The sequence below is a fragment of the Labrus mixtus genome, chromosome 8 (assembly GCF_963584025.1).
Source record: "Labrus mixtus chromosome 8, fLabMix1.1, whole genome shotgun sequence".
Classification (NCBI taxonomy): domain Eukaryota; kingdom Metazoa; phylum Chordata; class Actinopteri; order Labriformes; family Labridae; genus Labrus; species Labrus mixtus.
In genome coordinates, this window is record NC_083619.1 from 3,232,365 (window position 1) to 3,344,773 (window position 112,409).

The window sequence follows — 112,409 nt, forward strand, 5'->3', positions numbered from 1 at the left end:
ACTCAACCATGTTGACGTTCCAGATTGAGGCATCACCTGCTGAGTTTATCAGAATCAGAAATACTTTACTCCCCAACACAGAAAACAAGTTGCAGATACAAGCATAAAGTCAGCATCTCTGGAGCTAAAGGTTGATTTACTGGTTTGTTAATTCACTTTTTGGATTTATCAAGACCACTATAAATAATATTTAAGGTAATAAATTACTTTCTTATCTAACTTCCTTAATGTGTATGCATGTACTGGAACACAGCCAAATGTTCAGTGGCATGGCACTGGGTTCAGTTTGGGGTTTCAATGATGACACTGAAGCAGAGGTTTGGTTTCCTAGGCGAATATCATGATTCACTTTTATTAAAAGCATCATAGCTACAATTCATCATACATGATGTCTCCAAAAAGAAAACAAAAAACAAAAAGACAAACACCCCAAAAAAAAGAATGAAAAAAAAACAACAAAACTTTACATGGTATGTCTGTAAACTTCAAGGCTAGATAAGAATTTGAGGTAATGCTCTTCAGCTTGCTGGCTAAAAGTAACAAAAAGTCCATTTTTCAAGAAAAGTAGCTAAGTAATAAAGGTACCTGATTATTTTAACTCTTTAACACCAGTGCATCAACAGGAACAGAGTGAGACAAAATTGATTGCAGTACTTATTTGTCATCATTTACAGTTTTTTATTTTATTCATACGACACTTGTGGTTATATTCATATTGTGTATGTGTGTGTACGTTTGTGTGTGTGTGTTGGGTAAGTGATGTTAGAACATTCAAAAGCTGCCTTGGTTATTGCTGTCTCAGCATCAGAGAGAAGAACAAGGGCCTTTCATGGGAGGTTGTGTTTCAGAAAGCCAAAAGGATCACTTCCCCTCTGTCCCCGTTCTCTCTCTCTGCATCTGCTGGGTTGGCTGTAATAGCAAATGTTAAAAAGACCTGGCCACAATGTGTTTGTACTTTCAAATATTTTAACCAGTAGCGGCACTTGTTTCATCTCAGTCACTTGAACTGGCCTCAGAAATGGAAACAAATCAAGCCCCACTTGCACTTTTCAAGTATTTAAAAAAAAAAAAAAAAAAAAAAAAGGGTCAAAAGTTGAACTTCACATGGAAACTTGTGAACATCTTACTCTGTTGAAAATGTGTCTCAGTCATGCTTTGGCCAGGCCTCGTGTCAGTGTGTAACTACAGAAACAGATTTTTAAAGAGAAGGTCACTGGAGAGCAGCATTTGGTCTGAAACTACCAGGAACAAAATAAAACAACAGGATTTTTAATGTGGCAGCAAACGAGGAAATAAACAATCAGTTGTGCCCCCTTTTAAAGAATCAACCTGAATGATCATATCCCTGTTTGGACCACCACTCCAAATCCATTTCACAGAAGCCTCCAAATGGGGGACAACTGGATTCGGCAGCCCGCAGTGGACCAATCAGAGGGTCTGATTGGTGGCAGACCCAGCCTGCCTGCCACTCCTGAGCCTGCGTCAGCCACATCAGAAAGAGTGTGGCAGTGGAAAGACTCAAGACTGGTATTCAAACAGTGTGAGACTGGGTTTAACAGTATTGGTTCAGTGTGCAGGCACGCACACATGCACAAGCACACACAAGGAAAAACAGCCGCAAGTACTCTGAGAAACAGTTAAATAACAGGCTTTAGAGGTTAGAGTGTGTAGTGATGGACCTTTCAATTTGAGTGTGCATGTGTGCATCTAATGATCAAGTATGTAAAGGGATGGAGCTTTTGTAGTCAGTGTACAAGACTGAGTTTCAAGCCGGTCTAGTTTTGTTTTTCCTCTACCTGATTTGATATGCGAGAACTAAAAAAATCCGCTCTGAAACAGAACAGCTCAATCAAACTTTAATACCCATGATTCCTTTTTGCAGCAGCTTTGTCAGACAGACAGCCGGATCAGCTGTTAAATCGAGAACTTGGTGTTAGGAAAAGCGCAACTAGTGGGCAGTTTTCCTCTTTTGCTGAGATGCTGCCAACAACCAACAACAACAAAACAGTCCAAAAGAAAAAAGGAAGGAAAATACAAAATAAAGATTTGAGAGCTGAAAGCAGCAATAATAATATAATAATAATAACAATGGTACTATAGGAACATTGTGAAGTCCTATTTGAGGGGCTGTGGAGAGAAAGGTGTGGGGTGCACAGTTCAGAGTGCACACATGCTAACCAGCCGGCGAGAAGGGAACAGTCTTTGCAGAGGAGCCGAGCTCTGAGTGAGGGGCTTTGAGGAGTTTTCCCTGACTACACTATCAATCTGAGAGACTTAACTTAAACACACCTTGGCCTCTCTGACGCATTGTAAATATACCTGGCCAAAAAAAATAAACACATAGTGAGAGAGAAATCATCAACAACAAAGGAAAAAAAAGAACAGAATTCATAATAGTTTGGATATTTCTTGTGGGGTTGTGTAAACGTAGTGAGGGGGAGGTGGGGGGGTTGTTAGGGGGGGAGGAAATGTCCAAGGCCGATCAGTTTTGTGTTTCATTTCAGTCACTCTTGTCCTTCTGTGGAGACGTCGCTGCTGCCTCCTCCTCCTCCTCCTCCTCCTCCTCCTCTCCTATTCCTCCATCCTCCAAGACTGAATCCTCATCTTTCATCTCCTCATCTGCTCTACCCTCTACCCTGTCCTCAGCCAAGTCACTATCTCCTCCATCGTCCTCCTCCTCCTCCTCTTCCTCCTCCTCCTCTTCTGCAGCTTTCAACAACCTCTTCTTCTCTTCCTGGTCCCTCGGGGGGTTTGTGGTCAAGACGTTGCCGCCCAGAGCTCCTGCCATGGCGCTCTGCAGCTCAGCCAGGGTGGAGGCGGTGGGGAAGCCGGGGAGGCTGAGCCCCCCGAGGCCTGGAGGTAGGAACATGGAGGGGTAGAGGAGGCCAGGGGCCATGGTGGACAGGAGGAAGGGGTTGAATGCTAGAGAGTTGGCAGACATGCCAGCTGCAGCTAAAAGGGCTGCAGCATCACCGTTGATTGATGCCTCAGCTGACGAATCAGCTGCTGGCATCTGCTGACCAGTAGTCACATCACTCCCTTTCGCCTTCTTCTTTATCTTCTTCTTCACACCTTCCTCATTTCCTCCTCTCTCCTCCTCCTCATCATCATCATCTTCCACCTCGTCACAGTTTTCTCCAGCTTCTTTCCCTTCTCTCTTCCTTGTACTCTGTCCCTCCATTGTTCCGTTTGTGTTTCCTGAAGCTGAGGCAGAGGTCGAGTTCGATGCCGCGGCCGCAGCTGCAGCCAGGTTGCCGCCGAACAGCCCTCCTAGGCTGAACATGTTTGGAAGGGCGGCCATGTTGGTCAGGCCTCCCATGCCAGGCAGCATGAGGGGCAGCATGGAGGCAGCGGCAGCACTAGCAGCAGCCTGCTTGGGGTCGGTGGGCGGGAAGGCCATCAGACCAGCAGCCAACTGGAGAGACTGGAGGCTCTGGAGGGACGACAGGTCCATCCCCCCAAACAGACTATTTAACAGAAGAGGGTTGATGCCTCCGGCTGGAAAAACAAAAAGGGTAGGGTTAAAACAAATAACAACCAACAAACTCTTTTCTTCATTGACTCTAAGTTATTAAGAAATTCCTGTCAGTCAGTCAGTGTCAATATTCCCCCGACATGCTGGATGGATATGGATATGGATGAACAGTGTGATTAATATTTGCTTTAGCAGTTTTTTTTACCTGCAGATGATGCAACTGATGCCAGTGATGCCTGGGCAGCCTGAGCTGCTGCCGCCGCCTGTGCAGCAGCTGCTGCCTTGGCGATCTCAGATTTTGGTCGCCGGCCCCGACGACGAACGCCCTCCTCCCTAACTACAGGGCCAGTTAGAAGACGGTCAAACATGGCTTCTGGGAGGAAACCCTGTGAGGGCAGAAAAAAAAAACTTCATTTGACAAAGGAACTCCAAGCAGGAAAACTTGGCCTAAAGGAAACAAAAAATATTTTTTGCTGATCAAATTCCTTTTGTTTCAAAATTGGACTGCTGAAATGATCAAGCATGTTTCTTAAAAGTGCATAGGTTTTGACTTGGTTACAAACCGACTGTTTGACGATATCTGTCCAATCAGGGGCAATAGAAAACTCTGGGTTCTCCAGTAACCATCTTGGAAGCTCTTTCATTGGTGGAGCCATTGCCCCACCCATCTGAGGAAAGAAGAGATTACATTTATTTTGGGAAATAGATCAATGCAGAAAGAGAAACACATGATCATGGTGAAAAGATGATAGTAAAGATGCTTTGCTGTAGATCTGCTTACTTTACGTCCGTTGCGTCTGTTGACAACAGGCACCCTCTCTTCTCCAGTCAGGGTGTTGATGTCGATCTTGTTTGGGTTACGACAGCGATGGCGCTTCTGCTTGGGCTTAGAAAACTGAGACAGCAACAAGTCCTCGCTCTTCTATAGTTTAAGACAAAACAGAAGCAAAGCTGTCAGTAGCTAGCCACTTTTAACAAACTTAGTAAATCAGAAGACATCGAGAGTAAACAAAAAAAAAAAATTTTTTTACACAAAAAAGGACTGGAGGTGAAGGGAAATAAAATTCATATAAATCAAAGAAAAGGAGGATGACGTACTGGTGGGAATCCAGCCATGTCCATGGTATAGGTCGGGTGCTGCCTGAGCCACTCTCCAAGCTCTTTGTTGGAAACCGCTGCCTCCTCCTCCTCCAGACTACCCGAGGCAAGTGATCTGGCACTGGGGCTTTGTTCAGGGGCAGTCGGGGGTCGTTGGGCACGTGTGACACCCTGAGCACCCTCAACACCTGACATCTTAGACTCTTCAGTATCATCCTGAATGCCCAAGAGGGAGGAGGAGAGAAACATTTAAAAACACATCCTCACACTTTTGGAGTTTGAATGGATGGTTAAGTTCACCAGGACGACGTACCCTTCCTGCTCTCTTGTTGCCCATGAACAGCAGATCCAGACCCTCCACATTTTTTCTGCGGCCCCGCCTCCTTCTCATAGTAGGCAGGTCAGCTTCCAGGGAACCATTGGCTCTGTGTCCAGAGGGCGGGGCTTGCTGCAGCAACTCCATCTGCGCTTTGAGGGAGGGGCTTGTCACCAGAGCGCTGGGGAAGCCGGCTAATGAGGGCGACGCCTTGTGGTGATGATGCATTCCCTAAAACAACAAATCAGAAGCATTTAGTTAACACACTTGATTTTGTACAATGTAAAAATGACTTTAGCAACTAAATCTTCTAATAAAGAATCACACTAATAGACTGCATGTTTTATTGTAAGCACCTTGGTGAGGTCGATCGCGTGACTCTGTGTCTCAGCAGCAGCATGGCTCTCCCTCAGCTGAGCAACCATCTCCATCAGGTTACGTCTCTTTGCTGCCCTCTCTGCCTCAATCTCGATCTTCCTCCTCCTCCTCCTCCTCTGTCGGGGCACCGTCAGGCTTAGCGCATCCTCCTGCAAAAACAGTCAACAGTTACACCTGTGTATTCCCAAAGCGAAGTATCAGAGCTAGGAGAACATTTTAATATTGGCGGGGTAAAAAGGCTTTATTGCAGCTTGTAGAGCCGGTGTGTGTTGGTGCATAAGACACTCACATGAACCTGGGATAACGGCGTTTTGTCTTCACTCCCGCTGTAAGGTGTATGGACGCCGCCCATCGTCAGCTCGGCCAGGCTCCGCCTCTGCAGGGGGCTCTCGGTCGTCATGGCTACGGTCGCTGTAGTTACCGAGGAGCCGTGCCCTGGCAACAGGCTGCTGGGGAAGTCAAAGATGTGGCGTCTGTTGACGGGCCACTTGCCCTTCAGGACAGCCTCACAGATGTTATCCATCCTGTTGATCATCACTCGGTCCTGCACAGAACAAAGAGAGAGGTCATTATGAACCGTCTTTAACGTCGCTATTCCTTTATTTGAAACTTGAGACATGTTGGTCTTCCTGTTTTGATGAGCACATTTGATCAGAATTTATCATTTCATATCACTACTCACTACTTCAGCCATATTAAGGTGCAGTGTCATGATTATTTCATCAGCTCTTACACCATCAATTTAGTAATAATCCCTGTTCATACATGTTTCACCGTTGGCATTCACACATGCAGCTTCTGGGAACTTTCAGGAGTGCAGTTCATGTGTAAAAGGGGCTATATTCACTTTGAGTTTTAGACCGTTTCCATTTCATTTCTAACCCATTTGCTTCTTCATTTTTCAGATCACTGTGACACCTCTGTCAATGTTACACTTCTCATAAAGAGCCTTCAAATGGGTCAAAGGACAATTTGAGGATCCTCCTCAACCACTATGGAAACATCAAATGTATATTTATTTTCAGAAAAAAGTAAAATACATATTGAAAAAGGTCAGATTAAAGCTTTTTTTTTTACATAGATAATCCTAAAATGTATAATGGAGCTCAATCCAATATCAAAGTACATAAATACTATGTTTGTTCATGTTACAAATAAAGCTGCTGTGGAAACATTGAATACTTTGACAACAAAGTCATAAATATAAAATAATCTTGATTTTGGAAAGAGGTAAAAAATGCTCATCACTGTTTCTCTGAGCTCAAGCTGATGTTTTCAGAGAACTTTGTTTAAATGGTAAGTAAACTCGGTCTATAGCCCTAAACGTTTTATTAAACCAGTCTTATAAACCAATATGCACATGTGGAACCTGTGGAGGTTAACATTAATTGTTGGTATTTACCTCATCAACAACAACAGTTATGCATTTGATAAAATTACCAGTTCCCTAAAAAATCCTCACAACTCATTCAAAAACGTTTGCAGGATGTTTCTATCTTAACTGATAAGAAAGTGTGAGAGAAATAAAAACACAGTGTAGGTGAATTAGTAAATGATAACTAAATGGTGTTGGCTGCTGTTTATGACTCACCTTAGGCCAGAAGGAAAAGCCATAGGCACGTTCCTGTAAAACTTGCAATGCAGAGGTTTCTGGAAGATCATCGGGACAAAATCCATCTCTTGTTTCGTTTTGAGCCGACGTGCTCAGAGACGCGTTGCTCTCTTCATCGAAGTTCTTCTGCTCTGACGCAGCACTCGCTGTGCAAACAGAGAGAAAGACACTCTTAATTAAATGGGTTTCTAAATCATATCAAGGGAATTAATCTCATTTTATTCTGTTGCCCCTGGAACTTAAACTCATTAAAACACTTCCAAAGGTAAGAAGGGAATCACCAGAAATAGGTTTGTGATTAAGCATGGTGTCAGTAATGATGAGGGCCAAAAAGTAAAACATGGATTACTGTAGACTGGAGTATAATGACACTAAAGCATCTTTGTTGTGTAGAAGCTACAAGAAGAACTCAATTTATTCTTTTTACAGTCCCAAAAATGATCAAATCAATCAATGATCACTGCCTTACCTTCAGCCTGAGAGGATTTCTCTGATTTGTCATCTTCATCCATCCTCTCTTCCTCTTCCTCCTCTGGGCTTTTCTCAGTGTCAGCTGACTTAGGTGATTTAGGAGACTCAGCATTCTCCCTCTCCTCTCCCTCCACCTCCTCTGCCGTTTTGTTGGCTGGTTGTGCTTCAGGAGAGGCGTCAGGATGTTCTGAGATCTCAGGAGTAATCACCTTCTGCTCACTCTGAGCGTCAACAGGAGTCTTCTTCTCTTCTGTCACATCCTTGTTTTGGTCTTCTGGCATGGAAGTATTCTCTCCTTCTCCACTTTGCTCCTCATCCTGCTCCTCCTTTTCCACTTTCGGCAGGGCCTCCTCTTCTTTCTTTAGATCATTTCCCAGCGCAGCAGGTTCTTCATCTTTCCCCTCTCCGGTCTCTTCATTTTCTTTCTGGAGATCAGGAGTTTCAGTCTTGGTACATGGAACGTCTCCTTCCGTTTCCATTTTCACCTCTGTCTCCGCTTCTTCAATCTTCACCTCCTTCCCTTCTTCTCCGTCCTCTTTAGCTGCATCCAAAGCGACTTTGGCAGCGGCTGAAGCACTTGCCAGCTCTCCAGGAGTGAGAAGGGGTGCAGGGGTGATCTCAGCTGATCCGATCTCCACTTTAGTGATCTCTCCATAGGCTCCCATGCCCGCACCAGTTCCCCGCTGGCTGGCAGCACGCTGATGGGCCTCCAGGAAAGCCAAGGTAGGGTCGTTCAAGATGTGATAATCTGTCCGGCTGACGCCATGTTTGGAGGCCCCCAGGAGCAGGTCCCGGTCATGGCGCCCACTCTCCCACCATTCTGGGAGGTCTGCGGAGGGCTGGCAGAGTTTGAGGCGCTCCGAGAGCTGAGGGTGGGGGAGAACTTGTTCTCTGATGCGGCGGAGCAGCTCGATGCGGTACAGGGTGCGTGAGGCCCGCTCCTCTGTGATGGGGTCGATGATCAGGGTTGGATCTGCTAGTTCTGAAGATATAAAAAGAAAGGCAGTCGTGAATAAAAAGAAGCAAGAATAGAACATTGAATATATGCTTTTCTATGATCTTTAAAAATGTATGTTTTTTGTTTATGTTTTCGATCTGCAGAGTCCCTCTGCACCTTTAAGAAAAAGCTAAAGACCCAGCTCTTTCATGAATACCTACTAACTTAATGATGATGGTCTCCATATTATTGATGATGATGATGGTAATGACGATGCTTTTTGTTTGATAACGACGACTTATAAGATGGTTTCTATACTGATTAGAGCTCTCAAGAACTGCCCTCAATGTTGTGCTTTGCCTCTGGTCACTTCCTGTCAGCACCTGTGTGTCCAGTCAGACTCAAAGCTGATCGTTTGCTCTTACTGACATTGTTCTCTTTTTTCTAGATCCTTGCTTGTGTTGTTCTTACTCTCTGATGTACGTCGCTTTGGATAAAAGTGTCTGCTAAGTGAATTGTAGAATGTTTTCACCAACCTGTCTCAGGCTTGACCTGCATCCTGCAGACACGTTTACACATGGCGATGAAGGAGTAGTAGTATTTCTCCAAGCTCTCGTCTGTTTTCTTGTCCAGTCGAGCAAAAGCCCTGAACTGAGTCCAGTCAAACTTCTGACGCTGGGTGTCAAAGACGACTCCGAAGGTGGAAACCACACGGTAGAAATCAGCCTCCTCGCGACGAGTCCATCTGACAAAAAAAAAAAAAGATTGTGACACTAAGTTCAACTTCCACGAGTAAATTCCAACGAGGGAATTTCTTAAGTCATGATGATCTCTGAGATATTTGAATACTGTTCAATCACACACGTTTACGTATCCTTACACAATGTAAAATTGCTGAGATTCTGTAATTAGGTGACATTAAAATGCAACATTACCTTTGTCGTCTCTCCTTGAAGTACATCGCTCCATCAGACATCAGGGAGCTAGCGGTCAACACAGGGGACGCCTCTGCCATGAACTGTCCACCTTTAGCAAAGTAAGCCCCCCCTTTAGCCATATATGGGCTTCCTTCTGCCATGAACATCCCTGCTCCATCATGGATGTAAGCTGCTCCTCCTCCTGTCTCAGTAACCATGGCAATGGAGGGCATGAACTCCCTCCGGCGTCTCCTGCGACCATCAGGGCGGCTCAGGGCCTCCTGCCGGAGCTGCTCCCTGCGGTTAGAGCGCTGGTAGGCTGTGATGAGGCGACGCAGACGTGCCGTTAACGCCGAGGCTGCTGGCCAATAGAGTCGCTCGTTGGAGCCTGGAGCTCCGCCTGAAGAAGCCACACTTTGACCGTTCTCACCTAGCTTTGCTACAGGAGGACAGAGAAGAGAAACAAGGGATGAAGAAGAGAAAAGATGGCTGTAGGATTCTGATCATCATTCTTTTAGAAGTAGTTAGAACTGAAAAGGTTGAAGGGAATGTCGAGCCTTTCATCAGGACTAATACTGGACTGAGGCTTTGGGGCCTGCGTCCACAGACAGCGTTTGGTCCGTAGTTTTATGCCAAGGTTGTTTTGGCACCTCGAGTGAATGAATAAATTCATGGCTGACCAAACACAGCAACACTATCAGTCTATATGCAGATGATGTACTCCTTTTCCTAAGTAACCCAAACAAATCCAAGAACTTATCAAAACCATAGACTCATACTCCAACGTCTCCGACTATACAATTAACTAGAATAAATCCACCACTCTAACTACATCAAAAATCCCTCACTTACCACCCACTACTGGCAATATCACATACTTAGGCATTAAATTCTCCACCAAGCTGTCAGAGTTGTTCCATCTAAATTTCACCACGCTTTTGAAAACAATACAAGATGACTTAAACCGATGGATGATGATACCACTTTCAATTATAGGACGCATTGCTACCATAAAGATGATGATACTACCAAAACTCAATTACTTGAGTTCCCCATCCAACCTACAGCAAAATGGTTTAAGACATTGGATTCAATAATAACAGCATTCTATTGGAAAAACAAAAAACCCAGAATAAAACTAACTACATTATAACAATCAAAACTTCAAGGAGGCCTAGAAGCGCAACATTTTCATCACTATTACCTAGCAAATCAGTTACAATACCTTATCAAATGGATCCACACAAACCATCACCCTATCTTTAAACACCTGCCGTTTTGTACATGCTAAGGTTTTAAAATGGCATGCTACAGTTGAGACTGTTTAAGTTGATGAATGTAATGTGGTGTTAATGTTGCTGCTGATTGTTCTAATCTAAGTGTGTTGAAGTGTGACAGCGTGCGCATGCCTCATTTCACAGAGGTTACACTGGTAACCTAGGTTACCTTTCATACTCCTAGAAATTCTACATTTTCACAAAAACCTGTGGCAGCTAAATGACTGAATTTATTCTGCTCCAGTAAAGATCTTAATGCTCTCTGTGTCTCTAGGTGAAGTCAAAGTTTTACCTTCAGCTTCACCTTCCACAGTTTCATCTTTGTCATCCAGCGGAGAGTTGGTGAAGTCGTCCATTTCATCTTTAAAAGGCATCCGAAGAGGCTTGTACTCTGGATCCTCATCCTCGCTGCAGATTTGAGGGGAACAGGCAAAGAATTCAACATTTTAGTGTCATGGTTTTGTTTACTAAACACACAGATCATGTTTAGATGAATGACTTTCATAATAAAAAATAAAAGGCAAAAAGCGACTGAAGTAAAAGTTAGTTAGTAGTTAATTTTAGTCTGCAGCAACATGAACAAAACATTTTTTAAACTAGGCAAAAATTGGCCTACAGATGCTTACAATCATGTCTTTAGAAAGAAAAAACAAACATAAGGTGTTTGTTTTTAAGACTACCACAGCGTTGACCACTACTCGATTGGGTTGAGATCAGAAAATGAAAAAACAAAGCAACTGAAAAGGTATGAAAATGTGTTTAAGCACAGACCGATACAAACAGAGAGAGAAGAGGAGGCGTAGAGGAGCTACTCTCTTACCCCTCAACACCATCTGCCATCATGTCAGAGCCCCTCTGCTCAGCGGCGATAGCCTTGGCGTCTGGCATGCCCACCCGCTCCAAGAAACATAGGGCGGGGTCAGCTCTCATCGAGTTGTACTTCTCATATCCTAAAGAGGAAAACAAAGATCCATTTCTAGAGGTGTAGAGGCTACACAGTGAATTTCAATCAGAAACAAGTCCAGATACATTCAGGGAACATCATGGTTATGAGTTAACCAATGACACACACACACACTCATAGCCAAAGGTGAACTTTTACAAAAGAAGTTCAACTTCTTTCTGGCTCACTACTTGACAGACATTAGGCTACACCATTCACTTTAACACACACACATCTCATATTAAAAGAGGGAGTAGATAAAAACAGCAGCAGAAGGGCAGACCCCGGGAGCCAGCTGCTGACAATACAGACAGCCTGTGTGTGTGTGTCTGTGTGTGAATGCGTACACTTGCCTCTGCTCTATGTGTGTGTGCTAATCCAAGAGTGCCTGCAGGTGCTCATTTGTTTCAGAGAGAGAGAGAGAGAGAGAGAGAGAGAGAGCGAGAGAGAGAGAGAGAGGAGCAGAGTAGGAGAGAGAGAAGAAGGTGTTTGTGTCATAGCATCTTTGAAAGTAAACTAGCAGTTGTGAGAAACTGTGTGCGTGCGTGTGTGTGTGTGCGTGTGTGTGTGTGTGTGTGTGCGCGCATGCATTGCAGGCATGCGTGTGTTTGTCCGTTAGGATCATTCAAGCAGAACAGATTAGAATGTGCAGATCCTACTGAGACACATCAGGACCGAAGGGGGGAGGGGTGGAAGAATTGAGAGGAAAATGGAGAGGAGCAGGTGGGATGAGGGGAAAAAAGGAAAAGCTGAGAAGAGAGTGGAGATGGGAAGGAAGAAAAAAAGAGGAGAACTGTAGGGGTCATCATAACAGAAATGCACCACCACTTCAACCTTTCATTCTCACTCAAAGCCGTGGCTTTATGTGTGCGTTAGTCCCCCAGAGGGCCTCGCTTGTAATTGAGGATTATGATTAACTGTGGGTGAGTCCTTTTGTATTCATGTATATATATATATATATATATGTGTGTGTGTGTCCTAATTGAACCATAGAGTGTAGCAGTGATGGAAAAATTATGACAATTACGGCATATTAATATAAACGAGGATCTGAATATCCAGAACACTCAGCCTCATCGGCCTGTCACCGGGAGACACATTTAGCAGCCCGAGGTAGGTCAATGATGACCCAAACTAAAATAATGAAACGGGGAGTAAATATTTTAAATATCACATTTTAGATGATCTTTGATGTGCAACACTGACACCTGTATCCCACCGTAACACAGATGCTAACACACAGGCAGAGGTAAAGACAGCCATCAATCACACTGTGTAGCACAGGAGTCTGCCAGCTGTGTATCACTATCCCCATAGCAACACCAATCACCTATTGGCAGTGCAAGTGGGTGGGATCTGTTTGGATGATCCAGATCAATGTTATTGCCCTTGAAGCTTACTAGGAAGGAAGACACTGGATTTTGTGAGTGTCTGAAGGTGTAGACTAATATCTGTCCTTTTTATTTGCATTCATTATGTTTTGTGTTAGATTTTTGGAAAACGTGGATCCACTTATACATGGAGTGGTAAGGGCTGACAGTGTGTGTTTCTTACCGTGTTTGAAGACACCGATGAGCAGGGATTTGTCAGCCTCGCTGTCCCACCAGTCAGCTGGGACCTCAGCATGAAACGGCTGTGGTATCCAGATGTCCAGCTCACTGTGCAGAGAGTAAAATCATTGATGATTAAACTGAACTGTCAGATGCCAACCACAGATAAAACAAATATTTACAACAGTGAGTATCAATATTTAAAGAAGCCTTCATTACTGCAAACATTAAAACAAAGTTTTATTGGGAGGATGAGACTTGAAAAGGGAATTTTGTTTTACACTAATGACTTCCAGATTTAAATTAGTATTCATTTCAACCCAAATCTTCTGAAAAGTAAAACTTGTTTTCCTCTCAAAGCAGGTGGAAAATGGTAAAACAGGAAATGAAAAGAGCCAGGATTAAATCAGCAGAATAGGAGTAGCAATGAACGATCATAAAAATCCAAGCCTATGCATGACTACATGAAAACCCTTGTGCTACAAAACTGTAACCAAGACGTGAGGGTGCTGACAGAAAAGATCCAACATCCAAGTCGGGGAGAGAAATCACTCTGATTGGCTCTCAGTGAAGAGAAGTCTGCTCTCATGTAACGTCAGTACCGTCTCCTTATCTTTGGACATTTTCTCAAGTCAAGACTATTATAAACGTATTCCTCAGAAAAATGAAAACTGCTGTTTTCATATCCTTGCGTTATCACGTGTGCAGTAGGCTGCTATCAGTTTGGTGTGAACAGCGCAACTTTTTGGCCAACAGCGGCAGATAAAATACAACACAGCAGACGTGTTTTGTCCCAGCTTGTTCTCTTATGTCAGTTTGCTGAGTACCAGCCCTCATGGGCATCATCAGAATATGAATCATGACAATGTACTAGAAATTTTTTAATGAAATAAAAAAAAGTCTCCCTTTAAAAAAAGGACAAAAGACAGATTGATGCACACAAATACCCCAGAATATAAGATATAGTGTGTCCTTTGAGGAGACCCCAAACCTAGAAAACAGCTTAGGATACGAGTCCTTTCTTCAATGATACAATCAAAATCAAAGACTTCCTGAAACATGTTGCTCATATAAAGTCTCTTGTTTAGTCAGTGTGCATGGTACACATGGATGTGTGAGCACACCATAAGTAAAGTAACACCTCAGCCTTATTTTCAACCAAGGAAAACCTTGATATCCACCCTCAACTGGCAATTGTAATGAGTTAGGGCTGGACGATATATTGAGTTTTTAAGATATATCGATATATTTTCAAACAAGATATAGGGTAAGACAATATGGTTAATATGGATATAGTTTAAGTTTCATTAAAATAACGTTACAGAGGTGCCAGGTCACCTTTTTCTCATCTCACTGATGATGACTGACTGTCCCTCTTAACCCTGCTCCTCCTCTCTCTCTCTTTTATTGTATTTAAGGAACATTTTTATTTTATAATGTTACTTTTTAAATTCACTAACAGGTAGTTTATTTTCCATGTGTTTTCACTGTTAATAAAAGACGTATTGATATATATATCGAGTATCGCCATTCAGCTAATCAATATCAAGATATGAGTTTTGGTCCATATCACCCAGCCCTATAATGAGTCACAAGATGCCAGTCATTTCTGTTAAGGTCTACTTTGAATATTAAGGCATGCAACTTAAATTAACCTGACCAAAGAACAATTAATTAATCTGGGTGTTTCTAAGCAAAGACCAGAACCTTACTGGATTTGACCAATTTTGAAATAACCATCAAAGTCCAGTGATGTGTTCAAGGACATAATCTTATATACACACATAACATTAAAAATAACTATGTGTAAGGTTTTTCTCCTATGTTGGGGCATCCAACATAATCTCCAATAAGTGAAGCAAGTAGTAGAAAACGCTGTTACCAGCTAGTTACAGAGAGAAAGACTATAGAACAATACACAATGGAAGCAGGAGACACAGGGTGACAGGAGGAGAGAAGAAACCAGGGAAACCGTCCCTTATCTCTGCAAACAGCAGCATGCCCAGCCTTGGCAACACACACATGCACGTGCACGCCAAGACTGGCATGCTAAATCCCCCTGGCATATGTTGGCGCGATTGCAACCCGTATGCTCACGTCTGGCATGCGTTGATACACACGCGCACATACACACAGGGGTCTGTCACAGTAGCCATTGAGAGGGGGAGGGAGTGACAGAGATCAGCATGGAGTGCACGTGCTGCACATTATAAATGCATTCACATCTGGGTGAAAGGAGGATGAGAGGGGGAGGGGACTTGAGGAGAGACTGGAGTGCACTGCAGAGACAAGGAGAGGTGGACAGATGGCAAAAAAAAAGTGTGGCAGAGGAAAAGACGGAGGAAGGGGGAAGTAGTTGTCAGAATGACATGAAGACCAGTCAAGTAAACAAACTGCTAACCTTGTTATTAACGATAAAATTTAAAAAGACATTATGCAAAACACTCAACAGCAGCAGCTTGAAAAAAAAGTTTTAAAAATAAAAACAAACTGCTCTATTTATTTACATATTTTCCCCTGAGGCAAGAACTGTGTTCACTACGTTTCAGAATTGAAAGAGCCATGCCAAAGAGGCCACTAGAACGGACAAAAATACACACCAGTAATAATTCATCACCTCCCTCAGCTCACTTTATGATGCATTCAGCACATGAGAGTCTTTCTATCGACTGTAAACACTTATTATAATAATCATACATTTTCAACAAATCTCAACATGCTGATTTAAGATCAACATGAAATCTTCCTCGTCTGTTTTGTAAACAGAAAACATCCTCTCCTTCTACTCTGAGGATTTGGTTATTTAAGTGAAAGACCTCTAAAACTAACCTGGAGTCAGCTCCTTCCAGTATCCGCTCCGCTTGGTCCCCTATTACTTCCTGTCGCAGATAATACAGCATCCTTACCCTCAGCAGCACCCTGAAAGAACAAAGAAAAGGTTAGTCAAATTGTCCTTTAGTGCAGTAGATTTTTCATTTAGATCATATAGTTCATTGGAAAACGTAATGGATGCTGACATAATATCCGAGCACCCAAAATCACATGTGCAAATTGTTGTTTTGACCAGCAGACATGTTACATCGTCGAGGATTTATATGATGTTGATGATAAACTTACTGTTACAACTCTGAAGAACACTATTATTGAGAACACATTTGAAATGTGTCACATTTCTGTTGTAAAGTATGCATCCAAATGTTTTGATTTTAACAGATCACAACAGCACTTTAAAAGTACAAAGTTTGGTACCCTAAACCAACTCCATTCTTCTGAAGAACTTCAAAGAAACATCACATGGTGTTTAATTGCAAATAAATTTGGGACCGGTTTTCTGCTCTATATAAAAAAAAAAAAATCTAAAACCATATATTCCTTAAATGGGGTGGAGTTAAAACCAATCTTAGTGGTCTACTCTGGATATAATTTACAGATGTTCCATGTGAATAAATATTCTTTCACCATCCCCATGAGAAAAGTAGTCCCTTAAGTCATGGCTCAAGGAAGAGGGTAGGACTGGTTCTCCTGACATTGGCACTGTTTATAACGATGTTTGGAGCCGAAGACATTGTAGGAAAGGTGGGGAAGGGAAGGGAAGGGGAGATGGACGGGAGGAGCAAAGGGGAAAACAATTCAAAGGATGGAGCTGTGATGAAAGAGAGGGAGCATAAAGTTTGGAGAGACAATTGAGAGAGAAGGGAGAGGGTATAAAGACAGTCATTTGCAACTCATTCCACAGTGTGTGTTTCGGCCTCAATGGCAACACAAGTTGCTGTGTGTGTGTGTGTGTGTGTGTGTGTGTGTGTGTTGGTTGTTGGCAGGCAGTGTGTGCTCATCCATCAATGTGCCAGGCCTGATTAGCCACACAACACTGTGCTCTAGCCTAGCAGATGGCACCACATAATCACCCCCAAAAGTGTGTGTGCGCGTGTGCACTTGTGTTTGTGTGTCTCTCACTCACTTCCAACAGGTCTGCCTGCCTAGCACCTGGGTTGGCACACAGCCACACACACAAACTTCCTACTAAAGAAGTTAAAATCTTGGAATTGAATGAGCGGGGCAAAGGTGCATATCTCTCTGACAACAGGAGGGAGAGAGAGAGAGAACTGACCATAGAGTAAACAAGATTGTGTGTGTGTAGCGAGATAGGGAGACTGCTGTAAGGAACCAACACACGTTCCACTTCTATGTATGTTCTGGTTTTAACATGAACACATGTTTAAAAAGAGATATTTTCATTAATGGCCCTTTAAAAAGCAATTACTTTTCAGCTCCATACCATGTTGTTTCTTTGGCGTTTGTGTGTGTGTGTGTGTGTGTGTGTGTGTGTGTGTGTGTGTGTGTGTGTGTGTGTGTGTGTGTGTGTGTGTGTGTGTGTGTGTAGAGAAAGCCTACTTGTTACAGTGATGTTTCAGGTGTCTCTTGTAGCTATCCTCTTGCAGTAAGTGGTCAGGGTTGCAGCTGGCAAGCCAATCAGCTCGTGGAGTCTGTGGAGGCGGGGCCGGCAACTTGCCCTTCTTGCCCTTCCTGCCACGAGGGACTGGGGTAGAGAGACCTGGAGAGAGAGAGGGACTGAGTGAGGATACAGTACGGTGCAACGGTAATCGGCTTCTACAAAATGACAACCTGGACAAATTTATCAAGCATTTTCGGCTTTTTAAAAAATACTTTTCCAATAAAAAATGGATTTAACATTCCAGGCTCTCTATAGACCACCCCTGACATTTTTTTCTGAGTTGCCCTTTTCGACATGACCCTGAAAGAGAGATTTTCCTTGTCTGATGGGAACTGGGGATCAGAGGAAGCATGATATGACATAAAATCATCATCAGATCATGACAGCTTGTGTCTTCATATCAATGTTTCATGTAACTTTACATTCTTAAAGTATAAACTAGATACAGGGAAAAAATACTGTACGATCAGAAAAGCGTATGAAGCAGCTTCATTATGTGCACAAGGTTCCCATCCTATCTCATATAACCATCATATCACTGCCCACTCCCTCGTGGTGAATAATACCTGCTGTGTTCAAACATTGGCTCACCCTGTCTTCTTGTAGAAATTGCTAGAAGGAGCAGCCTGGACAGAGAGAGGCCAAATACTCTGTTGTTTGCGTTCAAGACATGCAGCTCAAGTTTTTCAGGAAATCTTATTGACAAATATCAAAAATGTTTAATTGTGTGAATGTGGCTGAAGTAAGTCAGCACCGGCTAGGATTAGGACCAAGCATCAAACCCCAAGAGCCTGAAATGTATCAGAAAATGTCAAAAACCCTCAGGTAGAATAAATGTATGGTCAGATTAAAATCCTGCTCATTAAAATCAAAGTCAGTGTTTCATTTTGGTAATGTTTTTGTGTTGCTTCCATTTTTAATTACAGAGTTTTCATTTCTCTTAAGGGAAGTTTGTTCTTATATCAGTCGGCTGGTACTGAAAGCAAAAAGTAGCAGAAATGATGAATCACTATAAAACCTACCAGGATGTGATTCATGAGAAAGCACAAGTCAGGGACCCCGATCTGCTCAAGTGAAAGGGCTCCCAAACTACGACTCGATGATGTGTGTAGAGCAGTTATAGTTAACTCTTTAGGAACTAACTCACTTATACTTTAAAGCTACTACTGTATCAGATCTAGATCTTAAAGTGGATACAATTATTTTTGGCAAAATATTCATTTAAACTTTTGCAACTTTATTCAATACAGAACCCAAAAAATGACCTAAAACAGAGCTTGAAAAGCAACTCTTTTTATTCAGTGATTTTAAAGGCAGTAGTTGTTGCAGCAGACAGACAGAATCAGGTTTTATTGTATGTAAGACACAAACTCATACTATGTTTGTTGTGTAATATGTTATATATCGGGTGTTTTTTACCTGAGTGGTTGGTCAGTGTCTTGGTGGTCCCGTCTTCACTCGGAGTGATCAGGTCCCAGATAAAGCTCTTGATATTCTCGTCACCACGGTAATGCAGCAGGCAGTAGGCCAGGAGGGCACGGCAGATGGTTTCCACATCACTCTCCTTTAGGGGGCGCTTGAAGCGTCCATGAGCGAGGATGTCACCCCACCTACCCCAACTGAAGACAGACATAAAAGCAAAACAAAAAGGTAGACTGTGTTATTCTATAGAGATTTACAGAGTGACTCCTTGTAGGTGGAGAAGTAACCAACACATTTTACAGTAAAACAATAAAAATCTATAAAGAAAACTGCTAGTGTTAGCACTTAGTAATAATAATAATAAAGTTTATTTATATAGCGCTTTTCGCAGACAAAGGTCACAAAGTGCTTTACATCAACAAAAAACAACAGCACACATACAATAAAAGAAGAAAAAAAGAAAAAATTAGTACGTCATGGACGACATTATAAAATCCTGCTATAACCAGGAACAATAATTGGCACAATTGGCAGATTATCCATAGGACTGTCTAAACATTAACGTTTTTAATTGTATTTTAAAAGACTCAACAGAGTCAGAAAAGACATAGCGAGACGGGTAGAGAATTCCAGAGGATTGGTGCTATGGACTGAAACGCACGAGTCTTAAAATGTGTCTGCGGGACAGACAGCAGGTGTAAACTGAGTTGAAGAGACGTTGCAGTCTTCACAATGAACCTGGTGATACATTTAGATATTTTTTTAAAGGAAGTTTTCCTTATGATGCTGAATCACAGTTTGTAATTTCTTGTTATTATTTCCAGGGCCTGAATGAACGTAGTCTATTCATGAATATGATTTACAGGTTTACCATTACTGTCAACTTGACTACAGCATTACATACATTAATGCATACCTTTGTATGTGTTGGTGTGTATTTCCCCCCCCTTTTGTGTGTGTGTGTGTGTGTGTGTTAGATCACAGCCTAACTCATCCCATCACAGTGCCACAGATTAAACTAACCTAAAGGCTGGTGCTGTGGACAGCAGCATTCAGACAGTCTTCTTTTTAACGATCATTTTTTCAACTGATCTCAACTGAACCGTGTAAACTGGTCTTCCTCCGAGTGATTTCAGACACGGTAAAATGGTGGATGAGAGAGAGTGAGAGCGAGCTGAATGATGGGAAAAGACAACAGTGCGCTGAGCGGAGAGGACAGGCTCAGTCAGACAGTGTGTTTTTGTGTCCTACAGCCTCGGGCCACAAGACTAGACTGTTACAATAACAATGCTGACATCTCACTAGCACCACTGCCCTTTCTTACAAACGTGCACACAAACACACACAGACAGGCCAAGTCACCCAGAAAAATGGACACGTTCATCTGATGATCACGTTGTGGTGAGGGTGTCAATTTGCCTCCATGTGTGTAACATAGAAGTACGTGTGTGTGAGGTCTAAGTTAGAGTTGGGTATCTATTTGTATAATAAAAGAAAATGTGCTTTTTAATTTGAGTTTTGTTCTTAAAAAAATATTTGTCAGGTTTTTTGACCTATAAAAACACAAATTTGCGACTGACCCGTAGACGAGCAGGTTCTTCTCCACTCTGAAGCACTCAGATCGGGGGTACCCCTGGGCTTTATCCTGGGGCCGCCGCGGTTTGGACGAAGGTTTACTCGGTTCGTCCTCGTCGCTTTCCAGCTCAGAGAACTCCATCATCTCATCCTCTTTGATGCTGCTGTAGTGCCGTGTCTGCTTCCTCACTCTCGGTGTGTCAATCACCAGTGTGTTCTGGGGGATGCATTCAAAGAAGTGGTCAGACGATTTATTTTTATTGGCAAAGCTATTTCTCCCCTCTGGATCGTTTTCTTTTTCATTCACAACCAACCTGGTGTCAATTACCGATGACCTGAAATTCATCAGCAACAATAAGCAAAGTACTTCCTGCTTTACTTTGCTCATTAAGTCGTTTCTTGTTCTGAAATATTTACACTTTGTGACTTCTTGGTCTGGTGTGCACCTTCTGTTCAGAACGGGTTGTGTGGATGTTTTTGCCCCGTGTTTCATTCCTTATGCAGAGAAAATTGCTGCCTGGTTCAAACACTAACTGGCATTAATTATGTTGTCTAATGAATTACATTTTTGCTCAATTAATTTGATTTTCCCCCCTTGCAATCCCATTAATATGCGCAAACAGGGCAGTAGTTAGTTCTACAATTATCACAGAGCGCTGCAGTCATTTCCATTTTGACATCACACAATAAGAACTCCCGGGGGAACGGCCTGTATTCATTGTAGTGCTGGATTATGTGTTCCAGTTGAGGGAGCTCCATAAGAGTAGCAGCAGCAGTGGATAAAAAGAAGACAGGAGGGACAAATATCCAAAATTTAAAAAGGTGAACAACAATGTGAATTGAGAGAGCAATAATATGTATACGGCTGCACTATGTTTGTAAGAATGTGAATGAATTTGTTTCTGTGTGTGTGTGTGTGTGTGTAAGAGAGAGAGAGAGCGCACTAGCCTAAGTGATATCTCTGTACCCTCCAGGCATCTGCGCTCTGTTAAGTGGAGCTAAGCAGCTTACTCTCTCACGCTCAAACACACACACAAGAGCAGGGAAACATGGGTAATTAAAGGAAGAGAGGAGATTCCCAACTGTCAATTTTAATCTCTCTCTCTTTTTTTTTTTAACTTCCCTCCTGATCTTCCAGTGTCTCTGTCAGTCTGTCTCGTTTTCCTCTTCCTAGCTTGTCTTGGTAGCGCTGACTAATAACCACAGCTCGTCCCCTGGTGTCCCCCCGGCCCACCTCACAGAGAGGTGTGTGTGTTTAAGACACTTAATGTGCATGTATTTGTAAACTCTATTTCCACAGCCACATTCTTTTAAGTATTGAAGTTGCTGGTGTGTGTGTGTGTGCGCCCATAGTACCCGTCCATTGATGGCATCCATGTCCAGCTCAGCCTTCTTGGCCCACTTCTGCCAGAAGTCTGGATCCTCCAAAGAAATGTCTGTTCGATTGCCCGTCGCAACAAAACTGGCCTGCAGACAAGGAATGGTGATGTTAAATGTTGGGCAGTCACACTTTTGTCAGAGAATAAATTCTTGCACAGTGAGTAGACTTCATGAGTGCATGAAGCTAGTGTGTACCTTAGCAAAGGTGGATCCCTTGCCCTCAGACTCTATGGTGATGGTGTGGGTTCTTCTCTGGAGGATCTGGTCAATATCTTCCTCACAGAATTTGGAGCCTTCATCTTCCTCGTCCATCAGTGCTCCATATGCCCCCTTTCTCAGAAGGTCCTCAACTTCTTTCTTTGACAGCGGCTGGACCTGGGCAAAAAAAAAAAATATATATATATATATAAAAAATAAAAAAAATCAGTTGCCCTGGTGATGTCATTTTTCTTACTCTAATCTTTGGGCCAATCGTAGGATAAGAGATTGCTTTATTAAAACTGATATTTGTGATGGTATTATTTGACTGCCTCAGACCATGGTATTTCCTGTACCCTCGCTTACTTTATTTCCTGTTTTGATATATACTGCGCCTGGCTGCCCAGGTGTCAAAACTGGGGATGCGTCATCCACTGCAATATCTTCACCTGTAGCAGCCATGTCTATACAGATGTAAGAGACGTAAGAGGCAGAGTGTCCTTAGCTTTTAAAAAGTGAAGTAGCGATTTATTTTACAGATCTGAACCCTTACATGTACCAATTTTCAACTGTGGGGATGTATAGTAACATGTGTGCATCACATGTTATAACCTAAGGCGTGGTAGACTGAGCAGACTCTCTTAACAGGAAACAGCAATGTGAAGTTATTGATGCAGAAATTGTAGTGTGTGTTTTGCATCTCACCCCACTGTTGGCGTTCTCTCGTCCACTCATGCTCTGAAGGACAGCTTTGTCGAGCCCCAGCTTCAGACTGGCCTTGTCAAACATTTCCCTTTCGTAGCTGTTTCTTGTGATCAGTCGGTAGATCTTGACCGCTTTGGACTGGCCAATACGATGACACCGAGCTTGAGCCTGAAAAAGGGAGAAATTTGCACTTTGAGAAACATTGTTCTACAGGTTTTTTCATACTCTTCTGTTTGGTCCACAGAAGTATATTCACTTGTAGATGTGAGGTTACAGCAAAAGCTTAATAATTTGGTCCAGTGATTTAGAGGGACGTTGAACTCCACACTTGCCATCCTGAAACTGGTACAGGCTCTTCAGTCGACTCTTGCAACAGTTCAATGCTGTAGCTAATCAAGTGTCTTCCACAAGCACATCTGTGGGCCAATATTTAAAAATGTCCAGCAGACTACTTTCTTACAGTTTCAAGTTATTTCACCAAGATCTTTAGAGCTTATTAACTCACAACCTCTTCTGAAGTTCTGTGTTCATGCACTCATGTATTGTTTTCACTATCTGTACTTTTTGTTTCTATTTGTCTGTATCTGCCTAGCTCATGCTAATGTCCTGTAAATGTGTTTGTCTTGATGTGTCATGACTGTGGTTTATGTTTCATGTTCTGCAGAACAGGAACCTGCTGGAAACCAGTTTTTAAACTGAGTCAGGCCTGTTAAACTGTAACTTAATGTTACTTTTAAACGTTCCTGTATAATAAATGAAATGAATGAATGAATGAATGAATGAATTCGTATATTGGAAAAACATTGATTTAAAACCTTAAACAGCGTTTCAGTGTATGAAGGGGTTTTGTCAATAACTGCAGGAAACAAAAGACATAACACATGACTCAGTGAATCTATAGACAACACTGTGGTTAGTACCTGCAGGTCGTTCTGAGGGTTCCAGTCAGAGTCAAAGATGATGCACGTATCTGCTGCGGTCAGGTTGATGCCGAGTCCTCCGGCTCTTGTACACAGAAGGAAGACGAACCGGTCAGAGTCAGGTCTGGAGAACCGGTCGATAGCTGCCTGCCGCAGGTTTCCACGAACTCTGCCGTCTATACGTTCATAGGGATATCTGGATACAGGACAGAGTGAGAAAATAAATAAGTTAATTTCTGTGACATCACTTTGCCACAATTTCACAGAGATCTCCGTCTGTCTGTACATCAATTCAATGAAAAACATGACAGTTAAACTTACATTACATTTAATTTACAAAAGACAAACAGCTTTTAGTGATGAATATATATTAAAAATTTCATGAAAAATAAGTTACATTTACTAGCTTTAGTTGTCATTAAAGGTCTGGGATCTGATCAGGAAGTCCTTAAGCATGTGTTTATATTGTTGTTTGTCATTATTCTCACCGTTTCTGGATGAGGTAGTCCTCCAGAATATCTAGACAGCGGACCATCTGACTGAAAACCAGAACCCTGTGTCCGCCAGCCTTCAGTTTGGGCAACAACTTGTCAATGAGAACCAGCTTGCCAGCAGCCTGGATCATCGCCTGGAGAGCCATATCGGGTAAGTCTGTCCTGCCTCCGTGAAAATCTCGGAACTCCTCTGCAATCTTCTCTTCGGCTCCTGGAGGAGGGAAGAACAAATAAAAAAAGGATTAATTGGTAAACAATTGGGTTTGGTTTGTAGACTCTGTATGCATTCATTCAGAGGTTGTGTTAATACCAGTTATGAGGTAGGGGTGGTTGCAGCATTTCCTCAGCTCCATCATGGTGTTGAGGAGGTTGGGGACATTGGACCCTCCGCCGCCGCCACCTCCCCCAGTCCCTCCTTTGGACAGGAAGGTGAAGTTCTTCTCCAAGATGGCCCGATAGTATTTCTTCTGAATGTTGGTCAGCTCCACCTACCAGGTACAAGAACCAAAACAGTTCATTTTGCTTGTCATGACTTTTTACATTACTTAATGATAATGCCAGTTTAGTGTGCCTTTGTTTATAAAAGCGTTATGACATGTTCGACGAGACCTCCGCCCTACCTCAATGATGGTCTCCTCTTTAGGGGCCAAGTTCTTCTCCACGTCCTCCTTCAGTCTTCTCAACATCATGGGCTTCAGAATGGCCTGCAGCTTCTGAACCTGTGACAGTCCCAACATAATGTTGTTAATCAGCGGGCAATGAATGGACCCTATGGGGAAGCTTAAAATCGGATGACACTCCCACTCCTCCTCCTCACCTGTTCTTCAGTCTTAAGGTCTCCAAACTCAGTCATGAATGTTAGTTCGGACGGGAATCGTTCAGGCTCCAGGAAGTTGAGTAAACTAAAAAGCTCCTCGACAGTGTTCTGGAGGGGAGTTCCTGTCAACAGGACTTTGTGCTCCTGGAGGGGGAAGAGATTGAAAAGAGAATTTTAGTGTTCTGAAAATGGAAGAATTGCTTCATCAGATATTTAGGACACGATCTCCTAAATGTAAGGCAGGAGGGATTGTTTTAACTCGTAAAAAGTTTAAACCAAACCTTAGAAGAACTTACGAAACCCAGCTAGAAGAAAATATGTTTTACCAACACATACCCTTACTGCCCACAAGAGATAGCAAACACCTGCCAAAACAGTACTGCACACCATCTAAGACCTTGAGGTCCAAAAGTAAAGGTTGCAGTGCTGGTTACTCAGATTACGTTTTTGTACATTTATATTGATTGCAATTTGCCGTTGCAGAAGCAGGGAACAGCGGGAGCTCTACATACACACACAGTCAGACATGCAGAAACACACACTGCACTGCGCTCCCATGCTGGCTCCGCCTACACTGCCTCGCCCAAGCCGATACCCTAACGCCTCTGTTACTACCTCGGATTATGGTACAGAGGCGGGATCACTTTGTTCCCCCATTATGCCTCCACAACATTCAGATGATGCTTCCCTTATCCAGCACTCACCATGTCCATCATTTTGAGTCCTTCCAGTAGTTTGCAGTTTCTGTTTTTGAGGCGGTGGGCCTCGTCGATCACCACACAGCGCCACGGCACGCTGCGCAGCTCGGGACAGTCGGTCAGAATCATCTCGAACGTTGTTATCAACGCATGGAACCGGTATGCTCCCTTTATTATCTTGCCCTAAAGGAGAGAGAGAGAGAGAGAGAAAGAGAGGAAACATATAAATTAAAAGGTCTAAAAGAATGGTAAAACGTTTTGTTGTCACTCGTCTTTACCTGTGGAGGGAGGGAAACCCTGAAAGCTTTGTCTAAACAGCTTAGTCAAATAAAGGGTTACCATACAGATAGACTTAAAGGCCCCATCATCATCCACAGTGCTGTGGTATATTAGCTTTAATAAATGGTGGATTTCATTGTATTTTCTACTAACACAGAAACTTGATATTAAAAAATAAATCCATTCTGTAAACATGAACTACACTTCTGTTTGTCCCTTTTTTTATTTTTATTTAAGCAGGTTGGTACCATTGAGATTAAAAACCTCTTTTTCAAGGGAGACCTGTTGACAAAGTTACAGACGGAAATACAAAGAGAGACAAAGTATAATTTACAAAACCTTAAAATAGAACCATCTATGAGTCATATCTGGGAATCAGCTAAAACATGGACATCCTATAGAATCTGCATGTAGTGAAGCAGGCCATGTAGTAGAAATGGACACAGCAACATTATTGACCTTGAGCATCACCTCAGGCTAGATTAGGAACAAGGGGCTTGTAAGAACTCTGCTTTTGCAGCTTATTTTCTTCTGCGCTTACTGGGGGGGGGGGGGGGGGGGGGGTTACACCGAGAGATGTTAGCAGCATAGCACAATGAGAGCTTACGATATATGGCTTACAGCTTGAGGACTGTAAAGAGCTTACACAGCAGACGACCCCTGTCCATCCTCAGCTGGTTTAAAGAATTCCCCTGGCTGAGGAGGTGTTCAGATTTGCTGACTATCTCACACAACAGCATTTCATTTCTTCTATCAACTGAACAACTTCATCCCTCTCATACAGACCTGCTAAGACGCTCTGCTGGGGACACATCACACCCTTTTTCTGTTCCTGAATCTAATTTAATCTTCACTTAAGACGATTGTACAATTAATGTTGGGCTGCCATCTAGGCTGCAGAAAGACTTATTACATTTTGATGCATGTGTTCAGCCGATCAAACATTTTTGTATGAAATGCAAGTTCATTTAGAAAGCATGGATAGGTTACTGTCCAGTTGGCAAATTATTAGAAGTTTGGCATTGCTACTGGTTTGATCAAGATCAAAAACAAATAGACACAAACAGCTTTGTTGGATTACAGCATCTTTTAAAACTCATCATCAGCACTGATGTGTTGTTTGTGTCCGAGGATGGAAAAAGGTTCAACTTAAAGTCTTAGTATGTGATTTTTCACACTTAAATATAAATCAAGTATATCCTCTGAAAATAACTCTGTGAGTCATGACTGTCTACAATGGGTGTAACACCCGAGTCCCACTGTCTGTGATGTTTTCAGAGTTTTCAGAGTCCTATCTTCACTTTGTTTACATCGTCAGGACGGCCGGCTGACTCCTCCCCTCGTGTATAAAAGTTGTTTAATTGAGGGACTAGAGAAAAGAAGAATAACATACTGTACTCACTGCTTAACTGTGTTTCTAGATCACGCTCATTTCAGGTAAATTTACATGCAGTGTGAAGATACGAGCATAATAAAGATCGCTAGCATTAGCATGCTAACACAACAATGCAGCACGAGCTGTTTTGGTTTCATGCTGGTGACAGGCACAGATGAAGCCAGCCCCGTTTCATCGTATTTACCTGTGCATCTCTGTAGTACATCTCGTAGGCCTGGATGGTCTTGCGGCTGGCCTGGCTGCCGTGGTAGACCACCGCGTTGAGCTCCGTCCAGGTCCTGAACTCCCTCTCCCAGTTTGGGATGGTGGAGAGCGGGGCGATGACGAGGAATGGCCCCTCGAGGCCCTTCATGTAAATCTCATAGAGGAATGTAATAGACTGGATGGTCTTTCCCAGACCCATCTCATCAGCCAAAATACAGTTACGTCTGTGGAGGACGGATGATGTAACCAGAGTTAACACACAGATTCCAGTCTCACACGACCTGTAAAGAGCCCACTGCCCACAGACCAAGTAAATAGAACTACTCTAACATAAACTGCTGTGGCCCTGATGTTGAATTTCATGACTTCTGTATAAATAAGTAGATCCACCTGATGACTTAAAAGATATTTACTGTTACACAGGGGAGGCCGTTAGTGATGTTAAGAGGAAACGAGGGAAATGTTGGGAAACACTCGGTTGAAATTCCTTAAAAGCAACTGATAAGTGTCAATATCACCCCTGAATGAAGATGGCTGTGTAACGCTCCTACTGTAATAAGAGTTTACGTTTCATGCAGGGATAATACGTTTTGAAAAAATTAATCCACACTGTGCTACAGTGCCGATCACAACTACCGTATTGGTCCGAATACAAGACGGCCTTTTTCCCCATCGAAATACGTCCGAAAAAGTTGGGTCGTCTTATATTCGGGGTCTAGTATTCAGAGCACAGCTCTAATTGTTCGCCTGTCCCTTTAAATGTCAATACACATGACGCGCTCTGGGAGGAGCAGGGGAGCGATGACAGTGAGAGCGAACACAGTGGGGCGGAGGACGTGTGTGAGGAATAGGAGACATCGGAGGAGAAGTTTGGCGAGCTTTAGTTTAGTTAAAGATGTGGCCTGTATTTTCTCTGTTATTTAAAAATGTTGATAATATTGCTCGATTTTAATTTTGAATCATACTGTACATATTTTGACCTTTTGAAAAGTGCCGTAGCATATAACGATAAAGAGGCCTACGTTTATTATTGTTATCATTATTACAACAACAGGTGTTTAATTCAATGTGTTTTTAATATTGGGGAGCGATGAGAGCGAGAGCGAACACAGCGGGGCAGAGTGTGTGTGTGAGGAATAGAGAGGAGACATCGGAGGAGAAGTTTGGCGAGTTTTAGTTTAGCGGTAGTTTAGTTAAAAGTGTTGCCTGTATTTCCTCTGTTATTTCAAAATGTTAAAAACATGTTGATAATATTGCTTGATTGTTAATCGATTTTAATTTTGAATCATACTGTACATAGTTCGGCCTTGTGAAACACTTTGTTTTGAAAAGTGCTGTAGGCCTATACCGATAAATACGGTATGTTAATTATTATTATAATTATTAATACAACAGGTGTTTCATTCAATGTGTTTTTAATATTGTTATTTTCAAATAAAATGAAGTTCTTTAAAAAAAGTTCTTTATAAAAACAAGATCTGGTCTGCAAATCTTTTTTTCTAAATGTGAGTGTTGAAAAACGGGGGTCGTCTTATAATCAGGGTCGTCTTATATTCGGACCAATACGGTATTAAGAGAAGTTCTTCCATGTGTATAGGCTGGCAGCAGCATTTGGGCATCATAGAAAAAGAAGTACTTGGTGACTTACGAGTTGTACCAGTTGAAGGTTAGCCAGTTGAGGCCTTCTAGCTGGTATTCCCTGAGTGCGTTTCCGTTTCTGTAATCCCTGGAACCCTCCAACTTTTTCCAGTCGGCCACAGGAGGCCGATCCTACGCAAACACAAGATGATGTTTAAACATTTTTACACTGATCAATCCTGATGTCATTTGTAAGGGATGATGTTTGCACTGGGTTTAATGTCTCCATAAAGCACCGGGACACTTACATCATCTCATCGAGTTGGAATGTTTTTGTCATTTAGGTTCAAGCTCGTTGTCACAAAGGCTTTAGTGTCTAGACAGCAAGGACTTTTTAAAACAAGTATTCAAATGGAGTTCAATATTTAGAATCACTGAAAAATAAGGTGTCCCTATAAAGCAATATAAAGTGTGAAGCAGAGTTTACTGTATCCTTAATGCATGAGATGCAAGAAGTTTACCATCATTCTTCTGCACACAAATTTGCCAATTCATCACAGGTAAAGAGTGCTGTGGAAATGCAGAAAACAATGGCCCGACATCCAGTATATTCAAGTTCTTTATAAAGAAGTGCCAGGGACTAAAGTTTAGGTTAATGACGTGGTTCTTAAGGAGAAACAGTAGGAAGCAGTTAAATGAATGAAGACCAGGGGGGGAAGGACCTCAGCCAGTCAGCTGCTTCTGTTCAGCATTAAACATACTGTTAGTGGTTTGGCCTGGCCACAAGAGCAGGGTGTGTGAGTGTGTGTGTGTGTGTGTGTGAGACCACAAGAACATGGCTCTGTAGAGAGCAGTTAAGGGATCTTTAAATCTGAAGGGGGAAGATGCAGGCGGCAGGCCAACACACACAAATCAAACATGCAACCGCCTCCTGGAAGGAGGAGGCTGATGGACAGGTTTCATCCCCCAAACCGTCATAGAGTCTCACACACACACACACACACACACAAAGAGCTACTTACCATTTTTTTAGTGTTCGGTGTGCGTGCTGCAATGCCTTCATATTCCTCTATTTTGGATTGGTCAATGTCAGCCTTTAGCTCCCAGGTTGAGTCCTCGTAAGGCAGACTGCACCATTTCACCAAATATAAGGTCACCATCTGGACACAAAAAAAAAACAAACGCAACAGGAGAGATTTTGGTGAGTCTGTGCGTGTGTGTGTGTGTGTGTGTGTGTGTGTGTGGAGAAAGCATGAGGCTGAAAACATAAAAGATGACAGGAAGAGATCAAAGCACCTCTCCGTTTTCATCTGTGCTCTCTGAAACGTCCAGGACACGGTCCACCTCCACATAGTCCGGGTTAAAAGGCTCGTCGTCCATCTGGGGAGGGAGCAAGTGGTGTTTAGTTGTTAGGAGTATAAAGACAACTCTAAAATATGGAGGCCTTGACTTGAGGCACGATGATTTCTATTCAGTGGAAGGAATGTTTGCCTTTATGAAGTCTAATATTTCTGCTAAGTTATATGTAGCAGCTTTTGAACTTTCTGGAGTTCTTATGTGTTTTCATGAAGTGTCTGTGTTTAGGATCTTTTCAGAGTGATTTTGTAAATATGAATAAAATGTCACAAACATACTCGTACATCATCATCTAACTGCAGGAGGAAAAAAAACACAATCTGATTCATCTACACAAGTGAAATGTTTGTGTTCCTCCCTCAACTTTGAAGCGGTGAAGGCTTACCTCAGTTATGAAGTTGTTAAGTTGTTGCTTGGCCCTAAACCTCTTGATCTTCTGATGTATTCTCTTGTCCTTCTCCAGCTCCTCCAGGTCTGCCCAGCGACAGTGAAGGTACGAACTGAAACACAAAAAGAATCTCATCACTCAAAAAGATAAAAAAAGGAAAACTGGAATGCTCGTCTAAAATATCGTAATAGACTTATAAATACAGGTTGGGGTTGTCAAAACTAGATTTCCACATTTGAATCAATCATGATAAAACACTTGTTTTGTATTTGGATCCTGGGGGGGGACTTAGCTTTTCTCCAGGCGCACTCACACTAGACAAACTGTCCTGTGCCCAAGCACGTTTGACCCCCAAAGTCCAGTTTGTGTGAGTCGTGCGAGTTCTCCTTACCGTGCTCCTTCCCGTTTGGAAGAAGTGCGCTTCAGGACACTACGGTTGCTCATGCACGAGAACGAGCACAGGAACACAATGTGTACATGCCATATAATCTATGTGAAAATCATTTTTAACAATGGTGGTGATGCAGAGGTCGAGTGTTTACTCAAAATGTGGGCAGACATGAATATTCAGAGTCCTATACCTGACCAAAACGACCCCTTATCAAGTGCTCACTTCCCGATGTAAACAATGAGGTGGGGAGCCTTTAAAAATGGCCATGTAGCTGTTTGCATGCCAAGTCATGCCAGGTTCCTCTTTTTAAGAGGAACCTGTTGACTTAAAACTTAAGGTTTATCTTTCATGATTTAGTCATTTGAGATTGTAGCATCACATTTGTTTGCATCGTCAGTCCATGATTTTAATGTGTTTGTCCAAACTGTATGTGTGCCAGGTGTGTTAAGTGCCTTTACTAATGACACATCTGTGGTGTGTGCATGTTGAAAGTAACTAAGTTTTAAGTTTGTGAAATACAAAGGAAAGGAAAAAAAAAGTTACTCACAAGCCCTTGAACTTGACGTAGAACTCCTCAACCTCTAATTCTTCCCCCTGCTCCGGCTAAAAAGGAAAACATAAGGTTAATAAATGAATCAATGAGCAGTCTCCTAGTCATTCGACCACATGCATTATGTCATAGTTATAGTACATGTGGTGAAGAGAGAGCTAGCATATGAACTCTGATCATCCTTACACGGAAAGCATTCTAATAATTGTGTAAATTATTTCTTTCCACAGTTTGTTTTTTTGGGATTCAAAATATGAGTATGAATAAGTCGAGGTTAATAAGTTTGAATTGCACTGAAGGGTTTCAGAGAAAGTACAACTTTTCAACTTCAAATCTAGAAATAAAAAAAAAAAGATTTTATACCGCATGCAAACAAAACATATCAAAAACAGGAGATCATTTAAATGCAGCCTCTCACTTCCATTCACCATTCTCTCTGTAACAAACACACACACACTCCGCCATGCTGCTACTACTACTACTACTGTAATGCCATGAATCATCAATCACACACACTGCCTGAGGAAATGAAAGCTTGGCGTCTGGCGTAGCTAACGTTGTGGTTTTGGCTGTTTGCCAAGCCTGGGGTCAACTCTGAATGGAGCTGTGAATATGTGTGTGTGTGTGTGTGTGTGTGTGTGTGTGTGTGTGTGTGTGTGTGTGTGTGTGTGTGTGTGTGTGTGTGTGTAGGTGGGGGGTAACCCAGAGGCAGCTGGCTAGCAAAGGAAAGTTGGCTGGTGACTATGTGCGTGTGTTGGCTCAAGGATGAGCTTTCTTTAGACAATCCGTCTAAAACAAAGCTGGGCAGACACAAACACACACATTCAGATACACACAAAACCTCATGCACACTTGGAGCACCGAGCAAACACACACACTGAAATACAAGAACTCTTTTCTCCGCTTACACTCTGTCAGAGCTGTGTGTGTGTGTGTGTGTGTGTGTGTGTGTGTGTGTTTGTAATCTGCTTAGGCCAGCTGTGGTGCGGCTAATCAGATGACGTTAAACATGACTCGCGCTGCTGTGACCATGTGTTAGTGGTGATACATTCAGAGTGTGTCCCTGTGTCTCACCTGTTTCTTGGTGGTGCGCATGCTCATGATCTTCTCCACGACGGGCCCTTCAGCCTCAACTACGTCCTAAAAAGAAATACACAGAACAGCTCAAGAGTTAAAGGCTCATCCACCAGACGTTGAATATTTACACACACACTTCCTAATTGGAAATATCTCAACAGGAAATTTTAACTTAAGGCCAAAAAAACAGAATTGTGATCAAATAACACATTTTAAAATCCAAATAAGTGAGAAAACAAAAGATGAAACATATTCATGGTGTGTCCAAAGCCTCTACCTTTTTATCCGGTATTAATCTTTGGCTTAACACACCAGGGTCTTATTTCAGAAAGCAGGCTCAACAAACTCTGAAGTGAATCCCGACCTCCGAGTTTATTGAGCTTCAAGCTGGAAACAGTTCAGCGGACCCTGATCAGCTGATTTTAATTTCCTCTATCAACTCTGAGTAGCTCCAGCACCATGCAACATGACAATAAAACGCTGCCCTGATACTACCATTAACCACGGCAACATGTGACAGAGAGAGGTCCACATACTTTACCCCTCTGGAAGTTAGAAATCCTGATGGAGTCTGCGTCAGTTTGAATGGAGTCTATAAGTGCTCTTTAGTCACACTGACTTACAGGCTAATATTAAATTGGTTGTGAAAACCAAAAAAACAGTGAGCTAAACAAACAGGATTTGGAAGCAGCTCAGAATGAAATGTAAGAAATAGAGTTCAGACAAAAGGCTCATAGTGGTAGCACTTTACTTTAATCATAGTCCGTTTGAAATATTAAAGTAAATATCATTCAGTGGCTATTTCAATTAGTATTAGCTTAATCCTCAACACAATGCTTGTTTCACACACACCAATATCCTGTTTAGTTCATTAGTAAGGCCTCATTTAATTTACACACACCCCCCCCCCCCCCAGATGTAAATGTAACTCCAAGACATAATGCAGCCCCCTTCTATAGAGGCTTCTCCACTAAAGGACATGCCATGTTTGACAAACAGAATACAAAGCAACAATCTGAATTTTAAATCTCCACTAACTGGCACGTGATACAGACTGAATAACAGAATGAGGAAATAAAACTGTGTTTCTGTCTCTGTAGGAGGGAGGAGAGGTAGAGAAGATAACCTTTTAGACCAGGTTAGGTGCACAGACTTGGTTGCCAAGTAACATTCTCAAACCTAAAGACGCTGGCTTGAGTTACTCCTCTTTCTCGGGTTTGAGAACTCCCTTTCTGAAACGCAAAATCCAGAGTTTTCCATCGTTTCAGGGTCGACATACTACACTCTGAAATCAGACCCTGCTGCTCTGGTGTGCTACGTCTCTCTTTCAACTTTGGTAGCAGGATTTCACCACAGCATGCTTTCATGTCCTGCCATTATTAATTCAATGAAGGGGAAATGAATATAGGAAAATATTTAGAAACCAAATATATTTTTGTCTGACCAGAAAGTTGTGACGCAAATCAAATATTTTGGGGAAATACTTGTTCAAATCCTGTCTAAACCCAATACAACTTTCCAGAATTAGGGACTGAATCTTGACATTTGTTTATTCCAAAGCACAATAAATATGAAAATAAACGTTAAAATCAATCCAAAGTATTTTTCCTTTTACAGTGATTTTGCAGCATCACTGCCTCTGCAGCCATCAACATAACACAGCTGAGTTACTGCACACTCACATCTCAGCCACACATGAAGTGACAGTTACGAGTGCCAAGTCAGATGGTAGACCAAGTCATGGCTTCTTTCTGTATTTTAAGCTCATTTAGGGTCAGACTCTGCCCACAAACTAAACAAATAACAGGAAGCTGTACCTGTTGTTGTGATGACGATGGTGACTTGGGTGCAGGTGAGTCATCTCCGCTGTCATCGACATCGGAAATTTTGAACTCCAGATCCTCAGTGTACCTCTTCCTCTTCACCTGACGGCTGGAACGACGTTTCTGTTGGACAAAAGGAGAAGACGGAACAGTCGCATCATTTAAGATCATCAGCTATAGTTTTGTCTGTTGCAGAAATTTCCAGATTATAATTTTGCAAAAGTCTTCCAACCATGTCCAAATCTTTTCTTTAAAAAAAAAAAAAGAGTAGAACAGAGGAAGTTGCTTCAGAAAATGGTTTCAGCAATAGATGAAGCATTGGGCGGTGTTATTCATAGTGACTGCTTGTTTGAATTGCTACACTGGAGGAGGCAAATATTAAGAATGCCAGAATTACATGTACAATTACACTTGACTGCTTTGTGTGACAACAAGGTTAGATTAGAACAGAAAGAGACGGATACTTGCTCAACACCTTTTACCTCTACAAGCCCGGAGACACACTGCAAAGGTTTTACAGCTTCTGCTTTTTTTTTTTTGCTATGCAGAAGCACACTATTAGCCATGGCGGTGAACACTATGTGAGGTATTTTACATGCCTGGGAGTTGAACAAATAAAATGCTTTAAAACAGCTTTCCTTGTGTGGATCCCGTACCTGCACACCATCATCATCTTCTTCTTCAGGAGCTGAAGGGGGAGGAGACTTCATCTCCACCTCATCACTGATTGATGACTCTCTCTTCCTTTTTGAATCCTTCTTAGCAGCGCTGGTCCCACCCTCGGTCTCAACCTTCTTACTGCTATAGAAAAGAAAAAAAGAAAAACCTTAATATTCACAGAGGAAGAAAAAGCTGCTAAAACTAAAGACCATTAATCACAAGAGTACCCCTTTTTACAGTTTACAGACTGTGAGGCATTGAGATGTGTGTGTGTGGGTTTAGAACTCGTATGTGTGCCTGGCTGTCCCAGGGCGGTCCCATATTTGATTTATCCATTTAGAAATCATTAGTGTGCCTCAGGCTCTGGCACACAGGGGGTTAATATGATGAAAGACTGGGAGGAGGTAGAGGGAGCGAGGGAGCCAGATAGAGAGATACAGGCATGGGCAGGAAGAGAGACACAGGGAGGAAGGGAGTGAGAGAGAGACAGGCAGACGGAGTGAGGGACAGAGAGAGAGGCCCCAGTGAGAACAGGGGGAGGGGTTGAAAGGCCCTCGGGCTTCCTCTAATCTCTGGCATGGAAAAGAAAGAGGAACTGACTCTCTCCAACAGCGTGTGCCTACACACACCATAGAGGAAGGCTGAGGGCCCTCTGCATCACAACTTTTACTTCAGAAAGCATCCACAATCATCGTACTACTATAGTTTGTAATGAAAAGCAACTTAAGTTTTCCTTTAAACATTTGATAGTGATCAACTCTGCAGCTGAATCCTCAAAATGAGATGTAGCAGCAGAGAATAAGAAATGTTTATCCAACGTATATCAAAGTAAGAAAACAGAAAAGGTCCCCGAGCTTAAAGGAAGAATATGTGATTTTTGGATCCAGCAGATGTCGCCCTTGAGCACCAGCATGAAACCAAAACAACTCGCGCTGCATTGTTGTGTTAGCATGCTAGCTAGCATAGCTATTATGCTCGTATCTTCACACTGCATGTAAATTTACCTGAAATGAGCGTGATCTAGAAACACAGTTAATCAGTGAGTACAGTATGTTATTCTTCTTTTCTCTAGTCCCTCAATTAAACAACTTTTATACTCGAGGTACGGCCGCCTGTCCGGGCGATGTAAACAAACTGAAGATATGACACGGACAACATCACAGACAGCGGGACTCATTGTAGACAGTCATGACTCACAGAGTTATTTTCAGAGGATAAACTTAATTTCTTCAATGTTGACTAAACATTATTTCATGAGAAAGCATTCCAGGTAAACAAAAAGGCACGTGTCACTTTCACCCACTATCGCATGTATTCATCTTTCTCAGCGACTTCTGAGTGATCACACATCCATCAAAGTCTCTTCGGCCCATGTGATCATTTCAGTGATGATATTAGCTACTGTCTGTCAACACTGGTTTAAATAGTCAAATTGATCTATGGGAATATTTTTGCAAAGGACACATTTTTCTTCTAGGTCCAGTCATTATTTTAATTACAAATCACCCTTGAAGTCATTTCATATACAGAGCCGGTCTAGACTGAACACTAACCACGCTGGCCTGTTTCATTTGAGTGATTTTACTCAGTTTGAGCATTTAAACCAATCATAGCAGAATGGGGGAAAGCCGACGTAGCTATAGATTAACTACTCTGCCACCTCCGCGTCTGTCACATTAGCCCTATTCAGAGCACCAGTTCAAGGTGTGATACTCACGCCTCTGTGGTGTTTCACCTTTAATATGAATGGATCAGTAATGTGGGGACAAAAGGCTCCCACCTCTGTGCTGCCATTGAAGGTAGTATCATAGGCGTTACAGGGGTGAGACAGGACCGGTGGACAGTGGTGATTCTAGAGTCTGTGGGGGGGCCCCAGGCAAGAAATAATTGGGGGCCCTACAACCTGCATTTATTAAATTTTGTCTGCCATTGTCCCAACACTTTTCCTGTTTCCTCTCCAATAGACTGATGATGATTCTTCATTTTTCTTGGTTGACTTTCATTGAAAAACTTTTATTTCATCAGCGATAATGCACACAACGCTTAGCAAGGCCGTGAGATTGAGTGCTGTCAGATGGGGCCCCCTTAGGGAGGTTTTCTACTGTCATTAGACATTTTGGGCCACTGTTGTGGTTTAAAGTTTGTGAGCCTTAAGAGGCCCCCTACAGGTCTGGGGCCTCAAGCAGTTGCCTACCATGCCTGCGGAGCCAGCGAGAGGAGAACAGTGCTGTGTGTGTGTGTGTGTGTGTGTGTGCGCACATCATTGGCGCTCATGATATTTACATATGGTGCATTTGGATTGCCGGTACGCAACGCCAATTCACACACTGGGACATCAAATGTATGCTGTTGTGTAGGGCTGGTTAAACATATCTATTCAACAATGCATTGTAATTATTATTTTCCCAATTCAAAATCGATTCATCGATTTTTTTTTCATTGTCATGACGCCCTTCTCCACTGGGGACGCTGTGAATTCAGGTCAGGGACATTGTCGCATTATTAAAGAATAATACAACGATAAAATACAAACAATGCAGACATTATTATTGAACAAATATCAGAAGGTACTGCGTGTAGATACCTGGGTATTTCTCTCATCTACGATATCGAAGCATATTGAGCAATATCAAATCGATATCAAATAGTGACCCAAATAATCTAAATGAATTTTGAGGTTGTGGACACCAACCAGCTCTACTGTTGTGGAATCGATATGAAAGTAAAAAGATGTCGAGACGGTGAAGCTTTGTTAAGGGACTGATGAGGATAGCTCCACCAGGTTTATTTACTTTACACCACTACTTTCTTCAAAGACTTTATCTGTGATTTTTCATACTTAAATATAATATAAATCAAGTATATCCTCTGAAAATAACTCTGTGAGTCATGACTGTCTACAATGGGTGTAACACCCGAGTCCCACTGTCTGTGATGTTTTCAGAGTCCTATCTTCACTTTGTTTACATTGTTGGGACGGCCGGCTGACTCCTCCCCTCGTGTATAAAAGTTGTTTAATTGAGGGACTAGAGAAAAGAAGAATAACATACTGTACTCACTGCTTAACTGTGTTTCTAGATCACGCTCATTTCAGGTAAATTTACATGCAGTGTGAAGATACGAGCATAATAAAGATCACTAGCATTAGCATGCTAACATAACAATGCAGCGTGAGTTGTTATGGTTTCATGCTGGTGCTCAAGGGCGACATCTGCTGCCGCATATAAAGCCTTTAAATGCATGATAATGTCCTAATAAAAAGGGACAAAAGCTGGTAAAAAGTGGTCGCGTGCAGTGGGTGATTGTGGTGGCTGTACCTGTTGTCATGACAGCGCATGTGTCAACATTTTGTGCTGGTGTTTCGGTCATATAGGAAACAGCGCACTTTAGATGGAAAAATAGGTATTGAAAGTGCATCTAGAAACAAGGCATAACAGTGATTATATGACGGGCACCAGGAGCTAACAGAACACAACATGTCCGAGTGTTGTCCTCCGCAGTACCATATGCCTGGATACGTCTCTCTCCTACTCCGTGCCTATGTTTGCTCACTCACTCTCTCGCTCTGCGCATCTCTCCCTCCCTGCTCTCTCACTCACTTCCTCTCTCCCTACGTCTCTCGCCCCCTCTCTGTCCCTTGGGCCCTTCTCCTTTCATCCTCACGCCAAGAGCAATCACCATCTCCGTGGAAACGGCTGGTCATGTGACCTGCACCTGTTCCTCTGGCTGGTCGCCACACGCTGGAGCCATCTGGCCTCACACACACACACAAACACACACACACACACACACACCTACACTTGGCTGCCTTCTCCCCTCTCTTCCTCCTAGTTTCTTCATGGCCCCACTTCTCTCCGTCTCTCTCATTTCATTTCTTTCCCCAACTGTTTCTCCGCTCCTTGCCTTTACTTTTTTATCTCTACAAATCTACTGTAACAATCACTTTTTCTATTTTTGCACGCTTTGTTTATTCCTTGCAAAATGCTTAGCTGCTTGTCTGAATCAACATCTATCAGATTAAATTCCAATCAAGGTCACTTTCTCAATCCTAAACGACTTTGCTGTGTATACACGTCTTCTGTGTAGGAGTATCACACTTCATCTTTACATTCATTTCAAAGCACATGGCTGTTTGTGAGCATATTCATGATATGAGAAGTGTACTAAAGGAAAGCATGGCTAAAAGGTGTTTTCAATCTTTGCAATGATATTTTTATCTCAATGTTAACAGTTGGACTCCATCTTTATGGTGGAATGAACTTCTAAACTCCATGTGATCTGCAGAGTCCCTCTGCACCTTTAAGAAAAAGCTAAAGACCCAGCTCTTTCATGAATACCTACTAAATTAATGATGATGGTCTCCATATTATTGATGATGATGATGGTAATGACGATGGTTTTTGCTTGATAACGACGACTTATAAGATGGTTTCTATACTGATTAGAGCTCTCAAGAACTGCCCTCAATGTTGTGCTTTGCCTCTGGTCACTTCCTGTCAGCACCTGTGTGTCCAATCAGACTCAAAGCTGATCGTTTGCTCTTACTGACATTGTTCACTTTTTTCTAGATCCTTGCTTGTGTTGTTCTTACTCTCTGATGTACGTCACTTTGGATAAAAGAGTCTGCTAAGTGAATTGCAGAATTATATCCAATAACAAGAACTGAATGTGACCACAGCCCCTGTTGGCTTTGAAGAAGGAGACGGGTCTAGTTCGGGTATTTGTTTGTTGAACATAAAATTGCATCAAGCAAGTGTCGATTTGAAAACATGAAAGGTGACAAGGGAACTTAATCTGCTGCGCTTCTTGGCTATCTTCAAAGGTGATACGTCAATACTGTTGAACTTGTTTTATCATTTAGCTAGCTTGCAGCAATAACAAGTATTCACCCACTTGTACAGTGAACATGTGAGATAAACCTTACGGGCTGCAGAATCAAAACCCAGAGTCCACTGGTATTCATGAAATAATTCCCATTCTGAATACTCCTAAAATGAATACTTCTTGAAGCGCTGTAGGTAATGCACCTGAGTCAGCCTCCCTGGTTACTACAATGGATTTCTCTGAGACTTACAAAACCTCTTACTGGTTATTAACATGCTATCTAATGCAGTTTTATGGCCTGTTGATGATAATATATAACAGTTCATCACAATAAAACTCAAGTGTCCAGGTTATCCCCATCCAGGTGAACACATGAGCAGCCCCCCTATCCCTCCTCTGCTGTATATTTATGGAAATATAACCCAGCAGTCACACATGCTGGTCAGCTGTGGTGCACTTTTTCTGTGTGGGAAAGAAGAGCAGAGAGGCTTCTTCAGTGTTTGTGGAGCTGGATAAAGAGCAGAGGAGGCCCTGATAAAAGGAAAATATGCCTAGTCTGTTATTCGCAGATTTAAATTCAGAATAGATGGCTAGTCTCAAATTAAGAAAATACTCATTACAGACGGCATCAACGAGGAAATACTATCAAATTGTATTGCTTTATGTGGCTAACGTTAGCAGTGCTACCACGGCCAGCCTTCAGTCCTCCTGGCACATCAGTGTCCACATCCCTGTGCTGAATTTGGTTTCCTGCTGCTCCGGTCAACATGCTAGTATCACCTGGCACAGCCTACAAACAACTTCATCTGGATTTTACTACTAAACCATTCTTCTCCTACAAGATCTGTTCCCTGTGCTTGTTTAAATCCAGGTTGTTTTTACATCTGGGTTGTAACCTCCTGTTTTTTAAACATTAAATTGGCCCCAATTAATCTGAGGTTAGCAGATCGCTAGCTTGATCCAACTGCATAAAAAAAGGTGTAAGAGTATGTTCTTTATACTCAGACCTCCATTGAAGGGGTAACATGAGAAAGCATAACTTATATTAAATAATTTATAATTTATTGTGTCTATTGTGAAAGCTTATGTTGCCATAACAATGAAATGGCAATAAATAGTGCAGCCCTACAGTGCAGTATAAATCGCAGAAGGGAAGAATAATGAGTAAAGGACAAAAACATGGAAAGGGTGGGGTTAAGGGACACCTGCTGATGTGATGAGTCATACCACTGAACCCCCATGCACACACTTGACCCATGGCAACAGAAACCAACAACAGCGAACAGAGGGCGACAAGCACACACACACACAGACACACACATCTTCTGTGTGTGTTGAAAAAGTGCTGTATTTGCACACACGTCTGCAGACAAAGCAAGGTGCCTGCATGCATGTCTGACTTCTTTGTGTGTATTGCAAACAAATCACCCGTACATACACACATACACATAAGCACACTGAGGGAAGGGTGTGGCAGCTGAGAGCTGGGGTTATTTATAGATGTACTTCCTCTGAGGGAGGTAGACAGAGAGGGAGTGTAAAGCAAGAGAGCAAAGGAAAAGACAGAGAGGACACAAGGTCAAAGGAGAAAAGTGAGCCGAGTGGACGAGTACACCACCTGATTCTCTCTTGAATGCTCACACGTGCACATGTACACACCTCCGCTGCAAAATAAAAATGCTGAATGCATCTAAGATTTTCTGTTGTCTTGATTAAGCTCAAGTCTGCTTGCAGAAACCATTCTTGCCCTGGAGTTTTATGAAACCCTTTAAAAAGTGGTCAAACTCCAAGAATCACAACTTTGTCCTTGTTGGAAACTGAAACTTTGGCACTGTCCACATTAATATGTTTTCATTATAACAGGATGTTACCTGTGCTTGTTTGCATCCGGGCAGTAGAGCCAGAGGAGAAGGCCCATTGGCCGGGGCTACAACCAGTCTACAGCACCAACTAATCAACTGGTGGGGGTCGGCCGCCTTACAGTTTGACTAAAACATTTGACTGGCATCGAGGGTCAACATGTAGAAATTATATTAATTTGTTCAATGGACATGAAAGAAATAGTGATGGCCTTTAATTGTTAGCTAGTTGAACACATTCCCACACTAGACAAGTGTTTGTTTTAGAGGATAAGGTGACAGTGTGATCATGACAAATCAGAGAAGGAAACATGATTGAAAAGAAACCTGTTAGTAGCAAAAAGGTGTCACATATTTCCTGATTAATATCAAATGCATCTCCTGAGTTTCAAACTTTAATAGTGTCAGAGTGGCCATTAGCATCGGCTTTGTGAAATAAAACTGGACAAGTGCTTTATTTTTTAATTAACATTAGGCCCCAATATGAAATACAAATACTTAAAGAAGTCAGATCTGGAAATATAGCACAAAGGAATCTTTTCTCCAATCAAACGAAACAATAAAATGCATTTAATTTCTAAATGACTAAAACCAAGGACCAGATCAAGAATGACAGACAAACTTTCTGACTTTGAAAAGTGAAATGAAACATGACTAACGTAGGTTTGATCTTCATGTATCCTATAAAACTAAATGTTAAAAAAAAGTCCAAACTTGGGAGTGCTTAAAGTAACGGGACAAAATGGGGCAGCGGAAGAAAAACAAATACCTCAATCCCCAACCCCGAGCTTAAATCAGAAAGAGACCGAAAGGAAGAGGAAGGAGGTGGGCCGGTGCAAAAAGAAAAGATGAAAGGATGCACTCTTCTTTGGCAGGAAGAATAGGGAGGGAGGGTAAAGAAGAAGAAGCAAGCAAGAAAGACGACATTTGGGTGATTGCAGCAATCCACCATTTTAGAGTAGCAGTGAATGGCCAGCAGCCATTATTATGCTAAATTAACATGGAGCTCCAGGCGGCCACTCAAGATGGAGGAAAGCTATAACAAATAAGAGCTAGTTTACCAACTCACAAACATCACACTCAGAGGGTCCACAATGCCCCCCCACTTCCCCACCCCCCAAATTTACTCCATCATAACACTCATCACATACACAGTCGGGCTGCTGAGTGGTCAGTAACATGGCCCCTTCATCATTATAATTAGGCGCCATTTTCTGCCACAAAGATTACCAACAAACCCTCCCCCAATGCATGCATACACACAGAAATGGCCGGCCCCATCATTCCCTCCCACAGCCCCTTGCCCATATCCCCGCCCCTGACTCTATTCCAGCGGGCTGATAAACCACACACACCTCCCCCATTGCTGACCCCTGCCTGCTGCTTTGGCCCTCCCTCTTCCTTGAGATAAAAGGGTCCAGGGTTGTGTGGGTGGGGGCAGGGAAAGACAGAGAGATGGGAGCTGACACATTCCTCAGTCTGATCGAGTTTCCACCTTCACAATACCCCACCTCTGACTGTTTCATACACATGCTCACAGCCCTTCATGCCCCATGTACAGATTCTCTTTCTCTCTCCCTCTGTTCTGGGAGGGAGGAAGAGAGAAAGTATCCACATCAGGAGAGACTGTGAGTTTAGACTCAAGATGATAGAGGGGAAAGTTGCTGTCTCAGAAGTTTGGAGGGAGACATACATACATATAAGAGGGGGTGAGCCATTATGAGAACACAGCAGGAAATATTCTGGAAAATTCACTACAAGCAATCAGGAGGGGGTGATGACATGTACATCGTGCAGCCGACAAACAACTATAGACTGTATGCAATCGACTGCTGCTCAATGCCTGTAATGAAACTGCTTCATTATGTTTTCTGTTCACCAGTTCTTCAGCTTTTTTGTTGATGTAGTGAACATGTCAAACTACACAGCATTAATATGAAGGTAAAGATTCTTATTCCAGGCTCCGTTGCTTCATCTGCAATGTCTATCATGTCATGCCTTGCCACCTGAGATCCCCCCCCTCATCCTGTCCAACAAGGATTATCTCCCACTGTGAGGTGCATGTGTGAACAAGCAAATTTTACTAAAAAGCCCCGTTTCCACCAAGCAGTCCGGTTTGGTTCAGTCAAGTTTTGGTACGGTAAACCCTGGACTTGTTTGCATTTCCACAGCCAACTGTACCCTTATTTGGTAAGCGGAGTGTAAGCCAGATGGAGATAGCCACGTCAGCTCTGTAATAGTGTGACATCATAGCAGCCCAACACAGTGTAGCCCGCAATTAATTAAGTTCAACGTTCAAGAAGAACAAGGAAACAGTAAACAAGGGACCCTTTAGGGTCGGATCAGTACCCTTGGCACCCCTACAGAAGGGTACCAAAAAGTAGGACGGCACGGATCACTTATTTTGGTACCATTCCCAACTTATGACGGTGGAAACGCCAATAAATGGATACCATACCGAACCGGACCGCTTGGTGGAAACAGGGCTCAAGGGACTGGTTGGATAAAATCCAGATAAAGTCAGGGTGAAAGATTCAGATGTTTGCATTCACACATGAAGCTGAGCCCAACAGTTTTGGGATATTTTCAGCTTTGTGCACATGTGAAAAGGCCATGAATCACACTCCTTCACTTCTCCCTGGTTAACCACAAGAGAGATGTATCCAGTGTGTCTCAGTAAGTTTCATTAAAATGTCACAGGTCAACTTATTTGACACATTAAGCTCACTTCCTTCACCAGAACTCAGAAACAACCAAACACAGTGACTAATGCAAGGCTGCGCTTACCTGGTTTTCTTGGGTGCCTTTGTCTTGGGAGTCACGCTCTTGGGTTTCTTCTCCTTGGGCTCCTTGGGCTCCTTAGGCTCTTTGGGGGTCTTGGGTGTTTTGGGCGTCTTCTGAGTTTTGGGCTCTTTGGGCTCCTTGCCCTCTGCCTTCTCCTTTGGTTTCTTTTTGCGCTTTTTCTTTTCCTCCACTTGTGGTGAACATCCATCTGTATTTCCTATGCCAGAAACCTGTTCACCCGCATCACTTCCTGTTGCAGGAAATTCTGACTTGACTTCCTCGCCTAACTCCTTTTTCTCCGCCTCTGCCTCCTCTCTGTCCACCACTTTCGCTTTCTTCTTCCTCTTCTTTTTTGGCTTGGTCTCCTGGTTGGGCTGCTCTGTGCTGATAGGCTGGCCGGGGGCGCCAGTGCCGACTGTCGCCCTGTCAGGAACCATCATTGAGGCATCTCCTGACGGGTCAGTTGGGGAATGCTGGGGGGGAGGGAAGAAAGTTTTCAGATTTCAGTTTGTAGGCCACATTAAGTTTTGAAAAAAACAAAAAAAAAAAACATTCCTTAACAGAAAAAAATTACCACCAAAAATAAATATAAACACTCTTTAAATAAAACCAATATTCACTTGGCTTCCTGCAGGGAAGATGGTAACTGAATTGTTAAAAAGGTGTTTCCAGGAGATTTTCTGTTACTTATCTTCAGCTTTATCAGTTAATCTGGTTATTTTTTTAAATTTATAGATTCAATGATTTTGGGAAATGTTTTGTCCAAATACCACAAAATATATAATTTACTCAAAAAATATCAACTTGGAGAATCTGGTTGCAGGAAAGAATTTGCATTTTGCTTAAACAATGTAACCTTTTGTTCTTTATTATCCGTCAAGCTCCAAATCTATTCATCATTTGTTCTAAATTAGATCACATCAGATGGTGATCAGTCAGCGCACAACACTGGTTTAGGCATGCTAGCCCGTCAATCATAAGCACTACATTTCCTGCAGGGTAGGGGTTGAATTTGTCAGCAATGGCAGACTTCAGAGCAGAGGTGGGAGGGATTTCTATCCATCCATGTGCATCCCCTACCACCTCCCTCTGCTCAACTCCCTGTAGCTTCTGTTTCCTCCCTCCCCTGCCTTCCCCTGCAGCAGGCTTACCTCGCTTTACCAACTGCCTGATACCCAATTCGTCTTTCCTTTCTCGCTGTTCTGAAGGCTAAATCCTGTCTCCTGCTTCCTTCTCTCTCAACCTCCTCAGCCTTATTGCTACCAAGTAAGATTTCTGTGACAGGCAACTGGTTACCAGCTGTTGGGAGCCTCTCCAGCTGCCTCTCCTCCCTCTACCTCTCTTCCATCCCTCCATCCCTCCCTCCCTCCCCCTCACTCTCCATCTCTCTCTCTCTCTCTCTCCAGCTGCTCAGGGTCCCAGTAGCAGATGGGAAATCAGGCATCATGACACGAATAAATTATCTCCATACTTCAAAAAGACGCAGCAAGGGAGTGAGAATGTGTGTGTGTGTGTGTGTGTGTGTCATACGAAAACTGAGAGTACGCCTTAGAGAGTCAGTGTATGTGCATGTGTAGCACACGTGCACTTTTGTGTGTTTCAAAGCGTGTAAATGAGGTGTTTGTGTGTGTGTATGAGCATCAGCAAGTTTATAGCAAAATGCCAAGGCAGCAGCTCCCCTCTGTGTGCACACACACACTTAGCATAAGCAGGCCGTGTTGATGTAAAAGAGCAAGAGTTGGGGTACTTTCACTGAAAGTCCACTTTCATCAGGAGAATACTAATGTCTACACACGCACACACACACAAAACTACTGCAAGGTCACACATAACACAAACCACTGTACACACACACCTGCCGACACACACGTTAACTGAGCCATTTAGACACACAAATAGCAGCGAGAGAGAGAGAGAGAGAGAGGGGGGGTGCTGAGGGGTGGAGTGCCAAGAGATAAATCTGTCGTCCTGCCAAGATTCTGGGATAATCAATCACACAAATGACAATGTAGAGACACACAGTGTATGCACAAACAATAACACACACATCCACCTAAAATCCCTCTTCAGGCTGGTGCTCAGATCTGTGCAAGTTTGGTCAAGATCTCCATCAGAATAGACAATTCCTTGCTCTCTACTGTACCACCATCAGCTCCCAAACAGGTTGTAATGCTATCAAAGATAACTGAAGTTAATGAAAAGATCCATAAGGAAATCTATGAATCACTCATGGCTATTGAACGCCTGCATGGCTAATATGACATCCTGAGAAGATGAGAAGTGTTGAGTTTCATCTCTCAGCTGACGGAGGAGAGAGATGGTGGAGAGAATTAGAGGAGGGAGGTGAGTGAAGGGGGGGTTAGGGAAGATAAAAGGGAGGGGCACACAGCTGGAAGAAGAGTGAGATGGATGAGAAAATCTAAATCTAATGCACATAAACACGTATGGCTCCCAAAACACCTTCAACTTCCAGCTAGCCAAAATGTAGTCGATAACCATCACAGAGTTGTCAGCAGGTTACACTGATACCCATCACACTTTGTAATCGTGAGGAAGATTCAAACTATGCCAAACTTGTTAGACCTGACTCTGGTCTGTGTGTGAGTTTAGCCCCCCATCAAACTCTGGCACCGGACCCACACCTGGAAACCATGATTCTTTAAAAATACTGATCAGATAAGGATCATATTCCTTTCATGATTATGAAACCATGACTTTCAGCCCCTTAAACGTTTATTAACCATATTGCCAGTAAACACAAAATCCCTTTAGCACAGTAATTCTACTTTTCTTTAAAATGACAGTTAGGGTGTCAGGGCAGCCGCTCAGTCCGTAGGGACTTGGGCTGGGAACCAGAGGGTCGTCGGCTAAAGTCTGAGTCGAACCAAAGAATGGAATTTGGTTTGGTTGCTTGAGAGTTGCCGACTTACACCCGGAGCACTGCCGAGGTGCCGTTGGGCAAGGCACATAACCCCATACACACTGAAATATCAACACCATTTTCTGAGTTAAAATTTGTATAAAACTCACTTAATATTTTTAAAAGACTGGACTGTCTTCATATTTGTTCAGCTGATCCTCATAGCATCAACACATGCAAGAAATCAAAACCTCAAACTATGGCAAGACTTGTTTTTACTTTACTAAATCAATTCTCACACTGAAATATTAAATGGATTTTTAAAATGTCCCTTTCTCTTCTTACAATATCTTAATCACAATGACCCTTGCACATGTTGCTTGTATATGTTGTTTTTTCAACTTCCAAGCTGGAGTCTAGGGCCTTAAACTGCTGCCAGTCAGAGGGAGCAGCAGTGGTTGAGTGAAAAAGAAAGTGAAATAAGCAAAGACCAGCTAATGAAAAGAAAGTAGTAAACAAAAGAAATATAATTTATTAAGACCTAATAAACACATCTACAGCTCCACACAAACCTGCAAGATGGCGCTAGACTTTGTTTCTATGCAGCTTCATCTGCCCCCATGTGCACCCTTTGTTGGACCTGCAGCCATCACACTGCCACACCACAGACCATTCAAATTCACAGGTTGGCAAATTGCAGCCAAACATTGTGGCCGTGACAAACCCGACAGAGAACACAGGAGAGAGATAGAAGCAGTGCCCTGATGTCACTGTGTTTCCTTTAGTCCTAACCTGCAAATGTTTGACACACAGAAATGTCCCAAACACAGCGACATAAGAAAAACCTAAAAAGACAGAAAGAGGCCATTATCTGTGCAGACGCTTCAATTGGATTATAAATGAGATGTAAGATATTAATATTGATGTTAATACATTTTCTGTATTAATAATTGTATGGCAAATTTTTGTATGTTTACCTTGTATTTTTCCTGGTGTCGTATTTAAAAGACGATGGTTATAAATATGTTTCACCTTGGGCTATTTTGAATGTTTGAGCACACTTAGTCATCATAGTGCACATCAGCCTATTGGTGTAGAAATCTATATATATATATATAGATGTGCCCCCCCCCCCCAAGGTTCAAGAATTATCACCTGAGGAAGGCCTTTTGGTGGAATTTGAGCACAGCTTCTTCACTTTCCTCTACAATCCAACATTGAAAGATGAACCACCAACAAACAGGAGAGAAGCATCTACTTGAATCTGTAGGGCCTTAGCAAACTGGATGGTATAGCATCTCTCTGACAGCGTGAATGAGCGGGGGAGGGGCAAGACAGGCATGTTATATGTCATCTAGAGTGCTGCACGCCAACAGTGTGTGCATGTGTGTGTGATTTAGAATAAAGGTCACAGCACAGCACTCTGCCTGAGCTGTGACCTTGAGCTGCTGATGAAGGCACGAGTGTGTGTCTGTGTGTGTGTGTGTGTGTAATAACCATGCTTAGTGAGCAGATGGAGCTTAGACTACCAGACATACAGTCATCATGACTGACTGACCAGCTTGGAGTGTGTGTGTCTTTCCAACAAGAGCATCATGAGAGATATAGAATATTCCCATCTTGGGATACAGACACCAACACAAGAGTACTCCTCTAGCTAGGCCATCCTATTTCCCTGAGCACATTCGCCATCCCCATTGCAGACCACACCATCTCAAGCGACACTAGCAGCATGTGTGTGTGTTAGTGTGTGTAATGTTGGGACTTGCTGGGCCCACAGCTAGAGCCGGGGAGGCGCACATGCAGCTCACCCAGGCGAAGAGCAGGGCTCACCAGTCAACCTGGCATCTAGGTCAGGAGTGCTGGATAAATTAAGTGTGACGGCTGAAATGTCAACCACAAAATGCCGCTACACCAGCTTGGTGATGGGTTGGGTTGGGGGGGGGGGGGGGGGGGAGTGAGCACGAGAGGAGACAACGGTAGAAGGGAAAAAAGGGTAGTAGCCCGGTTAGTGTGTCTATGGCCACAGGGCTGTTAGTGTGTGAATGGGTCAGTGGAGAAAGGGGGCTTTGAGCAACAAAACAAGCTAATGGAAGCTAGGGGCACGTGACACACTCAGCGACGACAGTGTGAGCTCACACACACAAACATGGATGTTACTGCTTACTTCTTAGTCAACCTTACCCTGCTCCCAAACCCTAAGCTTGAGATCCAGGACTCTTTTGTCTGTTTTCCCACTTTCTTTCCTCTAAGTAATTTCCCCTCCCCCAATCTCTCAATCTTGCAGTTTTTTTTCCATCTCCCTGTATCCCTCTTCTCAAACTACCTGTCTCTCTGCACATGTGTCTACACAGCACTAACTTAAGAGATGACACTCCTGAAATGGATAGGACAGACAGACAGACAGACAGACAGGAAGACAGACAGGAAGACAGACAAGCGGAACGAGCGGAAAGAGAGGAGACGGGGAGGAGGGAGAGACAGGAAGGGAGGTTTCCTCTACAGACGAGGGGTGGGGGGGATGAGGGAGCAAGAGGGAGGAGAGATTATGCTGGTGGCGCCTCTATGTGCGCACACGTGTGTGTGTGTGTGTATGGCACACATGTCGCAGGATATGCAGCTCACAGGAAACAAACAGCTGCAAAAATCCACCTCCACCCCCAACAGACACACACAAACATACAGGAACACACACACACGGCACAGTTGAAAGAAGACACAAAAGAGAAAAAACACACGGTGATACACACACACCAAAAGCCCCAGTGAACCAGTGCCCGGCGCACTGCTGTGTTCTCAAATGTCATGAACACACACTGCACACTTCCCTTCCACTCCAAACACACACATTCTCCCACCCACATGAAAAACAAACATTCACATGAAAACAAATGCACATAGACCTGATCACGCACGCATGCACGCACACACACGCTACCACATCAAAGCATCTGCTGGAGTGAGACTCACCTGTACATGAGGCACTTTCTGTGGGGTAAGAGGGGGTGAGGAGAGCTGATGGGACGCAGGAGGTGGAGGTGCCCACGCGTGAGAGGCCTGGTTGGGGGCAGGGGGCGCACTCTGCAGATGTTGAGCGTGGGGGGGCAGGTGTGTGTGTTGATTCTGAGCAGGAGGTGCTAAGGCCTGGTTTGGGGCGGGGACTCCATGTTGACCAACAGACGGAGCCTGGAAACCCATGGGATTGGACTGAAGGGTCTGTCCATTTCGCGAGGCCTGCTGCTGGGCCTGGAGAACACGCTGGTCTCCCCCCTGGTTGATTGGAGCTTCTAGAGGTCCTAGGGTTAGAGAGAGGTTGGAGAGTGGAGCAACATCACTGGCTGCATGAATGTATGATGTCCATTACACACTGTGTATTACTAATTCAGAGAAATTGAGCAGATTGCTTTTTTCTTAAATGGTTTTGATAAGTAAACCCATCACAGAGTGTTTGTAGAAGAGACAAGTCTTTGTTTTTCATAGGACTACATTAATTGGAATATAGAAACTTCTGAGTTATTATAATAATTCAATTAGGTAGAAGGACGTTTTTTTTCTTCTTTTTCTTAAATATCAGTTGGTACTGCTAGGCTTGAGCAATAAAACAATAATTATTGTGCATGGCGTAATGGAAACACAGCCGAAATGCGCAATGACACAGATTGAAAACGCAGAGACTACCAGCTCAGAGCAAGGAGAAAACATCGAGACAAGAAAGGCCGCTCAACTTTGTTTTTTGTCGGACTGTAAATATCCAACATATCTTCAGAGTAACATGCTCTTTAAACTGTGTCGAGGACAAGAGCAGCTGAAACGGGCAACACCACAAACCTTTTCCACCAATTGAAACTATATCACCCGTATCACACCGAAAACAAGAAATGACCAAACGTCCCAAACGAGTGTTGGTGGAGCCTCAGCAAACACCAGGCCAGGAAGGGTTACTGCCCAGCAGCAAACTGTAATATCAGCGTATTCACCGTGCACTTTATTTGTGATTGTGAAATGTTCATCTGGTTAAGTAGAGTCTGTCATGTTCTGATAATAAAGATTTGTTAAACCACATTAACCATCTTTCACTCAGAAGCAAAAATCAGCCTTAATTATGATAATTATCGAGAGATGAAATTATTTATCTTGATAAGGTTTTTACTCATATTGCCGAGGCGTGGGTACTGCATATAAAATGTGTAGCCACCATTCTTTCAAACTTTGTTTATAGGACAACAGTACGGCATTTTAGCTTTTGCCATCCTGTTTTTTTTAAACCACAAGTGATCATATGTGGTCAAGAGGATGGATATGACTTCATCTATCCTGTGTGACAGGTCAACATGCAGGCAGCTGTCTAAGTATTAAATGGACAGTAAATTACATAAAGATGGTCATGCAGTACTGAGGAAGAACTGAAACGAGCAATTCAGAGCATACACTTTTTAGTATAATCTTTACAAAAGGTAAGCAGATCAGCTGTGAGCTGGAAACTGAACGTAACACCCCCATACACACAGAGAGAAATATGCGGGTACATCTTTCCTAGATGATTGATGTTAAAATATGAATCTCCATGTCCAACTGTACTAGAAGATTTAAATTGTGTAGTTGGTGTTAGATGTTATGCATCACCATGGCAACAAAACAAACATGTTAGTTGTACTAAACAGATATGTTAAGTTAAACTTACTTTACTTAATTCAGTGACTGAACATTCATTAATTAGGATCTTTAATAGTTACATTAAATACTTTAAACCTCTATATGTGAGATTATCATATCAATCATTTATTGCCTGGAAAAGGCATCATCGAGTAGAATCAACCAGCTTACCTTGTTGTAGCTGTAGTTGAGGCCTGATTGGAGCCAGTTGTGAGCCTCTCTGCTGCCCTATGCCAGGAAACATCTGCCCTGCATTGGGGGGCAAGTTGTGTGGCTGCTGGTGTTGGGGGTGTGGGGCAGTCAGAGGAGGTTGGGGAGGTCTCTGTGGATGGGGAATAGCACTGGTTTGAGACTGCAGGGAAGTGTAGCCTGCAACCTCTTGGGTTCCAGCGAGTCCTGCACTGGGAGGTCTGCCCTGCTGGGGAGAAGGTGTTGGGGTTCCCAAAACCTGCATGGGGGAAATGGATGAGGGAGAGGGGTAGGATCCCTGAGCTGGGGGTGCAAGATGGGGCTGGTTTTGGGGCTGTGGCAGATTCTGGGGGTGGTTAAGGGGGTGCATAGGCTGGCCCTGCTGCCCTGCTTGCTGTTGCATTTGAGCAGGGTGGGTCTGATGGGGCTGGGGTTGGTGTGGTGGTCCAGGGGGGTATCGTTGACCCTGTTGCCCGGCTGCTGGAGCAGATCCCTGGTTAAACCTCTGGTTGAGCTGCCCTGGTCCCATGGCCTGGCTTGTGTTCACATTGACATTAGCATTAGCACCCTGGCCCATCCCAGGTCCCATGTTTCCATACTGGGCCTGATAGCCAGGGTATTGGCCACCCCCAAATCCACCCATACTCTGTTGATGGTGGGGGTGTGGGGGCTGTCGGGAGGGGGACTGTGGATATCGGGGTGTGTGGCCAATAGGATAGCCCTGGGGCTGTGGTTGTGGCTGTGGCTGGGGATTTCTCATCTGGCCCCCACCAATTCCAACATGTCCCAGGTAGTGAGATGGGTCCTGAGCAGGGGGGGGTGCAATGCTCTGTGGAGGGTAGTGTTGGTTAATGCGAGGTGCATTGGGTGTAGATGGATTCGGCATCCCCCCATAGTTGCCTTGAGACATCTGGTATCCTCCCATCTGGTTGGGTCCACCCCCTGATTGTGTCGGAGGCTGCTGATAAGCTGTTCTGCTCTGCTGCTGGGCCCAAACTCCAACCCCCCCACCTCCTCCACCAGCCTCACCCGGGTACCCATGGTGCGGGTTACTAGAGTTAGCTGGGTTATTGTGGTAATGGGAAGCCATGCCATTCATCGCACTGTTCACATTTGGTGGCCCCTGGCTGGGACCATTCTGAGCTATCACACGTCCTCCTTGGGCACCAGGTTGATCATAGCCGGAATAGGGGCCATGGTCGTACATTTGACCCAATTTAGGCTGTCCTGGGCCGGGCCCTGCACCGTGGATCATTCCTTGGTGGTAACCCCTGTTTCCCTGGTGCTCGTGGTTTAGAGAGGGATTGGTCTGCTGGGCTAGAGGGTTGGACTGGCCAGGGGAAGGCTGCTGAGGGAAGCAGTCCCCTAAACCGTCTAAACCGTCCGAGAACAGCCCGGCATCTTCCCCAAATAAACTCAACATCCCTGGATCCGCCATGCCTCCGTGAGAGGGGGTTGGGGACAGTTGGAGGGGACTGGATAAAGGAAGGTGTATTGTGCAGTGGAGAGCTAATCAAATAGCTGAAACATTGAAGATGCTACTCCATGGTCCTCAATGTTTCTGGAGAGAGAAAGGGAAGAGGGACATGGGAATTAATATTGGCAGGTACACAACACCATGACAGAATCTGGACAAATAAAATATAGTGAAACTGCTCTTTGATGACTTAGAATCTGAACATGTAACTTTCTACATTAAACAATTTAAGCAACCACTGGGTTAATTCAAAACATCGTAAAGAGCCATATACCCCCACCCCCTCCTCCCTTGAGTTGATGTGCACGCAGGTTGCTATGTTGCAGACATGGAAGCTTTAAAGTTTAGCCAGCTTTGCATCTCTCTTGAAACCTTTCAGCGTGCTTACATCTCACATATTTTTCCTAATTTTACCACATTTTTTCCAATGGAGCTTATTAGAAAATTGCAGAGGCTTTTTAGGTCGGGTAGCAAATAACCAGTTTGCTTGTCAGCTTCCATCACTGCAACACCTGTTGGTTTGTGTGATAACTGGTGTCATGTCTGGTAAACCTAGGGGCGTCCAAAAAGACCTTGTGGGGGTCCCTTAAAACTGCCTCTGGTCAAATCAAAGGACAGAAAAACTTGAGGACAGAATGGCTGCTGCATTATTTTCAGACTAGCCCGCACTTGAACATAGCATGTTTCCTTGATTTTTAATGCTATAGTTAAGTAATTTTATGATTTAATCCAGTAGATAATTTACATTGCTCCTTTAAGCTACTACACATGAAAAGGGTTATTAAGAATGTTTACTCCTACTCCTTCTAACATGCCAATGTAACCCACTGACATATGTTTACATGAGTTAAATTAACTCTTTGGTTGATGAAAATGAAAAAAAAACTGATGTAGATAAACTATGACAGGTATTTCACATTGATCTAAAGTCTAGTATAGAGTCCAATGATAGAACATAGGGGTCAGAAGTCAATCATAAAACTCAATACATTGTCACATGACACCAACCAGAAGTTACCATAAGACTGCTCAGATTGAGTTTTATGACCACCTCACAACTTTAGCAAAGCTCTCATTATTTTACTCCGATTTTGGAAATTTGTGAAGTGTGAAGTCGTTAAGTAAGGCCAGCATTAGGCGGACAAAAAAATCTGTTTAACTGCAGTCTTTTGGTGCAACTGCTTAACTTTCATGTTTGACTATTTTAAATCAGTTGTAATCATCCATTGAAAAACAAGCTTCACAGTCACATACCCCCAAAAGCACTGCGTCCAGACCCTCCCCCAACTCTTTTTTACCGCCATACAAAAGAACTTCTTTCTTTTTCAACACACAGTCATTCAGTGTGCATGCGTGTCAGTGTGTGTATTAGTGTGTATTACAACAAAAGGCTCGGCAGATGCAACTGTTTGAACAGCAACAGCTGCCATCCAGCTAACCAGAGATCAGCCAGCCAATAGACCAGAGAGCTTCTCTAAGCGCCAGTCAGCTCGTATGAAGCTGCTTGGTCAGCAATAACAATTGGTAGCATTTTCTAGCAAATAAATAAAATAAAATAAGAGTAACTGCTTGACCAACACAACACCTCAGACTCCATGAGGGTAAGGTAAGTGGCTCTAAGCGTGCATGAACAAGTGATGCAAGCTGGTTGCTTCTATGCAATACAGAGAAGAAAAATAACACACACAGAAGCCATCTATGACATAGACCACTTCTCCCCCTCCAAACAACACCCCTCCCTCAATTCAGGTTGATCACTCAGTTTTAGAGTAGAAACTAAAATGAAGACTAATTTCCCAACATGTATGTGGCAATAGGGTGCAATGTGTAGCTCAACAGTTAAAACAGATTTAAAACAGACTAATTGTTTTTAGATTCTAGTGCTGGGTAATGAGCTAAAAATGTCCAATTCTTATCCCAGCTGATACGATGTCCCTTTCAGAAAGTAGAATCCCGGCCGGAGAAGCTAAGAGAGTTAGGGTTTCTATAACAGAAGCATCTGTCGAAGGTTCGACTCACAGCCTCGACCATTTGATGCATGCCTACCCCACTCTTCCCCACTCAGGCAAAAAGGCCCCCCCCCCAAAAAAAAGTTATATAAAAAAATTAACTATGAAAGTCGTTTAGACGTACATAAAATCATACAGTTATCATTACTGTCCATGCTAGCAATTTTTCTAACTAGGAAAACTTGGGTATAAGCGAGGTTTACAGGGAGCCCAACATTTTAATTATTGTTGGTTTAAAACTCAACAAAGTAAGATGAATCCATATGTTGAAATCCAGCCCACACAAAGTGACATTTCAATCAGCTGCACAGTGGTAGTGTAAACCTTCATTAACTGATCAGAAGAAAAATGGTGCCATGTAAACAGCCCAGTCTGATTACTCCTTGCTGCCACTTTTCTGCGCATGCCGTCTGTCTTGACTTATATGTCGGGGGGACATGCATCTTCAGAATCGTACGCTGTTGAAGATTTATGAAAAAAGGAACACAACAGCCAAACACACACACTGTTGGATCTGTTCAGTCAATTTGAAATTATGTTTTGGAATTATTTCATTCTTAATTTAAAAGGAAATTCAGGAAAGTTTCAGTGACAAGAGCGTTCTCGTAACCATAGCAACATGAGAGAGTGAGAGAGACACTGTACCGCTAACTGAACAGTCTGAGCTGCATGCACAGAATCAAGAATTATGACCGATTTTCTAATTTTGACCACAGTGATATCAAAGATCACAACCTATATGATACCTCCACACTGTGCTAATATGATAGCACAGTGTGAATACTTAGAAAAGTAGCATAGCACAAATAAGTCTATAATGTCATGAAATTCTCCTTATTTCACAAAAGAGTCCTTTTAAAATGTGTTCACACGTGTATCAATGAATCACTTGGGTCAGAAAATGTATCCAGAAGAATCACACCCCTTTATCAGCCAGCTTTATAAGTTAAGAAAACTTATTAGTCCCAGTTTTTTTACCAGAGCTGTGTCTAGTTCTGACAAGTATAAATGACGACAAGATCTGCAGATCAAATCAATTTCAAGTTGAATGACTGATAAGACCGTCACAGCGGGTTTGAATCTGTGTAGTCAGAGAGAGCAGTGGCCAAATTTATCAAACCAGTGTGTAAGTGAGAGGTCAGGTAACAACACTATATACCATTTATAAAAGATAATAATCATTTTAATACATTTTCTTATAGCCCAAAAGATACTTACAGAGTCTACACAGTTACAGCAAAGCTTCTGCTGCTGATTTTGGAGAACTACTACTAGAACAAAGTATTGTAACTTGCAGAGTTGCATCACTTCCTGAGCTTTTCAATCACTACAGGAAGACTAAATGTTTCTGCATGTGAGTGTGTTTGTCTTTGGCAGGTGAGCGTAATTGAGGGTTATTTCACATCCTTTGCAGCAAGCAACTACAAAGCAACTGATTTCCTGTCAACCTGTCAAACACAACCTATATGAGACCTTGTGTATTCAATATAGAATTATTGTACCTGGGTTAGGGTTATCATCTGCAGGCCACATCTCTGTGTGTGTTCAAACAGGGCTTCAATCAGAATACTGTTGAAGGGAAGGTAAATTATTCTTTACTTTCAACATTCATTCATTTATATTGTGCGGCATTAAGAAATTGCCTCCAATAAGAAAACACTACCTCTACATGTCATCCCTTTCTGCTCAAATATTTCTTCCTCTCTCTCTTTCCACAGTGGTTATTCATCCCTTTTTTCCGGAGTATAACCTCCTTAAAGTTAACAGTCGAGCTTCTGCTCTCATCAGCTGTTTTCTTTACCCTTGGTAGCCTACCACTTCCTCTGCCAATTCAGTGCAGGTCTAAATGCTCATCTTTCTCACAGCTACTACACACAGTTCTGCATTGAGGGCCAGCTGTCACAGCAGAGGGAATTAGGTGAACGGTCAGTGTGCCGCTTTAGACACCAAATCTCATCAAAGGATGAGGCGTTTAGCCCACCACATTACGCTTCCCTCACCCTGCTATGGTTCACACATGGTTAGGAGTCCAGAGGAGAAAAGACCATATCCATTTTAACATCTTATCCTTCTTACAACCACAGGTCTGGAAACCTCTGAAATAATGCTGTTCTGTTCTGAGGCTGGATAACTGACATGACCTCACAATACATGGGGAAAGATATGATACATATTGCAGTACTTTGCCACATAACTGACTGAATATTTAAAAGAGGAGCCGAGAATACAGCTTGATGTCTTCTTGAGTCAAAACTATGCACTAGGCCGATCACAGTGGCAGCAGGCTAAGCAAGACGTTTTCCAGCTCCTCCTGGGGGATCCCAAGGTGTTCCTAGGTCAGAAGGGATATATAATCCCTCCAGCATGCTCTGGGTCTACCTCTGGGTTTTCTCCCAGTTGGACATGCCCAGCAGACCTCCAAAGGGAGGCATCAAGGATGCATCCTAATCAGATGCTCAAACCACCTCAACATGTTTCTCTGAATGAAGGAGCAGCGGCTCTACTCCGAGTTTCCTACGGATGACCGAGCTCTCACCCTCTCTCTAAGGATGAGTCCAGCCACCCTTCCAGGAAAGTCATTTCAGCCGCTTGTATCCGCAATCTTATCCTTCCAGTCACTACTCATTAGGACGGTCCCTGTAACCGCAAAAAGCCAACAGCGGAGGTGCAACCGTCACAACCGCACGTTACTTCACACCACCTCATGTCTTGATGGAAACAGTACAGGTCCCTAAACCGAATGTAGCTCCTCTCCTTTGCAAACATTTCACCGTTTAGTCAAATGAAAAAGGACAACCAGCTAATTTAGATGATGGAATATCTGTGCAAAAAAAGATCCCTGTGAAACAAGGAAATGCATCGCATTTGGACTCATATCTACAAAATTGTATTATTATTTTCCTAACAAAAACGCCATGACGATCAGTGACAGACACAAACATTCTCGCCAAGGAACAGTGCGAGCAGCACCGCATACAGTAGACAACGTCTGGTGCTGAACAGCACAGTCAGGGCAGCAACAAACCTATTTTTAAATATTCTCTAAATTAGTTAAAAATCCAATTGAAGTATGTGGTGGTGTCTGCACAGAAGTGTCCCAAACACAGTGATGTTGAGAACACCAAAAAAATGAAATCATTGTGCAGTGGTGTGGGGCTCGGCGCAAACACGCCACAGGTTGGGCCCAAACACAACGCCAACCACTAGCTGTGATCCGGGTAAGACATTACAAGACCATATCAGAGGTAGTATGTCTCTAATAAAAACACATTATTGAAATTCAAGGCACTCAAAGGTACTGGAGACACGTGGTCTACATTGACATCAGATTTTCAGATTCATGTTTTAAGATGCATTACAAATAAAGTAACATTGTGCGAGGGCAAGACAAGTACATATCTAACCTATTTGATACAAAAGGATGACATCTACTTGATTATTCATCACTGATTTAATTTTTCCAACTGAATGTAATTGTTAATAGTTTGGCCTAAAAAGTAAAATAAACTCAATACTTGATTTAACATTATTCTAGTGTCCAATGGGATGGCAGTTTCTTGTTATATTTGTACAACTGCCCTTCTATAAATACAAACAAGAAAGTATATATTATCACAGTTGAGAACTCAAAATCATGAAATGCATAATTGCTTAAAACATTTTTAGATTTTCAAAAAATGTACCATCCAAAAGGACTCGATGGACAGCTGTGACAGTTACAGGCTGTGACGTATTGTTTAAAACATTCAAACGAAGCAAGAACAAACATGTAAACAGTCGCATCACTGTTAAAGACAGGCACAAAGGGCTGCCAAATGTTAAACATAAAACTGAGTATTTTTTTTAATTTCCTTTTCAGCTTTACCATTTCTGACCCAAATGTAAGGACTTGTGTTTGCAAGTACAGTATTGTATTCCGACTCAAATCCTCTAAAGCTTTATTTTTTTCCAATAATGAAGAGAAGTGACGGCATGGGCGACATAACAGAACGCCTACTTTGTGGATTCAACCTTTTGGCCACACTTCTTAATAGCTTAACATTTAACATGAATGAGAAATACATTTCTGAAAGAAGCGCATGAAAAAATAATAATTGATATATTTTTGAATTTGTTTTTGGCAGCATCCGTCTTTAGAATACAGTTCTACAGGTTCCCATCGTCTGAAAATATCCGTAATCACTGAGGGGCTTTAACTCGAAGTTGAAGCGACTTGATAAATGAATCAGCAGTCGTCAGTAAGGCTCAGGAATTCACACCGACCGGGCATGTCAAACCACAAATATTAAGACAATTCAGTACAGCAAGGCCACAACAAAAGTATCACTGCCAAGTTTGTGCAACTGTCTTTCCTCTCTGGCAGCCAGCAGTATTACAGTCACACACTGGAGTACTCTGGAGATGGGAAGAAAGGTCTAAAGAAGACCCCTTTCATCAATGCACAATCCCATCGCAAGATCATTTTTATACCGTCATACCAGGGACAAAAAACTTTTTTTTTAATTCCAGGCAGGGCGTCCCTAAATCCTTTTAAAGACATCAGCAACGGAGTTCATAGACAAACCTTCATTAGGCACACAGAGATCTCCCTCATGCAGCTCACAACAACAATTTCAAGAAGTTTCAGGATTTTTGTGCATGTGTGAAAGCTTCTATGAGGAACTCTATTCTCTCTGTTGATTTCTTTGTGTAAGTTTGTAAGTAGGATTTTTTAGCAAAAGATGTTGAAAATCAATCTGCCTGACAATGAATGAGTAAATGCATGCACTCAACTCTTCATGGAGCTACCCTCTCTACCTTGTTTCAAATTTTAGTTTTTCAGTCTAGTTAAGCACATGAAATGTAGCAGCAAGATACATCCAATAGGTGAAAAAGATCCCCTCTCCTGCAGTTTTCCAGAGACATTTTTCTTGCAAAATAACAAAAATAGCTAAATTTTTCAAATACTTGACCAAATATTTTGGGAACTCTTGGAATGCAGTGTCAACGTGTTTAAGGAAGTAGACGGAGAGCTGCTCGATACAGGCAGTCTGTGCTGCTGTAGGTTTGGCAGCTAAACTGTCTGTACCCTCCAGGCTTTACTGGGGGAAATCTCTGCCATGTCAACACCATTTTCCCACTGAGACACAGACAGGCCGGCATACAAAAACAAACAAACCCCAGCCAAAGAAACTAACGGTACGAAAAAAGCTTAGCAGTCACAGCCAAACCAGACACCTGAAGAAGTTAGTGATCTCCCTCTTCCTCTGGAGAGCACGTGTGCATTCACCCACCTCCTATTACCACTAGGATCTAAGCCACTATAATTCATGCCTTTGTTCCCAAATAGAGGACAGCACGCAAGGGCTGGCTAGCTGTGTGTGTAATTATGCTCAAGTGAAGGGATGCAGAGCCCTGTGTTTGGGGCTGGGATTTGAGGCCCGGAAGGAAGGACGAGAGAAGAGGAGGAGGAGTAGGAGGAGGAGGGGGGGGGGGAAGAAAGCCAGAGAAGAAAGAGAGAAGCAGTGAAGCTAGAGAAAATCTGGTTATTTTACGCACGGCTGCTCTGTTAATGGACAGTGCTTGCTTGTGTGTGTGTGTGTGTGTGTGTGTGTTTGTCTTTAAGGGGGGTGGGGGTGGGTGGGCCACAGGGGGGTCAGCAGGAAGGGACTTTGTTTACCCAATCTGTTCCCTGCTTTTACCATGTGGTAGGAAAAACCACTGTCCAGCTCCCAGTCTTGTCCCAGAAGACACTGGGGCCAAGAGGCAGGAGAGGAACGAGAGAAGAAGACCATTGGGGGGGCGCAAAGTTTAAGAACCTGTTACCGTGGTCCCTGCATTGATCTCCAGAGTCTTGCATTACTTGTGTCTGTGAGTGTGTTTCAAGGCCAGAGATGAAGCTGCATGTGTGACATGATGTCATCAGGAGTAACGACTAAGATACTGTGTTACTGGAGGATACCTGTAGAGGGCGCACCACAGAACTCAGGCAGTATGAAACTACCCAACATGTGGGATGTAAACAAGAGACATGGCCACCCTCGAGGAGGTTACAATGATGTTAAAACTATATCAGAGCTAACATTATATTAGCATTAATAATAACATCAAATCAGACTGTCGGCCCCATGCCCTCTCTGTTTCAATCAGACTTTACAGCCATGGTGTTTCAGTTTGACAAGTGGAAATGAACTGTGGACTTTCAGCCAAATGCTACCATAGATATTGTAGTAGAAATGTTTTTAGCATATTCTGTTTTTTATTATAGTGTCAAAATATCAGGACGGGACGCAGCCATCATACGTACACATCTTTACAAGCAAGTATAACTCTGGCTTAAGACAATGAAAATAAAGAAACTTTAGCACTTGGTTTTTGTAACTTTTCAGATTCACGTTCAAAGTAAAGCCTCAGTCACTCAGCATAACAGCAAAATGTGGCAATCTAAAGGTGAACAGTTGTGTATGATGAATGGAGAACCAAAGAGTTGTGAGAAGCTTCATAAAGAAGAAAACAACATCCTGTTCTCTTCTGACTAGTGTTTGGACCGGTGAGCTCCAACAACCTACTTAAGGGATCATTCGCTTCTTTTGACCTCATCTCTACTAAATTTACATCTTTAGTAAGAAAAACATCTGAATCAGTTTCTGAGTCTCTGTTGCAAGGCTCGACAACTTCTGTCTTTAGCCTGATCATTTGAAGATACAGAGACGTAGAAATGGAAACGAATTTCCACACAAAACGTGGCAAAAGTAGCCTTGAGGAAGCTAAAGATATGAGGTTTAAAAATATATCTACAATGACTTAGCGAGGGCTTTTTGCTAACGGTGAAATGTACTGGCTGACACTGATCTTTTATAGTTTAAGGTCAATGGACTTATTTAAATCCTATAGAGCTGACCCAGAGTGATGCTTCTCCAACAGATCTGAGAATCTCTTTTTCTGCATTAGGCATGTTTCAGAATTAAATGTATGTAATTGGTTTTAACACAATTTGAAAATCTCTATAATACTTCATCTTATCATTAGCCGAAAATGTAAAATGTCTGAAATGTGATTGTTGAGTACACTTGTGCTACAGGTTGAAAAAAAAAAAAATGTATCTGAGATGAGCTGCAAGTCCTGAAAAACATTCAAAAACTACAGTAATGGTCCAGCTACACTAAAAACTCTGAACTGTCCCTTTAAGAAGAGCAAAAATAGAAAGGTAGAAACACACAGAGAATATATCAGGCTGTCCAGCATGCTATCCCACACCTCCCTAATCAATCACAGATATTGACGTGCCCTTTTAGACCAATGGGACCAGCAGATCTGGACCATATCCCCAGGGATTGGCCAGTTCCACTTCGACCCCGCCTGTCTGTTTGCTAACAGCCAATTATCTTCCAGAGTCCTTCCCACCAAGACGTGGGGTAACATCTCCCTTTGGAAACACTCCCCCTTTGTCAGATTCACTGCGCTTCACACGATCACTTCAAAGTACTTCAGTTGAAGGTTTGCTCGACACTACAGCCTACTAAAAGAATTTAACATGATGATTATTCAATTGTTTGCATTTGAGTCACCTGAGTGTTGTATATAAATGATGACCAAATATTTTCCACAAGAACCAAAATATAATTTAAGAAGAGGTGGATTAACATCTTTCCGCTCTCTCCATCCACTGGATGTTGATTTCACAAGCGAGCAGCGCTTAACCTTTCATCAGAGAGACGATGTTTATATTCAGTGAAGAGAGGTAGAAAGATGCACAGAGACCACAACAGTAACATTCAAGATCAGCATGCTCTGATCTTCTTTTCAGCCATAGGATTCATCAGCAGCTGATGACACTAAACTCCCACTCATCTCCTCAGTTTTTGGCTCTGCTTGTTTGTTTCCCTGCTCCTGTTAGGTTTCAACATGCATGAAAGCTGAAGGAGGAAGAAGACAAATAGAAAAGGCCACAGATCGACGCAGGGAGGGGTCAAGGAAGGATTTAAAGGTACCAACAAATACAGGTCAGATACGTACTTGATAGGCCGTCACCTAATCTCTCACACAGAAAACACATACAGCTCACACACAAACACTTGAGAGCTGTATTAACGCCAGCCTCTCCTCTACACACAGCACTTGGTCCAGAAGGCCCTCGCTGCAGGAAGAGGATGATAGGGGGGAGGGGGGAGGGGCAGGTGAGAGGGAGGGATGAGAGGGAGCTAGAAAGGCAGTGATGACACTCAGTTTTGAATGTCACCGCGGTGCTAAAGACCCCCGCTAACCTTTTGGCTGGAAATGAGAGAACTGGAGGGAGAGGAAGGGGAGGGGAGGGGGGGGAGAGACAGACAGGCAAAGATGGAGGGGGGGAGGGAAACTGAAAGGATGAGAATGAAAAGTAGAAAAGAGAAAAAAAGAGGAGGTATCTGATGCAGAGGGAGAGAGGGAGTAGATGGGTAAGTGAGGGGGTGGAGCACCTGATTGGAAGATGAAAGAGATGTACTTCTCATCTCTCCTAACAGGGCTGCCATCCACAATACATGATGACAGGAGACAAAATGGCTACCCACATAAACACCAATACTCCGGCTCAGATACCCCAGCCTTTCAACAATAAACTGTCCCAAAGGAGAGTTGCAGAATCAGGTGCTATCTAACCTACACAGGTAACTTAATGCCAGGTCGATAGAGGCCTTCGAGCCTGCTGTCAATCTGAGTAAAATACTCGTTTTTTATTGGTTGCAACAAGGGAAAGTTTTTGTGACTGCTTTTATATCTGATATCTAACAAGCAAAAAAAAGAATAGCTGCCAGGAAAGGCTTGTGGAACGTAAAAATTGGTTAAATCTGCAGGGAGCTCATAAGTATGGTGCAAAAAGGGAATAAAAAGTATGCCTTTTCTATTTCATACGCAGTGTTTTGGATTTCCTCAAAACCCTCTAACTACGTCACAGCATCTGCTAGCAGCCATACACCAACTGGTCATCATGCTCTTTGGATGGCTAATCAATCTTTAACCGTAAAATTCAACAACAGGGACCTAAGAAATGTTTGAGCGTCCTTATTTAGCTAACAAGGAATCCCTGCCACCTTCCTCCAACAACAGTTCTGCAGAACTTGGTTGGACCCTTAATGGGAGAGCGCTCTTCATACAAGTAATAACACTCAACTTTAAACAGTTACCTGGAAGAACTGAGGACACAAAGAAGAGGTTTTGGGGCGCTGGTGGTGCAGTGACTAGTGCGCTCGCCCCATGTATGGAGGCTGTAGTCCTCCAAGCGGGCGGCCCAGGTTTGAATCCAGCCTATGTCTCCTTTCCTGCATGTCATTCCCCACTCGCTCTCTCTGATTTCCCACTCTATCCACTGTCATATCGCTCCATTAAAAGGCACAAAAAGCCCAAATATAGGCTAAACAAAAAACAAAGGAGAGGTTTTAATAATGGACTCAAAACTCTGTACGAAGGAGGAAGAGGCAGAAAAGTCAAGATTTATAAAAAGTTTCAGGGCGTTTCCCAACATCACAGTTGTGAAAGTGTGATTGTAAAGATTACATACCAAAAGCTATTCTGTTGAGTTTAAATGATATCAGATTTAAGTGTTGAGACCCGTTCATCTGTTGAGCAGCATGTAAACAAAGTCATTTCAATAATAGTAAGGATCTCTTAGCTATGACCTGTATACCTGGGATGCTTGGGGAAATTTTCTCACCAGCCAATGAAGCAAAAGAGCTCTCACGTTTAGCTTTAACATTAGCACATTAGCTCCTCTGCCATTGTCATGATGATGATTTGCTGCTCTGTGCTGTGACTTGGGACTCTGTTGCTGTTCAAAACACAAAACCTGATGGGTCGGGTTTTAAAAAGACTGTAAACACAACACAACTTGTGAACAGGCTTGGTTAATACAGTGGTAATAGAAATGGCACAATAAACGTGTTTCACTAGGAGAAACCGTACTTTCAAGTCATAAAAAATCTCATATCATTATGAGATTATCATTGCCCAGTCTAGGACATCTACAATATCCATTTTCTTACTAAGAGAAAACAAAAACATTAGTTTTGTGAAGTTTAAGTTCTAGTATAATTACACGCTACATGCTACATGCTACATGCTAATGGGGCACTACTGCCTCCTCCCTCAGATGCCTTCACACACCCACTGATTTCATACAGTCCCTCCTCATCTGCCAAGTTTAGCTTTTTAAGCTAGCTATTTTTTTAAAGTGGGTGTTGCTCTAATGTCAGTTTAAGGAAGCAGGAACCCATAATGACACATTATGAGTAAATGTTCTCATATCCAATGCTCACACTAATGACTCATAGGACAAAATAACAGGGAGCACGTTTTTTCAAAACATGACACAATATGACTCCACACCAAGTCTCCTTTTCATCCTTCTAACAGCTTTAATGAGCAAGGCTATGGCACACAGTGGTGTGATTTTATCTCGACGTGCATTATAATGTAAGTTGGGCTGTGTTGAGAGATAACGGGGTACAAACTAGAGATCGAGCGTCAGTGTGTGATATTATGCTGGAATTTAAACTTGATCTTATTCTGTGAAATGCAAAATAACTGGGGGGAAACATCAAGTTGTATCTCATAGACTGAAGAGGTGTATTTCCATCTCTTCTCCGGGGTAGAAGTGTAGGGGACTCTCCCTGACGCAGGCCAGGTGCCCACATGTTGGGCAATTAAAAACAAGCTCAGTATAACGTGACAATCGTAATATTCAGTCTTTTGAGTTAGATACACTCAAGAGAAAACAACCCTGATATTACTGAAAAAGGGAGAAATAAATGAGCCTCAACAACAAAATACACCTAATCATTTAAGCTGCAATTATGTTAAAATTTTAAATCCGTCAGATGTTTGATGACTTTTTTTTATTGTCGTTTGTTAATTCACATTTCACTTTGTATTTTCTGTATTATGCCACATGACTGTTGTTCTTAGGTTAAGGTTAGAAACCAACTATGAGAGCAACAAAACAACTAAAGAAGCTCCACCTTCCTTCATTGGGGGGAAAAAAGGCTCCCTGCATTTAAAAAAGCCATTTTAGAAACTTTTCAATACATTTAGAGTCAATGGGGGGAGGGGAGTAGCTGTGCCCAATCGTAGTGAATATCTAACAGCTCTCTAGGAAAGTATGGAGAGTAGTGCTGAACATCTGTTGTGTCCTGTGTATGCATGTGTGTGTGGTCGGGGCCTCTTATCTCTCCCTCTGTGGCCCGCTAAACATGACTAGCTGCCATCTTGGCTCACAAACACAAGGTGGTGGGGGTAGCAGCCCCTGGCTCTACGGTACACAGAAGGAGGAAAAAATAACGAACCAGCCCCCCGAATGTGCCAGACTGACTAAAACCACCATGTGAGAATAAAAGCTTGTATGTGTCGGGGATAAAACGCTTAATGTGTGTGTGTGTGTGTGTGTGTGTTTCCAGAGATAACGCTGCTAAAGTTGCGTGAGAGTGGCACTGGCAGGGTGACCATTATGCAAGTTGGCCGATTACAAAACACGTAATGGGGGAAGAAGAGTCCGGGTTAGCACCAGAAACATGCAATAAAGTAAGACAGAGAAACTTAAAGGTGTGTGTGTGTGTGTGTGTGTGTGTGTGTGTTTCTCCTAAATGCGTGGTCCTTTAACAATCAAGGGGGCACCAGCAGGTGTTCAGGGCTACAATGTCTCCACACCGAGTAACAAGTGCAGCCGCAACTTCCATTACAAAACACATTGTAACAAAACGAGAAAATACACGGAGCGTTTCAAAAAACACAACAAAGTGAGGAGAAAGATGCCTGAAGTTAAGTCCCTTTGAGCAGTGCACTGCCTGATACCGCCCCGAGCAGGTTAGCAGCTCTATCTCGGGGTGGGGGTAGGGGCAAAGAAGTGGTCTTCGCCCGTACACAATAGGGGGATGAGGGAGCTGGCTAACAGGCTAGCTGAACTTCTGTGTCCTAGCAGCCCTGCTAATCTCCAGCGGCTAGCGCGGCTAATTAGCCTATAAGCGGTTATTACGCACGGACGTCGTTACGGACCTCGGACTGATTCACCCATTCTGTCGTCCCCCCCCCCCCTTAAATCAAAACACTTATGATCTACTTCAACAGTACACGAGTGTGTTCGTGTTTTTGATTAGTTAAAACTGGATTTGGCAATGTAAAGAATGATAAAAACAAGGTGTAAAGAAGCGGGTGTTAGGATTGACCCTCTCCTCCTCTCCTCTGTCCCTTCCGTCCAATAAACCCGATCCACTACTACGCGCACTTCACACCGTCCTTTACACAAAACCTCAACTACAAACACCACTATATTGAACACTTATGTTTATAAATGTTTGAATTAGATCACGGGAGAGCGTTTTCCCGGTTTATTTCGCGTATTTCTCCGCTGGGAATGTCCCTGAGAGAGCTGGTTCAGTGACTCACCTCTTACACCTCGTGTCTCCAGAAGCTTCAACACAATTAGCTAACTGAGCTAACACACTCACACTTTAAAACTCAACTAACTCCACATTTAATTAAAGAAAAATTCAACAAGTAGTAGGGAACGGTGACTGGGAAACACCGGCGGTTTCCGAGCTGTGCTGGAACATTTCTTTCCACTTTTGAACTTACTAATGGGACTGTAGTGCGTGTGTGTGTGTGTGTGTGTGTGTGTGCGTGTGTGTGTGTGTGAGGGATGCAGCGGGTGGCGAAGCTAAACTTGCTATTGTTAGCATGTCGGCATGGCAGCTACATGTACCTTCAATGACTTTCTGCTGAAATGAGAAAATAAAACATGAACGTCAAACAGCATGAGTCCTGAGTGAGGATTGAATGAAATGCTCCTCCGGATGAAACACCAACTCACACGCCGGATTAAAGAGTCCGGTTACGCTGAAAAAGTCTGGAAAACTTAGTAATATGAGGGAATAAACACGATCCCCCTTTCAGAATCGGTGATTAAAATGAAAAGCTACACTCGTAATGAATCCTGGCCGGCTGAATTTAAAATGCACTCACTCAAAAAGATGTATTTGTTACCTTACCCAACAAGCTCGGTCACTTCGGGCTTTATTTCATCAAATCAGCTCCTCGTTAGTACGGTTAGTATCTCCGCTTTGCTTGAAAAAAAAAATCCACCGTGGTCCTTTTTGTTTGAAATATAAATAAACAGGAAAAAAAAAGTTTAAGTTTGTTTCTCATGAGATATTTGTCCGGTGTGTCTCCGCATACGCGACCTCACCGACTGGTGTGCGTTGCTCTTCTCTCCTTTGTGTTAATTTCACTCAAATCGAGTTTAATCCGATCGATCCCTCGGCTTGGTCGCGCTCCCGAGTACTCCCCTCCAGACACTCGCTCACCTTCCTCGGCCAGGGGGGGCGCGCTCCCGAGGACCTCTCATACAGATAAACAGGCGGCGTGCGCGGTCACTGACCCCGCCGTGCCCGTGTGACGCGCTCTGTGGAATCGTATAGTAGACGCTAAAACAAGTGTGACAAAATAGATTCATGCATGGGGATAATCGGTCCATAGTTTATTGTTTTAATGTAAATATATGACGTCACTAAAGCCCGGTACAAAACGATATCATATAACAGGGCCTATAGCTAAAAAGGAGGCTAGTTTATTTATTATTTACATTTTTTTAAAATACATTCATAGCCCTAATATAGAAATAACCTGTGTGTATGTGTGTGTGTGTGTGTGTGTGTGTGTGTGTGTGTGTGTGTGTGTGTGTGTGTGTGTGTGTGTGTTGAAAACGTCCTGACAAAGTTCCAGGACATTAATGCTAAATAATAAGTTAGGCTCAAGGTTTCCAGTGTTTAACAGTGTGAGTTAGGAGTTAGAAACGACGTCCATTTATTTATCATCTTAAATCATTTCATTATACATCACAACATGTGTATTTTAAAACTGTAATTCACATGAGGTTAAGGGCACCTCCCTCCTTTAAAGATCAAAACAACACCATAAAGAAGGATATGGTCATAAACCTAAGAAAGGATACACTTTACCTCTCAATTAGATTTTCATGTGACTTTCTTTTTTGTTGCTTTTATCAGCTGGGCTGTACTTAAATGACAAAGAAAAGTGCACACAAGGGACTGGCAGTGACGCGGATGTCCCTGACATGAACAGTAATTTGCTTATCACAACAGTCTGTCCCTCATTACAGAGGCCTTAGAACACGTACTTTATCTTCTTTGTGACTTCCTCCTCTCCGCAAAAAAAACAACACACTGAATTTATTTCCAAATGTTAAAAACAAAAACATGTTTTAGGTGCTACAGACAAAAAGAAATACTTTAGATGGCACATTGTTGATTCTCTAAGTCAAAGACCAAACCAAAGGGATTCTGCATTTTGTCGACCATATAAGGTAGATGATACAGATTTCACAAGTGGGTGATTGTGAGTGTTTTTGACATCTCCCACTCCCTTTATACAGCCCCTGGTTTAAGAGCATTTTAGTAATGTTTTGAAAATCCACAAAGAGACACTTGAAACTTACTTGACTTAGGAAATCCATCACCATGGACCTTCTTCTTTTTCAGAGCCAAAGTCATGTTATCACGATTTGATTAAGAATTGAGAGAGCCAATATGACATAACCAGAGCTTTATCTATCTATAAAGCTAGTAAAGAAAACGTATTTCCATTCATACACAACACTAGTATATAGGTTACCATGTGATATATTTGGTTGCTAACAGTCAAACGATGGATTTCAAGATGTACAATGTTTTTCTCCAAGAATTGTCATTTAGTGCCGATGATAAAAGTTCAGCTGAATTTTGATTTTTAGTGTTTAGTGTTAGCTATTGAGTCTCCTGTTTCTGTAATTAGTCACATTCATTTTTAACAACCCTCTCCTGTCTATATGTCGGTAAACCAACATGGACCCCAAACACCTTAGATCTCTTCAGGTGAGTTGTTCCAGGAAACTATCTCTGAACGAATGAGCTGAGAATGATTCTAAAACACTCAAATTTTGGCCTGTGTTGTTGAATGCAGAGATTGTTTTTTAAATTTTGGTAGCCAATCATGGAAAGAAGGTAAGACCGATTACCAAAGTGCTACCTGTGAAATGCACTAAATTACATTTTAGAAGAAAATAATGCTCTCCCTTTCTACATTAATGTGACCGTAAATACGAGATGAGTTTACATACAAAGAAATGATGGTTGTTATAAATTAAACTTTACTGTTATGAAGCTTTCAATTAAACAAGCAACAAGTTTTTATTTGAACAGCGCCAATTTCTAACAAAAGTTATCTCCTGACACAAAAAGGGAAGGTCTGGATCAGTGGTTTTCCCTCACCACTGTGGCCAAATGTTACCAAGTGTTTTTTTCATGGTGGATTAATGTTGGGTCTCTGAATAATATAACAACCAGTATCTTCTAGACCAGTGGCTCCAACATGTAACTGGGAAAAAAAAGTGTAAAAAAGTTCTCTTAAAAGATGCTGGTGTTGTTCCTTCTCTTTATTCTGTCACGTTTCGTACCATCTGAGGTCCGCACTGCAATATTTTTCAATCAATAAATCTGATTGGTTGAAAAAAAATATCAGAAATTTGGGTCACAATTTTCATGAAGGAGTTTGTGATGGGTCCTCAGGCCTGACCAGTTGAGAAACTCTTTTTACCCAGCAGATACCTCAAGCAGGAACAAACACATTTTAAACAGCCATCAGCTGGTGGTGAGCTTAGAAAGTTGGACAGAGGGAGAGAAAATATTGCCTAAAAATGAATACACAGATTTCTTTCAATTTAATTTTTACATGAATCAAAATTAGCAAAAACAGAGATGAATAAAATCCTGGCAGAACAGTCTCTGTGCTTACAAATATATGACAGTATAATAATTCAACTTACCACTCGTACATCTGTATCAACTAGTGAGCCTGAGCCTGGTCCAACTGTAGAGTGGCTCCTTCTGATTTTGAATAAACTTTAGGGTTGCAGAAACCAACCTTCAGTCTGGGATTAGTTATGACCAGTCTCAGGATAAAAACAGAGTCAAATGTAAGTCTAAGGAACATTTTATAAAGTGATTTCCCAAAGTTAGACGGACAGCCAAACTGTCCATAGGACGGGCAAAACATACTTATACTGGTGGTATGACATGGGAACGCCATGATGTACTTCCTGTTCTGACCTGACTCAAGGCATTGGTGGTCAAAGTTACTCCTTCTGTGCATCTTCAAACACAAACCTTATGTTGAAGCACATATGTTACTGCAGACCTCAGAAACACTTCAAAGTGATGACTCAGATGTTATGTTGGTTTGTCGTCGTCATTCATCAGTTCATCTGTAAGGTGCTGCTACGTGATTGAACACGCTACCTGTAACCATGAGACTGATTTTCCTTTTTTTCACCAGATCTGTTCTGAGGTCTACAGTAAGCAGAATCCAGTCTGTTAGAGAGAGTATCAATTACTTCTAGTTATGCCAATGCGTTAGTCCGTATTTTCATGAATTCATTCATCTTGATCATTTTGTGGATATATCTTTGAATTGAGTAATTCTTCTTTTAGGTTTGTGAAGCTGTAATACATATGTGTAAGAGACCTCATAGCAGCAGAGTTATATTTGGATTGAAGAGTCTGTTGTGAGCTGAAAAAGGAAATGTGACTCTGAGACTGAAGAAATGTTTATGTCTGATATTTAAGAGTCAAGGTGATGTCTTCTTTCTAGCCTTTTAGAGATGAAACAAAGCAGCCAGGAATTTGTAGGCTGTACCTTCTAGTAGAATATAAGCAACACTGTGAAGATGAAGACTTTGTCACTTTGTCACTTTGCCCATGATGGCCAGCGATTGTGAGATCTTGGTCAGCATGGGTCAGCGATGGTCTGCACTTTGTCAGCCATGTGTGTTGTGTTTCTGTGTTGTCTGACCACGGCTGAATAAATCCTAAGATGATCCAGTCATCATTGTTCATCTATAGAAACAACCCCCACCTAACACAATGTCATGGTGAAGTGATCAGTTGAATTACTTTCTATCTGGTGGCATTTAGACGACAAATCTAAAGACTACTGGTTTTATTCCATCAAACTATTCATTGAAACATTTGGTGAAAATGTTATTTGTCCGACTTATTAATTCTTTGATTAATTGTAGATATTCCTGCACAACTAGTGACATGCCCATCAGCCCCAGCTGTTTGTTTGTTGAGCTCTAGTTTGTGCGTCATTAAGCTGCAATGCTAATCTGTGACCAGGGTCCCAAACCCTCTAAATATAAATATCACCGTGTGAGTTAGGTCATTACAAGCATGATATCATGCTAATGTGAGAATGTAAATCAGAGCAAAGCGTTACCTACGTTCAGCATCACAGAGCTGCTGGCATGGCATCAGTTTATCTCTGTAAATAGTTTGTTTATTAACTCGTAAATCTTTTATAAAGGGTGCAGAATGAGGAAGGGTGAAGTTCATGCTCTCATGTTATTGTGCTCACAGTGGTCCTCTCGCCAACACTGTGCACACGTTGACGTCTCAAAACTGTGGTGTATTCATGCAAATGAAGGTTTGTCATGTAGGCCATTGCAAAAAGCTCATGCACACACAAAGTGAACATGCTAACCTTCCCTGACTACTTATGAGTAAAAAAAATGTTTCATTCATTAAGCAGACTCTCAGTCTCTGTGACCTTCATCAGGGAATACAATCTCCATGACTGCTGAAGGTCAAACGGCACAGCCAGGGCCCGAGTCCCTCCCTGCTCATTTTAATAGATAAATCAGATCGAGTAAAAGAGCATGTGGGCTCCATTATGATTGATTCATCGCTACACGGGGAAGTCAGGACGAGCAGAAAGACAAGACAGAAAATACAAAAAAAACATAAATATTCTGTATTCATCTATCTCCACAGAACCATCAACATGACATGTTTAGAGTTTAAAATGTTTTATTATAGTTTATTGTGATAGCATTTTTATTTTTGTATTTTTTTTAAATGTTTTATTTCTTCCAAAGAACAAACACAGCAAATTACATTGGGGGGGGGGGGGGGGGGGGGGGGAGGCAGGAAAAGCAAGAGAAGAGGGCCACATATAGATAGATAGATCCATAGATAGATAGATGCATCAGGTTTGGCTTGATCCTCCCCCGTCTGGGTCTGCACCCATAACCACACCCACACACACACAACCACACACACAACCACACACATGCATACAACCATACTCTCTCTCTCACACACACACACACAACATTTTGCTTTACAAAGAATCTTAATCAGAACGAGATTAGTAACTGCCTGAATGTATCTAGGAATAATAACAATAATAAAAAAAAACTGCAGAGGAAAACTGAAGTATATGTACGCATCATGAACATATACACGCCGGGTGTGTGTGTGTTTACGGGTGGGCTTGGATTCATTTCACATGACCCAATTCATGAAATAGTTCAGTTTAAACAAATTTAGATGACTGGTGTTTCTGTGACATCCCTCCAGGTGTGTGTCTATGTGTGTGTGTAATGCGTCATTAACGAGCTCGAGAACGATCAAATCAGATTCTTCAGATAACGGGCGAGTTTTCATTGAATTCTAACAGCTGTCCAAATCTCTCATAGGGGGCGGAGTTAAGGCAGACAGCTGATTGCAGGACATGTTATAGGGGGGCTTGGTTGATTCTTTTTTCCTCACTTTATTTTCTTTTGCCAAAAACACAAGTAAACAATAATTTGGCAATAACAATACATACAGAGCTGATGTTATCACAGTCTGGAAGAGGGGGAGCGAGAAAGAGAAGAGGAGGAGGAATGAGGAGGAAAAATGAACATTAAGTAACTAAAATGATGACAGTAAAATGGTGCCCATTACACTCAGGGATCTCAAAGCAAAAAAAAAAAAAAAAGAAAAAACTGCAGCAATCATTGATCAAGCTCTAAACAGTACACATTAAAGATCTGCGGATTAATTCATGGTGGATATCTTAGCTTGCTTAAAAAGGGAGATGCCTCGACATTTCCAGTCTGCTCTCCAGCGGGGACTTTCAATGCCTCTACGGCCCCCGTTACCAGCCTCTTATCATTCATAGCTGTCATTTAATAGAAAGGGCAAAACCGCCCGTAATGTAACGAGGCGGTTAAGTACCTTCGGGTTTAAATGAGAACTGTATAAATGCTGAAAGCTGCTTGAAGGCCTGAAACTCTTATTTTCCCAGTCCCTGTCAGAGGCACGACTAGACGACACCATGGTAAGCTTTTATCTGGAGCAGTCTAAAAAGCTACAGCAACATAACAAGCCATATATACACAGATAAATGTGCCTGATAAATATAGTCGACAAAACGTTTGGATTCCTTCTCGTATTACTTCTTCACTTCATAATGGCAGCCACTGCTCTTGGCGTTCCCTTGACGCTTCTTTGACTTTGTTTCACTTTGTCCCTCGTTCCAGTAAAAAGGATAAATGTGTACACTCAACAGTTTGGTCTTTTATTCTCCCCCCCAGACAATTTAAAACACCTTTTTAAGCCACGACCAGTTTGTAGTGTTAATTAAATACAAATCATCTTGAAAGTCAACATAAGGACACAAAGACAAAATAGAATGACAACACAGGGAAAGGAAGCACAAAAAATAACATAATTTGCACTTTGTTTTTTATGGAGAGAAAATACAGAGCCACTTGAATGCGTCCTACACCTTACAGAGTGACATACTGGAATACCTATATAATCCCCTATACACACACAGGCACAGCATGAAAACTGACTCAACATGCAGCAACATGTCCTGCTATCAATGTGCTGCGTCATTTTCTCTTAAAACTTGTACGGATTTGTGTACAGACACAACACAGCGCATGATTTATTCCATACAGTCAGTCGTTTAGAGTGTGTTTTTAATCTCTACCCATGAACCCGTCTCCGTCAGGACAACTTCATCTCATCGTTTTTTTTCTTATGGTACTGTAATATCCCCAAAAACATGTGGAAATGAAACTGTTGGAACATAAGTCTTCACATTCCAGTATGAGTGTTTGTTTTCTTTAAATAAAAAGATTAAAATATGTTTACCAAACCCCCCACCCCCCCTCAAGAAAAACTTCTGAATTTCTTGTCTACATCTGCCGATGAAGCTGACTCTGTCCTTTTGAGACTGTAGGAAGTCAGGTTGACTTGTGGGGGACGCAGCCCCCTTGCGCCTAGGGTATGATCAGAGGATTCAGGAAAGACATGGCTGAAGGACTAGAGAGCGAAGACACAGAGAGGGAGGGAAGAATGAAAGAATGTGCCAGAAGAGAGAGAGAGAGAGAGGTTAACAAACTGTTAGTGAGTCTCGACAGCTCTGTAGAAACGCAAAGGAGGTTTGGAAAGGGCCAGGATGAGGAGGAGGAAGGGTCAGAGAGGAGGTGTGTTGTGGGGCTTCAGCAGCAGCCCCCTCCAGCCTGTTGGCCTCCCTGGCTACCAGTCAGTGTAGAATTGGTGGTAGGATGCTGGGGTCCAATCTTAATACCATTAGCCTGTGTGGAGACAAAAATATAAACCATGAAATGAGGTTCTGAAATCACAAACAACAAGTGTCTGTTACAATGTTCCTCAGAGGACGACAATGAAAATGGACTAATGAGAATGGTATAACTAGGGTAGGGGACAAACATGGTCTCCTGCAGCTAGGTGTCTAACATCTCTAATCCACCCGCTTCATCCAGAAACTTATCCAAAAAAAAAGAGCCAGTTGTTAAAATCATTGAATTATTTGTATTAAAAAACTGTTGTTATACTTCACAACCTAGCAACAAGGCCATTAGCGATGTCACTGTTCGTTAGCAGCCTAGCTAGCCGTTTGGCTATGTAGATGGACTGGTACCACGTACTGACTAAAACGTCCCAAAGGAAGAAGTAAACAAACTGTTGAATAATCAGAATCTGACAAAATGCAGCCTTTTTGGAAGAATTCTGGTTTTAATTTTAGTTGTAGAGAAATAATGTTTAAACAGGTTTTGGGTGCATGCATAAAAACAGTCCATGTAAGGAGATAAACTGTCAGAGTTCATTGGCCCAAATCCCAAGACCTGTCCCTTATTGTCTGAGAAGGATTAAGCTTTTTATTAATCCCAACAAACAGTTATTTGCATAGAGGTCATCTGTTAAATCCTTAATTGTTTTTTGGTCTTAAATTGTTACTCCAGTCCAGGGTGTAGTCCACCTCTCGCCCAAAGACAGCTGGGATTGGCTCCCCCACTCCCTATAGAAGCAGTATAGATAATGGATTGATGGAAGTTCCTTGCTGTAATCAATGATCAGCACACAGAAACGGAAGTCTTTGCCAGAATACCCAGTATCAGTTTTCATAAATCTGCTGGCAACACTGAAAGTCCGGAAATATTTGACCCAACGGTCCGGGTAGAAGGTGAATGTGTTCACAGATAAACTGATATTTAGGGCCGAATCAATCGAGTACCTCCATTTATAAAAAGCTGAGGCTTTGTTTAAACCCGCTGACTGACACATCTTTTTTTTTCTTCTCAGAAATGAATTTTGGCTGAGCTTTAAACCTGAAGAAGTTTACTTCTCTTATACCATGTTCTCAGTATTCTCACTTAATGAACGATACAGACAGCTTTTATTCCCCCACTGATCTACTTTCATAACTCTGAGATTATTAGCCTGTTTAAGAAAGTCCCCTCTATTCGGTGTTCCGTATGGATTATTATTGGTTTATAGGTTTAGCAGATAGAAGAAGAAAGGTCATTGGTGGGCGAGCTCCATTGACTCTTAACTGGAGAGAGAGAGAGGGAGCCGTCTCAACAGTCTGTTCATGCTGTTAATACAACATACGGGCTATCAGAGTAGGAGGGAACTTTCAGCACGTTCCACCTTCCTCCTTTTTTGTGTTTTTGTTTTTTTGGATTTGTCAGTCTCAATGGGAAATGTTTTTACAGTTATGAAATCAGATGTTACTCTCTCAGGCCGATGAAGGAAAGATACTAATCCTTGAGAAGTCGTCTACTTTTACCTGATTAGAGTCCCTGTCCTTCACTCTTTTTTGACTCGGGTGACCCAGCCCTGACTTCTGAAGTTTGTGTGCATACACAAAACCTCATCTTTTATTTTCCTTTGTTAACAAATGTAATCATTTACAAAGTTGAAGTGAAGTAAAATGTGTTCCCTGCTTGTGCTATTTTCATTTGATCGCAGTGAGAATGGTAAGTAGAAGGGCATCCCTTCAACATAGTAAACTATTTACATTAGCCAGTGTAATTAACTTAAAGTATGATACTTTTATTGGCAATAAGACCAGATAAGATAAAATTCTACAAGTTGTATTGTTATAGCAGGAAAGGCAAAAATACAGCAAAAGTTGAGAAAAGCATCATGAAAAAACTAAATTAACACAAAAAATGTAAAAAAAACCCAGGTTGACTTCAAAAAGGAAAAGAGACTTGTCTTATTTTGTATAATACTATTGCTCTTGAATAAATCAAGTTATTAAAAATGGCATGGTATGGAATGGTAATTAAAAGGCTGACCATGCTATATTTCTTATCTGGTTACTCCATTCATTACCAGAGTAACCACTAGATTACTCAATGACTAAAGGAATGGGTTACTGGGGCGCTGGTGGCACAGTGGTTAGAGCGTGCTCCCATGTATGGAGTCTGTAGTCCTCCAAGCGGGAGGCCCAGGTTCAAATCCTCCTCCTTTCCCTACTCTCTTTCTCCCTGATTTCCAACTCAACCACAAAATTGGTTACTGCAGCCCTACTTGAAGTGTAAACATAAATAGAGAACCATTATGGGGAGGCACATGTCTCATGTTTGTTTAGTTTTACCGCCTAAAGGGGCAGGACAGTAGCAGCCTAAACTCAATGTTTAACTCAAAGTTAGAGCCTAAGCCAAACAGAAGTAATTCATGAATTAAGTGAGAAATACAAAATAAAAGAATGACTGTGTCATTGCTTTCATGATGAGATTTTCATTGACCGGCGCCTGCAGGGGCTCCTATTAGATCACATCACAGAGACAGCAACAGGTGCTGCTGCGCTGCACAAAGGCACAGGAAACCCCAGCGGCACTCAAGGACACGAGGACAAAAAGAAGACAAGCGCATATAAAAGAAGAGAAATAGAGGGAAAGGGAGGCAGGTGGGTGGTAGAGGGACAGCTATTTTATCTCTCTTTCTCCTGCTCTCATCCTTACAACTGGAGCGTTCTCTCTCTCTGTGTGTGTACTGTGCTGCTCGCTCTGTGTTTCATCATCTGTGTGGCTGCAGCACACACTCAGCCTCACTCTCTCCTTCTGTATATATTTATCTCTCTCTGCCTTCGTGTAACTCCCCCTCCTACACTCAGTAGCAGGAGTGCCGCTGGGAAACACTGTATGCCTTTAAATCACATTTATTGAGCTAAGGCTGTGTGTGAGTATGTGTGTGTGTCAGTGTTTTCTCAAAGTGGCTGCCAACATTTCTAGCAGGGCTTCCCTCTCTCCCTCTCTCAGCCAGTCAGCTGATGTGGTTTGGCCAGCAGGCCAGCCTTCACGCCATCTTACTGTTACCAATAATAAAAACACTTACTGGCTGGCCTACTGAGGAAATGAATGACTGGCATTTGTTGTTGCTGACTTTGCCTAAAGGCCAGATACAGTGAAAAACTGTTTATATACTACATTAGCTGTGTGTATTTATGGATGCTAAACACATGTTCTGTGTGCATGGACCCAGTTTTCAAATTGGAACATATTGCAGCATTATTTCCATCAGATTAAAGCGACTTCAAAAAATTTCAAAATTTTAATGAAAAAAATTCAGAGATAATCGGATGAACGGGGCCTCGGAGAAGTATGTTCAAATAGGTAGCATGTGAAACCTGTTATTTTGAAATAAAAATAATAAATTATGCTGCACTTCCTGTTTGGTTGACAAAAATCTGTTTAAGGATGGTTAAAGTCAACTTTTGTGATGTTTCAATATTAATGGAGGGTGCAAAACTGACATTATACATAAGAGCGGATAAGATGCAGACAGAGATAAGAACCCATAAATAATATTGGGTTGCTAATCTTTGTTTGTGGATGCTTTTCTCCAAAGTGCTCTTTCAGCTACCGCTATGACATTTTATTTCTGAAGTCGAGAGACTAAAACCTGCTGACAAGTGCACACTTGTTGACAGGCATGGTGTGCCGACTTTGCTGCCTGGATAACTGTTCCACTGAGAAGATAACTATCTGGTTGACTGGATAGCAAACTTACTGACTGGCTGGATAGACGGCTTACAGACTGGCTGGCTGAGTGTTTGTTTTCTTGTTGAATGACTGAGACCTTGTGGGATGTGAGGAATTTATGAGCTGGCAAGGTGCCAAGAGAGCAAGATTGAGAGAGAGATAGAGAGAGAGAGAGAGAGAGAGAGAGAGAGAGCGCACTGGGGAGGAAAGAGTGAGTGGAAAATAGAGCAGGGGGAGGAGGAACACAGGGAGTTTTGCTTGGCTGGAGTCAAAGGAAGAAGGTGTTTTTTTTTTCCTCTTTTTGAGGAGATAGGGAGCGTAGCATGCCACACACAGCTAGAAAACCACACTTTGGAGAAAGAGGAGTGGGGAAAGAGAAGAAAAAACAGTGGAGAAGAGGAGAAGATGGCTTAAAGAAAGAGAGGACAGGAAGAGGGGGAGCAGTGTGTCTCTAACCTCATTGTTGATATCAAACACTCCCTCCTGGATCTTCTCGTAGATCTCCTTGGCTGTGTTGATGAAAGCCTGAGAAAGAGACGAGAAGTGGGAAAGACAGAGAGGGAACACAGCTTAGATTTGCATGGTGGCTCATCTCTTAGGTAAATGCTTTACATAAAAGCTTCACATCAATACAAATGCAAAACAAATGTTGCCAAAAAAACACAACTAGGCTTTTGACTTGAAAACATTCTGCTTTAAAATAATGCTGACTTCACTACAAACCTACTCGTGTCATAGTTTTAAAATCATAGTGAAAACCACCTTGCAGAATCCTAAAACACTACATCCCTCTAAAGTGAAAGTAAAGGTAAAATAAAAGCTGTAAATATGAAATGATTTGATCTTTGAGGTGTGTCACATGCTAGTTAAAAGTTCAAACATTCCACGAATGAAAACTTGGCGCTCACAGCGTGCGTTGACTGAAATGCACACCCTGCAGACAAACCATAACCAAATATTAATTTGATTGCTGTTTGATAGCATCAAAAACAGGTTTTGTCCTGGGGTGGTGTGAAAGCAACATTCAAAGACCACAAATGATAATACAGCTATACATATTAAAAATGAGCCGTTGGTCATGTTGAGTATATTTGAGTGAATGTTCGACATGAGCAATCACTCACATAAACAATGTGTTTGCTTCTAATATGCAACAGGCATCAAAGTCGAGGAGAGAGAGAAAGTGTGGATTAAGCATTGAGACGTTTCCTGAGGAGTTAGACGTTACGTCTTGTGATTTTGGGACTGCTCCCCATTAGTCTGACAAGGCAGACCCAGAATGAAAGTAGCCTGAGAAGGAACCTTAATGACCGCACTGAGCTCATATTTAATGTGTTAAGAAGTCTGGTTAGTGTTCAGCATTGTGCTTTTTAGGAGGAGGCAGTTAGCTATCTGACGGCGAGGTCACACTGGCAAGCCGTACCGTGCCTAAGCACCCCTCACCCCTAAAGGTTCATTTGACCAGTGTGGGGGGGTCAAACGAACGTGCTTCAGTATGGCATGGTACAGATTGCCAGTGTGACCGCGCCCTGTATACTTATTTAAATACAGATGATAGACAGAACGGCCTGGAGGGAGGAAACAAACAATCCTGTGAGAGAGCAACAGAGGTTTTTACCAACACTCGACTCTGATTGGTTATTAATTCATAGACCCAGCTGTGGTTTGGCTGAGAGGATGCTGGATTGTTTTTGACTTATTATTATTTATTTTTATTCCCTTTTTAAAAATATGATGAAATAAATTAGGTCTGATGATGGGCTGCATGGCGCTTTGCATAGCAGCCTCTGTCATCATTGTATGAATGTGTGTGTGTGTGTGTGTGTGTACACATAGTTGTAAAAGCATTGAGTGTTCTGAAGATGAGAGAAGTCCAATAAAACTGCTATCCATACGCTATTCAACTCATTACACTCAATGACACCAGGGGCGTGTCCTAACGAGGGGTGTGTCCTAACGAGGGGCGTGGTTGTGTGCTGTGTGTGCTAACTGTGCTACATGATGCTAATGTGAAGCTAGCAGGGTACGATCACGCTAACCTCTTCACATGAAAACATTACAAACAGTTGGGTAGGGAATAGGAATAATTAAATCATATTCCTTTTTTGGGAGCAAAATAAATATCAAGTGAGACAATTTAATTTCAACCAGTAAAGTTGATAAACTGTCTTTAGATCGTTTGTCCAGTGGTAGTTTCTGTGCTGTTTATTTATTGTTAATTATACGTTACAATGTCACTGAAACATTCAAGATGTATTCTCAACCTCGACATCTTCACTTGTTTCTGCTCGTGTCTCTTCTTCGGTTACTGAAGTCAAACACGAGACGCTGAAAGCAGATCTCTCCCTCTGCCACTTAGACAAAGACTATTACAACACAGACTTCTGTTAAATGGATTTGAATGCTCCATGTCTGTATCAATTTTTAATTCTATTGCAGGATATGATCACAGTCCTATAATAAAAGTAGAATAAAGCTCCCTGAGGAACTATCTTCTGATAACACTTACTGTAGGTTGTTTAACTAAATCACACACACTCACTATAAAGGGAGTTACATGTAGGGCACTAAAATGTGCTGCTTAACACCTCCAATAATAACGCTAAATAACAGAGTGAGCAATAATATAACACTGAGTGTATTTACACAAAACTGTAAAAACAGTAAATAAATATTAAATAGTGATTTAAAAAAAATAAAATAATGAAAAATATTTTCACAGCAAAACTCTTTCATTGACATTAGGACAAACTAACGTTACTCCGCTGACCATCCTTTACTTTCTATTCAAACAGATCAAAGTAAGAATGCTCCAAATATTCACTTTTTTGTCACTGTGTTTCTGGTCGCTCCTCTCGTCCGGCTGAGAGTCAAACGCCACTCTCCACTCGCAAAAAGCTTTGAACCGCGATGCATGATGGGATATATACGTATTGCTTGGATAGTGACCATTGGTTGTACACTACTTTCACAATGCATTGTGGGATACAAATGAGTGGATTATATAGAGCAGGGATGGGCAACTTTGGGAAACATTCATTTAACTCTCACTGCCAGGGGGCTAAATCGTAGTTTCCAAAAACCATTACAGTCAATTATGTCTCAAATTTAACTCAACATATACCAGTGATCAAATATTATTATGGACATATTTCTGGTTTTCATGATTTCATGGCAGATTTTGTCATGTTTTACTTCATGTTTCCAATTCATTGACACGTTGAGGGTTGATGGGGGCTGCATGTGGCCCCTGGACTGCCAGTTGCCCACCCCTGATATAGAGTATGACAAAGACTACCACAAAATGGTGTTTTCACTGTATAGTGAGTTGTGTGTGATTTCAGACAGATAGGGCTTTCACACTTGCAGAAAACTCCTGAAAATATCCTGATGTTTCCCGGAGGAGCTGCATGTGTGAACACAAACAGACTAATGTTTCACTCAGACTTCATCCAGAGTTTCTCCTGCCAGACCTCGAGTATTTTATCTGCATTAAGTTCGAGTGAGCTGATGTGAGAACGCAGCAGGATATTATCCAGAGAATTCAGCTCGATCACATAGGAGGGGAGAGTGACGTTTATATCCTGTGACTGCTGCACGGTGTAAAGAGTGTCTGCATGCGACCGCTTCAATCTCCTTGCACGTATTTAACCTGCTGCATTATGTTTTCTGTTAGTCAGCATGTTGTTCTCCGCTCTTTTGATGATGTTGTGATTCTGTTAAACTACAAGTAGCATTGATATGAAAGTGAATATTCTCATTAAAAAACCATCTAGCGGAAAACGTCTGTAGTCGCTCAACACAAAACTTACTGTGGGGCCAAAAGCAAAACGAAAGCCTGAAAGCAGAGGTGTTAAAGAACTGAAAATATGTCCTGAACTTTTCTGACATCCAGCCTGAAATAGTCTGAAAAAGCCCAGGGGTGCTCTCCAGTTCACTCCATTTTGTTCACTCCTGTCCTCTTTCTCTTCTTCAACACATCCCTCATTCCTTCACCTCTCTCTACACTTTGAGTGTCCTCGTAAAGTTGTGCAGGTATTGATTGTAATAACATAAAATGAGGAAACCAACAGAGCAGTGAATCATGGAGAATGTGCAGCAAAGACAAGAGAAAGAGTAAAAATGGAGAAATGTAGGGAAAGACTCAAGAGAGGAGAGGAGTGCGGAATTGAAATGCAGAAAAAACTGAGATGAGATAAGAACAAGTTAAAGATTATAATAAAATATTTTTTATATAAAGAGTATTTATAAAATATCATGATATCAGAGGGAAGGAAAGAAGACGGAATTATAAACATGCGGAAGCTGAGAAACGGATGCATAAGCAGGAAGGATGTAAGGAGAGAAGAGAATGAAGCAATGAGAAACTCTCTCTCTCTCTCTGAGGACCCTCCCATCAACCCGGTGTCCACCCACAGACCCTGACGACAAACCCAGTGCACTGATTGGCTGCTGGATGTCGCCGAGGGGAGGCAGGGTGGAGGTTATGAATATGCATGAACTATAACTGGTTGATATACTGCTGAGGAGAGAGAGAGAGGGAGATGAGAGAGAAGAGGGAGGGGGTGTAGGGGAGGGGAGGGGGAGGGAGGTGAAGAAATGAATGGAGAGCGGGAGCGGGGGAGGTGAAGGAAGATGGGAGGATGGTAAAGAGCAAATGATGGACGTCGAGGGATGATGAGGGATGGAGCGAGGCGAGATGAAGGGACGGGGGGAGAGGAGCGGTATCAGGAGGATTCAGAGGACACTAATGAGACAAATTAATCATACCACACACACACACACGCACACACACACGCACACACACACCTCCCCCATCATCTTAACCCTAGAGAGAGCTCCACTCGACAGTGGTGTGGGTGTGTGTGTGTGTGTGCTTGCATGATATAGGCTGGGCTGAAGAGGGTAGAAAAAAATCAATGTAAACAAACACACACACACACACACACACACACACACACACACACACACACACAGTACACACTCTCTGTGGTGTCCCTGGCTGGCATGCTGTGCAGAGTAGGGTGGGATTATTTATGTGATTGGATAAGTGAGAACGGAGTCCCCTAGGACAACGCCATGCATTTATTACACTCAACAACACCAGGGGTGTGTCCTCACGAGGGGCGGCGTCGTGTGCTAACTGTGCTACATGATGCTAATGTGAAGCTAGCAGGCATGGGTGCTACAGAAAACCCACAAACAGGATCTTTGCTTTCAAGTGTTTGATTCACTGGACTTGTTTTGACTTTGTTACTTTTTTTTTTTTAAATCGCTGTATTTTAAACACAGGGTGAAAACAGTGGACCAAACAGGTCCTACTAAATAAATAGGTACATTATGTGGTCATTTAATGTCAATAACATAAAGGGCAATAGATTGAAATATTATAATAAGGTAAGGGAGTTAGTGTAAGGGTTAAAGGGTAAATACTACTTCAGTTCAATCTGAAGAAGTTTTTCAAATTGAGTCAAATTCCCTAAAGATTCAAAATGTTCTTTTTAAGGCTGTTATATTTATGTTTTTTTAAACAAACATACCTACTGTATGTGAACACTCCAAAGGTTACTCGTTGTTCATTATGGTCACTTACTCATTTTAGTGAGGCAGAATAGTTTGCTTATTGCTATCTTTGATAAATTGACATTTCAGGTAAATGGATTTAGGATTGTTGAGCGCTTTTCAAGGTCACACCTCGCCATGCACACACTGACGGCAGAGGCTGCTATGTATTGTGTCCTTCAGTAACAACTAATCAATTCAAAAACATTCACACACCACCGGCCGCCATCTTGCACAACAACACTTCAACATGTGACTGCAGGAGCTGGGGTCGAACCCTCGACCTTTTGGTTAAGAGACAACCGACTCCAAAGCTAAAAACCTTAAGGGCTTGTCACTGAGAGGATCCCATTAGGATGTATACCTTGTAAAGTTTATACTCTACATTATATGACCATATTTAATAAATAATGTCACACTTTAATGCACTTTTAAAGCCAGTTGGGCAGTGGACACAATCTGTGTGCTTCCAAAACTAATGGAGCAGGACATTTAGTGACAGTAAGTTTAATGTTACTAAAGTCGGCTGTGGCTCAGCGGTAGAGCAGGTCGTCTTACAACCGGTTAGCAATTCAATCCCCTGCTCCTGCAGATTACATGTCAATGTTTCCTCTGGTAACACACTGAATCAGCATGTGAATGTTTGCGACTGTGGCTTCATTAGATCCAGTCGGGCAGATCTGAACTTCACAAAGCAGCTTTAGCCATCAGTGTATTAACGTGTGTAAATAATGTGTCTTTGAAATGTAGAAGAGCTTTGAGTGGTCACACGACTAGAAAAGTGCTACATAGCTATAATCCATTTGCATTTACTACACACCAAAAGAAACACTGACCTACAAGTAATGTAGAACTATTTTTATTCTACATATGCCAAACATCCGATCACTATGAAATGTGTATCCAGATTTAAGGTTTCAAGGTTAAATTGAATGTTTGTGCAGCTCTATGTGCTGTGCTGTCTGTGTCTGTGTGTGTCTGTGTGTGTGTGTGTGTGTGTGTGTGTGTGTGTGTGTGTGTCATTACCTCCTCTACATTAGAGGCAGTCTTGGCTGAGGTCTCCATGAATATGAGGCCGTGTTCTCGGGCAAACGCTTCACCTTCTTCTTTCTTCACCTCTCTCCTCGACTCCAGGTCACTAAAAAGAAAAAAAAACACACCAATTACTGACCAGGACAACAACAAACAACCATTCAGCCGAAGAAGAAAGATGGAAAACAAAACAACAATATTGATCCTCCCTGTGTGTGTAGCAGTGATTTTACTCCAGCTTTGGAAGAAGCTAACTAAAAAAAGCTCTCTAAGCTTTTGTTAAATTTCACCATAAACTGTATAAAACATGGACGTCTGAAGAGGCATTATGAAGCCAAGATGGCAGTTCCCGATGTTGGGAATGCTATCTCATGCTAACTTTTGATCTATTTAGAAAAACAACAACTCTGAACCAATAAAGACATGAGCTATTCAGACCAGGCTGCAGCCATCTTTATTTCTGCTAGGATTCCTTGGCTTTTACAGCCAGCCTCAAGTGGTCCCTCCAGGAACTACAGTTCTTTTTGCACTTCTGCATTAGCTTCATGTTTTAACAGTGGAAGGTTGAAGCTTTGGTTTTACACATCTTTGACAACAAACTGCTTCAGAGGACTCAGATTCGACCTTTTTGACTTAAGATTAGCACTGTCCTGCAGCTAGCCTGGAAACAGCTCCTTCTAAAATGTTTTTATTGATTAAAATTTCCTTCAACTCTAAAGAGAAGTTTACATACAACACTGATAAGTATGCAAGGTCATGCAGGAGGATTGATAGTTTTCTACACTGAGTTGAATTCACCTGAAGGGGTTTGTAATCGTACGAAAAACAGCTTTTTTACTTAACTTCTATTTCTTTTTACACAATGCTGTCATGTAACCCTGTGCCCCGTATAAGCTTCTGTCACAAACAGAAACACTTCCTCTTTAAATCTGTTTTTAGCTCAGAAGATGAAGAGCATAGAAGAAAATTTAATTTTGAGCATCAGTTTGCGAGGACAACTTTAAAACAGAAGTGTATTTCTTTAATTTGAATTAAATTGTGGAATTCTTTAAATAATGATTTGAAGGGCTGTGTTCAGATATTTCAGTTTAAGAAAATGTATAAGAACAAAGTTATCAGACTGTATGAAATTGGCAGTTATTGTGTGTTTTCCTTCTTATTTCTGAGGAAGTGAAGACTGAATTGTCAGATTTGTTTTATGTTGGCATGATATTCATTCATTGATTGATTGTAATTGGACAGACCATCCAGACATTTATTGTTTCTTTTTTGAGTAAGGGGGAGGCAAAACAAGATTTATTCTTCTCCCTGCTCCTTTCCGTACATGGGATGAAGTGTGAATCGTTTCTTCTTTTTTTTTTCTGTTGTGTGTTCTGACATGTACGGAACAAATAAAAAAAAACAAAAACATGAAATGAAAATGACGGGGGTAATTAGTAGGTCTAAGTTGACTGCATGTTTGTTGGTTATGTCACCCAGGCACAGAGGGGGTCGACAGTACTGTGGATAACTACAACATGGCTTTTGGCTGATGTCGATCAGATTTACTTCCTTTTAAATCCCATAAAACTTTGAGTGAATAATTAACTCGTTTCACTTTGATCACAGGCTGCAATGGACCAGCCAACATCAAATCCCAGCCAACATGGACAAATATAAACCACATCGTAGTGTTTACTGCACAGAGCTTCTAAAGCGATGACCACACACTGTTGACGCTGTATACTTATGTAAGACAGGATGTAACCATCATGGTGCAATGCATCTTGTAGCAGAAAGGATCTTGCCTCTTGTTGCCGATGAGCATGATGACCATATTGGAGTTGGAATGTTGGCGAGCGTCCTCTAACCAGGTCGTCAAGTGGTTGAAGGTGTCCCTTCTGTTAAAGCAAACACACAATCAAGAGTCAGTCTGGTTTCCCATATGTGAAGCAGAAGCAACCTGTTCCCCCTATAATGCAAAGAGTTTTACAGCACACATTTATTTACAACTCATCTCACATTCACCTTTCACAAAGCGTCAGATTTGACCTAAGCTTTTTTTACTCCTGCAAATATCACACAAATGCTGAACTTTCTCAGCTGCAGGATTGTTTCGTCAGTAAATTAAAAAAGATATAGTTAAGAACGTTCACAAGCTTGATTCAATTCAAGTGGTAACTACTACTAAAGTACGTTCCCCTCTGTTGAACGCTGAAGGTTATCTTAATATCTGGAAATATCTATGAACTACAAAACTGAATTCTGTCTTTTGTCCTGCTAAGTTTGAATCACTAAAACCTTCAGAACATCATCCTAACCTAGCAAATGTGTCCTACATATTGTAGTAGTAGTAATCATTTATTTCGGTCACAATAAAAAAACAAAAACATTTTGATCTAAAAGGTGTAGGCTGAAGCTTTAGCTTATTACACCTACCCTTGTTACAAATCTTATTATTTAAGACACTACTAGTTTGTTTACAAAAAAACAGAACATATCAGAACAAAATTGTTCCAAGAATTTCTTTCAAAACAAATGAAACAAACAAAAAACAAAACTGGAGGGTGGATGTGCAGAGTGGTGGTCTTGTTACCTTGTGATATCATACACCAGCAGGGCTCCTGCTGCCCCTCTGTAGTAAGACCTGGTGATGGACCGGAACGACTCCTGACCAGCCTGGTAAAAACACAAACAAACACTCAATCAATTCTAAACTTTGAAATGGCCACTTTGTTTTCTAACAGCTTTGATAAGAAGTCTAAGAAGTCATCCTTCCACCAGTCCTTTTTTAACCTACGAGCCCTGTGCATTGGGTCTAGTCCTGATCTTAACAGTCCTGATTCTCAAGCACAGTCTGGCTCCTGATTTTTTAGACTGCTCGGGTAAAGGACAGAGCAAAGTCTGTAACAGGATACAATAGAGTTCTCTCTTTCTTTCTCCATCTGTCTGTCACAATCCCTTTCTTTCTCTCTGTCTGTGCGTCAAACCTCCCAGATCCATGATTTATGAGGAACAAGGAAGGTCACATAAACTGTGATATCATCCCAATAAAACCTGCGTTTCCTTCTCAGTCATTATTTGTCTTCTAAGCATTCTCGTATATGCCCAGAAGCGGAATCGGATTTTAAATAAAATATATTTTTTTGCTAAGTAGTTTCATACACAAAATAATCCTGTTATGGTGCAAAATAAGAAAGAGAATAATAAAAATGACACTGAAAGCAAGTTGAAGCAGTACTCCTCCTGTCAGGAGAAATAAGTTAAATTAAATATACAAATATATAAAATACTACAATATGTACAGTGTGCAAGATGATGATGATGTGTTTGTAGTAAAGATGCACCTAAGCAGTTTAGCCCACTAGGTCACCTTGTACATTCTCTCCCCCTTCAGGTGATGTCACTGTGTCACCTCCTCTTCTTTCTCTATGGATCCCTGGACACCCCCTTCCATCACGTCTTTCACCATCTAGCCCCCCCCCCCCCCCCCCCCATGTCTATTCAATGTCCGACTCTGTCTGATGTACAGTAACAATGTTGTCTGTGTTTCATCAAGGCCGGAGTAGAAAAAAACAAAAAACAGCCCACTATCCTAGCAGCTGCAGCCGTGCACTGCTCTGACCTCATCTTAAAAACCAGACAGTCAGCCAGTGAATCATTCAGAAAGTCAGAAGACCAGCGGACCACTTTTTCACCAATGGAACGCAGTCTGTGAAGCAGTCATTCACAAAGTCAGAGAACCAGCCAGTCATAAAGTTAGTTTTGTCTGCTTGAAAGCCATCCTGACAGTCAGTCAGCTGAAGAACCAGTCAAACGGTCATACCAGACAGAACAGCCACCAGAAGAGTCATGCAGAGAGCAGTCAACCAGTCAGTAATGCCATTAGTGAATAAATGATAAAAAAGGTTGAAAGAGAGGGAACACTGTTTCTGTCTGCCATCTGGCCTGTGCTTGCATGCAGAAACACACAAATGCACACACTCCTATTCATATGACATGTGCAGCCCACACAATGATCCAAGTGTCTCCAGCCATTTAGTTATTCTGCCATTTTCTACAAGTACAAATGTTTCATTGAGCACGGCAGGTTTTCATCTGTCAGAGACGAGATCACCAAAACAACCAGGTGAAATAAAATGACCAAGATGGGAATGAAAACCTGCAGCAGTCTGGGTTTTAAAAAGGATTGACATCATTGTTGTGGTCCGTTTCCTGTCAATGTTTTTTTTCCATGATGTGCTTACGCCATCTGCTGGTCAATTTGTTAACTGCATGTAAGGGAAAACCTGCAGCTGAACATTGCTTAGAATGTCACTTCCTTTCTCCGTAGATCCCACACAGAAAAGTCTTCTGCATTTACATCCACAAGTAAGAAGCAACTGCGTCCCATGTCTGAAAAACTGAACACCTCGAAACACAATTTTCTGTAAAAAGGTGAAAAACTTAACACTTCCATGCAGCCTAATCTGAAATAATCATGTTGTGGTTGTGGAATTTTTATTTTTTACATTTGTATTTAATTACATATATTTTAATCGTCCTGCTTTATTCCTGTATTTAATTTAACTTAATTATAATTTTTGTTTGTCACGTCTGTTGTTGTTTTTTTTGTCTTTGGGTATTGTTCTATAATCATTTATTGTCAGGTATTGTACTGTTGTAAAACATTTGAAAACAATAAAAATGTTGGTCATAAAAAGAAAAACTGAACACCTCAATCACACTGGATGATGCACATTATTCTGAAGACATCACTACCCTACTGCACTACAACAGTGCAGTTGTTGCTGATTTTGCGCTTACTGGCTGTCAGAGTCAGCTGGTTGTTATTGTTAAAGATCAGCAGATCTGAAACCTCCAGTCTGACACTTTGCCCATCACCTTCTATTTCTTAAGATAAAAGTATCCACCCTGTCAGATTTGGATGATGCACATTATTTTTGCCACTATCCTGGTTGACAGGTTGCAGCAGAAAGAGAGAGACTTATCGACATTAACGATACCTCCGGCCAGTTACAGGATATAATCGTTCTCAACCTCTGAAACTCCCTCTCAGTGAATTTTCCTGAATATAAAACCTGGTATGTTTACTAAGGCTGGAGATCTTTGGGTGTCTCACGGTTTCGATTCGATTCGATTCAAAATGATTCTGGATTCAAAGTCTATTTTTGAATTAGTACTTCAGGATCTACTCCAGTCTTCTGTGAGACTGGCTGAATTTCTTGTTGCTCTATTTGGCATTCTACTGAGTTAAAGAGCTAGCATTAGCACTTAGCAGGGAGTGACTGATTAGCAAAAAAATATATTTTTTTTAAAAACAACACCATTTTTTTGGAAGTTATGAATCGATTTTAAATCTTAGAAGAATCTTGATTTTTACATAAATCGATTTTTTTCCCCAAACCTCAAATGTTTACATATCCACTCAAACCGACTTCATTTAGAAAGTTTACGAGGAGCTGGCAGGATCAGTTCTGGCACATGGCGCTCACCCCGACAACATTAGGAAGTTGACAGGAACTTTTGTTCATATGTGAAGAAGGTTGACGCCGAAATATCTCAATTAGCCAAAACAGATCAAAATGGATCTTTGTTTACATAATACTCTGAACTCATAATTTAGAATACCTGATTCACTTTGCATGAATTAGGTCTTGTAGCTGAGTTATTGTGGGCGTGTGGAATCATCCACATCTACCTGATCAGTTCAACCTTCAGTCCTCGTTTATGAAAGAACCTGATGTCACATCACACATTACTGTAACCACAGATTTTACTGTCCCGTGGTTTGTTTACCTCTCTCCTAAAATGTCTCGTCTCCTTTTTTATTGCACTTTATCCTGGGAATACTGGTTGCTGTATTTTGCGTCACTTCTAAATGTTTCAGTATGAAACAGTACATGTTGCTTCCATCTATATTAAAAAGGAAATAATCTTCAGAAAAGGTAAAGGGGTAATCATGGATTTCAAGTGTCTAAAAATGTAAATTCTTGTTGCTGTTTTTTGTTTTGGATTTTGAAAATTAAAAAAAAAAAAATCAGAGAATCGAAAAAGACCAAGTACTTTGAGTTTTCTGTTGAATCTTTCATCACAAGAACCACACTGATTTACAGTAAAGGTAACCAGAGTCTGTGGTTACCTTTACTTACTTTGACTCCATGTTAACATGTGAAGATGAATACAGTCGATGAAATCTAATCTGATAAATAATCTTCTCTTATCTGATGTAATAAATAAATCATTTCAGATTATATCTTAATCTGTTTCTGAAACATACAGCTTCATTTAAAAGAAGAAAAGATGGATGTATTACCGTGTCCCAGATCTGCAGTTTGATCTGTTTGCCATCTATAGTGATCATCCTCGCTCCGAACTCCACACCTGCTCACACACACACACACACACACACACACACACACACACACACACACACACAAGAACACACAGAATCCAAATGAGATTTACTGAATCATAAAGAGCTCAGATTCAACTTCTTCATTATTATTGTGTTAGCAACTTCAGTCCATGCTGGATGCTCGAATGACGGTGAACTCATTGAATACATCAGTAAAGCAAATATTTACATTTAAGTCTCTAGAAAAACAATCACACAAGTCGGTGATAATTGTTTATTCACCAATTTAACCCTGACCGCTCCAAATAAATATTATAAAACATTCTGGTTTCACATTTTGCTCTCTGGTTTTATTTGTTTTAATGTGTTTGCCTCCGAAGAGAACTGGTGGCCGGTCTCCTAAAATGGTTGCCAACAGCAACCTGGAAACTGTTACTTTCAAAACCTTAAATACCTATGTGTACATTATATTGTTGTATGTTTGCTATCCTGTCTCTCCATCTCGACTGACACTTTGAGTCAGATGACCACGGGAAGTTTTTCTTTTCCTGACACTGTCTCTGAGTTTGTGCTAAAGGCTGCGTTGTTTTGTGTGTGTGAATGTTATTAATGAAACCTTTATTAAAAGGTGTCCAGACATTCATCACAGTTCAACAACAAGCCTGCATGAATGAAGTTCATTCAAAGAGTACGCAGCAGATGGAAAAGGTGTCAAGGGAACCTTTAAATAACTCAAAGACATCTGTAGAATTTCTGTACAAAACATTTGTTACTGTAAGCCTGTATATGTTTTAAAAACATGTGAACAGAAGACAGAAGTGGGATTGATCCTTGATGCTGTCACATGAGAAAGAGCACACCCTCTAGTGTGTGTTTAAGCAGGTGTGGTCTGTGGTTGCTGTACAGAGCCCACAATTTAAGGCTCATTTATCAATAACACATACAGATGTGTTGAAGAGGAAGAGACGACGTCATGGAGAATCAAACAGGTTTGTTAAAAGAAACAAACCATAAATATTGTACAATACCACAATGAAAATGAAGAATAAAAGTCAAGAAAGATTTATATCCATGAAAATCTTTCAACAGATGTTTTAATGTTCCTGATCAGATGTCGCCTTACATGTGATTTTCACACTTAAATATAATATAAATCAAGTATCTCCTCTGAAAATAACTCTGTGAGTCATGACTGTCTACAATGGGTGTAACACCCGAGTCCCACTGTCTGTGATGTTTTCAGAGTTTTCAGAGTCCTATCTTCACTTTGTTTACATCGTCAGGACGGCCGGCTGACTCCTCCCCTCATGTATAAAAGTTGTTTAATTGAGGGACTAGAGAAAAGAAGAATAACATACTGTACTCACTGCTTAACTGTGTTTCTAGATCACGCTCATTTCAGGTAAATTTACATGCAGTGTGAAGATACGAGCATAATAAAGATCACTAGCATTAGCATGCTAACACAACAATGCAGCGCGAGTTGTTTTGGTTTCATGCTGGTGCTCAAGGGCGACATCTGCTGGATCAAAAAATCACATAAAGCCTTTAACTAGAACTACTGTAAAATCCGGACATGGCTTCACGTGATCATGAAGCCTTCTGAGTTTGCAAGGCAGGCGGATTAAAAAATACGCACACTGGAGTCTGCGTCAACACACTGAAGAAGAACACAGAGACCAAGACAGCGACTTCACTGACTTTGTGGGTTATTTTGAGTCATTTTGTTCAGATACAGACACAACAGTCTCTCTCTTGATAACTCTGTCCACGTTGTGTACCTGTGCTCGTGCTCGTGCATGAACTGAACCGTGCAGAAGCAGGCCAGGGCCAAGGAAGTGTAACGGAGTAAGTGCACGGATCGGAGCGGTCACACTAGTCAAATGGTCTTTGGGATGGTACGTTTTGCCTAGTGTGAGTGCGCGCTTATACACTGGATTTTATGGTAGTTATTTTTGACAAATTGAAACTATTTTTTATTCTTTCTCTCTTTAAAAGTATGGTTTGGAGGCAATGGAGTAATAATGGTACAAAACATCTGACTGTGTAGACAATATGTGCCCTTACCAATAGTGAGGTCATGGACTGGCTGAAACCTCTTGTCTGTGAACTGTAGTAATAGACATGACTTCCCCACACCTGAAAAACAAAAAACACACAACATTAAAGACTGTTGGAACAATAAATACACAGTAAAATAGAGATGTTCTGATAAGATGATTTAATCTCTGGATCCTTAAGATAGCATGTCGAAGGCCTCCTTTTGCAAAACCATGGACCCAAAATGACCCACCAAAAAAGGTTGGCTTGTTGCATTGCAGCCCACGCCATCACAGTAAGATTGTATGTTTGAAGGGGTGAGTGTGTGACGTAGCGCTTTGAGTCATTAGAAGTCTTTAAATGTAGAATGGACTCCATGTTTAGAATCATTTTAGACTTTGGTTTCATTTTTAAAAAGTGTCACCTGGGCTGAGTTATTATCCAAGCTCTGACCTTCTACCCATGGCAGAGAGAAAAAACATGCTCTATGTAGGTAACAACACTCTGCAGGAAGAAACAAATGATTAACAATAATTCATGCAATGGTTATATTGTAATGATGTAGTTCATCAACCCCAGCAGGGAGTTTACACACTCTTTCTCCCAGCCTGGCTTCAGTCGGCCCAATTAACCTGAGCCAACTGTTAGCACTCTAACTGACCAGCTGGCTTCTTTGTATGTGTGACGCTTGTGACACTGGTGAATCTGCTCAATAAAAGGGATTCAAATAAACAAATTACAATAATGATCATTTGACTGAAATGTCTCGACGTATATAACAAGTTAGAGAGTTATTTAAAACAAACTTTACGGTAACACTTCAAATGATCATTATTCACCATTAACTTGTTGCTTATTCGCATGCTAACTAGTCGGCTACTGGCTGCTTATCAGTCATTATTAAGAGCTTATTAGTACTAGGGCTCGACGATATATATCAAGTTTTTAAGATATATCGATATATTTTCAAACAAGATATAGGGTAAGACAATATGGTTAATATGGATATAGTTTAAGTTTCATTAAAATAACGTTACAGAGGTGCCAGGTCACCTTTTTCTCATCTCACTGATGACTGACTGTCTGTCCCTCTTAACCCTGCTCCTCCTCTCTCTCTCTCTTTTATTGTATTTAAGGAACATTTTTATTTTATAATATTACTTTTTAAATTCACTAACAGGTAGTTTATTTTTTAGTTTAATAAAATACATATCAATATATATCGAGTATCGCCATTCAACTAATCAATATCAAGATGAGTTTTGGTCCATATCACCCAGCCCTAATTAGTACCTCATTCCGCATGACCGTAGTCTGTAGCTAATAGACCATTAACTAAGAGTTTGCCCTCCTAATGACTGCTCATTGACAGGAAGTTAGGAAGTGGTTGAACATGAATTATGATCTTAATATGCGTTTGCTTACTTCAACCTTATAAAGGAAGTACAAAAGTACAAAGAAGTATAAAGAAGTACAAAGCATTCATGCTTAACAAATTCACCCCAAGGACCCAATCAAAAAAAAAAAAATGCTTTACGGCAGCAGTAACTCTTTGGTGACACATGACTCCGGAGGTGAGAGCAAATCTCAAAAACCAAACAAATTAAGAAGAATAACCTGCAGTGCAATATTAGTTGTGTTAAACTTGCATCATAGAAATGCTAGTTTGATGTTTAACCACGTGCTAAAAGCAGACGGAGAAACCAGAGACCAAAAACAGGTAGCCTCACTAACCCTGTTAGTACACGTCGCTGTGATGAGCCTTATGTCCAGACGAGCTTAGAACTAAATAACAGGGACTTGAGATATGCTCCCATTAAAGGCAGGGTTGGTAATTTTCTCCAGATCCACTTTTTAAGAGTCTGGTTGAAATTGTCTTTAGGTCCTGACAGAAATTAATAACTCATGTTCTCTGAAAAAGGAACAAAGATAATCCATCATCTGTATCAGTTTGTAAGTCTGTAAAAACTTTGACCAATGTCTGCCATGAGGTACCAATCTGATGAACCAATCAGACACCTCCCTGTCTCGCTGCGCGTTCTCTACACCATGGCGTGCACTAGCCCACACTCAAAGAGCATGTAAGTAAGGGCCGTGGCTTTTGAGGGAGCGCAGAGGGGAGGGGGTGCAGACGGAGCACTGAGAGAATGCTACTTTCAAAATCATGCTAGTTTTTGAAAATTATCAACCCTGCTTTTTAGTTTGGTGGAAGGAGAAACGCTGCTGAAAATATTACGAGGAGGGCGACTAGAAAGTGTGTGTCTAACTTTTTTTTTATAGTACAAAAAATATAACCAGCAAGTACCATTAAGTAATGCAAGTACTCGAGTATTTAGATGACTGTAAATTATTTGATATATTATACTATTAATAAGCCAAACCAAACTTGAATCTAAGTGCTTACATCTTTTAATTATTCAGCTTTTAAGAAAGGCCAGGTATGGACATTGTGGAAGAAACTGTATATTCAGCACACTTGGGTGTCTGCTAGGTTGAGCATTGAGAAGTGGGAGGTTAGAGGGTTTAAGTTCACACATGTGCTGTAGTGAGTCCTCCTGGTGTCAATGAAATGGAGGAGTAGGTAGGGTGAGAGGAGAAGAGAAGGATGCTCATAAAATGGCCACCAAGAGACAGCGACAGATATCCAAGGAGGTGACAGAGGGGGTTGTGGTCTTTCTCTTTCATGGTTTCCAAGGGTTACCATTGCCAGGCAGCGACGTTGCTGGGCAGGGATAATGTGATGATGGTGATTAAGAGATGGATCGTTCACAAGGAGGACGGCTGTTTGATCGTAGCAGGAGCAAACTACCCACGTTTAAAACCAGCTGTGCCTTCAAATGTGAGATGGCTACAACACATTGTCATTAGTGCAGAGTGAGCCGTGTTTCCTGCAGCATCTGGTTGGAGTTATTAGAGCCTCATCATACCAGGAGCTCCTGTCATGAAGAGCTTCTTTGGAGGAAAAGAAAAAAAACAAACAAACCTAGCAGCCAGGTGACAGGTGGACGGTAAGAAAACAAAACGACAGGATGATTTTCAGATGGATTCATTTACCTGCTGTGGTTTAGCAGTCTGGTTCAATGGATGTGGTTTAACGAGGTAAGCAATGACAAACATCAGCTTCCTTCACTCTACTGGAAGTGTTAAGGCCACAACATCTAAAAGTCTCTAAAAAAACTAACGTCAATAATGAGGCAGTGCCCTCTGAAATCTAAAATTAAAACACAAAGTATGTCTACATTAATTGTCCCTCAGTATCTAATACTGAAGTGCCATGGCCACTGATCACCATGAACTCCTGCCAGCTGGAGCCACCAAATGTCAGCCATTCCTGTGGTTACCTGAAGGTGACATGGCACTTCCAGTGCTAAAAAAAAATACAATCAAATTGGGGTTTCTGTCGTCTATTTCACTGGTGGCCATGTAATCTCAATTTGCCCGATTTCGGCTCAGGATGCCTCTCTGTTCTGGATCCATTGCTTAAAGGTAGAGTCAGTAGCAAAGGTCTTAACAGCTTAAAAACACAACATCCAAACAGGGCTCCTGAACTCATCACTTCAGAAGCACACACACACTGCAGGGTTAGCCTGTACATTTACTGCAAGCTACCTGACAATATTACATCAAGCAAGCTAACAGTCTGTGTTTGACACCTGCCTGTTAGGGCTAATATGATTTTGGCCAAACTGATAATCACAATTATTTTGATCAATATTGAGAGCATCATTTTTTAATTAATAATTTATTGTTTTAAAAAGCTATATATCCTGCGGGGCAAAAAAAACGAACTAAATTTGTGAGGACATACTGGCTGCTGCATTGTTGTCAGAGAAGTCAGCACTTCAACATAGCATGTTTCCTTAATGTCTGATCATATAGTAAGATACCTTTATCATTTAATGCAGTGAATATCTCACACATTGGCCCTTTGAGGGTTCAGTAACTGAACGGTTCATTATATCATCAGGTACTTCTATTATTCAAACTCATTAACCTTAGACATTTCCAAATAAACTAGTTACCTTCCTTGCTTCTCTTTGTTGACAGAGATTTATTATATGTTTCAGAGAAAGGGGTCAAACTTGTTTAAAAAGTGGTAAGTTAGCAGACAGTGCAGACCTACAGGCCAAAAGAACAAAGTCTGTTTTCAGAGGTTTAAAAATAAAGAAAGACTATAATTTTGGGTCAGAGTCAGCCTGCTTTTCTTAAAACCACATCTGCAGAGAGGCTGGCAGGATGCTATGTGTTGGAGGGAAGACACGTCCTAAAACAGATTTGATCCTTTTTTTTTTTTTTTTTTTTTTTTAAATTGAGCAGGACAGGTCAAAGTATGATCATCATTATCTACAATAACTCCCATCCACTGTCTTAGCATACCTCTATAAAGTAATGCACTGAATGAGGGTCTGAATAAATATTAATATTAGGATTTTCTGTCTTTTACTTAAAGAGCGCACAGCAGAGAGCTGATGAGGACCGAGATGTATGAAATAACACGGACAAAGTTCATAAGCAGGACTCTGACTGAAGGTGTTGCCTTTACATGATCCACCAGGATCCAAACAGGACTGCTTTAAATCCTCACCTGAACAAAAACCAATACAACATTTAGAACCAGTGTCTCTAATTCAATACAGCAGCACCACAAGCTTGTTCTGTTTGAAGGGAACATGTCAATGTTTTGATATGAAAAGAATATTCTGGATTATGACATAAAGACTTAAGATAATATAACCTATATATACTAAAGGTATATATAGGTTATACAATAAGTGGTATAGGAAAAGGAAGTGGGAAAGAAAATGTTTGCAACCTAAGGCTAAGGACAAAGAAAAAGCCTGATACATTATTTTCAGACAATTAGGGAACAAAAACTACAACCAATTAAAGAAAAATAAAACTAATTATTTAAAATAGCCTGTTATTCAGTCCAAAACAGTTCTCTCCCCACCAAACCTTTAATGCAGCAGGCGGAGAAACACGTGTCGTGCTAAACAAAGTGGCTTGCTGAAGGTAAAGTGAAGCGTCTAGCCTACATTTACCCTAACGTTAAGTTTTGGCTTAGTATTTCTTATAAGAAGCTAAACTATGCAAATTAAACAACTTTGACTTCAAAGCTATATAGGGCTCAACAGCCCAGTCATTTTCTCCATAGCAGATTTGATTATAAGCCATGATGTCATAACCACCCAAGGTCGACTGACCACGAGCTACCCGAGTGTGAAACGATGGTTTATGCTCCTGTAGCAGACACAAGTTTGTCTGATTTAAGAAAAACAAGGTTCATACATGAAGTTGGGGAGATGAATTACACTACCAACAATCACAGAGTGTCAAAGCAATGTCTCTGATTGGTGGAGCTCACTGTTACCATGGCAATGTTTCCCGCCCCACTGTACTGTATGTGAACCGATTCAAACCGAGATTTTAGCTAGCAGGCTAGCTACTTAGGTAGCTTACACTAATCGTACTAATAACTTTGTTATGTGCATGTAATTTATATATTCACACAACACAAACTACAAGATATAACAACACTTGTATTAACAGTATAAACACAACAACAACAAAAGTTACATTTAAGAAGAAGTGGAATCATCATTCGCAATGGATTGTGGGAGGGGGTTGTTCCTTGACTCTGTAAAACATCACGTACACAGTCTTGTACCTTTGCCTTTTGATCTGTTTTATAATATACTGGTTGTTCTGGTTCCAGTCTTTAATCTCTTTAAGGATTTTTTAAATGCCAAAGGAGGATTGGAATGGGGACTTTTCCAGAACCAGAGCCGGTACTACGGCCGGTCTCTCCTTAAAGGGGACGCCGCGTATACTTACTGTTGACCTAAGTACCTTATACAACCACATTAGGAAACCCCCCCCCACACACACACACTATCCCTTTAACTGACTGACCTCTTCCCGTTCTGCCTCATTCTCTGAATGCCTCGGTTATGCCAATGCTTGCAGATCAAAGTCAACTTGATGTGTCAAAAAAAGAATAGTCTCCTTTTAATCAAACTGAGAAGTACCACAACAACCTGTAACAACCTGTGAGCTAGCATATCACACAGACGCCTGGTGTGTTGAACACTTTACTAAGTAAGGGATAGACCTGGAGGGTAGAGGAGGGATCAACCAGACCTTTAAATCCAAAATAACAAGATACTTTTTATCCTTCTGGTGATCTTCTGGTGTATGGATGGATTGTTACTGAGACCATGGTTTTTTTTGGGCCACATTTTCTAGTTTTATAAATTGGGAGATAAACTGCTGTTTGTTTTGGTGTATCAACACTTAATATGGCAGTTAGTCACAGTGGTACAAATAGACACACCCAACTGAAACATGTCAAACCACTGTAGGCCAAGAAGACTTCCCTCAGACAATAAAGGACCAATAACAAGATAATGACCACTGCCCAAATGTAAAATATGGTCAAATGTAGACTCTGGTGTCATGTTAGTAGAATGATTATTTTTTCTCAATGCACCATTTTCAAGACTAAATTTGAAATAATAATGTACATAGGTCAGTGTTTCCCTTAGGTTTACAGCATTGGGGGGGTGGGGACAAGCCGACATAGCGACCCGACAACACTTGAAGGAATCTTGGTGTTCATTTGGCGTTACTTTTAATGACAGATGTCCTTTTCTATCGGAAAGGTATCCTTAACTGACTTCTTCCCTGATTTCCGACTCTATCCACTATCCTATCTCTACAATAAACTTGTAGGGATAGGACTAGACTTGCTGCTTCATGATATTTATCAAATGTCCTTTTAGCAATCAGTTCCACAGACCCCCCCCCTTCCCCAAATCATGGTATCATGACATGGAATAATGCAAATATGTTCACTATTATCTAGTTTTCTTCGCTGACATAATCTGTTTGTTCTATACTTGAACAATGTAGACCAGAATAGCTGTTAAGCTTTGTGTTGACAGAAATCACATGATCCAGTATTAGCAAACATCCTCCAACAAAACAGACAGCAGCTTCAGATATTTGAAGTTAGGACTGCAGTTTGGTGTAGACTCATTTACAGAGCCATAGCATTTGCAGCTCCTATGGCTTGATAGCTAACATTTTGTAACCGGATACAGGAGTAGAGGGCCCCCCGCGATCAAAAATGTCCTACCATACAAAAGATTTGAAACCACACCGGTGTTACCAACATCCTGTGACAATTAAAAAAGTATTTGATAATAATGCTTCATATCTGTAGACTTCTTACTTTAGTCTTTGTTCTTGTTGGAGAACTCTCTTCTTTTCAATTCCTCATCACATGATTGGTGAAATCTGAAATGCTGCTGTATGACACAAAGACTTTCAGTTTTTTGATTGAAGGGAAGGTTGATCAAATAAGTGTAGACACCAGCAAGGCGACGATACCAATTGTTTTACTGTTTGGAAATCTTAAGTGTGGCATCTGGGCAGTGGCCATCTTGGTTTTTATGAGCCAGCGGTGACTTTATTTGTACTACATTGCCATTTTCTCAATCCTGATGGCAGGTTGCTATAGAAGCCATTTCTTAAACACTGTTTCTTTATTAATGTTATTGTAAACTGAGTAACATTGTGCTGGATTGAAAAAGACTTAACTAATGTTCAGAGGTAACCATCAACTGTAAAACAACGCTTGCTACAAGCCTAAAGAGGGATACTGAAGTCATTTTGAAATCAGGAAATCAGATTTTCAATTTGCAGAGTCTTGGGCTCGTTATTGCTGTGTGATTCATGTTTTGCTGATATACTTGTCTTTTATTACACTGAAAACGCTTTAAACTACACATCACATTCATCCAACTTCTTCTACACATATTGATACACTTTAGGCAGAACCTGCTATCCTGTCTAACACAATCTGCTTTACTAACACATTAACCCATAGATGTTTTTTGTCTTTGGAGCAATTAGGGGCTCAGTATCTGAAGGGGCCAGGAATCTTATAAAGGAACCGCTCTAAGTCCTGAGTCACAACCACCAATTGTTACAGTTTTCTTTCTTTTTAAATATTTGTTTGGGAAAGTCATGACAAATTTTACTAATTTCTTCTTGCAATGTTTCGTCCTTTTCATTCTACCGATAATTACAAGGCTAAACCTGCTTTATAATCTGCAATACCAACAAGAGAATATATCATTACTTGTAATTTAACTAAGCACCAAGTGAATGTGTCATTTGTTTTCATGACTGAATATTCAAGGTAAAAGCTTTTATACCATTCTTTGTAGAATTTAGATTTCATATGTGAGTTTTACAACAACACTAGCTGGACTAAGTTGAATGTAATAAGCTGAAGACATCTTGTAGTTACTTAATATTTACAAACATTGTTTTTGTCATACTAAAAATGTGGACCATCTCTTATCCAGGCAAATATAAGTATCGGATTGGGACTTGGTATCGGCTGATTCTCAATATAAAAAAATCGGATCGGGGACCTTAAAAGCTGATCGGGACATCCCTAGTTTTAAGCTACAGGAAACCTACCGACTATCCAGCTTTATTAGCTGTACAACAGGTGCATAAAAATAACAAGCACACATGTGCAACAAAATGCTATTTAACACAACAACTCTGCAATGTGATCACTGTCTGCTGAAGATTCCTGGAAAATAAACCTGGAAACACATAACCGAATAAGAAACACAATCTGTTCTTCCCATGTTCAGCACTCTTCAGAATAAACAACAACATGCAACATGAACCGCTTTCATAACACTGTGATGATCTTGCAGCCCCGCAAACACATCACCTAAAATAAACTGGACACATGTCTTAATGCATTACATCTTATACGATTACACCGTTTTCTTCCTTTTGGACTTCTGCACTAACCATGTAAACATAAGAGTGAGTATAAATAAGTAGAATATAGGGATGTAAAGATTAATTGTGATAAATCGATTCAAAGGTGTCAAGGTTCACATCGGTACTTTGAAAAATGAATCTCAATAATATGGTGAGCGTCAGCAGCTGGAGAGCAGAGGAAGCATTTTGGCTTCCCAAAGACAGAAAATGAAAGAGGAGAGAAGATAACAGACGAGACAAAAACTGTGTGCAGATATTACAAGAAGACAGAGAACTACACAAATAACACAACCAACATGATGCAGCTTTTAATCCACACCACAGTGAGAAGCTCCAATCACCTCCCCTTGTTGGGGGAAAATTAAAAACATTAAAAGGCCAAACCGGTTAGCAGCTCCTAAAGGAATCTGTTTCAGTCATACTTTGTCTACAGTCTCATTTTGTAAAATAAATCGTGAACCGTATCATGAGTTGAGTGAATCGTCACATCCATAGTAGAGTAATATAAACTGTAAATAAGTTGAAGTATATCTTACAGAAGCAAGTCTTTACACCACTGATGGACTTTAACCACAGTCTTTTGATTAGACATATGTATGTATGTGGTTTGTTGTTCTTACACAGGTGATAAATTAACTGAATAAAAGGAGTTTAGCAAATAACCCAGCAGAGGCCCTTCAGGACATCTCTCTGTAAACAAATGACAACTCCAGTCACACTGGTTTTCAACATTACACTGGACCACTGACCTGCAATAAAGCAAAGAATACAGAGCAAAACATGAGTTAAAACTGGTGCCACAGGTATTTAGTCGAAAAATAACAAGTGGTCTACGCCATTTTAGAGAATATTAGATGATGTGGAGAGACGCTATGGCCTTCTGTGTGAAGGAGAACTGTAATGTTTGGAGCATCCGCAAGACAAATACATAAAAGACAGCGCAGGAATAATCATCTGTTTGTTGTTTAAAGTCCTGATGAGACACTGATTTGCTGTAAAGAAAGCTGCTTACTCAATGTTTAGTGGAACAGCTAGCTCTGACAAGCTAAGCTGTTAGCTGGACTAGCTAGCTTCGGCTAACACCCCCACCCTCGGCGCAAAGGGACAAAAGGCCCAACATCTATGTTTCTGACGAAGCAGTGTAAGAAACCCCTAAAGCAGCGTGTGGATGTGTCATTTTATGGTACTGTCAGGTTGTTTGCAGTTTAATTCATGTGTGATTATAGTGCAGATTTAGAGCTGTCATCCCACCCCTCACGTCTTTTACACCACGTCATTGGACTCTCCAACACTGCGGAAATACAACACTAAGCTAACCGCTAGTAGCTAGCTGCCTGCGCTCTGACAAGCTGCTGTTTACCCGTATCTCCGATGATGATGTATTTGAAGAGGTACGCGTACGCCATGGCTCCTGGTTTGTTGCAGTCAGCTGTCTCGAAAGTTACGCCTCCGTTAAAACAACCGATAACCGTGTGGAAAAGGCAGCTGGCGGCTTGTTAGCCCGTTTTTCTCTGACGGTGCCGAGGAACAATAAACAGCAAGAAGCCGAGGCGCTACGTCACACGGCCCGCCCTCGCCACGCTACAGAATGATGTGTTCAAAGTCTACTCGGATATTTGGCAGTTTTGGGTCTTATTCAACCCTATTTACAGCCATTGTTTGATATTCAGAATTATCAGAATAACTTTACTTTATTATTGTATTTTAGCTTAATCCACATTGATATCACAACTGAAATCATTTTAACATCATAATAATAATATTAACAACACAATATATTAAATTAAATAAAAAAAATACTGTTTCAAGTCATGCCGCAGCTTACTTTTCAGAATCTGACAGCTGAATCTTTATTTGCAGCCCACATCTGAAATTGGATGGATAACTTGCATAACTATTGCATATTAATCTAATTTATTATTATTATTATTATTATTATTATTATTATTATTATTATATTCTTTTCATGAAGTCAAAAAAAATGTTTGTGCAATGTGCTGCTATTTGGGTGTGAGCCTCACTATGTTAACGTTAATGCATCTACAAATTAACTGTATTGGTTAACCATTATTAACCAAATTATGCTCTGTAATGAAACTCACAGTATTCAAAAGATTTAGTTTTTTGTGGTTTTCACATCAGATTGATGTGTAAGTTCTGTTTTCTAAAGCAGCAAAAACTCTGCAATGTCCCAAACCAAGGTTTTCACAAGATTTGCCTTGTTTTTGTTTGTTTGTTTTTGCACAAGAACACATCTAGTACGGAAAAAGAAGAACAGAGTAGGCCTTCAAACACATGTAGAATTTAAAAATGAAAATATACAGATAAACTACCAATAGAAATACATGTATTTATGTATAAATGAGAGAGAGCAGTGATATTTATGTAGATATTTAAGAATTATACATGTTCTGAGAGCTACATCTGCCTTACCAAATCTGTGTTCCCTTTTTGGGGGTTATGTCTTTTACTCTTTTAAAAAGTAGTTCCAAAAATGAGCAGCAGGTGTCACTCCTTACCAATGAGTTTGTACAGCACTACTTCAAAACATTCCTGTTTTTACCCATTTTACACACACACACACACACACACACACACACACACACACACACACACACACACACACACACACACACACACACAATGGAACTATAAACACAGACTTGAAGCTCGTGTATCAACAACATGACTTCAATCTGTTAAACTCTAAAAAAAGCACCAATTCCAACGAACTCTTCTCTTCTTTTGAAATATCTTTCAAAACCACAGTTGTGCAAATCCCTGAACACAAACTGCATCATTTAGGAACACTTTGTTCACCTAGAAACACTGGCCTTCAAAATGCAACACCCTGATAACCACTTAGTCCCACTCTCATTGAACCTGTGCAAACTCAACTGGAAGAACCCCCTTAGTTGTGTGTCAGAGCCGATGAGGCTGAGGTCCTCTGACATGACCTGGATCAGAGGTGGGATGAAGAGTGATCTTGTTGTCAGTACAGTTGAACACTTTGTAATGCAGCAACACATAAATATTTCTTGTTACCTATTTGAATGTGTCCACTTTCTCTACTTACAGAGTGACAGGTTTAATTACTGAGTTTTGCTGCATACTAAATAGGTAACATTTGTGCTGGATATACTGTAATGTAGTTCAACTTCTGTAAATACTATTTCAGGACAGAAAACCTTACACGTTACCCAAATGTCCATTTGAATATGTGATATGATCTCATGAAGCCAAAACAAACATGAACACTTTTGATGGTTGTGTTTATAATTAATCACATCAGTGTTCATTTGATGCTTAAGGCATACGCGTATAATAACTGTGTGTTGTTTTCAGTGGAAGGAATCATTTATGACAAGAGGGAACGTGGTTGCAAGTGTTGTGTTTCATTTGTTTTTGTTTAGAGTTTTGGGAATTTGATCCAACTTAGATCCAACACTGAGAATGTATTTAAATGTATAAGAAAAACTGTAGTGCAAATGTTTATCAGTGAAGGGATCATTAAAATAAAGCAGAACAAAATATAAATTCTAACGATGTGCATGAAGCATAGCAAAGGAAATCACTGGCCTGTCCTTACGTAAACATGTATTAAAATAAACAATGGACAAAGTTATTACTTACATTTTTTTAATCCTTAAGCTCAGTGTGTTTTTGACTAAATGGAAATAACTGTCTGTTTACATAAAGGTTTAATGATAGCTCAAATTTAAAGGTGAGGGGGAAGGGAGAGGAGTTTATCCATAAAAAAAGTATCAGATATTCCAACCTATTTTTTCCAAGGTTGAGTATTTTTAGCTTGCAGGTGTAAGTCACAAAGTTTTGTATGAGCTCAAGATTGAGTACCTGCCCAGCACAGGTCAGAACTTCTGTAGAGGAATCAACAAAAGCTGGTGTATGGACGGCCTGTAAGCCCCTCCTACAAATTGAAGCACACACTGCTTTTTTTTTTTTCAACATATTTTTATTAAAGCAAGTTCAAGACATACAGTGCAATTGGGATGCAGTCAACATCTTTCTTTTTTTTCCCCCAGAAATATTCAAAAACCCAGTATCACTTCTCCCGGTAAACAACCCTCCCAGTCACACACTGCTTGTTAAACTGCCGCTTGTTTTTCATATTTGTATTTCCTGATGAAAACAGATGAACCATGTTATGGTGCTCGTGCAGGTATTTGTGAATTTGTATACACAGAAAGAGGCCATTTTTTTTTCCAGAGATGACTGCGTAATGGCTCGTTGAAATAATATGCCACTGAGACGCTGTTTGCTCTGCAGCGCAGTAAGGGTTGCATTAAACTCCTTGTGTCTTGTAACTTACACAGTATCTTTGTAAATCATTTGCACAGGTTTAGCGGATGCAAAGCCACGCAATCATATTCAATCAATCAATCATTATTTGTGTAGCGTCAATTCATAACAAGTGTTATCTCGAGGCGCTTTACAAACAGAGCATATGGGATAATATGCAGGATTTCTATTCCTCGGGTTCCTGTTGTCCACACTTCCTTGCCCCTGAGGTTGGGTCGGAGCAGGACGTGCATGATGAGGACGCCAATGGTTGTGGGGACAAAACAGTCCGATGGTGGTGGCTGGGCGTCGGGTGTTGGTTGGGACGGCATTTTGTGAGTGTACTCACTTATGTTGCTTCATTCATAGATTGACCAAATGTCCTTTGTCTTTCAGAAGCACCTGAGCTAAGTAGATGTTCCTTGTCCCTCTTGTCCCTTCGCCTGTGAGTTGCAGTCCCTGTTCTGCTTCTAGATCTATGGCAACACGGGAGCTCGCCTGCATTTATAAAGCTCAGAGGACAATTTCTTTATAAGGAATGTGGGGCAATTAACATCAGCAGCCCGGAGGATATGGATTAATAAAGACAGAAATTAAGCAAGGCAGACTAAAAGGGACCATGAACTATTTGATGACTTTTTGCAAGTAACCCAAAAACCAAACAGATCTTTGACAGAGTAAACTGAACCCCTCTGAAGTATAACTGAGCCTTTATATGTCGTGAGTGTTCAGTTCTGCCAAAGTGCTTCAGGAAAACGTGTGTAAGGGAGTGTTTCAGAATGTCAGAACATCTTGAAGACATCATGGTGTGAGAACAGTCAGGCCTTTGACTTTCTTCATCATGCAGGTTTTCTCATCTGTTGCTGTCAGTTCCCCAAAGGGTGGGACACACACACACACACACACGCAAATATCCAGGGTAACAACAACAGCAGAAAGGTTGAGACAAAAGTAACAGACTAAGAAACCATTATAAAGTTAACTTCAAAATAATTGTTGTCAGGCAGCATGTTTTTGTTCACAGTCATCAACAAAGGAAAATACTGATCTGTCATTACTTGGAAGAAAGCCGCGGTGAACAAGCACACCTGCAGTGAATAAATAAGGAGAGAGCAAGAAAGGAAGAGAGAGAGGGACAGAGAGAGAGAGACACAGACAGAGAGAGAGAGACAGAGAGAGAGAGAGACACAGACAGACAGAGAGAGAGAGAGAGAGAGAGACAGACACAGAGAGAGAGAGACAGACAGACAGAGAGAGAGAGGGAGAGAGAGAGAGGGGGAGGGACAGACAGACAGAGAGAGAGAGAGGGAGAGAGAGAGAGAGGGAGGGACAGACAGACAGAGAGAGAGAGAGAGAGATAGAGAGAGAGAGATAACAGCAGGGTAAATAGGAGAGAGAGGAAGAGGAGGAGCAAGAGAGAGAGAGTCAAGACAAAGTCAGAGACAGAGTTCAGCACACATCAGTTTGAAGCCGGTAGAGGACAAGAGCTAGAGAAGACAAACAAGGAGAGACAGAAATAAAGATATACAGGAAAGAAGAAAAGAAGGAAAAAGGCCATACACCAAAAAGCTTTTGTAACTGTCTCTTGGGATCCATCCAGCAAACTGCAGAGACTTCACTTTGTGTCCAAGTTACCACACACAAAAGCAGCGTGACTGGGAATCTACTGGGAGGACAGACTGGTTTGTACTCAGTGTGAGCAGACTGCCAAACACCATGGCTGACAACGTGAACGAGGAGTCGGATTATAACCCAGGGAAAGATGAGCTGGACTGGGGCTACGAGGAAGGTAGGCTGGTCTTCATCATGAGGGGTGTTACTGGTTCAGATGAGTGTTAAGGTGTGAACACCTTTACTCAGACTGGTAACCTCTACAGAGGACTTTCACAGTGTTGACACATTTTCAAGATCCTGGTTTTGTGTTGCTCTGTACAAATGTCACAAAACAAATACCTGTCTGTTGTGCTCCTCTCTGTTACAGATTACTAAAACACATACAGCTTTTAAAAGGTTTTCAATGTGCTTTAAACAGTTTGAAGGTGTCTCTTGATGCTCTGCTGTCCTGCTGAACTTTACTTTGAAGCAGCATTTGTTTCTTTATAATGAATATTACAAGACTTCACATCTCACTGATTGAAGTTACATTTTCTCTGGACTTTGACTGCAAAACACCAAAATAAAAATACTTAATCAACCAATGAAAACTTCAAAAACGATTCATTTTTGACAGTTTATGCATCAGAAATTACTAAAAGAATTCTAGTTTAAACTTGTTCTCTTTTTTGTCTACATTACTGATTTGATTTTTAAAAAAAATTAAATGATCTGAATTTAGATGAAATCACGTCATTGACTTGAGTAAGGGTTTTAAAAAAACATATTCATATGAGCCTAGAAGGCTGAGTCTGATTTGTCTTAATGTAGTGAGCAATGTGAGCAAAACAAGAAACGATCATTAAATAATTGAATCAAAAAGGGATTGACCAAAGCTGCTGATTTACCCACGACATGTAAAGACATGATGCAGCAGCAGTCCTCATGTAACATGGGAGCTAACATTTAAAGTAGAGCTCCCAATAGTTATCAGTTTACTGGTTTGACTCCGGAGATCAGAGTGAGAAGGGTCACCATCGAGCAAAGATGGAAAGGCTCACATTGTGCACTCTTCCAGTTAAAATACACATAATTAAAGAATATTTAAATCATTGTCAAAGTGATAATATATCATGCAGTCATGATGTATCTATGTTTTCTTTTGAATGCTGCCTTTGCTGAGCGTTGAAGGACGCAGTCTGATATTGAACCCTAAATCCTCACTGTAAGTATACTCTTCTGATATAGAGTTTTATATGTATGAAAGTTTGTAAAGAGTACGTCATGATTCCTCAGATTAACTCTAAAGAGCCTGCAGGTAAAAGAGAGAAGAGGAGATTGTTTTTATGAGGTTTTAACACAGTGAATCACCTACAGTAGATTTTGGTCTGATTGGCAAATGTTAAGAGAAGATGGTCACATTAAAGTTAAGCTATGTACTCTAGAGCAGTGGCTGGTGGGTCGGGACCCAAAAGTGGGTCGTGGGTCGTGGAGTCATTTACAGTGGGTCGTGAAACAGAGCCTGTGGAAGAAAAAAAAAAAAATCACTTTCAAAACATGTTTGTTGTCTGTCATCTCTTTGTTCTGTCATATGTTTTGTACCTTCTGAGCTCCAAACGGCAACATTTATCATAAAACAAATGTCATTAGTTGAAAAATATCAAGAATTTGGTGTTGGTGGTGTGTCCTGAGGCTAAACCAGAGGGAGTTCAAGAATATTTAAACCATTATAAAGTTTAATCGTATGCTGTATTTGGTATATATTTCACCACTTGACCCTGCTGTCTCCACTTCTCTGTGACACATCCTGATAGTGTTCTGCTTCTGCTGGACATGTATACAAATATTTAAGATTTATTTATTTAACGATTATGTTTCAAACAAGCGGCAACATCCGTAGTTGAAAAATGAAGCCAAATGTGGAAGTGCAAAATCCTGCAGTTCATCGAGTGTCCACTAGAGGCTGCAGCTTCAAGAGCCCACATCCAAATAAAAGCTTTTTACAGCAGAAATAAACATGTTTACAGTCTGGTACAAAAAACAAAAAAGGTCTGATTAGTTATTGTCATCATGGTCACACACTGTATGGGGGGTGAATTTTTTTAATGCATCCGTTTTGATTTTATGAACGATACGTGTTAAACATATTAGCCGATAGCTGACCTGATTGACAGGAGGGCGTCAAGGTGTTTAAAACCCGCCTCAGCTCCAGCTCTCAGCCTGTCGTTAGGTTGACTGAAAGTTAGACTGAGACAGGATTTCCAGCATGGTGGAAGCTGATGAGCCTCCAGAGCGCCCTGAAGGAACAGATGGGTGACATCACTCAGGCTTCAAACATTCATACTTACAGTCTGTGGTCACAAACAGAGAAAGTCGACATTTCACATAAACCTAGAGTTATGTCATCAGGAGAGTTTTAGTTCAGCCTTTTTTTTTTCATATCAGCGAACAGAGAGGATGTAAAGTCAGCTAAAGGTAATTTGATTGAATTCATGTGGATTTTCTGTAAAGTTAAAAGCAGTATTGCTGTTAGCGCAGTGAGGTAGGTTACTGTCACTTTAAGAGAGAGAGAGAGAGGGTTAGACTGGTTTCAGGCAGTTGAGGATCAA

At 41.6% G+C, this 112,409-nt stretch overlaps 3 protein-coding genes and 1 long non-coding RNA gene across 7 annotated transcripts in view; 2 read left to right on the plus strand and 2 right to left on the minus strand.

The window, feature by feature from the left end:
• Nucleotides 1-318: 318 nt before the first annotated feature.
• On the minus strand, nt 319-69,310 carry chd7 (chromodomain helicase DNA binding protein 7). Its single transcript, XM_061043850.1, has 41 exons — nt 68,986-69,310; nt 52,490-54,068; nt 50,636-50,961; nt 44,809-45,278; nt 35,335-35,479; nt 34,673-34,801; nt 32,853-32,918; nt 31,776-31,831; nt 30,835-30,949; nt 30,390-30,473; nt 30,116-30,253; nt 29,164-29,285; nt 27,496-27,739; nt 25,643-25,819; nt 24,939-25,082; nt 24,742-24,840; nt 24,432-24,609; nt 24,116-24,332; nt 23,628-23,823; nt 22,708-22,875; nt 22,000-22,179; nt 21,781-21,891; nt 20,430-20,641; nt 18,847-19,046; nt 17,367-17,526; nt 15,804-15,893; nt 12,979-13,082; nt 11,302-11,431; nt 10,774-10,889; nt 9,223-9,643; nt 8,824-9,032; nt 7,349-8,332; nt 6,859-7,025; nt 5,557-5,811; nt 5,246-5,416; nt 4,887-5,120; nt 4,574-4,789; nt 4,257-4,397; nt 4,039-4,143; nt 3,681-3,861; nt 319-3,498 (listed from the first exon to the last, which is right to left on the minus strand). The coding sequence occupies exons 2-41, from the start codon at nt 53,943-53,945 to the stop codon at nt 2,501-2,503; spliced, it is 9,915 nt and encodes a 3,304-aa protein (XP_060899833.1). The 5' UTR covers nt 53,946-54,068; nt 68,986-69,310; the 3' UTR covers nt 319-2,500.
• Nucleotides 28,151-28,990, plus strand: LOC132978619 (uncharacterized). The gene is made up of 2 exons (XR_009673956.1): nt 28,151-28,351; nt 28,650-28,990. It is a non-coding gene; the product is annotated as an uncharacterized LOC132978619 (long non-coding RNA).
• A 6,063-nt stretch (nt 69,311-75,373) lies between the features above and the next one.
• rab2a (RAB2A, member RAS oncogene family) lies at nt 75,374-105,476 on the minus strand. The gene is made up of 8 exons (XM_061043854.1): nt 105,269-105,476; nt 95,122-95,193; nt 93,013-93,080; nt 89,293-89,375; nt 88,505-88,597; nt 86,712-86,823; nt 80,580-80,648; nt 75,374-76,424 (listed from the first exon to the last, which is right to left on the minus strand). Exons 1-8 carry the CDS (start codon nt 105,312-105,314, stop codon nt 76,329-76,331), a joined length of 639 nt encoding a protein of 212 aa, XP_060899837.1. The 5' UTR covers nt 105,315-105,476; the 3' UTR covers nt 75,374-76,328.
• A 4,155-nt stretch (nt 105,477-109,631) lies between these two features.
• ca8 (carbonic anhydrase VIII) overlaps nt 109,632-112,409 on the plus strand; it is a 24,474-nt gene continuing 21,696 nt past the window's right edge. Inside the window, exon 1 of one of the 4 annotated variants that reach the window (XR_009673959.1) lies at nt 109,632-109,996. Coding sequence is in view for 1 of the 4 variants with exons in the window: in XM_061043855.1 (XP_060899838.1) it covers nt 109,924-109,996 (73 nt within the window). In the remaining 3 variants the exon portion in view is untranslated. The remainder of the gene's footprint in view (nt 109,997-112,409) is intronic. The other 3 variants (XR_009673958.1, XM_061043855.1, XR_009673957.1) reach the window with 3 other exon arrangements.

Coding starts and splice junctions, on each gene's coding strand:
- chd7 (XM_061043850.1), bottom strand. CDS start 53,945: ATGGCGGATCCAGGGATGTTGAGTTTATTTGGGGAAGATGCCGGGCTG. Junction 27,740..29,163: donor ACCTTCAACTGGTACAACTC/GTAAGTCACCAA, acceptor CGTCCTCCACAG/ACGTAACTGTATTTTGGCTG. Junction 11,432..12,978: donor CATCGGTGTCTTCAAACACG/GTAAGAAACACA, acceptor TTTCCTCTTTAG/GATATGAGAAGTACAACTCG.
- rab2a (XM_061043854.1), bottom strand. CDS start 105,314: ATGGCGTACGCGTACCTCTTCAAATACATCATCATCGGAGATACGG. Junction 93,081..95,121: donor AGTCCATGACCTCACTATTG/GTAAGGGCACAT, acceptor GTGTGTGAGCAG/GTGTGGAGTTCGGAGCGAGG. Junction 88,598..89,292: donor CTGGTGTATGATATCACAAG/GTAACAAGACCA, acceptor TTGCTTTAACAG/AAGGGACACCTTCAACCACT.